The 106,206-nt window shown below is 63.3% G+C and overlaps 5 protein-coding genes across 9 annotated transcripts; 2 read left to right on the top strand and 3 right to left on the bottom strand.

Annotated features, from left to right (window-relative positions):
• Positions 1-694: 694 nt before the first annotated feature.
• Positions 695-43,695, top strand: PKD1 (polycystin 1, transient receptor potential channel interacting). The gene is given in 47 exon segments (XM_026485069.4): positions 695-1,133; positions 15,328-15,399; positions 15,520-15,591; positions 15,880-16,049; positions 16,319-16,990; positions 17,116-17,299; positions 18,465-18,685; positions 19,035-19,150; positions 19,577-19,703; positions 20,016-20,263; positions 20,677-21,432; positions 22,386-22,517; positions 22,704-22,879; positions 23,076-23,209; positions 23,772-27,388; positions 27,555-27,704; positions 28,747-28,890; positions 28,985-29,264; positions 29,352-29,565; positions 29,652-29,835; positions 30,155-30,307; positions 30,986-31,130; positions 31,224-31,844; positions 32,182-32,338; positions 32,607-32,859; positions 32,940-33,135; positions 34,021-34,139; positions 34,141-34,192; positions 34,272-34,415; positions 34,505-34,715; positions 34,820-34,946; positions 35,754-35,870; positions 35,971-36,020; positions 36,270-36,454; positions 36,565-36,661; positions 38,412-38,530; positions 38,610-38,812; positions 38,906-39,100; positions 39,521-39,660; positions 40,006-40,118; positions 40,303-40,450; positions 40,523-40,648; positions 40,882-41,056; positions 41,171-41,461; positions 41,539-41,673; positions 41,751-42,056; positions 42,152-43,695. Coding segments are annotated over 47 exon segments (12,939 nt in total). The 5' UTR covers positions 695-909; the 3' UTR covers positions 42,620-43,695.
• Positions 43,696-43,701: 6 nt separating this feature from the next.
• TSC2 (TSC complex subunit 2) lies at positions 43,702-76,357 on the bottom strand. Its single transcript, XM_044379111.3, is given in 43 exon segments — positions 43,702-43,943; positions 44,042-44,140; positions 44,229-44,320; positions 44,396-44,474; positions 45,477-45,616; positions 45,941-46,127; positions 46,968-47,054; positions 47,299-47,374; positions 47,587-48,083; positions 48,550-48,680; positions 49,918-49,986; positions 50,647-50,850; positions 51,972-52,184; positions 52,680-52,792; positions 52,892-53,044; positions 53,306-53,467; positions 54,836-54,964; positions 56,114-56,169; positions 56,171-56,209; positions 56,456-56,558; positions 56,744-56,837; positions 57,582-57,771; positions 58,919-59,053; positions 59,474-59,596; positions 60,768-60,918; positions 61,092-61,198; positions 61,953-62,075; positions 64,444-64,560; positions 65,005-65,160; positions 66,143-66,224; positions 66,531-66,634; positions 67,201-67,338; positions 68,181-68,324; positions 69,087-69,213; positions 69,423-69,496; positions 69,807-69,932; positions 70,332-70,380; positions 70,829-70,946; positions 71,941-72,085; positions 72,930-73,040; positions 74,471-74,557; positions 75,571-75,737; positions 76,256-76,357. Coding segments are annotated over 42 exon segments (5,439 nt in total). The 5' UTR covers positions 75,709-75,737; positions 76,256-76,357; the 3' UTR covers positions 43,702-43,772.
• A 111-nt stretch (positions 76,358-76,468) lies between these two features.
• Positions 76,469-82,176, top strand: NTHL1 (nth like DNA glycosylase 1). 4 transcript variants are annotated; one of them, XM_044379144.3, is made up of 6 exons: positions 76,469-76,598; positions 77,593-77,831; positions 78,534-78,704; positions 79,527-79,686; positions 81,652-81,757; positions 81,827-82,046. In XM_044379144.3, exons 1-6 carry the CDS (start codon positions 76,490-76,492, stop codon positions 81,957-81,959), a joined length of 918 nt encoding a protein of 305 aa, XP_044235079.2. In that variant the 5' UTR covers positions 76,469-76,489; the 3' UTR covers positions 81,960-82,046. The 4 variants fall into 4 exon arrangements, with proteins under 4 accessions (XP_044235079.2, XP_057171738.1, XP_057171740.1 ...); XM_057315755.1 differs by lacking the exon at positions 81,652-81,757 and having other exon boundaries at positions 81,827-82,176; XM_057315757.1 differs by having other exon boundaries at positions 81,655-82,046.
• Positions 82,177-82,820: 644 nt separating this feature from the next.
• NHERF2 (NHERF family PDZ scaffold protein 2) lies at positions 82,821-93,582 on the bottom strand. Of its 2 annotated transcripts, XM_026484988.4 has the most exons (7): positions 93,348-93,582; positions 90,824-91,024; positions 85,394-85,573; positions 84,912-85,065; positions 84,791-84,834; positions 84,181-84,243; positions 82,821-83,926 (listed from the first exon to the last, which is right to left on the bottom strand). In XM_026484988.4, the coding sequence occupies exons 1-7, from the start codon at positions 93,558-93,560 to the stop codon at positions 83,771-83,773; spliced, it is 1,011 nt and encodes a 336-aa protein (XP_026340773.1). In that variant the 5' UTR covers positions 93,561-93,582; the 3' UTR covers positions 82,821-83,770. The 2 variants fall into 2 exon arrangements, with proteins under 2 accessions (XP_026340773.1, XP_026340774.1); XM_026484989.4 differs by lacking the exons at positions 90,824-91,024; positions 93,348-93,582 and adding an exon at positions 88,026-88,692.
• Positions 93,583-98,713: 5,131 nt separating this feature from the next.
• NPW (neuropeptide W) lies at positions 98,714-100,818 on the bottom strand. The gene is made up of 2 exons (XM_026485031.4): positions 99,292-100,818; positions 98,714-99,076 (listed from the first exon to the last, which is right to left on the bottom strand). The coding sequence occupies exons 1-2, from the start codon at positions 99,714-99,716 to the stop codon at positions 98,992-98,994; spliced, it is 510 nt and encodes a 169-aa protein (XP_026340816.3). The 5' UTR covers positions 99,717-100,818; the 3' UTR covers positions 98,714-98,991.
• Between the last annotated feature and the right edge of the window lie 5,388 nt (positions 100,819-106,206).

Genomic DNA, 106,206 nt, shown 5'->3' with positions numbered 1-106,206 from the left:
AGTATATTTACGAAGCTGTGCACCCACCGCCACTACCAATTTCAGGACGTCCTCACCATTCTGGAAGGAAACCGCATATCCACTAGCAGTTACTCCCCATCCCCCGCCCCCCAGCCCCAAGAGCCACTGGAGTGCTTCGGTTTTAGATTTGGTGGGTCGCAGGTGCCCTCGGCCGGCGGGTGGGCGGCTGCGGGGATGCTGAGCTGGCCCCGCCCGGCTGAGGCCAGCCTCGGGCGTCGCCTCTGGGACAGCAGGCACTGGCCCGAACACCTCGCTGGCGCTCCGGAGGAACGCCAAGACAGGACGCCTACCACGTGCCAGGCGCTGGGAAAACGGCGGAGACGCCAGGGGACAGAAGCGCTCCAAGATTGCCGGCACAGCCGTGACGCTCGCGAGTGCGGAGGGCTGAGGGGCGCGGACGCGGCGGGGACCTGAGGCCGCAGGGCGCGGGAGGGCAGCTGCGCAGAGAACCAGCCACCGCCGCCGCTCCCGAGGGAAGACAGCCGGGGACAGCCCGACGCCCCTCCAGTCCCGTGAGATGAGGGGGCGGGGCCCGACGATGCCCCGCCCCCGTACGCGGCCGCCCTGCAGAGCGAGGGGCGGGGCCTACGAACGCCCCACCCCGCCCGCCCCGCGCCGCACGGGGAGGAGGAGGAGCGGCGGCGGCGGGCCCGCACTGCAGCGGGAGCGCGCGACCGGCCGGCAGCGGACGCAGAGCGCGGTCGGGCCCGAGCGCCGAGCCGGCGTCGCGCAGGCAGACAGGCCGCGGCCGCCGCCGTATCCCGCCTCGCGCCCCGCCATGCCGTCCGCGGGCCCCGCCTGAGCCGCGGCCGCCGGCGCCGGGCGGGCTCGGGGGTTGGGGGTGGGGGCTCGGAGCCCGGCCGGGGCCATGCGCGCGCTGCCCTGACGATGCCGCCCGCCGCGCCCGCCGCGCCCGCCCGCCTGGCGCTCGCTCTGGGCCTGGGCCTGTGGCTCGGGGCGCTGGCGGGGGGCCCCGGGCGCGGCTGCGGGCCGTGCGCGCCCCCCTGCCTCTGCGGCCCGACGCACAGCTCCGCCTGCCGCGTCAACTGCTCCGGCCGCGGACTGCGGACGCTCGGACCCGCGCTGCGCATCCCCGCCGACGCCACCGCGCTGTGAGTACCCCGCCACTCTGCGCCGCGGGCCGGGCGGTTGCCATGGCGCCGGAAGGGCGCCGGGACTCGGGGGGCGCCCGGGGCGTGAGGCGGTCTCGGCGCGCCTGCACCCTCGGCTCCGGGGAGAGGCCCGGCCGGGCAGGCCGCCGGCCTGGCGGGCCTCGCAGGGCGTGGGCGCGTCCCCGGCCTCTGAAGGGGAAACGGAGTGCGGGCCAGGCCTCTCCCAGGGCAAGGCTCCAGCGCAGTGAGGTCGGCCCGACTAAATAAGGAAAACCGGGAGCGCGGGCGGCCCTCAGCCCCCCTGGCCTGGGCCAGGGCGAAGCAGAAGAATCCCGGTTTCTCTGGACACAGAAACGTCCCACCTGGTGGGGTTCCGAGTTGATGGGGGACCTGAGACAGCGCGCGGGGGCGGGGTGGAAGGGGTCTGGAGGGAACCGGTCAACACTTAGACGCTAATTAGGGACTAATAGAACGCAGACTGGCCTGGGGGATAAAATCCGCTCTGCACCTGGGAGCCCTGCAGCAGGAAGCCGCGAGGAGGAGGGCTTTGGGAAGGCGGGAAAGGCTTCCCGAAAGAGGTGTCTGGACAGGGATTTGAAGGATGTGTAACACTTGGCCTGATACTTAAGGAGTGGGAAGGTGGCCAGAGGACGGGAGGGGGGAACCGTGTGTGCAAGGCCCAGAGGCTGCATTTGGTCATGTGTGGGTGTAGGGTGCTCCCCACTGTGGCTACTGCAAGGGAGTCGTGCGGGAGTGGGGCAGGGTGGGAGGTATGGGGGGCTCATAAAGGGCTCTGATGTGGTCCTGGGGACAGTGGTCATGTGGGGTTGCCAGGAGTGGTTTAAAATGCTGAAGAGCTGTTGTCAGGTTTGGAAGTGATAGCGTAGCCTCTATGGAGAACTTGTCTTTTGTGAGCCCTGTGCCAGGCTCTGGCTGTGACGGACACACTTAAGCCTCCCCCTAACCCTCTGAGGCAGAGGTACAGCGAAGGTTCCTCTTTCACACGTGAGAAAACAGACTCAGGTGGTGTCGCTTGTCCAGGAAACAAGCAGTGGCCAGCACATGGCAGGGCTGGCTTTGACTGAGGTGCGCAGCACCTGGAGTTGGAATGGACAGGGTGCAGGGGACCAAGGTTTGCAGACAGTTGTCCCCGGGCTAGGGGCAGGCTCAGGGCCTGCTCATCTGCACTCCTATGGCCCTGTTTGGATTTCTTGGGCACTTTCAGGCACCGAAGCCAGGATGCCCATCTGTCCTTGGCCACATGCTAGAATCCACTGGGGAGCATTTAACATCCTCAGGCTTGTGAAATCTGGGGATGGGTCCTGAAGTTTTGTTCTGTAATATTCCCTGGGTGTTTCCAGTGTATGGCCACCTTTAATTAGAGGACCCCATGGTCAGTGTTCAGTTGAGTTTGGATGTTGGGGAGTAGGTGGTGAAGCAGGGGCGGGTATTTCTCCTGAGTGGTCTGGATGTCCTTGGGGCTTTGGTGGGTGGTATGGGGGTGGGGAAAGAGCAGGTTCTCCAGGGTCAGCTGGGAGCCATGGGGGGGTGGGGGGACGTCACACTGGGCCTGTCGCTTTGCTAACTGATCCCTTGAGCATTTGCCATCCTGGCTGTCTCTGTGGAGATGGGCCTCTTGCCTGCACCAGCATGACTGGATTGGATCCACCCCACTCCTTGTTTCTGGATACTGTGGGTGAAGATACCTGCATCCTTGGTGGGCTGGGAGCTGCTGAGGTCAGGCCTTGGTCCTCCTGGTTATTCTCTGCTTCCCCAGCGCCTGGTGCTGAGCTGGCCTCTAGGACCTTTGTAGGAAGTGAACAATACAGGTGGCTCGGTCAGGGGCGTGCAGCAGGGTGCGGGCTCTGGAGCCTCTTGGACACAGTGATGGAGCCCAAGACTGTGGCCTTACATGTGTCACTGTAGGATCTGCTCCTGGGTTTTGGAGGTCCTGGGAGCTGGTGGCCTGGCCCGGCCTGAGCTGGCAGGATTCCCAGAGCTGCTGGCCCCTCTGAGCTTGCGATGGAACCCTGAGACACAGGTGGACGGCAAACAGAGGAGACCCCATGCTGCCCTTTACACCCCGAAGCTGCCTCTGGGAGAATTCTGGAGGCTGGGGACCAGGAACCCAAGGGAAAGTGGGCTCTCTCCTGATGCCCCAGACCACTGTCTGGGCCCTTTGGGCTGCCCCAGCCATTCTGCCTGTCAACCCAGCAAGACCCATCCTCAGGTAGCAGGAGATAGGGGAGTCTTCTCTAAAGCAGAGGGGCCAAGTACAGAGAGGGCTGGGAGCCTCCTGGGTGAGGTGTGCCCCAGCAGCCCTGCCTTCTGGGTGGCACCAGCGGCCGCCTGTGCTGGGTTCAGGCCTGGTATGTCTGTCATGGGCCAGACCTGGGTGTAAGGCCCACGGCTGGTCCACAGGGGCCTGCAGGCCTCAGCGGGCAAGGTGGCCTGGGCTTCTGACACCCAGCGTCACCTGGGTTAACAGTGGCCTGAGAGAGATGACATTACTCAGCAGAGTGTTGCTTTTGTCCCATTTTTTAAAGCTTTATTGTGGAGAATTTGAATAGACCCAGAAGTAGACAGAATTGTGTGCCGAAGTTCACGGACCTGTCGCCCTCTGTCCTGCCCCCCTCTACACCTCCACCCGTCTTTGAACCAGACGCCAGCTGTCCTGCTCTGTGACACACACATTTTGGAGAGTCTGGCCGCACCGCGGTCACACCTAAGACGATGAATGATCCCCTGACCCCGTCTGTGCCGGCGTGTTTGGATTTTTGGTCGTCTCTGGTTTTTTAGTAGTTTGAATTAGGATCCAAGTAAGGTCCACATGGTGGGATTTGTCAGCGTCTTCTGTCTTCTGACGAGGTACCCACTCTGCCTCATCTCCCCTTCCTCGTGCAACTCGTTGGAACTGGCTCCGACAGCGTCTGGGTTTGGACTGCGCCTCTGTCACCTCCGTGGTGTCATCTGATGTGTCCCTCTGCCCTCCGTTTCCTGTAGTTGGGCGGTTGCTCCGGGGCTGTGCTGTGGCAAGCCACATTTCAAGTCCTCTGGAGGCGCTCGGGGCCGGTGGCTACGGTGTTGAACAGGACCCCAGAGACCTAGGGTGTTCGTCACCAGAGGGAGTTCAGACGGGACAGTGCTACTCCAGATGCGGTCGGCTCCAAGGTGTGGTTGCTTTTGGCCAACCACTGCCCAGGGGGCTGTGCGCTGCTAACTTCAGCCACCGGTCTAGGGCTCGCTTCAGGGCAGGACCTCTGTAGGGACTTGGTTTGTTGATGGAAATATCAGGGTAGGCACGCCTGGGTGGCTCAGCTGATTAAGCGTCTGCCTTCAGCTCAGGTCATGATCCTGGGGTCCTGGGATCGAGTGCCGCTTTGGGCTCCCTGCTCAGTGGGGAGTCTGCTTCTCCCTCTCCTGCTCCCTTTGCTTGTGTGTGTGTGTGCCCTCTCTGTCAAATAAATAAATAGAATCTTAAAAAAAAAAAAAGGAACTATCAGGGCCTTAGGGTCTTTTGTCACCTGGGGGGTACTTTGGGCCTTGCCCTTTCCCGCCTGTGTCCCTGAATGGCAGGAGAGTCAGGGAGACCAGAGGAGGCAGGCCTCCAGTGTCTGCATAGCACATGGGTGCAAGGGGAGGTGGGCATGGGGAGCAGACCATGGGCCTGGTGTGCGTGACGTGTTAGGCTGCACGTGCCGCATGTGTTGCTGCCTTGAGGACTGCCCAGACCCCAGAGGGTCTCCTCCCCAAGCCCTCGCCAGGCAGAGACTCTCACTGCTATTTGCTGGGCCCTGTCTCTGGAGTCTCTGAGGCTCGGTTATCACCATGAAGCTGATGTTAAGCTAAAGACACAGATGATGGGGAAGGGGCTGCTTTGGAGGGGCTACCTGGAAGGACCCCCCAGTGTAGGTGACATCGAAAGGTCTGAGAGAGAGCATCCCAGACAAGAGACAGCTTCGAGGAGTCTCTCAGGCTCCAGCTGATGGAGGCGTGGGGGTAAGACCTTTATCCAGACAACAGCTGGGGACAGCATTGAAGGGTCCCAGATGGAAGAGGCACAGAACACTGGCTGCTGGGTGGAGATGGGTGTCGGGAGGATCTGGGCGTCCTGCATGCCCAGCTGCTTTCACTCTCATGTCCCCTGAGGTGCACAGCATAACCGGCCAGTGCTTGGAATTCAGAATATAAATGCGTGTGTAGTGGTGGGTCCCAAAGGGACACGGAACACAGATATACCAGACTGTCGATAGGAGGACACAGTGTAGGAGGGCCCCTGCCTGGGAGGGGAGGTGAATGGGGAGGCTTGGGCTGCACCTTGAACAGCTGGGACTGGAAGGGACCAACACCGGAGCTCCCACAGTACCAGCAGCCCTCAGGAGCTGGGCGGTGCCTGGGAGCAGGGAGGACTGCCACCTCTAGGAGAGCGAGCCGGGCCGCCAGACCGCTGTAGGTGCAGGGCATCTGCGAGTCTTTGACGTGGTGAGGGACTCCTAGCCAGAACGCTTATTAAAAACAGGAACAACAGCAAGGGTTTTGATGTATTCTCAACGCTAATGAGATAAAGGGTCTGATTAAGAAATGGGTGAAGGATCTGAACAGACACACCTCCAGAAAAGAGACAGGCAGCCAGTAAGCACGTGAAGAGGTGCTCAACTCAACATGTGGCTTTCAGGGAAACGCAGATCCCACCGCAGTGAGAGGCCCCTCACGCCCACGTGGACGGCTCTCTCCCAAGACAGATGGTAGCACGTGTCTCGATGTGGAGGCTCAGACCAGCCACCCAGCGCTGGCAGGACGCCGTCTGCCGGCCCCTCAGAAGATGAAATGTGGAGTCACGGTAGGACCCAGCAGCTCTGCTCCTAGGTGTCTATGCAGGAGAAGTGGGACCTCTGTCCACACAGAGGTTTGTACACAGATGTTCACAGCAGCAGGACTCCTAGTAGCTGAGACACGGCACAGCGCAGGTGTCCAGCTGCAGGAGGACCGAGGAACAGGACGTGGTCTGCCCACACGGTGGAGCATTACTCAGCCGTTAATAGGAATGGAGCCTCGACTGTGGCCCAACCCGTACGAGCCTTGAAAACATGTTAAGTGAAAGAAGTCAGACACAAGAGGCCACGTGTCAAATGCTTTCATTGTTAGGAAATGGAGCCAGAAAGCAGACTAGCGTGTCCAGCGGGCGTGGGGCAGGGGTTTCTGTTGGCGGTGGGAGTGTTGGGGGATCAGACAGTGGTGATGGTCGCACAACCTTGGGAACACACGAGAAACGACCGAGTTATAAGCTTCACGAGGGTGACCTTTATGGTATGTGAGGTCCATCGGAACTGAAAACCAAATCTCTGAAAACAGCTGGAGGGTGTGCACCCCCCTCCCCACCTCGGGGTCGTCTTCTCCCTCTGTGGTTGCCTCTGAGCTCTTTGCTAAGCCCTTTCTGTCCTTGATGTCACAATCCCTCGCCACGGTGCTTTGGGGTTGGAAGCACTCTTGGTACCATTTTATAGACCAGGAAACTGAGGTTCCCCGAGGTTAAGTCCCTCCTACGGTCACACAGCTGGTGAGCTCTGACAGCGAGATGAATGCATCAGTGTGCTCTGGGGCATACCCCAGGTGCTGCACACGGGCCTGGCTCAGAAGTGCCGGTGGGGGGCACCCCCAGGTGGGATTGAGCGGAGCTGGGTGGGCGGTGGGCTCTGGCCTCAGCTGCCTGCTCGGCCCCTCCCTGCAGCTCCAGCCTCGGGTGTCCCCCTGCTCTCTGTGCTGTGTTTCTTCCCACAGACTTTCTGCTTGGTTCTGGGAGGGAGCCGTGGGGACCTAGGAGTCGGACTCTGGCCCTGAATCAGACCTGGTTCACATCCCAGCTCCTCCATTTCCTGTGTGACCTTGGCCGAGTCACTCAGCCTTCCCGAGCTTTAGTCTCCTCACTCACAAGGTGGGCACCGTGAATGGCTGTCCCTTCCGGGGTTGTGAGCTTGTCCACAGGGCTCAGTGCTGGGGCCACAGTAACTGTCACCATTGCCAGAGCGGCCCCTCAGCTCCATTCTGCCCACGTCCTCAGAGCCCATTACCTTGTCCCCAAGCACTGGCCACTGGGAGATGGGTCCTTGGGACCTGCCCTGCTGACAGAGCAGAAGCACGGAGAGCACGCGCTGAACAATGTGCCAGTCACTGTGTCGTGCAGACCAAATGCCAGGTGGGGGGACTCCTGCACACCCCTCAGCTCCTGCCGCGGCGGGGCCCGAGGTCCAGAAGCCTTGCCCCCGCCTCTGCTCTGACCTCAGAGGTGTCTTTAGCGTAGGGCCATGCAGCTGTTGGGAGTGTGACCCCTGGCACGCTCCTCAGGTGTTTGGGTCTCAGTTTTATGCGGTTGTGTTTTTGATGTGTTCAGGTACCGATGTATGACACAGTGAAGCTTTGAGGTGTGGATAGAATGTGTCACTTCGCGTGTTCACCTTGTTCTGTGACCTGGGGTGATGGGGTGCCCCTGAAATCCATGGCCATGAGAGCTGCTTGGCAGCCCCCCCCACATCGGCCCTGCTGCTGGCCTCCGCTGTCACATGCATGGCACACCCTGGTGATCTCACTTGAGCTCGCAGCGTAGGCGCGTGGTGTCGGTGAGACTTGGTTTCCCTCTCCCACTTCTCTGCGGGCTCATCCTGTGGCTTTCTCCCGGAGCCTGAGACCAGGGCGTCTCCTGTAGGGCCTCCTCCTCCTCTCTCTGTTGCTCTGCCTTGACCCTGGGCGACTTGTCGCCGGCCACCGTCTTCTAACAGCTGGCTGGGCGGCCCTGGAGGACGTGGCTCCCGCCCCCACACGCTGCCCGCAGGATGGGGTTTGCTTCTGCCGCCACCTGTGCTCCCCCACAGCTCTTGAGACCCTGGCTCTGGAGGGAGACCTTGGCTGAGGCTTGGTTTCAAGTGAGGAAGCCATTTTGGATGGAGATGCACATTTTCCTTCCCGGAACATTGTGCAGTGGCCAGCGCCAGCGGCGGGAACCCAGACGGGCCCAGCCCGCGGAGCACTCTGGAATGAAAACATCCCGTTTGTCCTGCCGCTGTCTGGGGTGGCGGCGGCCGTCTGGCCCTCTGAGCTGGGTGCTTGTGTGTCTCCAGCCGGCCGAGGCGGGGCCGTGTCCACGGGGTGGGCCGCGTGCAGCGGGGGCGCCGACCGAGCGTGCCTGCAGTCTTGCTGCCGAACAGAACGCAGCTGGAAAATGCAGCTCACGTCCTTTTTTCCCGGAACACCTCGTTCTTTGTGGCTTGGCAGCCGTCTCAGCCAAGGGGCCCAGTGGTGCCCAGCCGCCCGTGCCAGGGAAGGGGCTGCGTTTGCGGCCAAGGTGGGCAGGGCTCACTCTCTCCCTGAGGTGCCTATGGGCCCAGGCCTGGCCAAGTGTGGTGTCCCTGATTTTAGCAGCCCCCGTGCCCTGGAGGCATGGAGCTCACCCCAGGATGCTGTGGGGCCACCCTGGAAAGGGCTTTGTCCTGATGCAGAGCCAGAAGCCAGCTTTTCCTGCTGGCGGAAGTAGGGAATGAGGGCCAGTGCTCGGGGCAAGGCTAACAGTGCTCTTGGCCTCCAGGGTCCGGTGCCTGCAAACTGCTCTTTAGCCCTGGGGTCATGCCATTGGCCATGCCCAGCAGCTGAGGGGTGATGGGATGGCTAACCACGCTGGACTGATGTCTCTGCCCCTGGAAAGCCAGAGGCCACGTGCCAGCTCCCTGGCCAGCATGGGGAAGAGCCTAGCCTTTCTCCACCAGCCTATAGACTCTGGGGCAGCCTCCCCGAGCCTCAGCATTCCCAGCTATAGAATGGGATGGTGCGCTCCTTGCCTGGCTGGCCGTGACAGGTCAGAGTGCAGCTCCTGCTCGCAGATGCCAGATCAGGAGGGAGGCTGGGCACCCTCGGGCGCTGGTCCTCCTCCTCCCCTGGCCCTGAAGGGGCCCCAAATCCCTAGCCACAGGCGGAGGAGCACGCTGGACCCTCTCCTGGTGGGCCCCCACCCTGGTCTTGTTAATGCTCTGAAGGCGGCTGCCTCTGGGCGGGTTGATCTCTGTCCCAGTGTGGAGGACTCCCCACCCCTCATCTCCTTCTGCAGGTCCCGGGCTCCCCTCCCTGCCCCGGCCTGCAGGCCCAGGGGGTTCCTAGGCCAGCAGCGTCACCACACCAGATATCTATGCCCCATCCTGGTGAGACTTCAGGAGTGGGAGGGCAGAACTCTGGTGACGGGGGCCCCCATCAAACACTGTGAAACGTGGGCCTCCTCCTGGATCTGGGAGGTTCCCATGCAAGCCTCTCCTCCTCACTTTGGAGGCTGAGACAGCCCCTCGCTTTTGCCCTGGGGCCGGGGGGGCCCCTCCCCGGAGAGCCTGCCTCTGCCCCCTCCCCAGCTGGCCCTCTCCGCATGTTTGTCTTCAAATCCGCTCCTTCCTAAACTTGGATTCATTAATTTACACATCATCATTTCCGGCTCTGGAAGCCAGCCTTGCTCACCATAAATAGACGGAATGAAAACAGAACGAGGTTATTACGCTCAAACTGGCTCTGTGCTCCCGGCGGCCTGCCCCTGGTGCTGGGGGAGCTGCGGCGTCGCCAGCCCCGGGGCCCGGGGGTGGGGGAGGCAGGTCCAGCACTGTAGCCACTCCCCTTTTGCTGGGGGTCGTCCTTGCTTGGCTGAGGAGAACCTCTTTCTCCCCAGAGCTGGCGGTGCCTCCAGGGAGAGGACAGGCCAGCCAAGGCTGTGTTTCCAGGAGACCGGTGATGGAGGGAGGAGCATGGAGCCCTGGGCCTTGGATGGGGAGTGGGGTACCTTCTCTCCCGCCAGCACGGCCGTCCTGTCCTGCCAGAGGGAGGAGGCAGCTGCTGGCTCGGGAGGAGCGGGTTACATAACCTCTGTGCGGCCCCTCCGGAGCCCGTTCCCCCCAAGCCCTGTTTCCAGTGCGGCGGCCAGCGCAGGGGTGGGGGTGACGGGCTGGGGCCTGGCACTCGCCCCCGCCGCTGACCACATGTGTCTGGAATGTGCAGATGTTTCCTTGGGGGCTCCGGCTGGCCCCCGGGCCCCGCCCAGCATCTGGACTGGGGAATGGGCACACGGGCCACTCCTCTCCTTGGCAGAGGAGGAAACTGAGACCGCTCAGGGCTGCAGAGCAGGGTCCCAGCTTCTCCTCAGCTCTAGAAGGGTAGGCTGCTCTTGGAGCCACCCCAGGCTCAGGAACACTCCAGACCTGCTTGTGACCACCTTCTCCTTGTCTTCTACCTTCCTGCACCCTGACCCATGCCCCTCTCCTGGGTGCAGCCCCTTCTCACCTCTCCCCGCTGGGGCCCTGATGTGAGCAGGGGTGGGACACGGGTGCTAAGCCTCGTGTGGAGAGGGCGGGGGGAGCTGCCATTGCTCATCAGATGGGGGTCCTTCAGCACCTTCTGCTGGGCACCTCCGGCTGGGTGGGAAAGCAAGAACCCCTCCACGGGGTTCTGCTTGGAGCAGGAAAGAGCAGACCCAGACATCCAGTGACATGCTCTTGGGTGTCTGCACCCCAAGGATGCACACCCAGGGAGCTGGTGTCCCCCTCATGAGGATGTCTGGTCTGGAGGGCAGAAGGAGCACGGGAGACCACCTGGGCTCCCCCGTGGACATGCATGGGAGGAGAAGGAAGGCCAGCCTCTCAGCTTGATCCCTGGTGCCTGGGGTGGTGACGTGTGTTTTGTGCTGTTGTGGGTATGTGCCTGTCCCCTGGTGGTGTGTGGGTCCCCAGGTCACCCACCTCCTCCCTAAGCTGGCCTGACCCCTCCAGCCTTGGCCTTGGCATCTGTGGTTGCTTGTATGGACCTTAGAGAGGCTGGGGAGAGTCTAGCTGGCCCAGAGGGTGGGCCCTGGTCGGCCTGGGACCTCTTAGGGGTGCTGTCCAGCCAGGCTGCTGGCCCTCCTCCCAGTAGGGGCCGGCCGCTGCTTGGCCATCCCCTGCTGCTTTGGCTTTGCTGGGTTCCTTCGGCAGTTCCCTGGGCCTGCTGTGTCTCTCCCCTGCGGTTGTAGGACTTGGGGAACCCCCGTGTGGGGCAGGGTGTCAGACTGTGATGATGTCACCTGGGGGGCAGGGCTGGCTGAGGCCTCCTTGGCACTTCCCCAGAGCGTTGATGGCAAGAACAAATGTGGGCAAGTGGCTGTTCAGGACCTTGGGGGTGTGGGACTGGCTGAGGATACCACCAATTGTCCCCTTTCGGTGACCCCCAGAGCTCCCCCTCAGTGTCCCCTCTGCCCTTCTTGTCTCTCCCGCTGTACACCGTTGCCCACAGCCTGCCCCACACAGGCGCGTCCACACCCTGGGGCAGGCCCGGGGGCTGGGGCTCAGGCTTAATTCTGCCCTTGGGCCACGGGACCTGGGCTGGGCAGGATCCTGGGGAGCTTGTTGCTGTTTTCTGTGCACTCTGGGCCAGGTTAGGCCCAGGGGAATGCTTGAGGGGCCGTGCTCAGCTGGGACCTGGAGCACAGGGAGCACGTGGCCAGTGCCCGTGACTGATGGTGGGGCCTTCTGCATGCAGGGGAGGGGAGCCTCAACGGGGCTGCTGGGCCAAGCAGAGCTGGATGGAGGACTTAACTGGGCTGAGGATGGCCTGGAGGCACAGGCCAGTGAGGCCAGAGAGAGCGATGTCCTGATGGGCTAGGATGGGTGCTGGCTGAGTGGCCTGGACGCCGAGCTTGACCTGCCCCTCCCACCCACTGCCCTGGTTTCTCAGGCACCACTCATGATGGATTTTCCAGAATATGGGATGTGGAAAACATTTAAGGGATTTTCCTTCTTTCTTTCCTTTTCTGCTTGAGGCCCAAGCTGGGAAGCTCTCCCGGGAACCCCTGGTGGGTCTCATGCCTGTGCTCACCGTCAAGTCCTGCCGCCCCCAGGGCCCGTCTCTCTGGACCATCACTCTGTTGCTTCTCGTGCCCCTGCAGCCTGATTCTTCCTCAGAGGCACAGACCTCGGGAGGTTCCTCCATAGGTCTAGCTGAAGCTTCTCCTGCCACAGCCACTGCCACTCCAGAGCATTGTAGTTGCCCAGTTGGGTGGGAGTCTGGCCGCTTCTCCCTGCTCTCCCGGCCTGGCCTGCCCCCCCCCCCCACCCTGGGAGCAGGAGCGGGCCGGCCGGGGTGAGCCTGTGGGGCACAGGATGGGCAGTGCACCCTAGAGGAAAGCCCAGCCCGGTCTGGCAGACAGAAAGCACCCCCTCCACCACATGTGAGAAGGGACAGGGGAATCTAGACTCCATTGTGGGGGGCAAGGTGACCTTGCCAGAAGGTCCTATCCCCATGTCTCCGGTCCCCGAAGGCCTCTCCAGCCCTGGAGTTCCTGGAACCTAAGTTCTGGGTGGAGACGGACCTGTGCATATAGCCACACACGCGCACTGTCTCTCCCCATGTCTCTCCCCCCCCCCCCCCCGCCTGCCCCCAGATGGGAAGCCAGGAGGCTCGCTGAGACCAGTGCCTTGTCCGGAGCACCTAGCTGGGTGCTAGGTCAGTGACAGTGCCACTTCTTGAGTGGAGGCCTCACTGCCCCAACCTCCTCTTCCGATGGGGCTCCTGGCCCCCTGGCCAGCCCTCTTGCCACCCATTCCCCTCTGAAGCCCCCACTCCAGGCCCCCTAGGGCAGCCTGTCCATCCACTCCTGCACCCCCATTTCTCCTACTTCAAGGGCAGAATGCGTGTGGAAGACTCTGGGGACTCGCCTGCCCCCAAGAGCTGTTACGATGCGCCCCTTTCTGGCAGTTTCTTTAGATCTTAGTTTGGACAGTTGCAGGGGGAGGAGCTGTGTTTTGCTCCTGGATTTCTCTTGCGTCTGTGTGCTGAGGGGGCTGCACCCCCCGATGGGTGGATGGGCTCTGGGCGCTGCCACTGTAAATCCTGTCTCACCCCCTAGGTGAGGGGAGGAGCGTCTGTGGCGATACTGGTCCTCCGGGCTGGGGGCCACCCTGCCGTGTGAGAGGCTCCGGCTTGTGCCATTCCTTTGAACCTCTTGCCTGGAAGTTGAACTTTGCCACGTTAGGCGCCCTGGCTCCTGTCTGGTTGGGCGTCCTGGTGCTGGCAGTGGGGGCTGCTCCAGGTGGAAACGCCCAGCCCCCAGCCCCACCTGGTCCCAACAGGTGCTCCGGCCCCCCTGCCCCACCCATCCGGGGGGGTGGGAGCCCCTCTGGGCCTGGCTCCCCACTTAGGTCACAGTATGCTCTCGGTGCCCCTCCAGGCAGCCCCCTGGCTGTGTTGGGAGCCAGGATGGAAGAGTTGCCTGGTGGTCTGGTGGAGGCCCAGCTAGCAGCCCCCAGCTCTTGTTGGTCGCCATGAGACCCTGTGTGGCCCGCAAGCCTCCCGGGTGAAGCAGTGGTCAGGGGCTGTGGTGCAGGTCGTTTCCTGACCCTGGTTCTAGACGTGGTCCGCGGCATCATGAGCCAGGCCGGGGTGCTGCTCCTGGCATCCCCCCCCCATGTCCTCAGGGCCCGTGTGTATGCCTCAGCTCTTCCAGGAGGCCCTTGTTTTCTCACAGCCCGTTCTAAGGTCCTTCTGTATTTGGAGCAGGCTCCATTTCAGAGGGTGACTGTTGGGAGCTGGACACCCCCAGGTGCCTCAGGAGCTTAGATAGGAAGGGCCGCAGCAGCCAGGCAGGTGCCCCGGGATGGGGGGTCTGGACCAGGCTGTGCTCGGGGTAGGGTGGGAGTCTGAATGTTGGAAGAGCTGGGTTGGCAGGACCTGGAAATGGTTGGGCCAGGAGGAGGCATCAGCGGACCCCCGGCCTCTGCACGACTGGGTGGTCACTGGGGGCTGGGGTAGGGCCCGTGAGAGGCATTCTGGGGCCATCCGAGGGCGAGCGGTGACACCTGCAAGGGCAGAGGCTCTGCAGGTGGGAGGCCCAGGCCTCATCACTTTGGAGGCCACGGCAGGGGGGCTGCTCTGACGTGGGTGCCTGGGGCGGGAATGAGGAGGCCACAGTAAAGCAGGTGACTGGAAGCACCCGCCGGGTCAGGGCAGCGGAAGGGTGGGGGGCGACCGAGGCCTCCAGCTCCAGGCTGGGAGGGAGAGTGGAGTCGTTGGCCGCACAGCGTGTTGTGTGAAGGGCTTCAATCATCCTGGGGGGAGGGGGGCTGTCGCCAGCACCAAGGGTCGTGGTCCTGAAACGTTCACACCTCGGGGAATGAACGTGCTTTCGTGCCACTGCCTCACGGTGCGTCTCCTCACGTCTGTGAGCTCTGCTCCTGTTAACCACGCCACCCACGCCGTTTCTCCCGGGGCAGCTGTCTTCCTTGCCGTCTGGTAGCGGCGCGTGTGGCCAGGGCGCTGGGGCCTGTGACCCGCGTGGAAATCGCTGTGGGATCCCGGCCTGTCGTCTGGTTTTATTCATGATGCTCCACGCGGAGGTTGCGCGTTCTCTGCAGTTGGATCGTCTGACTTGGCGGTTTCATTTCTGGTGATGCGTGACGCTCTGAGCAGCATGTGATGCTGTCCTGTGTTTTCTCAGTCATTTTGGTTCCGGAATGCTGTCACCTCTGGCTTTGGGCTGTGGGACACTGCCCTCTCCTGGGGTTTACGGAGAGCCGGCTCTCGCTGCTGGTCGGTTGTGTCCTTGCGTGGACTCTCGCAGGGTCAGTCTGTGTCTGGACGACCGCTCCGACGCGGGAGCGCGGCGTCACACAGCGCTCGTCTCCCCTTTCAGCCGGTCTCGTGACTCCTGCCTGGTTACGCTTCCTGTTGAACCTGCGTGCTACCTTGTGGACCACGCCGGTGTTTGTCCTGGGGTCCCGCTAACCTCGGTGTTTACTACGGCCTGTCACCGTAGCTATGAGCTGAGGTGGTCCCCTAGGGTCCCCTCCCTGCTTCTCTGGTCTTTGTGCCCCACTGTGTTTTGGGGGCATTCTGAGACAACACCTCCCCTAGGCTAGCAACAGCGAGGCTCCTGGAGACCCTTGGGCTGCCTGGTGTGTTTCAGACCCCATGTGGGTCGGCACTGCTGGGCCAGGGGTGGGGGGCTGGGACTCCTGGGGCCCAGCTCTGGGCAGAGGGGGATGGGGCAGGGCTGCCAGCCGTTTCCTGCTCCGTTCATTTGGACGCTCTATCCTGGCCTCAAGAGTAGGGACTTGGGGGGTGCGGGGGAGCCTCTGGGGTGGGGCTGGGTCTGCTTTGTGCCCTGTCCGGGGCTCTGGCACTGACCAGGGACCACTTTGCTCCCCAGAGATGTCTCCCACAACCTGCTGCAGGCACTGGACGTCGGGCTCCTGGCAAACCTCTCCGCACTGACAGAGCTGTGCGTGTCCCCTCCAGGCGACTGTGCGGTTCCCTGGGGCGGGCGGGTGGCGGCTGCCTGTCACTGTTCCGGTTATGGTGGCTTCCCTCACACCTTGCTGAATCCCCCTCTTTCTTCCAGGGACATAAGTAACAACAGGATTTCTACTTTAGAAGAAGGAATATTTGCTAATTTATTTAATTTAAGTGAAATGTAAGTTGTTTCTGGTGGCTGTTGGTAGCCAAGCCCCAGCCCCCTAGTGACCCTCGCTGCCCTCCTGACCTGGCCCGTTCCCATTTGAGACCAGGTGCTGGGAGCTGTGTGCTTGCCTACTGGAGCTCATTCAGGGCCCGGCGGGCTGCCATGGGGATGGTGGGGTGCCGTACTTGTGAAGGTACCCCGGGCCCCCGCTCCCTGGGTTGAGGCCCGCAGAGACCCCTCCTCGGAGCCCCCTCATCTGCCCTGCCATCTGCCGAGTGCCCAGCCTTATGCCTCCCACAGAAACCTGAGTGGAAACCCGTGGGCCTGTGACTGTGCTCTGGCGTGGCTGCCGCGTTGGGCGGAGGAGCGGCAGGTTCTCGCGGTTCGGCCCGAGGCGGCCACGTGTGCTGGGCCCGGCCCCCTAGCTGGTCAGCCCCTCCTTGGTGTCCCCTTGCTGGATGGCAGTTGTGGTGAGTGTGGCCGGAGTGGGGCCGGCAGGGGCCTTCCCTGCTGGGTAGGTCCCCGTAGGTGCTCTGGGGTCACCAGCCTAGGTGGGGGCAGGCAGGACACGGAGGCATGTGGGCAGTAACCATGGTGGTTGAGACAGCCCAGGCTGGGGGGCAGGAGGGCCCTGGGGAGCAAGGGGACAGTGCAGGCGGGAGGTGGGGAGAGCAGCGAGGTGGTGTGCACGGGATCCAGATTGGGGCAAGCCAGCGACCGGCCTGTCTGTTTGGCCCAGGTGAGGAGTACATCGCCTGCCTCCCTGACAACAGCTCGGGTGCCGCGGCGCTGGCAGCCTTCTCAGCTGCGCACGCGGGCCCGCTGACGCCCGAGACCTGCAGTGCCTTCTGTTTCGCAGCTGGCCAGGGCCTCGGGGCCCTCTCAGACCAGGGCTGGTGCCTGTGCGGGACGGCCTGGCCCCCCAACGCCTCGTCGGCCTGCCTGCCCTTCTGCTCCAGCACCCCGTTGCCCCTCACCCCTGCCTGCAGGGGTCCCACCCTCCTCCAGAACATCTTCCCTGCCTCCCCAGGGGCTGCCCTGGTGGGGCCTCAGGGATCCCTGGCCTCTGGCCAGCCAGCTGCCTTCCATGTCACCGCCTCACTGCCTGTCAGCTCCACACACTGGGACTTCGGCGACGGTTCCCCCAAGGTGGACGTTGCCGGTCCCGGCACCACTCACCGCTACGTGTTGCCCGGACGCTATCACGTGACAGCTGTGTTGGCCCTGGGGGCCGGTTCAGCCCGGCTAGGGGCCGAGGTGCACGTGGAGGCGGCTCCCGCGGCCCTGGAGCTCACATGTCTCGTCTCGGTGCGCAGTGACGAGACTCTCAAGCTTGGTGTCCGAAATCGTGGTGGCTCGGACCTCGAAGCCACCTACAGCATTGTGGCCGTGGGCGAGGCGCCAGCCAAAGGTGGGTGCCTTCCTGCCCCTGGGCCTGGCTCATCCCCCTCTTCCTCACCCCGGGAGCTGGAGCGGGTGGGGCAGGGCTGGTTGGGCACACACTGATGCCCCCTTCTCCGCCTGCTGACCCCGCAGTGGTGCACCCGCTCTGTCCCCCGGACGCCGTGATCTTCCCTGGCAACGGGCACTGCTACCGCCTGGTGGCCGAGAAGGCCGCCTGGCTTCAGGCGCAGGAGCAGTGCCGGGCCTGGGCCGGGGCCGCCCTGGCCATGGTGGGCAGTCCTGCCGTCCAGCGCTTCCTGGTCTCCCAGGTCACCAGGTACCTGCCCCCCACCCCCAGAGAGGCCGGGAGGTGGGGTCCCCAGAACGCCGGGGTGGGGACAGAGCCTAAGGCCGAGGGGATCAGGAGGAGAGGTGGGGGTGGCTGAAGGAGCCACATCCAGCTGGCTGGCCTGACCGCAGCCAAGGAGCCACGTCTTACTCAGCTCTTCGGACGTAGATGTGGGCGCGGGGCTGCGTCCCGGGTCCTACAGGCTGCCCACCGCCTGCTGTCCCTGCTGAGCCCCACCTGGCAGACGTAGAGCCGGCTCTGGTGTGACCACGGAGGCCCCCCTTGGCCCCCCAGGCCTGTGAGGAAATGCGCTTCCCTGTAGCTGGCACCAGCCCTCCCCCGCAGCTGTCGGTGCCTGCCGAGGCCCGAGGCCACGTGCCCATTTCTCCGCGAGTCCCTCTGTGGGAAGGGGCCGACCAGACTGTGGATCACACCCTGGACATGCTCGGTGTCCAGGAGGGGAGATCGAGGCCCGGAACAGTCAAAGTCGCCTGGTTAACTGGCAGTAGCCGGGCCCCTGGCTCTGACCTGGCGACTCGGTCCTCTCCCTGGGCCGTCCATGTGTCTATAAGCTCTCCCTCCAGAAGGGTCTTCCTTCCTCGGCAGAGCTGTGGGGAGTAGCCTGTTTGGGGGACTGAGATGCAGGTGTTTTGTTTCCCAAACGCTACGCCCAAAGCCGCCTTTTTTTTTTTCTTTTTACAGATTTTTTTTTTTTTAATCTGTTTGAAAGAAAGAGGGAGAGAGAGAAGGGGCAGGGGTCAGGGGGAGAGGGAGAATCTCAACCAGACTCCTCACTGAGCACAGAGCCCGACGTGGGGCTTGATCTCACCACTCTGAGATCATGACCTGAGCTGAAACCAAGAGTCAGCCACTCAACTGACTGCGCCCCCCTGGGGCCCCATACCCAGAGACTTCTCACAGAATACACAGCCCTCGGCCACCCTGAAGCCTCCCCCTGCAAGGAGCCCTCCACTGGGCCCCTGGCCCCACAGGCATGGGTGATGTGTGGACACTGCCGTGGCCTTGCTTGCCAGGTCATCTCTCTGACCCTCAGTTTCCCCATCTTCCCCAGGGGAGAGGGCAGGGTCAGACGGAGGAGTGCTTGTCTTCAGGGAGCCCCTGAGCGCCCACTCTCCCCTCCGCCTGCCTGCAGGAGCCTGGATGTGTGGATCGGCTTCTCCGCCGTGGAGGGGTCGGAGGCCGGCCCTGCCGTGCGGGCTGAGGCCTTCAGCCTGGAGAGCTGCCAGAACTGGCTGCCCGGGGAGCCGCACCCTGCCACGGCGGAGCGCTGCGTGCGGCTCGGGCCTGCGGGACAGTGCAACACGGACCTGTGCTCGGTGCCCCACAGCTATGTCTGTGAGCTGCGGCCTGGAGGTGCGCCGGGGCCCCTGGAGGGCTGGGGCTCACCTTGTGTGCTGGAGCTGGACCAGCTCCCCTGGCCATCCGGGGGAGCTCCTCTACATGCGCCCCGGGGGCTCCTCCTGTCCTGGCCGGGACAGTCACATCCCTCATCCCAGGCTCACTCCTTAGCTGTTCAGTGTCCATTAGGTGTCACTGAGCACCTGTGGTCCCAAGCAGAGCCTGCACCCAATGGGACAGACAAAGCTGGGGTGGGGAGCTGGGAGGCTACTGCCAGGGGGCTCAGTCCTAGGTCTGGCCCTGCCTCAGGCCCCTGACACTCTCTGCCTTGGCCTGGGACGTCATTGCACACTTGCCATCCCAGGTCCCCTGTGGGACGCGGAGACCTTCCTCGTGGGAGCACCCAGTGGGGACCTGCAGGGACTCTTGAGGCCCTTGGCCGAGCAGGAAGCCCTCTCGGCCCCCCAGGAGCTTGTCGAGGTAGGCCGACCCCAGAGCCCTCCAGGACACAGTCTGGAGACTGAGCCTTCACCTGGCTGCTGTGTCTAAAACTAAGCTCTTTCTTCTGGGCCTTACTAATGTCCTGTGTGCCCAGTAGAGACGCTGTAGGAAACCCACCACTGCAGAGAGAAGCAGCGGCCCCTCTCCGGCATCTGAGCGAGCCCTGAGTGCCCCTGAGCCTTCTCTCTGGGTGTGTGTGGGTGTTTTCACAAAACAAGGTGGCGGTCCTGTGCTCAGGTGGTTTTGACCTGATTTTTCATCCTGAGTGACTGTCTTCCTCGGTGTGAAGCCCCATCTGGTGGCTCCTTCCCCTCTGAGCTGGCAGGGGTTGGGGTCATGGGGTGGGCCGGGGTGGGGCTGGCTGGGGGTCGGGGTCTGTGGAGCTGAGCAGCCCCCCGCCCGCAGGTGATGGCGTTCCCCAGCCTGCACCTGAGCAGGGAGGCCTTCCTCACTGCAGCCGAGTTTGGCACCCAGGAGCTCCCCCGGCCCGCCCAGCTGCGGCTGCAGGTGCTCCGGCCCACAGGACAAGCAGGTGGGACTCTGTCCTGGGGGGTGGGGGGCTGTCTGCGCGGTCACATGCACTGGTCCCTTGGCTCCTGGATGGGTCTCCAGCCTTGAGGTGGACACAGTGGTGTCCATGAGAAACCGACCCAGGCTCGGGATGCACAGGACTGCCTGTGTGTGGGGCTCGCCTGGGTCAGTCAGCTGGCCCAGTGTCAGGAGGGGTAGCGGAGTGATGCTGGGGGCCGGGGTGCTGCCTGGCAAGACCTCGTGTCATCGTGGGGGTGTCCCAACTGTGGCTTAATAGCCAGCCAGGACCCCGACACCCCTCTTCTCCTTGCAGGGGTCCCAGGAAGCAGCAGGGAGCCTGAGAGCAGGTCTCCAGAGAGCCAGACTGAGTCAGTCCCTGCATGTGCCCCAGAGGGACGCTGGTGCCCCCGAGCTAGTCTCCCCCTGCCACTGGACGACCCCTGCCACCCCCGGGCCTGTGCCAATGGGTCCACATCAGGGCCGGAACTCCCTGGGGCCTCCTGTGTGCTGTGGAAGGAGTTCCTCTTCTCTGTGCCAGCGGGTCCTCCTGCCCAGTACGCGGTACGTGCCATCTGCCTCCCCCCTGCTGCCCACCCAGACAGACACCACACTCTTCACTTGCCCTGCCCCACTCTGGCTCTGTCCGTGTCCTTGCTCAGCTCCCCCAGCAGGAGAAACTGCCAGCCCAGGCCTTTCCACTTGTTTTGGCCACAGTGTCCCTCAGAGGTCCCGCCCCGTCCAGGAAAGGCCCTGCTCCTGCATGCGTCCTTGCCCTCTGCTCTGCGCACATCCTTGTCCCGGAGCCTGTCCCGTCTGTCCCTGCCATGAGTGCCTGGGGGGCTCCTGTGAGTCCCGGTTACCCCAGGTGGATCCTGTCCACCTGCCGGAGCCCCTAGTTTGGAGCTCCCTTGCAGCCCCCCGACCAGCAGTGGTCCACTGTGAGGACCTGACACAGCCTGCCTCCCTTCCTGTAGATTACCTTCCGTGGCCAGGACAGCCCCCTGCTCCCCGGTGACCTCATCGTCTTGCAGCACGATGCTGGACCGGGTGCCCTTCTGCACTGCTCCCCAGCCCTGGGCGCCCCTGGCGCTGAGGCCCCGTACTTCTCCGCCACTGCCGCGGCCTGGTTGGCCCACCTGCCCGCTCAGCTGGAGGCAGCCCCAGCCGGTCCTGCCTGTGCCTTGCGGCTGCTCGCTGCCACAGAGCGCCTCACCCCCCTGCTGGGCCTGCGGCCCAACCCAGGGCTGCGGCGGCCCGGGCGCTATGAGGTGCGGGCCACGGTGGGCAACAGCGTGTCCACGCACAACCTGTCCTGCAGCTTCGAAGTGCTCTCCCCAGTGGCGGGGCTGCGGGTGGCCCATCCCATCCCCCACGACGGCCGCCTCTACGTGCCCACCAATAGCTCAGCCTTGGTGCTCCGAGTGGACTCGGGCACCAACACCACGGCCACAGCCCGCTGGCCCGGGGGCAATGTCAGCGCACCCTTCGAAGCCGCCTGCCCTGCGGCGGTGGCCGCCCTGGTGCCCGGCTGTGCCCTCGAGGCCAACACCACCCTGTTCTCGGTGCTGGTGCTGCCTGGGCTCAGTGAGGGCGAGCATGCGGTCGAGGTCGTGGTGGAGAACAGCGCCGGCCAGGCCAACCTCAGCCTGCGGGTGAAGGCCGAGGAGCCCATCTGTGGCCTTCGCGCCACTCCCAGCCCCGAAGCCCGCGTGCTGCAGGGCGTCCTGGTGGTAAGTGAGGCCCCCGCAGATGAGGGGCCGTGCGGAGAGCCGTCCCTCCCCTGTGAGGAGGGAGCGCGGCCTCTGGGGACGGCGGGCTCCGTGGCTGGTCTGGGGCAGGCTCTGTTAGGTGGCTCCTCCGTAAAGAGCCCTCACTAGAGTGGCCGCTCTGAGGGCGCTGCGTTCCGCTCCCGCGGTTCTCGGGGAGCCCGCCCCCACCCCCGCCAGCCTGCGTGACTCTCCAGGCCCCTGTGGTGTTCCCACCGGGCTGAAGGGAGTACTTTCTGAGGGGGAGGGTGTCGTGCCACCATGCTGCTGTCCCTGTCGCGGCCTGTCCCCCACAGCAGGCGGCCGTCAGCTCTGTGGCCTTCACACGGGTCGTCAGAGGGGCCGTTTCTTTTTTTTTTTTCTTTTTTTTAAAGATTTTATTTATTTGAGAGCGCAGAGGGGACACTAGCAGGGGCAGAGGGAGAGGGGGAAGCAGGCTCCCCACTGAGCAGGGAGCCCGATGCGGGGCTCGATCCCAGGACCCCGGGATCATGACCTGAGCCGAAGGCAGACGCTTAACGGCTGAGCCACCCAGGCACCCCTGAAGGGCCATTTCTGACCGGCCTACTGCTCATGCAGTCCTGCGCCTCAGCTTCCCCCGGTCACGCCCGTTCTGTCGGCTGACGGGTGAACCTGCAAAACCACACGGCCCTCTGAGACTCAGGTGCCTTCGCCCGTGTCCTGCGCAGGAGCCCAGGGGTGGGGCGTGCAGAGATGATGGGCTGAGAGGTCGAAGCCCGAGTCAGCCCAAGCTCAGCCCCCCACCGTGCGGCCCCTCCAGCCTCCCCCTCCCCTGTGGTGTCTTGAAGTTCAGGAAGGCCCGCCGGCAGGCGTGTCTGGGGGGGGGGGGGCGTGGGCTTAGGGTAGAGTTGGCCACCAAAGCCTCGGGGCCGGCCGACGCTGTGCCCCTCCCGCAGAGGTACAGCCCCGTGGTGGACGCCGGCTCGGACGTGGTCTTCCGCTGGACCATTGACGACAAGCAGTCCCTAACCTTCCACAACGTGGTCTTCAATGTCATCTACCAGAGCGCCGCGGTCTTCAAGCTCTCGGTGGGTGGGCTCACCGGTGGGGGCGGGGGTGGGCCGGGACGAGCGGCGCTCACCTTTGCCTTCTCTTCTGCTTTGCTCCCGAGGACCCCTCGGCTGGCTGCGGGTGAGTGCGGGGGGGTTCTGCCTGCTGCCTCGCGTCCTGTGCCCCACCCGCGGCAGCCCACGCACTGCTCCCTGTCTCTGCAGCTGACGGCCTCCAACCACGTGAGCAACGTCACCGTGAACTACAACGTCACCGTGGAGCGGATGCACAGGATGAGGGGCCTTTGGGTGTCTGCGGTGCCGCCCGTGCTGCCCCCCAACGCGACACTGACCTTGGCCGCCCATGTGCTGGTGGACTCGGCTGTGGAGGTGGCCTTTCTGTGAGTGCGCCTGGCCCGGTAGGCAGTGGGGTGGGCTGTGCCCGGCGGGGCTGCTGCCCAGCTCCCCCCCCAGCCTGCTGCTCCTCACCTGCCCGGAGGCGCCGGGTGCGTGGGATCCCGGGAGGGGCGAGGCGGTGCGGCCAGCCAGTGGGTCCCCACCCCCAGCCTGCTCATGGCCTGCCCACTGCCCTGGCAGGTGGACCTTTGGGGACGGGAACCAGGTGGTCGGCCAGTTCAAGCCTCCGTACAATGAGTCCTTCCAGGTTCCGGACCCCACGGTGGCCCAGGTGTTGGTGGGGCACAACGCCACACATACCTATACCATCCCAGGTGAGGGCTGGCCCACCGACCTGCTGTGGGGACAGTCCCCCTCCGTCTGGTGTGGGTTGATGGCCTGGGGTCCTGAACAGGGTGAAGGAGGGGTGTCTGGGGTGAGGGGTGGACTGGGCCGCTGAGTCCCGTGATTCAAGTCTTCTGGCCAGAACCTAGATCCTGCTCGGCCCCTAGTCAGACTGTTTTGGGGGAGACGAAGAGGCTTGCTTTTCATTTTTTAAGTCTTCGAAGCCTCACACGCAGAATAGAGAGTAAACTTGGGTGCCCCCAGCGGCTCTGCCTCACACTGGCGCTCGCTGTTACCCGGAGATGGTCTGCTCCTCTCGTTCCTGCCTCCACCCCGTGTCTCGCCCCGTGTCTGATGGCACCCCGCCCACGCCTCATTGCCAGAACCCCCAGGGCAGGGTCCAAGGACATTCTCCCTTCACGTTTTGCCCAGGGCCCTGTTCTGCCATCCCGAGGGGCCCCAGTGTGCTGCCACGTGGGGTTAGGTAGTGACTTTGCCAAGCAGGTGGTGGTGGTGGCCCCGGCCTTGTCCTTACTCGGGCCTGTCCCCCAGGTGAGTACAACCTGACCCTGCTGGTGTCCAACGCCTTCGAGAACCTGACGCAGCAAGTGCCTGTGAGTGTGCGCGCCACCTTACCAGCTGTGGCCGTGGCCGTGGGAAGCCGCGTCCTGGTGGCTGGCCAGTCTGTCACCTTCTCCCCACACCCGCTGCCCTCGCCTGGGGGCATCCTGTATACATGGGACTTTGGGGATGGCTCCCCGGCTGTGATGCAGCCCCAGCCAGAGGTCAACCACACGTATGCTTCAAGGGGTGTGTACCGTGTCCATCTGGAGGTCAACAACACGGTGAGCAGTGTGGCAGCGTGCACCAGCATCCGCATCTTCGAGGCACTTCGGGGCCTGAGCGTGAGCCTGAGCCCGGCGGTGGAGCAGGGCGCGCCCGTGACGGTCAGTGCCTTGCTGGAGTCCGGAGACAACGTCACGTGGACTTTTGACATGGGGGATGGCACGGTGCTTACAGGCCCCGAGGCCACGGTGGAGCACGTGTACCTGCGGGCCCAGAACTGCACGGTGACTGTGGGAGTGTCCAGCCCCGCAGGCCACCTGGCCCTGAGCCGGCCCGTGCACGTCTTCGTCCTGGAGGTGCTCCGGATCGAGCCTGCGGCCTGCATCCCGGCGCAGCCCCACGCCCGGTTCACGGCCCATGTCACCGGGGACCCTGCCCACTACATCTTCGACTGGACATTTGGTGATGGCTCCTCCAACACGACCATCTCGGGGGACCCAACGGTGATACACAATTTCACACGGAGCGGTACGTTCCCCTTGGCTCTGGTCCTGTCGAGCCGCGTGAACAAGGCCCATTACTTCACCAGCGTCTGCGTGGAGCCCGAGGTGGGCAATGTTACCCTGTGGCCCGAGAGGCAGTATGTGCGGCTTGGGGAGGAGGCCCGTTTGGTGGCTCGTGCCTGGCCTCCATTCATCTACCGGTATACCTGGGACTTTGGCACTGAGGACGCTGCCCATGTCGGGGGCCCCGAGGCCACGTTCACCTACGCGGACTCAGGTTCCTACCTAGTGACAGTTGCCGTATCCAACAACATCTCGGCTGCCAACGACTCTGCCTTCGTGGAGGTCCGGGAGCCCGTGCAGCTCGCGGGCGTCCGGGTCAACGGCTCCGGCGTGCTGGAGCTGCAGCGGCCCTACCTGTTCTCAGCCATGGGCCATGGGCGCCCCGCCACCTACCTGTGGGAACTGGGGGACGGCGGGTGCCTCGAGGGCCCCACGGTCACCCATGCTTACAACAGCACGGGCCACTTTGCCATCAGGGTGAGCGCGTGGAACGAGGTGAGCCGTGATGAGGCGCGGCTGAACGTTACGGTGCAGCAGCGCGTGCAGGGCCTCGGCGTCAATGCCAGCCGCACGGTGGTGCCCCTGAATAGCAGCGTGAGCTTCACCACGTCCCTGGAGGCTGGCAGCGACGTGCGCTACTCGTGGGTGCTCTGTGACCGCTGCACGCCCATCCCCGGGGGCCCCACCATCTCCTACACCTTCCGCTCGGTGGGTACCTTCAACATCATCGTCACTGCCGAGAATGAGGTGGGCGCCGCCCAGGACAGCATCTTCGTCTACGTCCTGCAGCACATCGACGGGCTGCAGGTGGCAGGGGGCGGAGGCGGCTGCTGCTTTCCCACCAACCACACCCTGCAGCTGCAGGCCGTGGTCAGGGATGGCACCAACATCTCCTACAGCTGGACTGCCCAGAGGGACGGCGGCCCGGCCCTGGCTGGCAGCGGCAAGACCTTCTCTCTCACTGTGCTTGAGGCCGGCGCCTACCACATCCAGCTGCGGGCTGCCAACATGCTGGGCACTGCCTCGGCCAACCGCACCGTGGACTTTGTGGAGCCTGTGGGCTGGCTGGCTGCAGCCGCCTCCCCAAACCCGGCCACGGTCAATGCCAGCGTCGGCCTCTGTGCTGAGCTGGCTGGTGGCAGTGGTGTCATTTATACTTGGTCCCTGGAGGGAGGACAGAGCTGGGAGACCCTAGAGCCATCCACCACCCACGCCTTCCTCAGCCCCGGCCTGTACCTGGTCACGGTCACGGCTAAGAACCAGCTGGGCTCAGCCAATGCCACCCTCGAGGTGGCCGTGCAGGTGCCTGTCAGCGGCCTCAGCATCAGGGCCGGCGACCCGGACCGCAGGTTTGTGGCAGCCGGCTCCTCTGTGCCCTTCTGGGGACAGCTGGACTCGGGCACCAACGTGAGCTGGTGCTGGACGGTGCCGGGTGGCAGCAGGCACGGCCAGCACGTTGCCGTGGTCTTCCGTGATGCTGGCACCTTCTCCGTTCAGCTTAACGCCTCCAACGCAGTCAGCTGGGTCATAGCCACCCACGAGCTCACAGTGGAGGAGCCCATCGTGGGCCTGGTGCTGTGGGCCAACAGCAAGGTGGCAGAGCCCGGGCAGCTCGTCCACTTTCAGATCGTGCTGGCTGCCGGCTCCGCCGTGCATTTCCATCTGCAGGTCGGCGGGGCCGTGGCGGAACCGCTGCCCGGGCCTCACTTCTACCGCAGCTTCCCCCGGGTCGGGGACCACGTGGTGAGCGTTCAGGCTGAGAACCACGTGAGCCGGGCCCAGGCCCAGGTGCGCATCTTGGTGCTGGAGGCCGTGGGTGGGCTCCAGGTGCCCAATTGCTGTGAGCTGGGCATCCCCACGGGCACAGAGAGGAACTTCACAGCCCGGGTGCAGCGGGGGTCCCGCGTGGCCTACGCGTGGTACTTCTCCTTGCAAAAGGTCCAGGGAGACTCGCTGGTCATCCTGTCGGGCCGTGATGTCACCTACACCCCTGTGGCCGCAGGGCTGCTGGAAATTCACGTGCGTGCCTTCAACGAGCTGGGTGGGGAGAACCTCACGCTTGTGACAGAGGTCCAGGATGCCATCCAGCACGTGGTGCTGCGCAGTGGCCGCTGCTTCACCAACCGCTCCGCCCGGTTTGAGGCCGCCACGAGCCCTAGCCCCCGGCGTGTGGCCTATCGCTGGGACTTCGGGGATGGGGCCCCAGTGGAGGACACGGAGGAGCCCTGGGCTGAACACGCCTATCTGCGGCCTGGGGACTACCGCATGGAGGTGAATGCCTCCAACCTGGTGAGCTTCTTCGTGGCACAGGCCACGGTCACCGTCCACGTGCTGGCCTGCCGGGAGCCCGAGGTGGATGTGGCTCTGCCCCCACAGGTGCTGATGCGGCGTTCCCAACGCAACTACCTGGAGGCCCACGTCAACCTGCGCGACTGTGTCACCTACCAGACCGAGTACCGCTGGCAGGTGTACCGGGCCCCCAGCTGCCAGCGGCCTGGGCGCATGGCCCCCGTGGCCCTGCCCAGTGTGGACGTGAGCCGGCCCCAGCTGGTGGTGCCACGGCTGGCACTGCCTGTTGGCCACTACTGCTTTGTGTTCATGGTGTCATTTGGGGACACACCGCTGGCACAGAGTATCCAAGCCAACGTGACAGTGGTGCCCGAGCGCCTGGTGCCCATCGTCGAGGGCGGCTCGTACCGCGTGTGGTCAGACACTCAGGATCTGGTGCTGGACGGCAGCAAATCCTACGACCCCAACCTGGAGGATGGCGACCAGACGCCACTCAGCTTCCACTGGGCCTGTGTGGCCTCGACACAGGTCAGGTGCACTGAGGGGCGCAGATGGCCCCCGTCCCCCTCCCCCAACCCTTCAGTAGTTCGTGCTGCCGAGCCCAGCATAGGGAGGGGGTGTCCCAGCTGTGTCCTGGGCCATGCTCTGCTTTGAAGCCATCCAGGGTCTCACGCCCCCTCCCCTGTGGCTACAGAGTGAGACTGGTGGGTGTACCCTGACCTTCGGGCCCCGGGGGAGCAGCGTGGTCACTGTCCCTCGAGAGCGTCTGCAAGCTGGCGTGGAATACACCTTCAACCTGACCGTGTGGAAGGCAGGCCGGAAGGAGGAGGTCACCAATCAGACGGTGGGTGCTGCGGGCCTAGTCCTTAGCCCAGCAAGGCAGAGCCCGGGGCCCCAGGGTGGACACAGCTGCCAGGGAGGGCTGAGCATACAGGGCCGTCTGCCCCCAGGTAGCACCGAACGTTCTCTGAGGGTTTCCTGTGTTGTGGTGCTTTTGGAAACTGTTGGTTTTCTTTAGGGGTTAGTACTTTGGATACAGTTTCTCTTTAACAAAACATCCGGCTTCGGCACTCCAGATGGTAGAGGGGCCCCAGGCGCCCTTCCCAGAGCATGGGTGTCCTCATTTCTGAACGGGAGGGGCCTGCTCTCACTCCTGTGCCTGCGTGTGCTCAACACTCCCGTGGACCCTCCAGGCAGGCCAGGACCACAGAGTGGGTGACCCCAGGGCAGCCGCTCCTGCTGCCTTTGGGTGAGGTGTGCCTATGGGAGCAGGTATGCTAGGCTCTGCTGGTGCCCTTCACGGGCTTGTCTCTCCCCAGCATCAGGCCTCTTCCGGCCGGCCTGCCCAGAGGGGATGTCTGGCGAGGTGGGAGCTTAGAGCAGGACTTAGCCTGGATTGGCTGAGGTGGGCCCTGCCCCAGGGCGGCAGAGACCTCAGGGCCTGCAGTGCACAGCTGCTGTCTCCCTACGCAGGCATTCATCTGTCTGTTCTCCTGTTCGTGGGTGAGCACCTGAGGGCCTCGTGTGTGCCAGGCCCATGCTGGGCCTTGGAGGCTACAGAAAATAAACCCAGTGTGGACTCTGTCTTTCTGGGTGTCCACCACGGTCCCCCAGCCTGGGAGATGCAAAACCAGGGAACGGACTGGGTGAGGGCTGAGTCCACAGTGCCGTGGGAGGCTGGACCTGAGGCTAACGAGCCGTTGGCCGGGCCCAGAGGAGCTTTCTCAACTAGGAGAACAGCACCAAGGCAGAGGCCAGAGGCCCGGCTCCCCCATGAGCCCCACCCCGCGACCCCACTGCGCTGTGCAGACTCCGGGGTCTGGGCCCCAGGAGCAGAGGCCCCCGGCTCAGGTCATGGCTTCACTGGGATCCTGCCCTGTCCTCAGGTGTTGATTCGCAGGGGCCGGGTGCCCATCGTGTCCTTGGAGTGCGTGTCGTGCAAGGCGCAGGCGGTGTACGCCGTGAGCCGCAGCTCCTACGTATACCTGGAGGGCCACTGTGTCAACTGCAGCGGGGGCTCCAAGCGAGGGGTGAGCGGCCGGGGGCGGGGCCGTGGGAGGGCGGGGCCGCGGGAGGGCGGGGTCGCTCCGCCCCTCAGCGCCCGGTCTGTGTGTCGACCCGCAGCGCTGGGCGGCCCGCACCTTCAGCAACCAGACGCTGGTGCTGGACGAGACGACCACCTCGACAGGCAGCTCGGACATGCGGCTGGTGGTGCGGCGCGGCGTGCTGCAGGATGGCGAGGGCTACACGTTCACCCTCACGGTGCTGGGCCGCTCAGGTGAGGAGGAAGGCTGCGCCTCCATCCGCCTCTCCGCCAACCGGCCCCCGCGCGGGGGTTCCTGCCGCCTCTTCCCGTTGGATGCCGTGCGCGCCCTCACCACCAAGGTGCATTTCGAGTGCACAGGTGAGCTCAGCGGCGGATGGTGGGGAGGCGCGGCACCTGGGCAGCAGGGACTCTGGGGCTCCCGCTGATGCTGTGAGGGCTCCGCAGGCTGGCAGGACGCCGAGGACCCAAGCGCCCCCCTGGTATACGCCCTGCTACTGCGGCGCTGTCGCCAGGGCCACTGCGAGGAGTTCTGCGTCTACAGGGGCAGCCTCTCCACCTATGGCGCTGTGCTCCCACCTGGGTTCGCACCCCACTTCCAGGTGGGCCTGGCCGTGGTGGTGCAGGACCAGCTGGGCGCAGCGGTGGTCACCCTCAACAGGTGAGCCTGGGTGGGGGGGGGGGTCGGGGCAGGTGGCCGGTGGGAGCGAGGACTGCCACTCATTCACTGGGGGCCTCTGCACACAGGTCTGTGGTCATCACCCTGCCAGAGCCTCCCGGTGACCCCCCAGGAGGCCCCGCAGACCTCATGACCTGGCTGCACAGCCTGACGGAGAGCATGCTGCCCAGGCTACTGAGACAGGCTGACCCCCAGCACGTCATCGAGTACTCACTGGCCCTCATCACCGTGCTCAATGAGGCCAGCGCGGGGGTGAGGACTCCCCTTCTTTTGTCTGTCCTTTGCGGGAGGGTGGGGCCAGGCCAGTCCCCGCAGCTTTGCGAATGATTAATCCCCTGGCACATCTCCTTAAAACAACCTCTGTTCTCCACCGTCCCCACCTGTGGGCTCTCCCACCCCAATGCACACCCTGTGTGAGGAGTCCTGGGAAAGCCCCTTCTGCTCCCGAAGAAACAGGGCTTGAGCCACTGCCCGTTTCGTGATGGCTGAGACGGCCTGTGTGGCACCTGCCCTCACTGCTGGTGGGGCCGCCCGTTGCCCACTCAGGGCCTCCTGTGCTTGCTGCCCGCAGTCCGAGCAGGCCCCGGCCGTGGCAGCAGAGCCGGACGCCAGGCGGCAGCTGCAAGCCCAGATACGCAAGAACGTCACAGAGACCTTGGTGTCCCTGCGGGTCAACACCGTGGATGACATCCAGCAGATTGCGGCTGCGCTGGCCCAGTGCACGGTAGGGGGGGCTCAGACCCCTTGGCCGCACCTGTCCTGGCCAGTCTCCCTGGTCACGTGCCGGTCCTTGGCTCTTCGAGTGTGTGAGCCACGGAGGCCTCCATCCCTCCGGGGACCGTGCAGGGTGGCCCGGCACATAAGGAGCAGGCTAGCTGTAGGGAGGGCAGACGGAAGAGGCCATTCCTGTGTTGTCCCGCTCTAGCCCACGGTCACACCTGACCTAGCTTCTGCAGCTCTGAGGGACCTGCTGCCGTCATCCCGGGTTCGGGGACTGGACTGCACAGGGCTGAGCCCGGTCTTGATAGGGATGGGAAGTTGCTGTAGAGTCCTCAGCAGAGAAGGAAGCGGAGTACCTTCCCCAGGGAGTTGGGGAGCCCTGGGACACGTGGCTCCTGTGGCCATGCATGTGGCTTGGGGTGGGACGCAGGGCAGCATTCCACTGGACCTCGTCTGTGGGTGGGGAGAAGCCACAGAAGAGCTTTCAGAAGGGAGGCATGTGGGTGGAACCCACGTTTGGGGTGGCTTTTTCAGCTGTGGCACGAAGGGGCTTGGGTCATGGCCACAGTGGGCGTCCAGCAGCACGGCCAGCGTGTTGGAGCTGAGCTGGGCTGAGGGGCCCGGTGGTGGCCCCAGCCAGCCGGGCTGGATAGGGCAGAACGCGGTGCCGGCCTCGCTGCAGGTGGCCAGCAGGGAGCTGGTGTGCCGCTCCTGCCTGAAGAAGACACTGCACAAGCTGGAGGGCATGATGCGCGTCCTGCAGGCCGAGACTGCCACGGGCACCGGCACGCCCACAGGCATAGCCGACAGCATCCTCAACATCACAGGTGCGGGCGGGGGCCCGGCGGGTGTGCGCGAACCCCAGCCGCCTCCCGTCCCTCCCCCACGAGCACCGTCCATACCCTCTCCCGCTCCCGCAGGCGACCTCATCCACTTGGCCAGCGTGGACGTGCAGGGCCCGCAGCCCTCTGAGCTGGGCGCAGAGCCGTCCTCGCTCATGGTGGCGTCCAGGGCTTATCACCTTTCATCGGCTCTCATGTGCATTCTCATGCGTTCCCGCGTCCTCAACGAGGAGCCCCTGACGCTGGCTGGCGAGGAGATCGTGGCCCAGGGCAAGCGCTCGGACCCCCTGAGCCTACTGTGCCAGGGCAACAGCTCGGTCCCCGGCTGCCACTTCTCCATCCCCACGGCCTTCAGCGGGGCCCTGTCCAACCTCAGTGACGTGGTGCAGCTCATGTTCCTGGTGGACTCGAACCCCTTCCCCTTCGGCTACATCAGCAACTACACCGTGTCCACCAAGGTGGCCTCCATGGCCTTCCAGACGCAGGCTGGAGCCCAGATCCCCATCGGGCAGCTGGCCTCGGAGCGCGCCATCACCGTGAAAGTGCCCAACAGCTCAGACCCGGCTGCCCGGGGCCGCCGCGCCCCTGCCAGCTCCGCCGTCGTCCAGCCGCAGGCCTCAGTCAGCGTCGTGGTCACTCCCGAGAACAGCAACCCGGCCGCCGGCCTGCACCTGCAGCTGACCTACGCGCTGCTCGGCGGTAGGTGCCGGGGCTGCGGCGCTGGTGGCTGCTGCCTCCCACCTGGGCCCGGGCTCTCTGGGGGCAGGGGTGGTGCCCCGGGTGAGCAGGAGTTTCCTCATGCACCCCCCAGCTCTGTGGACTTTAGTAAAGTCTGTGCCTCCTGCTTCGCAAGCTGCTGGGGGCCTGGCCTGGGGGCAGTGGGGGATGAGGGCAGGGCAGGTGCCGCCCCTAGCACGGGGTTCTCCAGGCCTCTAGTCCCCGGGAGCGGGGAGGGCTCCACAGGGCTCCTGCATGTGTCACCCAGGGTGCGTGAACGGCCCGGGGCATCCGTCCGACCCTGTCCTCGTGCCACTAGAGCGCTACTTGCCCGTGGAGCCCGAGCCCTACCTGGCCGTGTACTTGCACTCGGCACCCCAGCCCAATGAGCACAACTGCTCGGCCAGCAGGAGGATCAGCCTGGAGGAGCTGGCGGGTGACGACCACAGGCCCTATACCTTCTTCATCGCCCCGGGGTGAGCACGTGCCCTGCCACAGAGGACCCGTTGCGGGGGTGGGGCTGGTGTCCGAGGGCAGGGTGAACGTGATCTGATCCGTGCATGCCAAGGTCACATGTGCTCCCGGTGGGAACAGGCACGGCGGAGGAGGACCGGGATGTGGGCCCGTCCTGGCGACACGTGGTGGAGGTGGCTTGGCCGAGAGGCCTTGCGGCATAACATCGCTGTAACTCGGAGCCTGGGGTTGGGCAGGGTCTGGCCGTGACGCTCCCCCAACTTCTCCCAGGACTGGAGACCCAGGCGGGACTTACTACCTGAACCTGACCAGCCATTTCCACTGGTCAGCGCTGGAAGTGACCGTGGGCCTCTACACGTCCCTGTGCCAGTACTTCAGCGAGAAGGAGATGATGTGGAGGACGGAGGGGCTCATGCCTCTGGAGGAGACCTCGCCCAGCCAGGCTGTCTGTCTTACCCACCACCTCACTGCCTTTGGGGCCAGCCTCCTCGTGCCCCCCAGCCACATCCGCTTTGTCTTCCCAGTGAGTGGCACCGAGCGTCTGCGTCCTGCGAAGGTGAGGCGTGGGTCATGCCTTCGGACCTGACGGCCGTGTCTTCCCAGGAGCCGGCCTCGGGCACAAACTACATCGTTGTGCTGACCTGCTCCGTGTGCCTGGTGACCTATGCGGTCATGGCCGTGATCCTGCGTAAGCTCGACCAGCTGGACGTCAGCCGGGTGCGCACCATCCCCTTCTGTGGGAAGGGTGGCCGCTTCAAGTACGAGATCCTGGTCAAGACTGGCTGGGGCCGAGGCTCAGGTGAGGGAAGGGGGTGCCTCATCTGGGCCCCCGGGCCACCCTTGCTTGCTCTCTGGCCCTGTCCGTCCTAGTGACCGTCCCTAGACAACAGAATGAGGGCTCGGTTTACCCACTGCTGGGCGCCCTCGGTGTGTGGGGCCTGCCCACGTGTGAGCTGACGGTCGGGGGGGTGGCAGAAGCTGTTGCTGGGGGGGCGGTACCGGTAGCGAGGAGAGCGTGACTTGGACATTAGATGTGCTGGGAACCAGAGCGTTTGGTTTCTTGGTGAGAAACTTGCCGTGGTCCGGACTGTGCTCCCCACGCGGCTGTAGGCCTTCCCGCGCGGTGAGCCGGTGTCCCGCGTCTTGCTGCACTGCTCCCGCGCGTCCTCGTTTGCCCTCCTGCCTCCGAGCTTCTCGCCTGGGCGTCCTTGTTTGCGCCAGCACGTTTGCGGTTGTGAATCTCCAGCGGTGTCAACGAGCCCGGGTGACTTGATCTGAATTCCTCTCCTTGTGCGACCGACCACCATTCACTTCATTTCTGTGCTTTCACCCTTTCAAGGGCCCGGTTTGGTAAAATATTGCGCGCGTCTGTGCCTGGGAGACGAGCCGGCAGCGCCGCCACGGGCCAGGTGGTCTTTGGGAGCCGGCGGGCGTGCGGGGACGGCCACTGTCGTTCCCAGGGCGGAAGAGAGCTCCCAGCCACGTTTCGGCCTCATGTAGTCGCTCGGTTAAGCCGTGTGGGCGCTGAGCATGCGCGCCGCACCGTCAGGGGCCGCGTCCCTAGACGCTGAGGTGGCTGAGGTGGCGTCCTCAGCCACGTGGAGCCGGGACTGCCCGCAGCTGCTGAGCGAAGGAAGGCGTGCCGGGCTCACATGTCTGGTGTGCGTGTCCGCCCGCCCTCCAGGTACCACGGCGCATGTGGGCATCATGCTGTACGGGGCGGAGGGCCGCAGCGGCCACCGGCACCTGGACGGGGACAGAGCCTTCCGCCGCAACAGCCTGGACGTGTTCCAGATCGCCACCCCCGCACAGCCTGGGCAGCGTGCGCAAGATCCGCGTGTGGCACGACAACAAAGGTCTGTGGGGGCGCCTGCGGCCACCCCGCCGGCACCCCGCCAGCGCCCTTCCGCCTGACTCCACGCCCCCTCCCCTCAGGGCTCAGCCCCGCCTGGTTCCTGCAGCACGTCATCGTCCGGGACCTGCAGAGCGCCCGCAGCACCTTCTTCCTAGTCAACGACTGGTTGTCGGTGGACACGGAGGCCAACGGCGGCCTCGTGGAGAAGGAGGTGCTGGCGGCAAGTAAGGGCCCGGGCCGTCCCCGCCCCAGCGGCCTGCAGGGTGGCCCTGTGCCTGGGGCCTCCTGAAGCCCTCCCGTGTCCTCTCCCCAGGTGCGGCGGCCCTGCGGCGCTTCCGGCGCCTCCTCGTGGCCGAGCTGCAGTGCGGCTTCTTTGACAAGCACATCTGGCTGTCCATATGGGACCGGCCACCCCGGAGCCGCTTCACTCGTGTCCAGCGGGCCACCTGCTGTGTCCTCCTCGTCTGCCTCTTCCTGGGCGCCAACGCTGTGTGGTATGGGGTCGTGGGAGACGCTGCCTACAGGTGGGTGTCACGCTGTGGGGGTCCGGGCGACCGCCTTCTGCCCGCCGCCGCCCGCCCCTTCCCGCCTGTCCCAGCCCGCGTCTCTCTTCTCTCCTGCCGCACAGCGCGGGGCCCGTGTCCGCTCTGGTCCCGCTGAGTGTGGACACAATCGCCGTCGGCCTGGTGTCCAGCGTGGTGGTCTATCCCGTCTACTTGGTCATCCTGTTTCTCTTCCGGATGTCCCGGAGCAAGGTGGGCTGGGGGCCGCGGAGCTCCTGGAGGGTGAGTGTGGGCTGCTTCTGCCGAGGGCTGTCCGGTGTGGCCGCCAGACAGGGAGAGCCAGTGAGGTCAGCAACGCCGACGAGTCTAGCTAGACTGACCCGAGGAAAAAGGGACTACAGATGGTCACATGTAGGAGCGAACCAAGGGGACCTCACTGCCGAGGCCCCAGAAACAGGACGGATGGGGGTCCCGTGAACTGTTGTCGACCAGCCTGTCACGTGACTGAGGCAAAACCGACAAGTGCCTGGAAGGACAACTCCCAGACCGACTTGGGCGGGAATCGCAAACCAGAGCAGGCCTCCCGCGAGAGACCGGAGCCGCGCTGCAAGACCTCCCGCGCGCAAGTCCAGACGGCCTCCCCGACGGCTCCCCGCGGCTGCCAGGACTCCGCACCAGCCTTCGTGAGCTGACCCGTCCCGTCCGTGCGGCCAGAGCCACGGGGGGCCTCACAAGACGAGGAATCACCGGCCGACCAGCCGCAGCCCCTCAGAAAGGGCCGTCTGCCACCACCGGGCCCTCGGCCAGGAGTCCAGTGTGGCGCCGGCTGCCGCCCGTGGCTGGTTATGCTCCGTTAGCGATGATGAGCTCTTGATTTCCTCAGGGCACCAGCCCCATCTCAGGTGCTCTGTAGCGGCATGGGGCTCGCGGCTATTGTGGTGGACGCTGCGGATGCAGAATGTGCATCGCTCTAGAACCTTCTCTAGCACAGCCCCCGTCTAGGCTCTGCTGCTCAGGAGGCAGAGCTGTCTCCCGCTGACCACCTGCCTCTTCCTGTAGGTGGCCGGGGGCCCGAGCCCCACCCCCGCAGGGCCCCAGGTCCTGGACATCGACAGCTACCTGGACTCGTCCGTGCTGGACAGCTCCTTCCTCACCTTCCCGGGGCTGCGCGCGGAGGCGAGTGTGCCCCCAGGACCCTGGCCGGGCTTGGGGAGGGGGTGGTCCTGCCACCTCTGGGTGACCCAGAGTCTGAGGTCTTCTCTGCACTTCTCAATAGGCCCTTGCCGGACAGATGAAAAGTGACTTATTTTCGGATGATTCTAAAAGGTAGGGGTCCATAAAGAAGATGTGAGCCTTGGCGTACGTCCACCACGCCTCATGCGTGCCGTGTTACGGGGGTGTGGGCTGCGTGGGCGGTGTCGCGTGTCCTCGGCAGGTGTTTGCGGGCCCTGGGTGTTGCCACACGTCTCAGCGCCGTGTTTGCTCAGAAGCCTCTTGTGTCGTGTGTGGTGGGACTCGGGAGTATGTGCACGCGTGTTCCTGTGGGCTCCCTTGTTTGACCTGTGTCACCTGCAGCCTGGTGTGCTGGCCATCCAGCGAGGCCACGCTTCATTGGCCAGACTTGCTGAGTGACCCCTCCATCGTGGGCAGCACCCTGCAGCAGCTGGCCCGGGGTGGCACTGGCCGCACACTGGGCCCAGAGGAAGATGGGCTCTCGCTGGTCAGCCCCTCTTCACCTGCCAAATACTTCTCAGCTTCAGGTGAACGGGGGCGGGGAGGGGGGTATCCCCATGCTCTCTGCAGCGAGGCTCCGAGGTTGGGGGTCGGAGGGGCCTCTGCCCTCCCTGACGTGTTCTGTTTCTCCTTCTAGATGAGGACCTGATTCGGCAGATCCTGGCCGAAGGGGCCAGCAGTCTGGCCCCCACCACCCAGGACACTCAAGGAGAAACAGATCTGCTCACCAGCCTGTGAGTGCCTGACTCCTGGGGGTTGGGAGGCAGTGGGGAGCCCAGCCGAGAAGCCCTGTTCCCCTCCCAGGACCAGCCTTGTACTACTGTGCTGGCTCCTTCACTGCGGGGTCGGGTGATGAGTGATCTCGGGGCCCCTTCCCTGCGGGAAGGACCCCACGGGGTGACCCAGGGCCAGTAACCGTTCCCCGCAGGCTACAGAAGCGAGTGGTGAGAGGAGGGGCAGAGGCAGCCAGCATGAGGCAGGGTCTGGCTGCAGGGAGGGGTCCCCTCGGGCAGATTTTCTAAATATCCCTTGGGGTTTTTTGGGGTTTTTTTTGACACTGTTTGGATTTTATAATTTTATAACCTTTTCAATTTCTGGGTTGGATGATTCATATGAAATTATATATATTTTTTCCTCTAATACTCTATTTTCCTGTTCTTTTTAACACTTCTCATTTTCAAGGAACTAAAAATTACTGAAATGTAAACTGTCCCAGAACACAGGGAAAAGGGGAAAACGTCTCCAATCCTTTTACAAAAACAGATAACTGTGGCATGATTGCATTTTTTATGAAGAAGTTGCCCATCTATTCAAAAGGTCTCTAATATGGGGAAATTCTGGGATAGTAGTTCTCAGCGGAGCAGACCCAGTACCTCCAGCCCAAAGCCCTGCCTGCCTGATAGAAATGCAGGAAGGTGTCCCTGCCCCCTGTCGCCGCGTGCTCGCCCCCTGCCCCTGCGCAGCGGGAGTGCGGCCGTGCACGCATCAGCGGTGCCGTCCCGGGGCAGGTGGTCTTCGCTCTCCTGCAGCGTAGACTCTCGGCGAGCCCGTGTGTCGTGGGCGCCACATCCGCGTGTCCGACGTGCGCGGGCACGTCCAGAACTAGGAGTGGAGGGAGCGCGAGCTGTGCGGGTCCCCGCTGACGGGAGCGCGGACTCCTGCTCGCGAGTACTACCTGCGTGCTGCAAATAGCTCACGCTGCTTCTGTCGTCAGCAAAGCCCCTTTCAAGGAAGAATTGTGTCACTGGCATTGGCTTGCTGTCCTGGCAGTGACTTCCCTGCCACGTGAACAGTAGCGCCTTTCGTGCTGTAGAAGACTCGCGATGCCGTGCGCACTGAGCGCAGCTCGGGGGCGTGCGGTCCTGTTGCGCGTACGGTCAGGGTCCAGCGGTGCGGAACCCACAGCGGGTGTGCACGCTGCCCTCGGGAATTGCCTGTCGCACTCCTGCCTCACATCCCCGTCCTCCGGTGGAGCAGCTGTGAAGCTGGCAAGAGGGTGGGCGCCCTGGGTTCTGCCGAGCGCTGTGTGAATGTGAGCGACAGATGGCTTTCCGAGCCAATGCGTCTTAGGTCACAAAGCTGCCTCAGGGCTCGGAGGCCGGGGGCGAAGGTGGGAGGTGCCGGGAGCGCTCCTTGGAAGGTTGCAGGCCGAGTCGCTGTGCTGGTGGGAGGCACTGGCCCCGGCCCCCGCCGGTGAGGGGCACAGCGGGTCACGGGGGTGGGTGGGGGCTAGGGCTCCATCTGCTGGTGGTGGAAGCAGGAGGTGAGGGGCGCTGGGAAGAGGCTCACGGGGGTTTGCAGCCCCAGGAGCAGGGTGGGTGTTAGGGCTCCTCCTCAGAGTCCCTGGCGGGGTTCTGAGCCCCAGCACATGTCTACCCTGGTTGGGGGCAGTGTCTTCCATCTCTTCACTGACTGTGGGGCGGGGGCGGCAGGGTGTGCAGGCCGGCCGCTGAGTGCTGGTACTCCCCTCTTCCTGTGCCTCAGGTCCAGCGCCCCCAGGGAGAGGACAGAGACGCTGATGCTGCAGAGGCTGGGGGAGAGGGGGCTGCCCCGTCCGGGACTGACCTGGGAGCAGCCCCAGTCGGCTAAGCTCTCCAGGACAGGTGTGTTCCCGGGTCCCTGCGATACCCCTCTGTGACCCTCCCTGTGGGCTGCCAGTCACAGGTCCGTCTCCCTCCCCAGGGCTGGTGGACGGTCTGCGGAGGCGGCTGCTGCCAGCCTGGTGTGCGCCCCTGGCCCATGGGCTCAGCCTGCTCTTGGTGGCTGTGGCCGTGGGGGTCTCAGGCTGGGTGGGCGCCAGCTTCCCCCCTGGCGTGAGTGTCCTGTGGCTCCTGTCCAGTAGCTCCAGCTTCCTGGCCTCCTTTCTTGGCTGGGAGCCTCTCAAGGTAAGTGGGATGTGGAGATCCAGGCTGTCAGCCTCTGGCACCTGCAGGCCCTCCTGATGCCCTCCCCACCCTTCCCCTCCCCCTGCAACGCAGGTCCTGCTGGAAGCCCTGTATTTCTCACTGGTGGCCAAGCGGCTCCATCCCGATGAGGACGACACCCTGGTGGAGAGCCCAGCTGTGACGCCCGTGAGCGAGCGCGTGCCCCGCGTGAGGCCCCCCCATGGCTTTGCGCTCTTCCTGGCAAAGGAGGAAGCCCGAAAGGTCAAGAAGCTGCACGGGATGCTGAGGGTGAGCTCAGGCCCAGGTGGGCAGTGCCTCCTCTCTCCTCTCCAACATCCGGGCCAGCACGGTGTCTGCCTAGAGGTTCTCCCTTCGTCGAAAACCTCACACCTGCCCTTGGCTTCCCACAGAAGGCCCTTTGGCCCCGCCCTGCCTTCCGTCACCCCCAGCTCCTCCTGTCTCAGTCCTTGCTGTGCCTCTTCTCATGTCCAGCTCAGATGCCTCCTTCTGCCTATCCTCAAGGGGCCCTGGGAGAGGTCTCGGCCTTGGGCAAGGCCGTGTCTGCCTCCCACCCCTGGTGGGGCATTGGCAGGTGTCTGTGCTGCCTTCTTGGCACCGGGCACCTTAGCCACGGGCAGTCGGCTGGCCAGCTCTGTTTGGGTGGGTCCGAGTGGGGCTGGCTGACCCCAGGGCCATCCTTGTCCGCAGAGCTTCCTGGTGTATATGCTCTTCCTGCTGGTGACGCTGCTGGCCAACCACGGGGATGCCTCATGCCACAGCCATGCCTACCATTTGCAGAGTGCAATCAGACAGGAGCTGGGCAGCCAGGCCTTCCTGGCCATCACCCGGTACGGACACCCCCACGTGCACACACCCCTCAGCCCAGCCGGGGAGCCACTGATGCCAACCAGGTCCCATCTTTCCTGGCCTTGGTCCAACCCAGTCCCCAGGGAACAGGGGCAGGTGTCTTGGTACAGTTTTGGTTGTCAGGACTGGATACGGTGCCCAGGATGGCCCCGTGGCACTTAAACTGCCCCAAATACCAGTAGGCTAAGATGAAGGAATCCCTGTCTTCCGCTTGTCCCCTCGGGTGGCTCCTGCAGCCTGCTGTTGGCTGGGCTGGGGCCTCTGACCCGCCCACCCCGTGGGTGCAAGGGAGCCGCAGGGTAGAGCGTGTGACTCTGTGTGGGCAGGTCTGAGGAGTTTTGGCCGTGGATGTCCCACGTGCTGCTCCCCTCCATCCACGGAAACCAGTCCAGCCCAGAGTTGGGCCCGCCACGTCTGCGTCAGGTGCGGCTGCAAGAAGGTGAGTGGCTTCCGGCTGCCTCGGTGAGTGCCCCTCACCTTCTCCCTGCTCTGTGTCTTTAGCTGTGAGACCGTGACCTTGACCTTCTGGGTGCAGGGACGGTTTGGGCAGGGCATGTCGGGCCCAGCCCAGGGGGCTGGTCCATGGTAAGCGCCCCTGGTTCAGTCATGCTCGTTCCCTGCAGCTCTCTGCCCAGACCCTCCCGGCTCGGGGGTGCCCGGGTGCTCCACAGCCTCGGGCACCTTCAGCACCGGCGACTACGGCATTGGCTGGGGGAGTGCTGCCCACAACGGCTCAGAGACATGGGCCTACTCCGCGCCAGACCTGCTGGGGTGAGCACAGAGGGCGCGCCCGGGGTTCCTGCGGGCTGGGGCCTGGCTCTCACACCGCCCCCTTGCCCGCAGTGTCTGGTCCTGGGGCTACTGCGCCGTGTACGACAGCGGGGGCTACGTGCAGGAGCTGGGGCTGAGCCTGGAAGAGAGCCGCGCGCAGCTGGGCTTCCTGCAGCTGCACAACTGGATCGACAACAGGTGAGGCTCCTCTGAGCCCCCCCCCACCCGCCCTGCAGCACCTCAGGCAGGCACACCGCAGCCACCGGCCCTGCTCCCACCGCCAGCTTTGCAGCTCCCTATTCCTCCTCACGGACCGCTCGGCCTCCCCCTCCTCCCCCCCTTCCCACCCCCGCCGCGCATCACCCACCACACGAGCCCCTTCCTCCGGGAAGGCCCCCCGGGTCTTCTCACCCCCCCTTCTGACCACACAGGAGCCGAGCCGTGTTCGTGGAGCTCACACGCTACAGCCCGGCCGTGGGGCTGCACGCCGCCGTGACGCTGCGCCTCGAGTTCCCCGCGGCCGGGCACGCCGTGACGGCACTCAGTGTGCGCCCTTTTCCGCTGCAGCGCCTGAGCGCCGGCCTGTCGCTGCCGCTGCTCACCTCGGTGAGTGCCGGCCCCGCCCCCGTCGTCCTCCCAGCGCCGGCCCCGCCCCCCCGCTCCTCGCCCCGCCCACGCGCCCCTCGCCCCGCCCCAGCCAGTCTCGGCCCGTCCCCGCAGGTGAGCCTGCTGCTCTTCGCGCTGTACTTCTCGGTGGCCGAGGCGCGTGTGTGGCACAGGGAAGGGCGTACACGCGCGGCGCAGCCCGGGGCCTGGGCGCGGTGGCTGCTGGTGGCACTGACCGCGGCCGCGGCGCTCGTGCGCCTGACCCAGCTGGGTGCAGCCGACCGTCAGTGGACCCGCTTCGTGCGCCGCCGCCCGCGCCGCTTTACTAGCTTCGAGCAGGTGGCGCAGCTGAGCGCGGCGGCTCGCGGTCTGGCCGCCTCCCTGCTCTTCCTACTCCTGGTCAAGGTGAGAGCTGGGCCGGTGGGGGCTGGGCTGAGGGCTGGGCTGCGGGGCTTTGGTCAGCTGACTCCGCTTGCCCGCAGGCCGCACAGCAGCTGCGTTTCGTGCGCCAGTGGTCGGTTTTCAGCAAGACGCTGTGCCGGGCCCTGCCGGAGCTCGTGGGGGCAGCCTTAGGGCTGGTGGCGCTGGCCGTGGCCTACACCCAGCTGGCCGTACTGGTAGGTGACGGGGAGGCCGGCAGGGAGGGCGGTGTAGCCCGGGACCCGCCCCTCACTCGTGCCCTCTTCTCGTGCAGCTGGTCTCCTCCTGCATGGATTCGCTTGGGAGTGCCGCACAGGCCCTGCTGGTGCTGTGCCCCGGGTCTGGGGCTCCTGCCCTGTGCCCTGCTGAGTCCTGGCGCCTGTCCCCACTGCTGTGCACGGGGCTCTGGGCCCTGCGGCTGTGGGGGGCCCTGAGGCTGGGGGCAGTCCTCCTGAGGTGGCGCTACCATGCGCTGCGTGGGGAGCTCTACCGCCCGGCCTGGGAGCCGCAGGACTACGAGATGGTCGAGCTCTTGCTGCGCAGGCTGCGCCTCTGGATGGGCTTCAGCAAGGTTAAGGAGGTGGGTACGGCCCAGTGGGGGGGAGAGGGACGCACCCTGGGCCCAGGTGAGCCCAGGGTGCAGCCGGACTGACCGAGCCCCTGTGCCGCCCCCAGTTCCGCCACAAAGTCCGCTTCGAGGGGATGGAGCCGCTGCCCTCCCGCTCCTCCAGGGGCTCCAAGTCTTCCCCGGATGCACCCCCACCCAGCGGGGGCTCTGACACCTCACGGCCCTCCACCTCCTCCAGCCAGCTGGACACGCTGAGTGGGGGCCTGGGCCGGCTGGGGCCACGGGGGGAGCCCGAGCCCTCTCGCCTCCAAGCCGTGTTCGAGGCCCTGCTTACCCAGTTCGACCGACTCAACCAGGCCACAGAGGAGGTCTACCGGCTGGAGCAGAGGCTGCAGAGCCTGCAAGGCCGCAGGAGCACTGGGGCCCCAGGCTCCTCTCCCCACAGCCCCTCCTCAGACCTGCGGCCAGCCCTGCCCAGCCGTCTTGCCCGGGCCAGTCGAGGCGTGGGCCTGGCTAGCGGCCCCAGCAGGGCTTCCCTGCGGGCCAAGAACAAGGTCCACCCCAGCAGCACTTAAGCCCCGGGGGACCTGGGCCATACCCCTTCCCTGGGGTGGGCCTGTGGTTTCACTCCGGCTTCTCGAAGGGAGCCGGAGCAGACACCGCTCAGTGTTAACTTCTGCCGCCCTCCGGGTCTCGGACCAGGCAGAACAGCTGCACGAAGGGCCCCCAGGGAAGAGGCAGCCGGTGTCTCTCTCTGGGGGTCTCAGCACTTTAAAGAGGCCGTGCGGGCAGCCAGGACCCAGGGTCCCCTCCCCAGCTCCCCGTGGGAGGACACAGCAGTATTGGGCCCAGAGCCCAGCCTCTGAGATGCTAATTTATTACCGGAGTCCTCAGGTACAGCGGGCTGTGCCCGGCCCCACCTCCTGGGCAGACATCTCCCCTCTGCTAAGGATCCAGGCTTCGGGGAGGGAGCCTGTACCTCCCGTGGTCTTCCCCACTAAGTTATTACCTCTCCTGTGCCCCTGCTGCGTGCACTCCCCTTCCGCTGCCATCTGTGTGTCTATCGTCAGTAATTTATATGGGGTTAAAATGTATATATTTTTGTACGTCGCTCTATTTTTCACTAGGGCCAAGGGACCCGGTGGCTGAAGCAGCCCTGTGCCCACTGTCGCCCACACTGAGGGGCAGCAGGGACAGCAGAGCTGGCCTCCCTTCCCAGACGGCTGACCGGAGGGCCACGGCAGCAGTGGCTGCTGCTGGGCTGCGGGTCTGGCCTGGGGCAGGTGTGGGAGGGGAGGCTTGTGAGAAGGGCACGGCCCCCCCTCCGAGGCAGTTCTCTCACCCCGAGGGCCTTGTTCTGTGCCCAAGGCCGGGCAGCAAGAAGGCAGAGCCCAGACCTGCTGGTACCAGGTGTGGGGGAGAAGCAGGCCGAGCGCAGGGCAAGAACAGGGTGGCAGAGGAACAGAGCCCGCCCCGGGGGCTGGCTCCCGGGGCTGGGGAGGGTGAGCACACCACCGTGTGCGCAGGAGCATGTGTGTGGTGGCGTGGGCAGCCCCAACCGGCCCGTACCCTGCTGTGGGCATGGCCAAAGCTACAGCCTTGATACACCCCCGCCCCCGACAAAGTCAAATAAACAAGCTGGCTGACCGCATCCGTGTCCGTGAGTGACGCCGGTGGATGAGCAGGCCCGGGTTTTATTTCACATGCACACGCACACACGGGGCGGCCTCACACGAACTCTGTGAAGTCGTCCACTGAGGAGATGAGGCGCTTCCGCTGGCCCGTCTCGTACGTGGGCACGGGCTCTGCCGGCACCTGAGCAGGGCCTTTGGCGTGGCCCAGGGGGTGCATCTGCAGCAGGGGCAGGCTGGGGTTGGAGTAGTGGGCTTCCTCACGGATCTGAAGGAGAGGGGGGCTTCAGCAGGCTGGCAGCGTGGCGGGAGACTGGCGGGCAACCCCCACCCGCCACGGGGGGGGCCTGGGCCCGTCTTCCCTACCCGGTGGCGGAGCCGCTTGATGTGGCGGAGCCTGGCGATCCATTTGGAAGGGTAGATGTCGGTGGGGTTGGAGCGGCTATGATGCACCTGGGAGGCCATCTAGAGGGGGCAGGGAAGGGGTGAGCCCTCTGGGGGTGGCACCTGCGGCCCTGTCCCACCTGCCCCTCGGGCCATCCCCTTGACTCACATTGGCGTGCAGAGCCATCTGACGGGCCACAAAAGGCAGGTTGCGGTCAGACACAATCTTGGCCACGCTGGTGTCCACGAGACCCTCCATGTCTGGGGAGAAACAGCGCTCACACCAGGGCTCAGGGCCCCGAGTGCCTCCCACCACACCCCTGCCCCGGGGCTCACCTTTCCTGCACTGCAGGGACACCAGGTTGCACTCGTAGTCCAGGGGGCTGATAATCACGTGAACGAAGTTGAACTGGCCCTGCCGGGCGGGACGACAGCACAGTTCACCCGGCCCCACCCACTTCCTCCCTCTGCTGGGGCGGGGGGGGGGCTTGCTACCTGAACAAGCCTGTGCTCTGCTCACCACCGGCCGCTGCACACACCCTTCCTGCCCACTGACCTAGAGGCCCAGCTGCCTTCCCTCTCCAAACCCCACCTCCTCCACATCTGGCTCCCGCCACCGAATCCACCCAAGTTCAGGTTCTCAGGCATGACCCCAACAGGTGCACGGCCCCCGCCCTCGCCGCCCTGTGTCACCTGTGGCTCCGGCTGCCACCCAGGGACACCCCCCCCCCCACTGCTCTGCACCGCGGGCACCCCTGCCTGCTACTGGCCTGTGTCCAGGAGCCTGGGGCTCTCTGTTCAGTGACCTCCCCTGAGGCTTCCCGCTGTGTTCAGAACACACCCACACACTTTTGCGTGTGGCACCCCCGCCGCTGGGGCTGCCCCGGGCTCCCCACTCCCTGGCCTCACAATGTCTGGCACATCCCCCATGCCCGTGACCAGTCTCCCGGACTCAGCCCGCCTCCTGCCGTGGGGCCTCAAGCCCTAGGGGAGTCCTCTCAGAAAGGTGGGGACCCGGAGGCCGACCCCAACTGCTGTGGGTACACAAGGGAGGTGCGGGGGAGAGGGACTCGGAGCCCTCGAGGAGCCACACGGAGTACCTCCCAGGTAGCCCGCAGCCCACCAAGTATGCGTGCACAGCAACTCCATGACTCCTCACAAAGCCACCGCCACAGGTGCCCTGGCTTCCATGGGAAACCGACGGGGCTACGGTCACCGTCCCTGTCATAACAGAGGACGCTGGCTCCTAAGAGGATCTGCCTACCCCAGCTGGCAGCGGGGGACACGGGAGGCCGGTGCCCCTGCTGTTAGCACACTGACCCTGCCCGTGCCCACACTCAACAGGAGCCCGCCGGGATCTCTCCCAGAGGCGCGTCCGCCTGGGCCCGCCCTGCCCACCCCCAGCACCCCTACTCACTCTGATGGTGCCCAGCTTGAAGTCCTCGCCGGAGTCGTTGTAGACGATGGACACGAAGTCGTTGCCTAAGTGACGCTTCTTGTCACAGCGGTGCTTGTCCACGTCCTTGGTGGGCATCAGGGTGGCAATGTGGAAGACGGCTGCAAGGCAGATGTGGGGTTGCGGGGTGGCCCGCACGGCCCCAGGCGGAGCGCTGGCGAGGGCTGCTCAGGGCTGGTGTCGCCGGGGCAGGGGCCCCCTGTGCCTCTCCCCAGGGGCACCTCTTGACTTCCCAGAGACTCTTGGAGCCTGCCCGGTCAGCAGCACTGCACTCCTCTCCCTGAGGCCAGAGCTTCTAGAAGCAGAGCTGACAGCCCACACGCTGCCTCCATGCTCAGAAGACAAAAGTCAGGCCCTCGGCCACCCCCGTGGCCCCTGACGGCCGACAACACAAACGGGGGGCTGGCGGGGAGGGAGGCGCATACCTTGCATGATGTCGTCATGCCAGCAGTAGGTGAACTGGCCATCCTCCCCACATACATCCAGGCCACCCAGATACACCTTGTCCGGCTGGCAGTCCTTGAGCTCGATGAGCTTGCCCAGGCCGGTCAGGAACTCTGTGTACCTGTACGAGCCGTGCTCGTTGGACAGGATGGCGAGCTCGCTGTCGCTCTGCGGGCAGAGATGAGCACGGTGGCACCTGCCCCTCCCCCACCACGGCTCCTGGGGCCCCAAGTCTGTGCAAGGCCGTCCTGCCCCAGCACATGCCTGGGACCGGGGTGTGGGGGAGGTAATCCTGGACTCCCTCTCCTGCATATCTAATTGGCCAGCCAGCAAATCTGCTCCACTGGACCTTCCGAACACATCCAGAACCCTGGCATTCCTGGGAATCCTGGCTCCAGTACGCAGAGCTACCCACTCACAGGGACGATGACCACCCACCTTCCACCGGTTCTCATACACGGCAGTCAGAGGGATGCTTGGGACACTTGGGCTGAGTCACCTCGAACCCTTTGCTCAGAACCATTCACGGCCCACCCACCTCCCTGGGAAGGAAAGTACAGCTTCCCAGCGGCCCATGAGGCTGTCCACGTCAGCTGTCCACGTCAGCCCTCCCCTTTACTTCCCTGCCCCACCTCCCATCCCCTGCGCCAGACGCTGCACCAGCCGCCCACACCTGCCGTTCCTGCGCAAGACGCTCCCCGCCCTCCCTCTCCCCAAGCCTGGATCGCCGATGGGAGCAGTGCCCTGCTCACACTTGTGGTATCCATGCACCTGCCACCTTCTCCACAGTGCGTGGCATTCCCTTGGGCACCACGAACTCACGCGCTCACCTGGCACTCCTGCCGTATTCCTGGCACCTGAACGGTACCTGGCATAGGGCTCCACGAGCACCAGCCACGTGGCAGCTCACGTGGTGACTGAGCTCTGGGGCACACAAGGGTGCAGCTCCCAACCCCTACCGCAGGCAGGAAGGCCACACAGCTCCACCCTGGCACCCAGGAGCCTCACCTGGCCTTCTCCCACGTACAGGACGGCAATCTTGTGTGTGTCGTAGGATGGAATCTGGTCGAGAAGCTGCACTGACCGCTCGAAGGACTGTAGCCACAGAGCCCTGACTGAGCCTTGGGCGGAGGCCGTCCCCTGCCACCAGCCCCAGCCAGATGCCCATCCAGGGAGGGCTCTCCTCACCCAGGCAGATCGCTGCAGGCTGCCCCAGGGAGCTGAGGCTGTACCCTCTGCAAGCCTGCACTACGGCCACCACCGCCGAGAGCTAGGGCATTGCACGGCGCCCCCCGCCCCCAGGGAGACCCTGGAGGATAGAGAAGGCACACCCACCCACCTCATTGGGTAGAAGGATGGGCTTGTTGGACTCGTCACCAAAGAAGGGTGAATGGTACAGCTGCAGGAACACAAAGCTGCGGGGGGAGAGACGGGAGGGCTGGGTCGGGGTCACGGCCAGTACCGTCCACCCGCGCACAAAGAAGCAGGCCTGAGCCTCTCTCGTGGCTCCAACCAGCCACGGGGCAGAGGCCACGTGGACCTGCAGCCCAGCCTTCGGCGGGCCACTCAGGCGCCATGTCCCCACGGGGACTGTTCAGCAGCTCCAGCCCCGGAGGGCAAGGCTCACCTGGGATTGATACCTGGCACCTTCTCAGTATTGGAGGCCCCAGCTCTGCTCTTGAAGGCGTCCCTCTCTACCCTCTTGCCTCTGCGTGACGGGGCCGAATCAGAGATGGTGTACCCTCTGGGCCGCAGGCCACTGGGGGAGCGGGGGCAGCCGGAAGGCAAGGGACCCTCGGGCTGCGCAGGGCCCCGGCCCTGGCTCTCTTCACCTGAGGCTGACCAGGAGGCACCTGCCCCGTCCAGGATCCCGGACTGTGACCGTGCCTTGGCCTCAGGGCTCAGCCGGCCAACATCCGTCTTGTCCCCAGGGTCCCCAAGTATGTCCTGCAGGGTCTGCAGCTCAGGCGAGGAGCTGGACTTGCTCAGGGGCTGGGAGGGCTGGAAGGAGAGCTCCACAGAAGGCCGGGCACCCTCGGAAGAGACGGCCCGCTCAATGGGGATCCCTCCGGTAGCCAGCTCCTCCGCAGGGTACTTCTCCTCTTGGCTGGAGCTTGAAGATGACTGCCAAGAAGGAGGCCACAGGACCTCCGTCAGAAGGGACCAGCGAGCCCACCCAGGGGTTCACTTGGAAGCGATGAAGCCCCCCCATCCCCCAGTCAGGGCCACAGAGTCCCTCAGCAGCAAGCACACAGTTCCACCCTCTCCCCCCAGACGGCATCTGCCAGTGCCCCACGCTAAGCAGCGGAGCCCAGCACCCGCCAAACCAAAGAACACCAACAACGAACAGCTATCATCCCGCAGGGCCCACTGGGAAACCCCAGACCGTCCACGCAGGACAACCTGGAAGGACAGTCATTTTTTAGATGACAAAAGAGACAAAAGACTTAACAAAGTTCTGAGCTAGTCCGTGGGCGCCATGGAGCCTGGAGCCAGGCCCCGCCCCTCCTCCCACAGTGCCCTCCTCCCCTGCAGGAGCGAGCACCCCCAGGGCACCTCGGGCCAGCTCCGGCGACCCCGAGGCCCTCACCCTGCTGTATGCCTCCGCGCGGCCGCCGCGCCTGTCTGTGCCTAGCGTTGCCTCAAAGTCCTCCAACTCCGTGGGCTCCGCGGACAAATGACTCTCGCTCGGACTTCCCTCCTCTAGGACCACCGCCGAGTCTGGGACGACACAGATGGGGCTACTAGGTGCTGGCCCGGCCCTGGGAGCTCACATGGCCTCAGAGGTACCAGCCTCTCCCCAACGAGAGAGCACAGTGGCCCCTCGCCAGAGCCTCGCCCAAGGCCTTCCTCGCCTGTGGCTCTAAGCTGCCCACATCCCGTCAAGGCAGCTGCGAGAGAGCGCTCTGAGGGGCACGCGTGTGGCCCGACACAGGGTGTTGCCAACACAGGCCCCCAGGGCTGGGGACGAGGGTCCACAGAACCCGCCCCCGCTACTCCAGCGAGGTAGACGGGCAAGGGCAGCACAGACGCCCACCAGGATGAGCCCCCACCTAGGACGGGGCCTCAGCTCAGGGGGAGTGGCACCCCGGGACCAACTCCTGGGAATAGGAGGCCAGCGTTCCTCGTCTGGACCCGAGGAAAAGCCCGACGCAGGAGGAGCCCCTGTGCGCGCACACAGACGGGGAGCCCGTTCCGGAAAGCAGAGACACGCCATCGGAGCCCAAGCCAAACCCGGAGCCGGGAGAGCCAAGGAGAGGCCACGACGCCCCAAAGCAGCATTTCCTGTGGCAGTGTCAGGGCAGGGGTGGGGGTGAGAAGCCACCGAGGGTTAGCATAGCCCGCGGCCGCCCTGCACACAGCCCCGGCACACGCGCAGTCTGTTATCCGCCTGCCAGGGCCCGTCTGCACACTGCCCTTTCCCAACTGGCTCCTGCTCACACGTGGGGGCCCAGGTAGGCCAGAGGGCCGTGCGGGTCAAGCCCCTGCCCCCGCCAGGGCCCGGAGGCGACAGGCCAGCCCATGACAAAAGGCAGACACAGCCCAATTTGTGTGCTCACCAAGCCAATCAGACCACCAGAGGCCAGGGCAGGTCAGCCCGGCTGAGCCCCAGGGCCAGGCTCGCCCCAAAGAGCTGTCCCCCACCAGTATCTGCGGCTCGGCTGCCCAACGTCACCTCCCGAGGCCTGAAGAAGAGGCTGCGGGGGCCTGCGCGGCAGGGCACACACCTCAGCCACGAAGGGCACAGGGCAGAGGGGCCCCCGGCCAAGCGCAGGCATTCTGCACAGATGTCCTCATGCGAGTCGGGGCCCCGCTCCCGGGGGGTGGGGGGGGGCAAGGAGCGGCGCTGGCAGAGTCGCGGAGGCATGACCGCGTGAGGGACGATGGGAACAGCAAGTATGAGGCAGAGCGTTGCTCTGCAGCCGACGGCGCCCTCCTTAGAGAGACGTGTGAGTACCTGCCCAGGAAATGGTCCTGTGCAGCTTTGCCTGGCAGCTGGACTGGCACAGGGAGGAGAAAGAGGCCACTGCAAGGAAAACCGCGAGCGGCCAGTCAGCAGAAGGACAGACTACGCACAGTCGAGCAGAGAGGAAAGGCAGCGCTAGTCCCGCACAGAGCCCGAGCCTGGAGGGAGAGAGCGGAGGGCCAGCGGCGTCCGGCCGGCAGTGGGCAGCTCCCAGCCCACACGGGCTGCCGGCTCTCTACGCTGCTGCAGGGGGCGTCCAGGGCGGGGAGCGTCCCTCCTCCTCACCAACAGAGGTCCTGGCCTCGAAGCGCCATCTGTGGCCACAGGGAAGGCCCGCGGGTGGCCCGGAAGGAGCGCACCAGCCCTGCCAGGCAAGCGCACGAGCGCGCGCAGGCAGGCTCAGGTTGTGCTCGGCGCATCCAAACCCAGAGCCAAGCGCAAGTGCGGCTGCCCTCCTGGGGCCCAGGGCATGCCGAAGACAGTGCAGGGCACAGGGCGTGCAAGGCTCTGCCGCGTCCACCCTGGGAGCACCTGCCTGCCCCTCCACGAGCACCACGTCTCTCAAGAAGAGGGCCGTTCCGTGGGAGCGGCCCCGCGGCCAAACGCCAGGCTGTGGCGGCGGCAAGGAGAGCTCAGGGACCCTGCTCGGGCGCATCCGCAAGGGCGGGGGCGCCATGCTGCCTTCACACGGTACGCGCTGGGTGGGGGGCCAGCACTCACCCGTGTTAGAGCGGGGCGGCGGAGGGGGCTTGGCCGAGCCAGCCGCGGGCACCGACAGCGACTTGTACAGGGCTGTGTCACGACGCTCCTTAAAGCGCTCGGCGGCCATGAGTGCGTTGGACAGCTCCTGCAGAGGCATGTTGTTGATGTCCGAGGAGAAGGGGCTGAGTGGGTTCTCCAGGCTCATCAGCCAGCTGGTGTTCCCTGGGGAGGGGCAGGCAGCACCCCTTAGGCCACAGGCCCAGTGCATCTAACCGGTCATCCCCTGCTGGCGCTCCCAGGGCAGCATCCCCCCACCCCCTGCACTGTCCTCAAGGGCACACGCCAGGGCTTGGCAGGGCTCCTATGCTCAACCAGGGAGTGGCGCGGAGGGGCCCCAGGCAAGGCATGCCCCCGGCTTGCCCCAGACCCCCAGGTCCAGGCAGCACCCATGCAGCAGTCACCTGCCTCACGCATAAGGAGGGGCCTCAACGTACTCCCCCCCCCCACCCAGGGCGGCTCCAGTGCCCAGGCCAGGCTTGGCAGAGGCATCCCAAAGCCCCAGACCTCGTCGCAGAGAAGCCTGGGTGGGGGCCTTCTGGGCTCTGTCCCTTTTCCCATGAGGCCCAGAGGCCCACACTTCGAGTCAACCTTCCACACAGAGCTTCCTACAACCCTGAGCATCTCACCCAACCCTGACACCACCTCTTCTTGCCCGGCCTGGGCTTCCTCCTCCAGTCTCCCGCCTGCCCCCTGCCTGCTCCCTGCTAGGAACCAGGACCCGTGGCCCTTCTGCCTGCACTCAAGGCTCCTCAGGGCCTGCTATCCAGCCCTCCCATCACCTCTCACCACGCTGTGCCCAAAGCAGGTCTGAGGCCCTGGGCCTCGGCTTAAATTCTTGAAATACCCATTATGGGCTGAATCGTGTCACACAAAATTCATGTGTTGAACTCTTGACCTCCAGCAGCTCAGAGAGCAGCTTGTTAAGGTAGAACAGAGACACACGGGTGGCCCCTAATCCCCTGGGCCCTTCCAAAAAGAGGAGACAGGACACAGACCCACAAGAGCGATCAGCCCGCCATCACCATGACCTGGGACTGCCAGGCTGCGGGCATACGAGGAGACACGTGTCTGTGGCCGAAGCACCCCCAGGCCACAGCGTTGAGGCCGGCGCTCCCACTTAGGCTCCCGCATCTCCCCCTCGCCACTGCCCCCTGGGTACTCAGCTCAGAGGGCAGAGCAGACGCTCACTCGGCCCCGTGTGCCCGCCACTCACTGCCGGGTACCTCGAGCCCTGGGGGGAATGGTCCCGTGCTCACCGCGTGCTGGCACAGGCCCCTCTGTACCTGTAGGCCTCCGGACCAGGATCTCTGCCCAGCCCTGGGTCAGCAGGGGGACGTAGGCCGCCAGGCTCGTCTTCTCCTGCGCCGGGAACTGGGTGCCAGCTGGCGCCCTCTCAGACTTGCTGGCTAGGGCCGTCTGTGCGCCCGCGGCAGTGGGGCCACTTGGGAAGTGGGAGGCTGGAGTGTCCAGGGCACCAACACGAAGGCCGTGGCCCCCTGAGGAAGAGGAGGGCAGGAGCACCGGTGACCACCACCTGCCCAAAGCAGAGCCACTAGCTCCGAATCAGCTGTTCCACCCAGGGCCCAGCAACCAGAGGCAGCTCAGCCCTCCCTGGGTACGCCCTCATACGGGGTCAGCCTCAGTGGACCCAAAGCAGTAGGAAAGGGCCCAGGGCCCCAGAGTCGGACCACAGCTCATTCCAGCTGCACCAAAGAGAAGCTCCAGGGGTGAGCTGAGCCTAGGACCAGCACAGCTGAGGGTTTGCAGGCAACACTGGCCATGAGAAACAGACCCGCGGCCACAAGGGGGCCTCATGCCAGCCATCTGGAAGGCAGGCCCCCTGCCACATAGCCCTGTGGCGTGGGCTCACGGAGACAACACTGGGACAGGCCTGAGGTCAAGCACCTCGTCCCCAGGCTCCGAGGAGTCCTTGCGAGCACGCGGACCCACAGAGGCACCTGTGAAGGAGGCAAGGTGGGGCACAGGCTCACCAGACATGGAGCGGACCCGGTCCCGGGCCCCGCGGCACACCTGCTGCCCCGCCTGGGACTCCAGCTTGGCGGGCGCCTCCTTGGTCTGTCTCACGTGCACGCCAGGGTCAGAGCTGAGGACAGAAGGGTCCACGCAGAGCATGACGGAGGTGCCTGGGCCCAGGATAGCCACTGTCAAGGCCTGCTGGGCAGGGGGAGGAAGGCACAGTCACCTCAACTCTGGGCTACCCTGCAGCTCTCCGGAGTCTAAGCCCAGCAGCGACCGGGTCCCGGTCCCCACGCTCGTTGTCACGGTGACAAGCTTGTTCCCAACCAGCCAGGTTTTGGTCCTGCCACCAGCCAGGAGGAACTCTCCCACAGGAGACCTGTGAGGACAAGAGCATCAGCCGACACCTCACCCACTGGGGGCTCTCTGAACAGGCATCTTGGTCTCAAAGGTGCACGACCGCGGCGCGGCACGCCCTCGTCCCCAGAGGAGCAGGGCCCTACGACGCACAGAGTGGTCTGGCTAGGGCCCACCTGCACGAAGGAGCCCCGCACGCCTCGCCTGCTGCAGCGCTGCCGAGGATGGTCACAGAAGCCCAGTGGGGCTCCTGCCCGGCCTGCCCCCAGGGCCCGGCCCGCACCTCTTGGGGACCGCTGTGAAGTTGGAGAACACGTATCTGGCCATCATGTCCAGACACGTTTCCGTGAGCTCCAGGTGGAGATTTTTCAAGTTGTCATCAGCCTGGGCCATCGAATTCTCGTCTGCAGACCCCAAGCTGGCACTTGTGAGAGACGTCTGGATCCTGCTGGAGGGAGGGGCCCTGGTGAGGTCAGGGACTGGCCGGGGCGACTCATCTCCCACCGGGGGCCAAAGCTCAAGGCATGCAAGTGCTGGGAGGGCCGTGCCCACAAACCCCCCACCAGGGCGCATGGCCAGTCAAGCCACTGCATGGCAAACCATGTGGACACATCGTCCCAGAGAGAGGAGTGGCAAGGCCTCACAGAAGAGACCCAAGCCCACTCGTCGGAGCAGAGGCTCAGGAGACAAGGTAGAGACCGACGTCCCCTCACCGAAGCACAAGAGAGTTAGGGGACGGCTTGGTGGCAGAACCGTTTAGTCATGCAGACACACAAAGACCACAGACACACAGACCAAGATTGCATTCTGCCCACAGGGCCACCTCCCGATGACACGGAGGATCTGGGCTTTGTGAACAGCTCTCCCCCTCGACTCAGGCCCCCCGGGACTCCACACGCACCCAGTGACCAGGAGAAGAGGCTCATACAGGTTTAATTCTGATACAAAACTTCACAGCCCCTTTGCCGTGTCTGGCTTGTGTTAAAGAATTTGCTAGAAAAGAACTGAGAGCCTCGCTGCCCCTGTCCCCCCAGTCAAACCCCACTCGGCAGAGGCCAGCCTGTGGCTGGAGCCTAAGCCAGGCACCGGAGAGGAGGTAGGTCTCCGAGCTTCGGACTCCAAGGCCTGAAGGGGCTTCCTGGGGAGGAGACAGCCCCCCACCCAACTCAGAGCAGCCTAGCCTGGTCGGCGCAAAGCAGTGACCCCAAGAGCCCCCACCTGCACTCAGACACAGCAGGGACAAGTGACTGAGGCCACACCCCTCGACAGTTCAGGCCTCCCCAGCCCCCGACCCTCCCAGGCTGCCCCCCACCCCGTTCCCTTTCAGCTACAACAGAAAGCAGCCCTCTACTAAAAAAAGCTCAAGACTAAAGTCCACTTGAGAGCGTATGAAAGCCAAACCTTAGAGTGCCTTTCCCCCGAACCTGCCCTGCGTGGCCGCTGCTTTAATATGCAAAGCCCCTTACCTCCGGGGACAGGCCTGCGGGGCGGCTGCCACCAGACACCTGGCTTTCTCAGAGCTACCGCCCTGCTTCGGGCTACCAGGCCAGCCTCTGGGGAGGCCGTGCAGCCAGCCCATGCTCGAACGAGGCTTGGGGACAGAATGCAACCCTTCTACCCCTCACCTCCAGGCTCCCCTGGACCGAGGGCTGCCCCTCGGGCTCTCCTCCAGCTCCGGCCAGGGAGGGCGTGGGCAGGCAACGAGGTCATGCAAGCAGCCCCATGCACCGCCACCCGGCGCCCCTGCCTGGCAGGGTCACCTCGCGGGCCCAGCTCCCGGGCCTGAGCCCCCCACCCCGACAGAACCCACTACCTGCGGACCGCATGTTCAGACACACTGATGCTGCGGCACCGGAAGGCCTCGGCTGCAGAGCTCTCCTTGAATTCTTTCACGGGTGGAGAGTTATTCAAGCCTTGTTTGGGGGGTCTGGCTATCCTCAAACTACCAGGTCAGGAAGGAAGGCCCAAGCCCCAGAGAGCCCAGCTCCCGGGAGGGGAGAACAAGCCATTGGAGGGATGAGGAGGAAAGGTCACAGGCCACAGGGTCAGGATGGAGAGCCCACGGGTGAGATGAACAAAAAACCATGCCAAAGGCCAGTTAGCGGGGGGAAGAAACAGAAAACAAAAATGCATGAAAATACATCTCATAAACGTGACTGAGAAAAGTCAGGTTTCACGCAACCAAAACAAAAAACGTGAGTGCAAATCAAACATGTACGGAGCGCTATGCACGGCAGATTCCAGGCTGTGCGGACCGGGCGCCCCCCCACCCCGCTCAGGGGCCAGGACGCCCCAAGGCCCTGAAGGCCACCGCTCAAAGGGCCGGTTCTTAGCTTGAGGCCCCTGGCGCCCAGCCACCAGGAGCTTGAGAAGCCAGCTTTTGACTTTAGGTCACACTGACCTGGTCATTCTGGAAAATGCCGTATCCCCACCAAGGGAGAACTGAAAAGCTTGGGTGGGAAGGCGGGGACAGAGAGAGGAGTCGCCGTTCATATGAGACGCCAACAAGCACAGGCCTAGCACAGCTCTGTCAGATCTGGCGGAAGCGGCTTGATGGTCCAGAGGAGCGTGGCCCCTGGTCCAATGAGGGCTGCAGAGCAAGCTCGGGAGGACGGGGAGCCCTGGCCCGAGGCTGGGCTGACCACAGGGCCCTGGAGCTCCTCCCCAGCCAGGCCAGGCATTCGGCTCCTCCAGAGCCACCGTTGCCCTGACGCAAGCCTCGGCCCATCCAGTGAGTCAGACCCAGGCCCAGGCCCCCTACAGCTAGCACCCGAACTGCCACCGCCGCGAGTCTGCACTCGGGGCTCAGGCAGGTCGGGCCCGGCCACAGCCCAGCACAGAAGGCTTGGCGACGCCGCATGCCACGGGGGCCGGCTGGGTGGGGAACAGCTGGCTCTCCAGCTACAGGTGGGCGTTAAGGGCCTGCCTCTACGCCAGGACCCCCTGGTGCCCAGCACGGTCTGCACAAGGACATCCCCCAGCCACGTCCCAGTGCCGCTGGCTGGCCTCAGACCCTACGCACACCAGGCCGGTCACAGGTCACGCTCGCAGACCCACCCCACCATGCCCCATTCCCACCGTAGGCCCGCACCTCTTGGGCCTCTCGTTGAGACTGGTGCTTCGTGCTCTGAAGCTGTCCTTCTCGGGGGGTGTCATCGAAGGACAGGAGGACGTTGGAGCGCAGGCCCTGGCAGAGTGGAGCAGACCTGAGCCATCGGCCGGGGAGTACTGACCCCTGTGTTTCTTCCCTCCACGAGCCTAGGCCACAGTGGCAGCTCTTGCCCGCATGCCGGCAGCACGCTGTGTCCCAGCAGGCTGCGCGCGACACCGACACCCACCTCTCGCTCCCTGACCGTCTCCCCGCTCCGGCCATGGACAGCCAACAGCAAAGCGGGTCCCACCCTCACAATGGGTTTGGCCTCCGCTGGCCTACCTTAGTGATGTAAGGGACAAAATCCTTCCGGAAGGGCAGGCGGCACCTAATGAACCACATGGCTATGACGTGATGGGCCAGACACACGATGTACTGATTAAACCTGTAAGAAGGAAGGGAAGTGACGCAGCCCCGATGGAGCCCTGAGGCTGACAAGCCGGGAGCCGAACATAGAAGGGAAGCCCTAAGGCCAAAGGCCCATCCGAGGTCAAGGGTCAGCACGGCTCTCGGCTCCAAGAGGCCTCAGGCGGGCCCAGGCCGGGGCAGGAGGGACGGGCCGGCACTCACTTGGAGGGGTTGGTGTAAGGCAGGGAGATGGCGAACACGCTCGCATACTGCTCTGCCGCGAAGTTCCTGTAGAGGTGGGGCAGCCTGGCCAGAGCTGCAACGGACATGCGGGTGAGGGGCGCAGGCGCGCCGGGCAGACACAGGCCCACGCCCGCCGTCGCCAGGGCCTGCACTACCTCTGAAAGCCAGGGCGGCCCCCCTGACCCGAGAAGGCTGTGAAGAACTGATGGTCACAGCCCCCTTGAACGTGACCTTCCCTTGACCCTTGGCTCTCTATGCCAAGGGCTAGGAAATTATGGTCCCCAATGCCAAATCCAGCCGGCAGCCTGCACCTGTAGGGCCCATGAGCTAAAGACGCTTTTATGTCTTTAAAAGGCTGTAAACAGAAAGAATATGCAGCAGAGGCCCAGACACGCGTTGGGTGCCGGGAACAAAGGGGTGAGTGGGGCACCCTGAGCTCCTGGAAGCCCCTCCAAGCTGTGATGTGTGCCCCGAAGGGAAGCAAGAGGAGGCTGTGAGAGCCAGGCCAAGTGCAGCGACCCGTGTCAGGCAACAGAGAGGCTTCTATGCCCTTTAAACTGACACTGAAGGTAAGAACGGAGCTGCCCACTCGAAGGCCAGAAAGGAAGCATTCAAGGCTCGAGACAGTTAGTGCAAAGGCCCTGAGACAACGGAGGATGGCACAGCCTGGGTGCCCCGTGGAGGCAGCGTGCCAAAATGTATCCCAAGAGAGGTCGCAGGAGGAGGTCAGCGAAGTCGGCACAAGTGACAGCCCCAAGCCCGAGGTCCGCCCCACACTCCCACGTGCCCACAGACACGCGTGGAGCCAGACGCTTACTTGACAGGAATTCAAGGAGTGGAATGGCCATGCTGGCCGTGGCCGAGATGTGCGTGAGCTTCACGACCAGCACGGGAAGCGCCTTGATGATGATGTCCGGCATCTCCACGCTGCAGACGGCCAGCGCCACCACGCACTGGCTGGCGCAGCGGTAGATCAGGCCCTGCTCCAGGCAGTACACCATCTCCCGCTGCAGGGCAGCGTGCGTGCCTCAGGCCCGGCCCACCGCACCCCCGCCCCTGCCTGCACACGGGTCTCCCCTCACCCACTCTACAGTGTTCTAGAGAGAACAAGACCAAGGCTAAGGAAGGTTGACTGCCTTGTCCCCAGTCCCGGAGCCCCTAACCAGCACAGCACCAGGAGCGGGGCAGCTCTGGTCAGGCGCTTCCTGACACTTCCCATCTGCCAACACTGGCTGGGTCCCCTGGCGCCTCAGCGTCCCCTGGAGCCAGGACATCCTGGGCGCATTTCCCCTGTGGTTATGGAACCCCCCCCCAAAAAAAAGTGGCTAGCGTTATGACAGGGGAGGCTCTGCCCGACGCAGTAAGGCCACCAGGCCCATACAACTCCGGGCAAACCACCTGTAGCTCAGGGCCCCACGGAAGATCTCAGTTTCCCGTAGCCAGCCCCATCCCTCAGACACACTCTGGGCCTCAAGGGTTCTCAGGAACACCTCAGCCCAGCGTGGCCAGCTCCCCGGCAGGGGCATAACCAGGAAGAACCAGGCCAAGCGGCCCCGGAGCAACAGCTGGAGTCAGGAAGGGAGGCGATGGGACGCGAGTGTGCGCTCCCGACCCTCTGCCGTCGGGAGCGTGGGCTCGGGCTCCGAGCGGCCCAAGTCTGGCACAGGCCCCTTTCCTTGCTGGCTGGGACCGTGAGTGGACTAGCCGACCTCTCTCAGCCTATGATGCCCGACTGACCGAGAAGCATGGGGACTTTAACTGACACAGACATGCCCAGCCGTGGGGAAGAGGGGAGCTGCTGTGTGCCCGTGGGTGGTAGAGGCGCAGGCAGAGGGAAGCCAGGCACCCTGGGCCCTGCTGCCAGCCTTTCAAAACAGGCCCAGCTCCGCCAAGAGGCTTAGTGCTCGTCCTCAAGCCAGCAATGCTCCATAGACAGAAAAGACGCCACTGCATGTGGGAGGGCAGCAGGGGGCCCACAGCCCCCGAAAGAGAAGTCAGGAGTGCCAGCAGATGCAAAGGCCTGCAGTTCTGGGCTGGCCCAGGCCCTCGGTCCTGACCCGGCAGCCCCCGGGGTTATGCGGAGAACGTATGGCCCGTCTGCATGACGCAAACATTCTGCGGAGCAGGTCTGCCTATCCCTCTCCCACCTGGTACCTGTCTGGTCTTGTCCAAATAGTTGTGGTAAGAGATTAGCGCCGTCAACACGGGAACCACAGCCAGATGGAGGTCAGTTCTAGAGAACCCTTCCGGGGTGCCTCGAAGCCGCTCCACAGTTCTGGGACCTGAAAGCTGAAGACCAAGGCTCAGGCGGCAGCACACCGGGCAGGGAGGTGAGCGCAACCACTAGGTGGCCGAGAGCCCGGGGGCCCTTTATACTTTCTTCTCTAGCCAAGGGTCTGCCTTCTCAGACATGTGGGAGGATGCCACACCACAGGCCAAGGACAGAGAGGAGATGGCATGTGCGTGTCCCAGGAACCGCAGCGAGGAAGAGAGGGGAAAGGAGTCGAGACGGCACACTCGGAGGGCGAGTTCCAGCCCTTCGTGGAGGCCTCCAATTTCCTGGCCCTGAGCAGGGAAGGGACGACGGGGGCCCGGAGGCACGACCTGCAGACAGGGGTCTGCCTCTCAACGGGACTGCCCCCTTGTGCGTCCCACATCACCTCCCGGGGCCTCGAGGCCAGGGCAGGGAGGCGCGCGGGGCAGCATTACCATGGAGCAGAGGGCGGACGACAGCTGGTCGACGCTGCAGGGAGACGTGAAGATGAGCACCTTGTAGCGCAGGGACTCGGGCAGCTTGCTGAGCACGAGCTTCAGCACTTTCCAGTCGGCCTCCTGCGGGGAGGGCAGCCGGTCAGGGGAAGACGTGCTCGCAGAGCCCGAAGCTCCGTCTGCAGGGAGGCAGCCGCGTGGCCTCTGGACCCCCGTCCCTGCGGGAGCGCGCGCTCCCCAGAGGGAAGTTCCCTGCCACACGACGGCTGCGCCCTCCAGACACCAGGCTGAGCAGGAGGCCCAGGCACGGCCAGCACCGCTGTCTCCCCTGAGCCGGCCCTCAACTCCCCACACCGGCCCCACCCTTCCCAAGCGCCCGACGGTGACCCACAGGCCTCCCGCCCAGGACGCTGCGCCCAAGGAGCCTTGACGGATGCCCATCCGGGGCACCAGGAACGCGGAGCGAGAGAAAAGCCCGCATCCCAGCTCAAAGAGAAAAGCAGCAAGTATTCCTGAATAACCCACAAGCCCAGGTACCCAGTCTAGGACCAAAATCCACGGAGAGCCACAGCAATGAGGACGACGTGGCTGTGGCCCACACCGGAACGTCCCTGGCGAGTCCTCCCCACCTCATCAGGGGAGACCACGCCCGTAAGCGTCACCAAAGGCCCTGACTCCTGAAAGCCTTTCCCCAGATCCCACCGGTGACTCAGAGGCCTTGAAACTCACAGGAAGCACCCGATGGGTCCCTTCAGTGCTAATGCCTGGCACCCAGGGGAGGGGAAGCTGCTTCCTGGCCTGTGGCCCCCGAGGACAGACCCTGGCCACGGCAGGCCGCCCAGCCCCGCGGCAGCACACCACCAACCGTGTCGCCTCTCTCGCGGCCCGTGCGGGAACAGACCTCTAAGGCGCGGCCCCAGCTATGCCTTCACTCGCAGGTCTGCACCGACCCTACCTCCAGGCTCTGCTTCTCCCTGCCCCTGGAACCTCTCCTGCCTTTCAGGGCCTCAGCCGGCCCTCCAGGTGCCACCATCCAGAGATGACGACACCCCCTGGTCACACACGGCCCACCTCTGCCTCCGCCTGACGCACGTCATCCGGCAACTGCAGTTATCTGTCCACACATCGTCTTACACCAAAGCCACCTCCCAGAGGCAGGAACGTCTCCTCAGCTCCAAGCCCAGCACCACACGACGGGCCGGTTACAGAACCGCGGTAACCTTGGGCGGACAGCGTGCGCACCGCAGCGGGCCCCGAGGGGGCCGACACAGGGACAGGAGCTGTGCTGGCTCACCTGCTTCAAGCACTGCAGCAGGACGCGGAAGAGCAGGGAGTAGGGCAGAGAGCCAAGCCGCACCGCGGGGCCCGCGGGCGCAGGGCCGGGCGGCCCGGTGGGAGGCGACAGGGGGCCGCTGGCCTTCTTCTCTGGGCCTCTCTCTGGCTCCCTGTGGAAGCAGGTAGAAGCAGCACTCAGGCCGCAGGGCAGGGTGCAGGCGCCCCGCCTGCCCCACGCTGCCATCGGACAGCTGCGCGACGTCCCTCAGACCCACGAGCACCCCCGGGGCAGAGAAGGGCTGACTCCCCGGACCGGAGCTGGGGGGGCACGGCTGACACGCACATGGCGTCGCAGACACAGTAGGGGCTGAACCTCACGGCCCCGTCCTTGCTGGGCAGGCCGAGGCGGTGCAGCGAGTCGGCCCTCAGCAGCAGCAGGAAGTCAAAGGCCTGCGGGGAGAAAGTGAGGTTGAGCAAAGCTGGGATGATGCCGGGCCCATCCACTCACGCACTGGCCTCCCTGGGAAAGGCCGTTCCCGCTAACAGCACACATATCCCAACCCCACCGCGTCCGCAGCAGCGAGGGGAAGCCACACGGGCATGCACGGCCTTCTCCCTCAGCGCCCAGTTCCCACAGCTGTCGGGTGGCGCCCCATGGCCCTGAGGGCTAGGAAACACAAGTGCGCTCAGGCTACCGGCACCTCCCCCGATGAACAACAGGTCACTTAACTAGGCTGCCCAAATGACGGAGGGCTGCCCCACCGCGCAGAGGCTCTGGAAGGTTCCCAGGACCTCCACTCAGCCTGGTGCCAACATCTATGATGGCAGCCCTGAGCCACGTTCTCTGCCCCGCGCAGCCTCGCCCCTGCCACCAACAGACTGTAGCCCCAGAGGTGACAGGGCCGCGCCACCTGAAAGCCAATGGAATCCCACCTCTGCCCACACCCCGGCCACCACCTGGCTCAGACGGGCGTGGGGAGATATGCGGATGCAGACAAAGGGAAGGGCACCAGGCCCTGGGGAGGTTGTAGCCTCAGCTGGTGCTGAGGACGGAATGGTCTGCGGGAGAACCCTCCGGGGCCACCTGCCACCTCCCCAGCCTGAGGTCCCCGCAGGCACTCCCAGGCCCCAGGAAGCTGGCCGTGGCCAGCCAAGGTGCAGCTGGTACCACCACAGCCATGGACAACCACCGGCCCCGTCGTACCTGCAGCCGGATGCTGCTGGCGATGGGCAGGGTATAGTTGTGTTTGTAGTGGAGCCGGATATGGCTGACGAGCATCTCGTACACACGCATCGCGTGGCTGGCAGGCAAGGCGTACAGCTTGGTCTGCAAAGAGAGTGCGCTGGTCACTTCGAGGGCAGGAGGCTGAAAGGCGGACAGAGCCAGCGCCCCGGTGCCCAGGAGGAGAGGAACAGGACGAGCTCTCTGGAGCAAGCAGGCAACGCACAAAGCCTTCACGCCACTCACTCCGCTCCCAGGACCTCACCCCATAGACGCACCCACACGCGCACACTCTCGGTTATGGCAAAAAATCAAAAACAACATGTTCGTGTCAGTAGCAGACAATCTGCTAATAAATCAGAAAATGTGTCTAATGGGGCACCCTTTGGCAACAGGCACAACGTGACCCATGAGCCGAAAGCACACCCTCCTGCCCAGCAGAGCAGGACAGACCAGGGGCGAGCAAGGCCCTGCGGGCTCCAGAGGGGTCCGCGGGGGGCCATTCACCCAGCCGCTGGACTGTCATCCACATGGCGAGCCCCCTCCCTGCCCCACCTCCCCAACAGGTGAGCCTGGGAGAGGCCAGGTGAGACCCTGGTGTGGGGGGTGCTGTGGGGTGGCAGGGGCCAGCCAGCCGCAGCTAGAGGGACCCCTCCCTGTTCGTGGTACTCTCGAGGAGAGCAGCGGGGCCTTAAAATATAGCTCACTGCTATTCCTGTTCGAGAAAAATTTTTAAAAAAGTAGGGAGAAGGAAAGGAGTTGGACTCAACACGCAAGACAATTCAGAAGGACTGCAGGGCACAAGGACAGTGATGGCGAGGCCTGCCTCTTCCAGCAGGAAGGACGGACACCATCTAACTCTTTGCTGTTTATGCTGCTGCGTGTTTCACGCAGACGCACACGTTTTCAATCACGTAGAAAGAAATGAGAACCGCCTGGCCCAGGACTTGGGCTCAGCTAGCCAACAGCTTGGTTCTGTGGCCCGAGCCCCGGGTCTGTGGGGTTGGAGTTCCAAGTGAGGGCGACGGACCACCTTCCCAGCTTCTCTGTGGCAGGCTTCTGGGCTCGCCCAGGCCAGCGCACCCCCTCACCCACCAGAGGACGAAAGGGGGCCGAGCTCCTGTGATGGGAGCCACAGACGTGCTGGCCAGCTTTCTACAGACACTTCGAGCTTCCATGCCAGGAAATAATCATCCCATACAAGCATTTCGGGACATTTTGTGAACGAGAAGTGTTTGAGGCCAGGGATGCAAATACTACATTTTACGTGACACTGATTCTGCCGAGTGAGCGTGACTGACGCTGGGACGCGGAGAGATCAGGGACAGGCACGCCGGCCACAGCATAGGACAGTGAGCACGGCGCAGAGAACGCCTGCCACCCCGACAACAAACTCACCCACAACACACGAAGTCCTCTCACAACTCGGTAAAAAGACAAATGATCCCATTACTAAATGAGCAGGGGGTCTGAAGAGACATTTCCCCAAAAAAAATACGCACACAGTCACCCAAGCACCGCTTTACGCACACTGGCCCGGCTACACTCCAGATGAGCAGAACGCCAGGCGTGCTGGGGATGCGGAGGATGTGGGGAAACGGCAGCCCCACACGCTGCCCCGGGCAATGGAGCGGCCCCGGGGGAAGATGGTCTGGCCCTCCTCAAATGATTACACACAGGGTCGCCATCTGAGCCAGCAAGTCCACTCGAAGGCGTGCACCCAAGAGAAGTGAAAACCCACGTCCACACACACACACACTGGCACACGGACGTTCACCACGGCAGGATTCACAGCGGCCCAAAGGTGGAGACACCCAGCGTCCGTCGGCACAGGAACCGATAAGCAAATCCACACGAGGGACGACGAGCCATCTGAGCAAAGCAATGACCCCTGCTACCAGCCAGGCGAGCCTCGACACGCTCAGCGCGCTCTGCACGAGTCCACCGTTACAAAACGTCCACAACAGGCAGATCCACGAGACACACACGGCACCGGTGGCTGCCCGGGGCCGGGGTGCCGAGGGGGACGGGGAGGGACTGCTAATAGGTGTGGAGTTCCTTCTGGGGAATGAAGACATTCTAAAGTTGCAGCGATGGCCACACAAGTCTGCGAAGATACTGGAAAATCCACTGAATTACACACTCGAAATGCATAAATTCTACGGTACGTGAACTACATCTCTCAACAAAGCTGCTAAAAGCACCCCACAACCACGGGGCCGTAACGGACGCAGCCCTCCCTGCCTCCGCAGCGGTGAGGGCTGGGGGCGGGGGTCCTGGCTTGGGGGATCTCTGCCCAGACTGGCCCTGTGGCCCTCACGAGCTCCCCACACTGTGACGAGGAGTCCAGGTCACACCAGGCTGCCCTGTGACTCCCAGGGAGTGCCCAGGTCTCCCTGGAGACATGTCCCTGCAGAGTGGCATCCGAAGAGGCGGCTGGCTGACGCGCCCTCCCACAAGGGCAGAGGCCCACCTGAAGGATGACGAGGAGCCCCAAGACGGCAGTCTTCACATCCTCTAGGGAGGCCGAGTACGCCGCCATGTCTCTCTCCTCCAGCTCCGGGGGTGGAGAAAGGGGGCGGGCAATCACCTTTAGAGAGAAAATACGTATTCAGCTCCCTGGCTCGGGGCTCCCCCCAGCAGCTACGGTCAGCCCCAAGTCTTTCTCCTTTTTTTCTCAAAAGCTCCATTTTACACACCCGAGGAGCTGTTCAGAAACCACAACATATTTCACCGTTCAGAGGAAAACACGCTGGCTGTGCAGGACAATGCATCAAGCCTCCCGGCCCGGCCCAGCTCCCGTGGAGCAACGCCACAGCTGTCTCCTAGGACCCCACGCAGCCCCGGCCCGGCTACCTCCCCAGCACCGCACATCCCCGCTGGGAGGGGAGCCCTGTCTGAGACGCAGCCCATCGCTCTGTGGAGAATGCGGACAGAGACTCCAGAGACCAGTACTGCCTGCGGGGCTTGGCCACAAATGGGGGTCCCTCTGGCAGCCCAGGTACCCGGAGCCCCAGGCTCGAGTGGCCCTCACCTTTTCCACAATGTCCAGCAGGCTGTTGAAGTGGTGGGTATGACAGCCCTCGGCCAGGTCCACCAGCAACTGGGTGGCCAGTTTCCGGACTTGGGGGTCTTTGTCCTCCGGGATGTGGGAGAGCTGTGAGATGACCACTGAGCTGATCAGCTCCTCCTGTGGTGGCACAAGTGGGGGGGGGGTGAGCCACGTGGAGCAGAGATGTGGCAGCACCTGACGGGTGCTCTGCACAGCCCCTCGGGGGCCCAGCCCAGGCCCACAGGCCCAGGCCCACAGGCCCAGGTGTGATGCAGCAGCGAGCATCCTGGCGAGCTCTTGCCCGTTCACCGTCAGTGGCGGGCCCGTGTACATGCACTGCAGCAGGAAGACCTTGTCCCCAACATCACAGAGCCCACTGTGATGGGCAGTGTGACAAGAGCTTTCACAGAGCCAGGTACAAAGCACCACAGCAGCAGAGAGCAGGACGAGACCAACCCTGACATGAGGAAGCTGAGAACCCAGAGGGCCTTCCTGGAACAGGCAGCACTGAACTAGATTCCAAGGGACAGAGATGTAGGAAGAAGGATGGCTAAGAGGGAAGGAGTGGGCAGACTGGTACTGGGAACACCAGAAATGCCGGTGAGGCTGCCCGGAAGAAACCACCCAGAGCCCGAAGTACAGCGCCTGCAGGGAAGGGCACGCAAGCGGCAGAATGCCGATGTGTCTCGAGGACAGACCCTGGCCACAGACCAAGTAAGAGAGAGCGAAGGGAAAGAACCAGCAGTAGAGAGGCAGGCAGGGCCCGGCACCACTGTGGTCCGGCCAGGACTGCAGAGTGTGAGTACAAGAGCAAAAAGAAAATGCCCCCCCCCGCAAGACTCTGCTCAGAGCTTCAGTTCTAGGTGCCAAACAGGCCTGCGACTGCGATCCCTGAGGGCGGCCCAGCGACTCTAGGCCCAGCACAGGCCTGGCGGGAGGCAACAAAGAACACCCGAGCGCATGAACAGGGGGTGAGCCAAGCCTGTTGAGAAAGCCTGCCACAGAGGGGCGCCTGTTGACCCCAAGTACAGGGCAGACCCACGAGGCATGCAGAGCCCCGCCACCTCGAGCCCGCTGACCCAGGGCACTCCCCCCACCGCATCCCCAGCAGGACTCGCACCTCATAGAACTGCCTGTTGATGAGAAGCACGAAGGACAGGACGTCCAGCACCTTGATGCGCACGGCACTGCGAGATTCATTCCTGCGGGCGGGGCACACCTGCTGGGGCCAGGGGTGGGGGGCACAGTGCCACCCTCGCCCTCCACCAGGCCCCACCTCACCCCACAGCCTGAGCCCAGGCCCACGCACCTCTGCAGCAGGGGAGACCCACCCTGGACTCTCCCCGCACGGGGCCCAGCTTGTCCAGACCAAATAGCACAACGGGGCAGGGAGCTCAGCCCTCAGACACAGCGTCTCTCTAGACGACCACTGGTCCTTCCAAGAGTGAGAAAGGAAAACCCCGACTAGACCGGGCCTGGGCTCCCAGCAGGCCTCCAGAGGCTCCTACCTGAAGAATCTCTCCATCAGCAGCTGCAGGTTGTGAATCCAGCCGTCCTTCGCCGGATGGATTGACTGAGCCCGGTAGGTTATTAAATTCAGGAGGGAGGACTCCTGCAGAAAGAAGGACCCTGGTGTTAATGAGCTGCTCTGCCCCGAGGAGGTTTTTCTACACTCTCGGGCCGTGCTGTTGGCCCTGGCGGAGCGAGTCCGCTCACCGATGCCAGCCGCGTCCCCAGGTGGGCAGTCCACACAACAAAGGCGCTAATGGCAGCAAAGAGAGTTCATTTAAAAACCCACACAAAAGCCTTGGCATCAGGCTGTGGGTTTCTGGCACACGCGCTTCCTGATGCCCGGTGAGCAGATACACCAAGCAACAAGTCTCCACGGAGCTGGCCAGCACCTTCCTCCGCACAGGGGGAAGGAAACCAACGGTTAGGCTAGCGCCGTCTCTAACCGTCCCACACGCAGTCAGCTTGCTGACGCCCCAGCAGACTTCCCAGAGAAGCAGAAGCCTGCCTGCCAGCCCTTGAGTTCAAAATCAAGGACAGCCGTTTCAGACCTGCACCACCAGGGCCCCCAGAGCCGGAGGGTCCCACCTCTCCCCCAGCAGCCTGACCTCAAGAACCCTTTACCCTGAGCACCAAAGGCCCCGCCAACTGGGGGAGAAGAGGTCTTACAGGCCTCTGGTCTGCACATCGCTCAACCAGCTCAAAGTATCTCTCCTGAGAGCCATGGAATTCATTCTGATCACACAGCTCTTCCACCGTGGTCAGCAGGTCGTGGACGATGGCTCTGAGCTCCGGGCTGTCCAGGCTCTGCAACACATAGGGGCCATCACCGAGGAGACTTCGGCTTCCCTCAAGGACCCGGCCTCAGAGTCCTGAGCCCAAGCTGCATTCAGACACCCCCTCAGGCCTTCCCGCTGGGACACGGGGAGCAACTGGGCCCTTCTCGCTCATTTGGGGAGTGAGGGCCCCAGGCAGTCCTACTCTGCCCACCCAGCAGGCCTCAAAAGGATCGACTCCGAGCACGTTCACAGCTCCCCACAGGTCTAGCATCTAGAGGCCCCGGGCCGTGGCCTCCCAGCCTGCCACTTGAGGGTGAAGCAGGCGCTAGCTACCTGGTCGGTGACGGCGGTCTGGCCCAGCAGCCAGGCCCTGAGGGATGGCAGTCCAGTCCTCCCACTGACCTGGCCATGTACAAGGCTGACCCCAGTGCCCTGGGAGGCCCCGCTCCAAACCCGGGCTAGACACAGCCTCCTTTCTCCTGCAGCCCCTGAGCTGCCACCATGTCCCCCCCCCCCCTTCCCACTGTGGTCAGTACTCCGCCAAAGTTACGGCAAAGCCGTGGGCGACATCGCAGATGCTCTGGGAACTGTCTTCAGGGCGCGCCACAGGCCACGAAGGGGACTTGAGTGCACCAGCCCCACCCCCTCGCCCACCTGCTACTCCTGCTCCTAGACGTGGAGCAGCTCCTTTGAAGCCCATCACCTTCAGCAGGGAGAGGACACAGCCGTGCGAGTGCGCAGCCCCGGCAGGCGGGCCCTCCTCACGGGGACGGGGCCTGCCACCCCCGTAGGTCCACAGCCGCCAGAGGAAGGGCCCCGTGGCCTGCCAGCCCGCAGTCCCGGGCCTCCCGGTGCCCACGGACACGTCACCTGGAGCTGCTGAAGCAGGCGCTCCACGATGTTGAGCAGGAGGTCCCACGTCACCGCCTGGAGCTCCCGCCGGTACTTCTTGATAAGTCTGGTTATGGAGAGCACAATTTCGTAGGACACCACCTCGTTTGGACAGGTCATGGCCTGGAACAAGAGACCCAGGGAACCCAGCGGTCAGCCGCTTCCCGCTCCTGCCCGGCACGCCCCCATCCCACAGCCCTCAGAACCCAGCACAAGATGCCTTTGAGGGACTTGCTCCCCACGCGTCTCTCCCGGGCCACAGACGAAGTATGTCAAGAGCCCGGGAACATTCTTTCTACCCTGGCTGCAGAGGGCTGGACTCAGCAGACCACTCTCCACCGATTCTGCGACGCTGGCTCACCAGCCTCGCAGAAGCTGGACGCTACCCGCAGAAGCCGAGCTCGAACACCACCCTGTCCACAACCCGGGAAGCGGGGCGCGGCGGGAGGAACCAGCGGCTCAGGAGACTGCGGCCCCTGGACCCCGGGCACGGCGCAGCTCGTCAGGAGGAGGGCCCGGCTCACAGGGCGCCATGCCCACGGCGTGAGAACACGCATAGCCAGGGTCCTGAACGCTGCGCTCCATAGACACGGAAGCTCCGTCTTGGGCCTTGCTCTAGAGCAAGGGTAAGACGAGCGCTTGACAAGACGAAACCATCACCTGCGGAAACCTGGTGCACTCCTGATGCTAATTTATAGGAGATGAAATTTATAAGACAGAAAATTTTCTTAAAAATCAAACCTTCCAAGGGTCCTCAATCTCACGGTCCCCAAGTTGCAAAGCAAGTGACAAAGCTGCAGGCTCGCCGCCCGCGGACCTGCACTCAACCCGAGGGCCGCCCCCCCCCTCCCCCGCCCGAGAGCTACTGTGCACAAACCAAGTCACCTCATAAAACGAGGGCAGCACGGACGTCGGAGAGTTCTTGAGGGAATAGAGCCGGTGCGCTCCCCAGAGAGCCATGCCCACGAAGAACACGGCCCCTCTCAGCAGCGGGGCGTCTTCCCTGTAGGCTCTGGAACAATCCACAGGAAGACCATGTGTCAGCGGGGCCCGTGTGGCCCTCCATGCTCCCTGCTCTCACGGGGCAGGCACGTGGGGCATAAGCTCTAGCTGTAGAGCACGTTTCCGGAGCAGCCGCCCCAAAAGGACAAGAAAGCACTCAGCCCCCTCGAGAAGGCTACGCCACACGGCCCACACCGGCCCGGCCCGGCGCGCACTCGCCTGTCCTCCATGATACGACACATGTTGTAGATGGCGCTGTGGCCCAGGTGGGTGCCCAGCAGGTTACGCATCAGCTGGGAAACACAACGCACCGCCGTCAGACATGGGCAGAAGCAAGCCGCACACCCCAGGGGCCAGCCTCGCAGCCACTGCTCAGAAGCCAGCCGCCTCCCGCCACCTCCTCCCACACACACGGGCAGCCGTTCTCAACATGCTACTCAAATCCTGGCCTTGGCTCAGCCCCCTGGGAAAATGCTGCTGGACTCCCCTCAACAGGGCAGGTGGCCATTCCCTGAACACGGCATGGCCCTTGTCCTATCCACGTGCCTGGCTTTTAACTTCATCCAGGGCAGAGCTCTCCAGAACAACAGTTCAGACCCCCACCTTCCAGCAAGGCTCACAGAGCTCCTTGACGTTGATGGTACGGCAGAGGGTGACGATGAACAGGGGGAGGCTCTCAGCCGGCAAGCAGTTGTAGCAGACCACGGCGTCCAGCACCTGCAGCGAGACCTTGGCGGGGGGGGGGACAGGGGTCACGCCGGCCCTGCCCTGCCTCCTGCCCACAGGGAGTGACCCCCCAGCCTCCTTCCCTCCCTCCTTTGGTCAGTGACGGTCGCCCCTCCCCACTGCCAAAGCAGCCTTCCTTAGAACAGCAAGAGCGAGTGAGCATCACGGTCACCGTGGGGCACCCCATCCTGAACTACGACCCCACGACGGACATCATCCAACCAACCACCCTTACTTACTGCAGAGTCCTGAGCACCAGAGAAGCCGACAGCAGGCCCAGGGCCACACGACCAGTGAGAGGCAGTGCAGGGCTTGACCCCAGAGCTGGGGTCTCGAGCGCTCCACCACCCGGCCTGCCCAGGAGGGTGAGAGGACCATCCCTGGGGAGGACCAGCTACTGACCTCTATGTCCACGGATGACACGGTCTGGACACACAGCAGGCAGATCATGCTGTTGGAGGAAGCGCGAAGTCAGTGGAAGGATGTTTCCCGGAGGCTGCATGGATCCGCCTCACTTTCTGGTGACTCTACAAGGTAGTTAAACCAAGAACTCGACCCCCCGAGGGCTCCACTCACACACAAACAGGGAGGTGCCTGCCCTGTACCAACCACTGCTCAGCGGCAGCTGGACAGCACCAGCAAGACCCAGCCCCTGCCCTCACGGCTCCCAGAGTATATGAAAAACGACAGCAAAAGCGATTACAAAGAAAACCAACTGATGTGGTTCATCTGTTAAAGAGAAAGCGCTATCATTCTATCAACCCGAGTAGAAGGGGCCACGCTGCTCCCAGCATCTCCATTTGTGCTCATTTCCACAGCTTTATTCACGCGCCGAGCTACACACATCACCCAAGGCAGCGGGGCTACGATCAGAGGGACGTCATCGGAACTCTTCTTACTGGACCATTGATGCAATGTATTCATCCAGGTAACAGCTGTTGAACTTGACCAAGTTCACAAGCACCAGGAGGAATTCTGAGGACAGGCCGACGTCCATCCACTGCAGGACAAAGCCAGCTGAGGGAAGAAGAAGACGGCAATGTAATGCCTACTCACCTCCTCCCCAGGAACGCACCCTGGTCCCTTCCACTGCTGTCGGCCACGCCACCGGCCCCCATGCAACACCAGGCCACACACAGGCCAACACAGGCTCAGCTGGGGTCCCAGCAGGTCAGACACACGGACTCTGAAATCTACCAGCCCCCAGGATGCACTGAGGGGCAGGAGCAAGTCTGTGCGTTTGATGCTCCGAGCCCGGGCCCCCGAGGCTGGGCGGTGCGAGCATCACTAGGTGTATGTCTAGGAGGCAGACCCCTCGTCCCCCATCCCTCCGAGACTCTCTCAACAGGGACAAAAGCCACGTGCGACTGCTGGCCAAATCACCTTAGCAAACCTGAGCAAGGCCGCCAGTCAGCACCTGTCCTGGAGACGGAGAGCTGCCTGAGGCCCCTCTCTGGGCCCCAGTCAGACTGACTTCTCCCTCCTCCTTTCTCTTCTCCCCACGGCAGTGATATGAAACCTCAAGATCCACGGAAACGTCACCCCATCAGGACAACAGAGAGGAAGCCCAGCCAAGGGGACAGCTGGGAGGTCAGGCCCAGGGCACAGAGAGGCCCAGGAAGAAGACACGACAAGGCAGGCCCAGCCCCAGAAACCTTAGGGTACCCTGAATAAACCACAGGCTGACACCTGGGTCAGCAGCACACTCTCCCTACAAAAGAACTTGGACCACCTCCTGCCCACCTAGCAGGCCTCACTCCCCAGGGACTCTGAGCCAGCCCAACCGGAGTGAAGCCCAGGGCTGCCCATCTCTAACAAGCTCCCCAGGAGACAGGAGACGCGGTGGCTGCTCCAGGAGGCACGCAGGCAAGCAGAACCTCGTAGTGCTGCGCCCTCTGCAGGCCATCCCTGTAAACTGCAGCAGCCCCTCTGCGCCTCAGCGGCCTTCTCGCATCCCGGTTCAACGGGACCCCCCACGTCAGAGAAACTGCACACCCGCTGTGGCACCCACCCAGTTCTTCTTCCAAGTAGGTGATGTGTCTCCCATTGTCCGTGAGAGCCTTGAACACTTCCAGTCTCTCGTGTAGGTCTTCATTAGAGGGGTAATCCTTGATGACCTTAAAGAAGAGGGCCCTGAGAACGCCCAAGCGGTCCCCCTGAGGATAAAAGCACAAGGTCAGCAGTCCTGCCAGGATCCCCGCCGGCTGCGTTTCCCACACAGCCATACGCAGTCCAAGGACAGAGGACTCGAGGACTCCTGACCCTGGGACCCATTCTCCTTCCCACAGGCACTGGCTGTAAGCAACAAACAGCACATTGGAGCAGCTCCAGACCGGGGGGGGGGGGGGGGATCGCGTGCACGTACAGCACCTACTGTGTGTGAACCCAGCACGGCACTGGGCACAAAGCAGGGGACAGTGCAGTTCCGGCCCTCCTGGGGCTCATGGCCAAGAAGAGACACACGTATGTCTGCACGTGACAAAAACAATCTGACCACTGAGAGGGCACAGGCCGCTCCATGCAGCAGGGGTGTGGAGGGCTGGAGGAAATGGGCAAGAGGAAAGGGAGCCTTCCAGGCAGGAATGTTCTAGGAGAGGCTCAAAGCAGCGTGGCTGCAGCCCAGAGCACAGTGAGCCACGAGCAGAGGCCCAAGGTGGGGGCATGAGGACAGCAGGAGGCTACCCGTCTCTCCCGGCGGGCACACCCCCATCATTTCGCATGAACAGCCTCATCAGCACCCTAAAACATCTCAGAGGAAGGAACAGCACCATCCCCATCCTGCGGGAGAGGAGGTGGAGGCCCAGTGACTCACCCGGGGTCCCCCGGGTTCAAGAGGCTAGGGTGCCCACTTAGGTGGTCAGGCGGCAGAGACCTGGTGCCAGGTGCCCTCACCAAAGACCAGCGTGCACACGTGGCACAGTGGGAGCAGTCCGTGGCCGCCCAACGTCACCTCCCACACCCAGCCCAGCTCCACCTGCGCCCAGACCTGCCGCCTGTTACCTGCCCCTGCACGATGGCCTTCAGCAGAGCCAGCACCGCGTGCCGGGCCTCCGGGGGCCGCTCTGGCTGCAACAGGTCCGCCACGGCCTTCCACAGCGCCTCCACCGCATGCTGCCACCAGCACAGAGGGACAGCGGTTAGGGGTGCTGGCCCCCTCAACTCAAGGCTCGGTACCATGAACACAGGATGGAGCAGAACAGTTCTTCTGACTTAGAACTCCTCTAAAGCCCACACGTCGTGCACCCGTCACAGCGCACGAGACCAGAGTGTGCCGAGCGGAACGGCTGCAAGCTACTTCAAGCCCACGCAAGTCCTGACAACAGCCTGCGGGGAGGGAGGAGAGCAGCAGGCCAGGGGAGCTGTCCCGGGTGCCCCATGGGATCGGCCAGGAGTCCCCTTTTAGAGCGTGCTCAGACCCAAGGGAAGAAAGCCACTGGAAGAGTCTCAGAACCGGGCCTACCTGGGTCTGCAGCCTGACCCAGAAATCCCATTCCCCTGGCCTCTCTGTACCAGCTGAGGGCCACTCTGTACCACACGCCTGTCCTGCCTATGCTGCCGAGAATGCTGCGGGCTCCTGGAATCTGCCTCCTGGGGTAGCTGGGTCCTGTTCCCCGAAGCTACTCAGAATCAGCCTCTCGTCACCTTCTCTGCTCCACCTTAACCATCCTGTGCTCCCTTCAGCCAGAGTTTTCAGACCACTCAACCTTTCCCGGGCTCACTTCTCCTAGGAGGGAACTAAAATGTCCTTTAGATGTTGTCTGACCCACATCCTTTTTCAGGATACCCTGGAACTTTCACCTTCTTTGTCCTATGCACAACATTCCCGGTGACACAATCTAAGCCACAACAAGACGCAGATACCGAGCCAATGGGCTCTGCCAGCCTATCAGGCTTATATGTCTAGTCAGCCACAGCCCCCTCTTTCATACCAATGCAGACAACTTTAGGGACCCAAAAGCCTATTTTCATGTTTATTCTTGGTAAAATATAGCCTCCATGTTTTGGATAACCGGCAGATGCCGTGGTTGCTCTACCCTCCCCCTGAGCAAATCCCAATCTACTTGGTCCACGTCTCCTCCCAAGTTGCCCATACAATCTCTGGGCCAGGCTAGAGCACAGCCCTTGAGGTGCTCTCATGACAACCTCCCACTCTGTCCCCGGGATGCCCAGAGAGAACCTGCAAACATCTGCCCAAAATAAATAGACTGTCTGTGAGGCTGCTCAATGCCACCAAGAAGACACCAGAAATGGCATGCCTTGAGTCACACGGTTTCCTGATGTCCCCTTACCTTTCCTGTGATACGAAAAGACAAGTAAGCATGTGTTTCTGCAAATCACTGTTAACCCTTCCTCGGAACTGCCAGAAAAGCCTTAATGCCTTTGCTCCCCACCTCCATGTGTGAGTGACCCGTAAGGCTTATGCTCAGAGCATTTCCAGAAGTTCCCCTAAAAAGGTGCATTAGTTAGCATGAGCACTCGACTCTGCTCCTGAAAGAGCCAAATCGGACTTCTCAAACAGCAGCCAACTGAGGCAGACCTACCTCTTCAAACTTCTTCGTTTTTGCAACCTCGCAGATTTGCCCTATCACCCGGATGCGATTGTTGATACCACATTCAACACTCAGTTCCTGGTGAGAGATGAAAAGCAAAGGGGCCAGGGCTCAGGCAACAGATCTCCTGAACCGCCAGCCACAGACACCCCAAGAATTCCGATGCTGGAGGCTTGTCGCGGCTCCTTCTGAAATCAGGGACCACCAGAGTTTACGACTCCATCTCAGCGGGGTGAGAACAGACTACTTCTCTTTTTCAGGACATTTAGTTTTATTGAGATAAAATTCATGTAACAAAATTAGCTATTTGAACAATTTGAAACTGTACAACTCATCTTTTAGTACATTCACAATGCTTATAACCACCTCCATTAACTCCCAAATATTTTCATCACCTAAAAGGAAAACTTCAGACCCATTAGCAGTCACCCCCCACCCCCTTTGGCCCCAACAAATGCGGATCGACTTTCCGTCTCTATTCAACTATTCTGAACATTTCATAGAAATGGAATCACATGTTATATGGGGCCTTTGTGTCTGGCTTTTTCCACTTAGCGTGTTTTCAGTCTTCATCCACATTACGGCCTGTGTCAACGCTTCATTCCTTTTTCTGCCAAATAATACTCCATTGTAGGGATGTTATCACATTTTATCCGTTCACCAGCTGATGGACATTTTGGTGGTTTCTGAATGGGAACCTCACGAGTGCAGAAATTGAGCATTTCTAAAATACCGTGCCGGGATGTGGTAGAGAGATTCAAATACACACCAGAAAACAAAGACCCACTCGTCCCAGGAGCTCACAAATTACTGGTTAACACCTGGCCATAACCCTAATCACCTGTGGAAAACAAGCAGGGCGTTTCAGCCTGGGCTAGTAAAGTAGCTTCTCCTGCGTGGACATGCGAGCACTACCTCAAGTGTGCTAGACCCTGTCCCCTGACTTCCTGGACCTCGGAAGGAAAGACGTACAGGCTTCCACAGCACTGGGGACAGCAGTCCCACCTCCCACAGAACTTGGTGACAGACGCAGCCCGACCTGCCCTGCACCTCCCAAAAGGCTAGCAGGAAAGACAGGGCAGCTCACTCACTCTCAGAATGTCCGCGGTGATGATAAACTCCGTCTGTTTGCCCTCTGCAGACCTGGGGTTTGGCCTCGGGGTTCCCAGTCCCAACAGAATCCTGAACTTCTCCTTCAAGCCTGAATCTTTGCTTGTAGGCTTGGCCATGGTGGGCAGGGACGCAACAGAGGCCGCCTCTGCGCCAAGAACACAGGCGGAGAGCTCAGGGGCAGCTCCCCGCACCTGCCCCACTGCCGACCTCCGGCCGCACGCCCGGGAAGCCTAGGTCTTGGGTGGGCACGACCCTCCCACAGCTCCCGGGAGGAACTCAAGCACAGCCTGACGGCCCGGTCCAGCAGCGGGCACCCGGTGAGGGCGGGGAACCGCGGTCTGGAGCCCCGACGCTCGCCCTCCCTCTCCTCCCCGACGTGCGGGAGGCCTGTCCCGGACGCCGAAAGCTGGGGGCCCTCGCACCCGCTCCGTCTTAAAACCCAGGACTGCTCGAGGCTCTAGGCTCCAGGCTCAGGCTGAGGCGGGCGAGCCGAAGGCCGGGGCCGCGACACTGCGGGGTCCGCCCCCGCCGCCTCTGCGCCCAGCAGCACCCCCCTCTCCCCCGCGCGACAGCTTCCCCCTGCCCCATCGCGACCGAGCCACACGGTGAGCCGGGCCGGCGTCAGCGGCCGGGGGGGGGGGGGGCGGTTCGCTAGTCACTCACCCCACGGAGCGCCCGCCGCGCGCCGGGCCGTCGGGCGCCGCCACCCCCCGGCCTCCGCCGGAAGCTCGACCCGCACTTCCGGCAGTGAACAGGGGCTGAGCGCCGCCGCCGAGCTTGCTGGGAGTCGTAGTTCCCGGCCCTCTCGGGAGGAAAGGCGGGGCGAGAGTCGAGTCACGTGACGGACCGCGGGGGCCGCCGGGATGCGTAGTGTGCAGGACTCTGGCACTACCGAGCATGGCTGGCGTGAGGATGGTGACACGGAGCCGGAGCCGGGGCCCGAGGGCCGGGCCGCGGGGGGGTGGGGAGGAGGCCGCGCAGCTCCGGAGGGGACAGGCGGCTGCAGGTAGCCCCGAGCCTGGACCGGGGCATGGGGAGAGAGACGAGGGAAGGAACCTGCAAGGGGCTGGGAGCTGGGATTCCAAGTCGCCCCCACGTGCGGCTCTGGCTCCCACCCTGCTCCCTGTTCCCGGGACGCAGGGGCGGGGGTCCACGGGGACTGAGTTCCGGGCGCTCGCACCTCCCCCAATCTCGTCCTGAAGAAGAAAGATCTCGGCGTCCCGGTAGCCTGTCGGGATACTCCACTTGGCGCTAGGCCCTCTGTGGGCACGCCAGCCTTGTCCTTGTAGCTGCTTCTCGCTCAGAGAGACCAGGTGCCGAGAACACGCCAGCCAGGAGTCCTCTTCCCCTGCTAGAGGGTGCCTCTGGAGAGGAAACGGGAAAGGGCGTGGTCTTCCCTCTGTATACTCTGCAGGCATTAAGGTCCTAGTGTGTACAGGGCTTCAGGGTGAGCCAGACCCACAGGGCCCCTGCAACTTGTCCTGCAGGACAGCCAGAGGGGGATTCTCCTAGGCACCCAGTGAACTTAGGGGTAGTTCAGACAAGGAGATCCACTCATACAAATGCATAGCAGGAGGAACTGGGGCAAGGGGAGTAAGTAGGTCACAAGGGTAGGCAGGACCCTTGATGCTCCGATGGAGTTTGTAGTTCGCCATGAGGACAAGGAAGAATCAATGAGGAGTTTTAAACCGAAATGACACAATCTGATTTGGGCCTTAGGAAGGTCTCTTTGGGCCAGTGTGGAAACGAGATTGGGGGGGGGGGCACCACGGTGGAGGCTGTGGGTAGAGTCGTCCTGTGCTAAGGCAGACTTGGTCAGGAGGGCAGTGGCGTGGGGAAAGCTGACCTGCCCCTAGAGCACGTGCTGCAGAGGCCAGAGCAGCCCGAGCTGCGGTAGATGAGGGATGGCTGTTGAATGAATCATGACGGGTGATAGCAGGCAGGGCAGCACCCACGCCCGCCCTCACCTGTGGCCCCTGCTCAATGGCACTTTTTTCCAGAAGGAAAGAAAAGCCACAGCCCTGCAAAGCGTCAGCGGAAGACACAGAAACTGAGTGTCGCCTACGAAGTCTCAGATCATGAGAAAGGAGAAGGCGCCAAACCCCCAGGGACACCAGGCTGGGAGCCCCTGGCCTGGCGGCAGCAGCTCCTAAACATCCGCACCATGAGGAGTGAGAAGGACGCGCCTGTGGACCAGCTGGGGGCTGAGCACTGCTATGACCCCAGTGCACCCCCAAAGGTAGGCAGGCACCCTGTCTGCCTGGTGACTGCCTTCTGGACAGGACACTTGCTTCTTCTCAGGCCTCGGGCAGGGCACAGCCTGACCCCTGGCAGCTCTGGGCTGGCACCCTCACCAGCAGGCGGCACCTCGATGGGTCAGCACCTGAGGCCCAGAGCGCGGGCAGCATCACCTGCTTCATGGTGGCCCCTCGGTGGGTCAGGACTGCCTGTGGCTTGGGGCTTCGTGCTGTTTTCTGCCAGCAGAGGCCTGAACTACCAGGGGTGTTAGTAATGTTTGCTGAGAGAGAGAGAGTTCCTTACACCTCAGTGGTTTGGAGCCTGGTCCTTAGACCAACTAGATTCTAATCCCAGCCCCGCTACCAGTGACTTGGGTGCACGAACTCTGGGCTTCTGTTCGCTGGTGAGATGGGTAGGATTATCCACGAGGCAACAGCAATCGGAGTAGCAGGCACTGGCTGTCGATCAGCAGGTCTGATTCTAAGCATCTTGATGATTCAGTGAAGCAGCCCAGTGATCTTTGTGAGGCAGGCACTGTTACGGTCCCCACATTGTACAGGAGAAAACAAAACAGGCCCAGGCCAATCCCTCATACAGTCCGTTGGCCAGTAACAGGTGGAGGTGGTGATGGGTTGGCGGGGGCCCGCCCACAGTGCGCGCCCAGGACCTGCCACTACACTGGTCCCCGTCACTGTGCCCACAGGTGCGGAGGTACCAGGTGCTGCTGTCGCTGATGCTCTCCAGCCAAACCAAAGACCAGGTGACTGCAGGCGCCATGCAGCGGCTGCGCGCTCGGGGCCTCACGGTGGACAGCATCCTGCAGACAGATGACAGCACGCTGGGCACGCTCATCTACCCAGTAGGCTTCTGGAGGGTGAGCCCACGGACCTGGGAAAGACGTCAGGAGGCCGAGGGGAGGCTGTGGGGGTAAAGGAGGCCAGGTGGGGCATCTGAGGCTATAGGGACCTGGATGTGAGTTCCCAGTGGAGCCCCCTGCCCATCTGACCGGCAAACAGGGCCAGGGCTCTGGGGCCCCCTCCTTGGTCTTTCCTGTTTGCAGCCCACCCCTTCCTTCCTCCACCTCCCCACCCAGCTGACTGGCGCTTCCCTTCCTCCCTGAGGCTGCCCACCCGCCTTTCCCTTTGTTTACTCCAAGCCTCCCTGGAGTGCGTCACCCCCTCCGTCTGGAGCCCCAACAGGCCATAGAGCACTGGGTGGCGAGTGGGCGGATCTGCTGAGGCAGCTGGGCGGGTGGAGTGCTTTCCCTTGGCATTGGCGTGGGCTGCAGCTTGTCAGATGGGTTTTAAATAGCCCTCTCAGGCACAGAATGGGAACCACCCAGCTGGCCTGGCGGCTGGCGGGGGAGCCCCAGGCTCCAGCCTTCCTTCCTGAAGGTCCAGGTGCTGCTGAGCCCAGCTCCTGGCATAGCTGGCCCTGCTTAGCCTACCTGGCCTCTGGAGGAATGATGGGACAGGGGGCCTGAGCTAGACCCCACGTGCATGTTGTGGGTCCAGGCCTACATTGGGCCTTGGCTCATTCCTACCTCTTGGGGGGACAGGGCAAACAGGTGCTTCTGAGCGTGTCTTGGGCAGGTGACAGGCAGCTCTGAACACCCGTGGGTCTTCCTCGGGACTCACCCTCCCAAGTGGGGCTGCACCCTCCACCTCCAGAGCTGAGCGCCCCCTCTGTTTTGCAGAGCAAGGTAAAGTACATCAAGCAGACCAGCGCCATCCTGCAGCAGCGCTATGGCGGGGACATCCCAGCTACTGTGGCAGAGCTGGTGGCACTGCCCGGCGTTGGGCCCAAGATGGCACACTTGGCCATGGCGGTGGCCTGGGGCGCCGTGTCCGGCATCGGTGAGTGGCATCCACTGTCAGGGAGGGCAGGGCTGGCCACATCCTGTGGTCTGTAACCCCAGCTCAAGTCCCCTCACCCACAATTTAGCCCAAAGGGTCAGAAAGATGTTTCCAGCTTTGAGCTAGGCCTGCCCCGCCTAATGGTAGGACTTCCTGTTTGCTGAGCACCTGCTGTGCGCTGGACTGTGTGAGAGGCCCTGGGGAGGGATTCGGGGTCCATGGTGTGCACGAAGAAGAATGTGGAACACACAACTCCCTACCTGAGGTGGAAGCGCTGCCAGGGGGCGTGTGTGGCGCTGTCAGAGCTGGCCCGGTCTGGGGCATCTGGGGAGACTTCCTAGGAGGTGATAAGTCAGCCAAGAGCTGATGAGTCGGGGGCTGGCCAGGCTGGGAGGAGGAAGTGCCATCCAGGCAGAGGAAACAGCATCCACGTCAGGTGGGACGGGGGCCGGTGGAGGAAGGCTCAGGAGCGGGCAGAGGGGGGAGGCATGGGAAAGGCAGGGGGACCCCAGGGGTGGAGGAGCTGGGGGGAGCCCCTTCTGGAATCCATTTCCTGACATTTGTGGTGTCCGTGAAGACAGACCCTGGGTCAGGCTGCGGCTGCTTCTTCAAATCTTTGCCCAGACAGCTGGGGCTTCAGCGGCCACGCAGCAGCAGGTCCAGCCAGCCCAGAACCCGGGGCCCGACCCACGGCCTCTCTGTGTGCCCCCACTCTGGTGCTCCTCTGGAGGAACTTCTGCAGGGGGTGGGGAGACAGGGCAGAGATCTCCCCAGCCCTTCCCCAGCTCCTAGATCCTGCTCCCTGGAGCGGGGACCTTTCTCAGCACTGAGCTTGGGTCGGCGCACAGCTAGGGGCTGAGGGCCCTGACCATGGAGGCTGGAGCCCAGCAGCCCCAGAGCCTGGCGATGGGACGGCAGGGGCTAGGGCAGAGCCTTCCTCCACCCCCGTCTGCACCGCCCCTGATCCTGTGGCTGCCAGCCTCTCAACAGATACCTGAGCTTATCTGGGCGGCTGTCCTTGGCTGCCCGAGTCCCGAGTCCCAGGAGGGGTCTGGCAGGTCTGCGGGGGAAGGGCCCACTGCCCAGGGAACAGGACTTTGGGAGCGCAGACACACTAGGAGGGAGAGTCAGAACGTCACCCCTCCTGGATGTCTGTGGGCCCTGCCTCTCAGGGGCTGCACCGGACTGCAGCCGCTCAATTAGCCAGAGCTGTGGGGTACAGCAGCCAGTCCCTGCTCTGCCATCCCAGCTGGGTGACCAAGAGGCAAGATGCTTAGCCTCTCTGAGCTTTGGCCACCAAGCTGGGAAAGTATGCAGAGGACCTGCCCACAGGAGGCTCACGTGGTGTGGCGTGGCCCTGGGCTGGGCCTCTGGGTGACAGGAGAAAGCTGAGGCTGGGTGACTCACTAGCAGGACCCCCGCACCTGTGTGCTCTCCCTGTGCCCACAGGGTGCCCTCCATCTGCATCTGGGGAGGGCCTGAGCCTTTTTCCAGGCCACTAGTAACAGGAAGGGAGCAGGTGTAGGGCTCACTTTCTCTTTTGCCAAGTCGAGAGGAGGGAGAGACTACAGCTGGCAGGGAGAGAGGCCCCGGCGAGCAGGTGCCCAGGCCGAGCCCTGGGGTGGCCGGCCAAGGGGAGCCGGGACTGCGGCCCCAGGAGAGGACAGCTGCGGCTGGCCTGGCCATACTCCCTGCTGTGTCCCTGGCCATGCCGTTGTAGGTGCGGGCTCTGTGGGCAGTGCCCTCCAGCTGGCCCTCTGGGCCCAGCCATGAGCGCCTGGCACTCAGAGCCAGTGCCCGGGCCAGGAGGCACTGCTGCCTGCACCCCAGCTGGAGGGCCCGAGCCCTCTGGCTCAGGCCGCTGACCTGCCCTCCGTGGAAGCCCGAGGGTGGGAGGCTTGGGGCTGTGGCAGGGCCTGGGTCCAGCCACTGTGCCCTGTGATGCACCGGCCCCGTGTCCCACAGCAGTGGACACGCACGTCCACAGAATCGCCAACAGACTCGGGTGGACCAAGACAGCGACCAAGTCCCCGGAGAAGACTCGTGCGGCGCTGGAAGCCTGGCTGCCTCGGTGCGGCAGGGTGGGGGCTGGTGGGGCGTCCCTCAGTCTCCCTCCCCCGCTGACCTCTCACCTTCACAGGGAGCTGTGGAGCGAGATCAACGGACTGTTGGTGGGCTTTGGCCAGCAGACGTGTCTGCCCGTCCACCCGCGCTGCCAGGATTGCCTCAACCGAGGCCTGTGCCCAGCCGCACGGAGCCTCTGTGGGCCGTGAGGCCTTGGCCCGGCCACCACGCGCTCTCCTACTGCGTGCCTTTGCTGGGGAGCCCCTATTTACAATAAAGCTCAGGAGTTGTTTGCAGTTGGGGTCTGGCGGAGTCTCCCCCAGGGCGTGGGGGCAGGCCGGGAAGCGTGAGCTGCGTGTGTACCGTGCTCTTGTGTGTCTGAACTGCCTGGAGGCTGAGATGGGGACGTGAAGGTCTGGGCCGTGGACTGGGCGGTGGGGGGGTGGTGGTGCCTGGGACAGGAGAGATGGCTCATGGGAGCCAGCTGCAGCCAGCTGCTGGGAAGCCCGCTGGAGACCCGGGCCTCCTCCCTCCCAGGCAGCCGGCTGGGGATCCAGATCCTCGTCCCTCCTCCCGCTGAACTCCTGTACCCTGAGAGCTCTCTGCCAGGAGGCCCCACCCCATGTTTACAGAGGCACCTGGCCTCTGGAGTAACACCAGTAGGTCCAGGGCAGATGCCCCAGGGCATGAGACCTGACCTGTGTGTGGCTGCTGGCATGACGGGGGCTCTGCGAGGGCAGAGGTATCAAGGATCAGGAAGGCACTGAGGGGGAGGTGCCGGGGGTGGGGGGAGGGAGAACCTAGTGAGGGCCCCAGAGTGTGCCAGTGAAGGAGGGGGCATGGCTCCAAGTTCTGGGGGTTCTCAGGGGGCCGAGGAGGAAAGGGGAGGGGGGAGAGCAGAAGCTGAGGGGTCAGGCTTGGCTGCCTGGTGGACGGAGGTGGGAGGGGCTTAGGAATGGGACTCTGCTTCCAGCCGCTGAGAGTGGGGCTCCCAGGCTGCTGCCTTCCTGCCCAGACCACAGCCCCCCACCCACAAGTGAGGGCTCAGGAAGGACGGAGGCGGCCACGGGTCTGAGGAAGGCCTGTTTATTAGGACGGCGCGCATGCGCTATGGCTTACAGGGCAGACAGCAATGTCAGTGGGGTTCAGGGCCAGGAGGAAAGGGAGAGCAGGTGGGGTCTCCTGGGGGCAGGCTCTCCCACAGCCAGACTCCCCCTGCCTCATGGCTGTGGCGCAGGGACAAGAGGCCTGTCCAGAGGCCACCCTCCTCGGGGACACAGGGCCTCCATCCTCGGGCCCCTGGAGACCAGGCCCTGTGCCCCAGACCACCATTCAGCAGGGACATGGGGGCCTGGCTTGGTGACCCCCCCCCAAGCAGGGAGGGGCAGAGGGGCAGCTCCTACGGCCACATCTGGCCTCCCCAGCATCACCTGAAGCCCCCACAACCATAGCCCGGCCCCCTACGTTTTTCTCTGTCCCTGAAAGTGCCCAGCGCTCCCACTTGGGATGGCTACCGCTGAGGGGTGGGGAGGAAATGGTTTGCAGAGAAAGGTTTGTTTTATTGCAATTACTTTGAGAGGCGTCCTGCAGGGGCAGGGGCGGGGGCGGGGGCGGGGGCGGGACTCTGGTATTAAGTGGAAACATGTGTGGAGCTGCAGCCCTTTTTTTTTTTTTTTTTTCTTTCTTTCTTTTTTTTTTTTTGGAAGAAAAGCAAAAACACAAATTCCTTTAAGTCAGCAGGCCCTGGCAGAGCAGCAAGGGCCGGGCCGCGGTCAGCACTGCCTCTCCCTGTCCCTCTCTTCTATCTCGGGGGGGGGCCCCCTCTCCCCTATCCAGCACCCAGCAGGTAGGGGGGCAGGACGGGGCTCACTGGGGCGCACATTGGTTCCTGGGTGATGGTGGGACCAGCACGGCTTCTGGGGGTGAGAAGGCACCCCCTCCAGTCCACCAAGGCTTGGGGAACTCTGGGCGGGGCCCGCGGGGCAGGGCCTGAGGGCCGTGCAGACAGGCAGGGAGGGGCTCAGAAGTTGCTGAAGATCTCACGTTTCCGGTTCCAGTCCATCTGTGGGGCCCGCTTGTTGACCCGTGTGGCTCTCGCCTTCTCCTTGGCTTCGGCCGCCGTGGGGCTCAGGTGGAGCCCGCTCTCCTGAAAGGGGTCCCGCTTCCAGGTGCTGTCCTGGTGGGGGGGGGGGGCAGGCAAAGGGGGCAGGGGGCCAGAGTGAGCCCCCAACCCAAGCCCTCCATCAGGTAGCCCCTCCCAGGGAGTTCACACCACAGGCCATCTGCTGGGGCTGGGGCAGCAGGCCCAAGAGGGCTTCCTAGAGGTGGTGGCCACTGCTCAGGCTGCCCCTCTGCAAACGCCCACCCCCAAGACCTCTGACACCCACCCGTGTATAAGCACAGCAGTGGAGGTGGGTGGGCACTTCCTACCTCGGTGTCCTTGTCTAAGCCAGGCAGATCACTTCGGGATGAGCACGCTGAGCCACCATTGAGCTGGGAAACCAAGGGCAAGATGTGGCTTCAGGGGCCTGCCCAGGAGCCGCAGGTGCGCACAGACGTGCACAACCCCCACACGCGCATCAGGACCGCATCTACTCTTCCATTTGGCAGTAGGCACCGAGCCTCTACTGTGCTCCAGGCCCAGACTGGGCAGGACACTGGACACCCAGCAGCCAGTGGGCAAGTGCTGCGGAGGGGTGGGGAGCCAGCCCTGGCCGGCTCATGACAGGAATCACCCACATGAGCATCCCCTGGGGTGAAGCCAGGGCCAGCTTCCCAAGGAGTGACGGAATGGGACTCCGGGTCGCCAACCAGCGCTGGGCAGAGGGAATGGCAAGGCTAACAGCCCCGTGGGGCTGGAGTGTGGCTGACCCAGGACAGGACCCACAGGGAGCATTAGGGCTAGAAGTGGCTGGGCAAGATTGGGTCTCACTGTCACGCCAACACAAGATCTTGAGGTGGGGGGCTCAGCCAGGCTGGGGATCCCTAGAGGTGCCCCTATGGTCTCCTGGGCCCACCCGGTCCATTCCCACCCTCTCACCTGGGCAGGGCTGGTCCCATTGGTGACTGGTGATGGCAGTGGACCTGTGGGGACAGGGTGTCAGTGGCTGCCCAGCCCTCTGTGCTCCACCCCATCCCCAGGCCCCCAGGCAGCAGCCCACCTTCCACATGCTCCTCAGTGGGCGTGACCCGTAGCCGCTTGAAGTACTCGTCCGTCTCAGGGTCCACCACCAGCAGCCGGGCCTCGTCCTCCCTCGCCTTGATGCTGGCCACCACCTCCGCATGGCGCAGCCCCTCGACGTTCTGCCCGTTCACCTGCCACCAGCAGCAAGAGATCAGCACTGCCTGAGGTCAGGCCCCCGCAGGCCCCCAAGCCACCCGGCCAGGTGTGGCATCAAATATTCATCAATGTTATCACCAGCCGTGGTGGCAAAAGGAATGCCAGCTCAAGTTCCCAGCATCTCTCCTCTTCCTAGGAGGACCTCTCTGCCCAGACACACACCCGGGGGGGGGGGGGGGACACGGGCCCAGGCACACACCCGGTGAGGGGGGCACAGGCCCAGGCACACACCCGGGGGGGGGGACACAGGCTCAGGCACACACCCTGGGGCATGCAGCACCCCAGAGCCTCCATGACAGATACCTCGATGAGTCTGTCCTGGGCGCGGAGGCCAGAGTGAGCAGCAGGCGAGCCTGGGTCCACGGAGCGGATATACTGTCCGGGCCGGGACTTGTCACTGTGCAGGTTGAACCCATAGCCTTGGGGGCCCTTTCGTAGGTGGCAGAGCCGAGGGCGTAGCTCCCTCGGGGCCCCACCGACATCCTGCAGGCACATGAGACCAGGCTCAGTGCTGATCTTCCAACCCCCTGAGGCCACTGAGCCAGCCCGCCAGGCCTCGGGCCCGCAGAGTGCAGCGGGAGCGGAGGTGGGCCAGAGGAACGCCAACGCCACGCTAAACATCGTGCCCCGCCCGGCAGCCCCAGGTCTCAGGGACAAACCCTCTGTACCCTGCCTGGGGGCCCTGGTAGGCTGCCCGTGACCGTGACTGAGCTCCAGCCCCAGGATCTTGAGCAAAGCCTCCGTTTCCAAACCCAAAAACAACTTCAAATGGGACCAGGGGCTTTACAGGATCTGCTCCAGGGCAGCGCTGAGCCCAGGCCAGGGAGCTAGGGGCAGCCAGGTGAGGTAAGCTGCCACTCAGCACCCTGTCCTGGGACTGCTGTGGCGGGACGGGGGGGGGGGGGGGGGGGGGGGCGGTGCTGCCGGGGCACCCCTCCCCACTGCCCTCCCTGGGCGAGAGGCTGACGTTTGTTTTTTCCCCCCGTGGCCTCCATAGGGCTGGTGGCTGAGCGATGTGTTTGCTTTCACATTCCAGAGCAAGCTGGAGCCACCACCACCCCCATAGGGCCCAGAGACAGCGCAGCGGCCCAGCCGAAGGCCAGTGAGAAGGCCAAGGGTGGGAGCTGCCCTCCCAACCACCCTGCCAGGACACGGAAGGCCCACGATGCCCGAGCGACCCCCCGTCGACACCCCAGGGCCTCGCCTCGCTTTACCTCTGGCATCCTGCAGTAGGGCTGTGGGTCAGGGGGCCGTGCGGGCTGGGGCCAGGCCCCAGGACCCCCCCCCCCAGCCACAGCCTGGGGCAGTGACCACAGTGCTGAGGGGCCAGCGGCTGCGGGTGCTCAATTAAACATGGCATGTGGCCAGAGCGCGCGGGCGGGAGCAGCTCCGGTTTCCGGGGCCGCTCAGGACTCGAGTGCGCGTGCAGGTGAGCATGTGCAGGGTGGGGGTGCTCCCTGGGGCCCCTCCCTGGCCCTCCAGCTACCCTTAACCTCAGGGAAGCTCTCCCGGCTGAGGCACCTGCCCCCTGCAGCTCCAGCAACCCCCCCCCCCACCACCACTCCCAGCCTCCAGGCCTCTGAGCTATTCCGAACCTCCAACCTGACCCCGAGTACTCCGGCCTGCTAGCCGGCCCGGCTGTGGACCCAGGCGCGTCTATTCCCACAGGGCAGACGCCTTACCCTGGCTCCGGGCCTCCTGCTTGTGCAGAACACCCTCTTCTTGCCCAGCCTGCCCCCCTCCTCTGGGACACCTTCCCAGACCCCCAAGGCCTGACCGGACATGCCCTTGGGATCCCCACTGCAGGTCACCACCTGGCCCCACAGCCCTCAGAACTCAAGGGGCAGGGCAGCCACTCCTCAGTTCCCCAGGGGTTCGGTGGGGCAACATCGCTGAACTGAGAGGTGTGAGACCCCCAGGGCCCCCGTACAGACTCATCCCCTCTCCCAGACACACCTGGAAGCGCAGGCTTTGAGTCCCCCGCCCCCCAGAGGTGCCTCTCAGATCCAGGCTGCAGGCTTTGAGTCCCCCGCCCCCCAGAGGTGCCTCTCAGATCCAGGCTGCCGGAGCCCAGATCCTGAAGCTGACCGGTCAGGAGCAGAGCCAGAGCCAGGACCAAGCACACCTGGCAGGTGGATGTGGGCCCAGATGTGAGGCACGTGGCCACAGAGACCAGACACGCAAACATACGCTCACAACACACTTCATGGCGACACATGTGTTCGAGAGGACAGCCCCCTGGCACTGAGCCCTATGGCCTCTTCTCACGCCCTCCAGGGTGACCTCCCTGGCAGGTCTCTCAAGGCCCCCAAACAGGAAGCAGGACTGGGGGAGCATCCGGGGCCACGAGGCCAGGCTGAAGTCACATCCGGGTTCAGGACCATCCTGGCCATCCCCCTGCCTCAACCCAGCACAGCCACCGCTCGCCACACCAGCCAAGTGGCTTCTCTGGAGGTCTTGCCTAAATCGCTCTCCTGCCGATCAGCACCAGACCCTCAAGTTGAAAGGCTGCGTGGAGAGGCCCCTGAGAAGCAGTGGGTCAGGAGGGGGCGCAGGCAGCCCCAGCGCATAGCTCACATTCCTTGCTCCCTGCCCTGGCTCTGAGCACTTCCTGCCGCCTCCCAGCCAGGCCCTCAGGCTCCCACGGGCTCCCAGCTGGGCAGCCCGGAGCTGGACAAGCCCTGGTCTCGCTGCTGAGGCAGTGACCAGACAAAGAAGCTGGCATGGGGGTACCCCGGCAGCCGGGCTGTGCCCCCCCAGATGGTGACTCACCAGCCCTGACAAAAAGGCCCCCATTGTTGTTCAGGGTCCAGCCTGTGCCCGCTTGCACCAGGGTCACCAGCGGGTCCCAAATCCCCTCTCCTGACCCTGGGGGACATGGGTTAAGCCGGCTGCTGGGGTCCTCGTTGCCCACCGTGCCCCCATCCAGCCTGACCTGCACGAGTCCCCAGGATGGTCTCTGCGGAGGGGCTCTGGGGGCCGGGGCCAGTGCTGTGGCACCCCCAGAACGGGCCATGGGAGGCAGGAAAGAAGTGGCAGGCACCGAGCGTCCAGCTGGAGTGGCCTGAAGTCTCCGGCCAGCCCAGGCCACCACTCCATTTATCCGCCTCCCACAGCGGCCCCAGCTCCCCAGGGATGGGTGGGGACAGGGGGGCTGAGTCACTTTGGGGACCAGGGTGGTGGCTGGGTCCCCCTCCCCTGCTCAGGCCCCAGCTAGGCACCCCGTACTGGCTAGGTTTCAGTCCTAAGAAAGGAAGGAAGGAAGCTGCTGGGAGGCCCTGCCCTGCTCCCAGGACCCAGGGCTGGGGAGACAGGGAGACGAGGGAGGGGTCCCCGGCGCCGAAGCAGAAGCCAGTCCTGCTGAGGCTCCCAGAGCCCTCCCGTAGGTACGAGGCCCCCATACCAGGCGGTCACCCCCTGCAGGACTCTCACTCACGCTCGGGCCCCAAGGGCCTCCAGAACGGGGGTGGGGGCCCTGGCACCGCAGGCTGCCCTGTCTGGGGGCTGTCCCCTACCGTCACTGTCAGGACCAGCTGTGCCACAGCTGCAGTCTCCCCAGCCTGGTCTGGCCTGGGCTGAGTCACCGCTGACTAGGACCCCACAGCACCCCACTGGGAGGGGCAGCCCTGATCCCCATCCTCCCCAGCCCCACCTCCCACAGCCCAGCCCAAAGAGGCTGCGTGGAGAGGGATTCTCAGGAGGAGGAAAAGGAGCTGAGAAGAAAGGAGGGATTCTCGGGGCCCTGACTCCCAGCTTGGCCCTTATTTTCCACGGGGCCCCGGCAGTGGGGGGGGAACTTCATCCTGACCGAAGCAAACCACATCCATCCCAGCCCCTCGTCCTGCCCGCTGCCCACTGCAGGCTAGCACCACACTCCCAGGCACCCTCACGGCCCAGTCAGTTCTGGGGAGGTCAGCCAAGGCCTGGCTCTCCCGTCAGACCCTCTGAGCTCAGCCAGGTAGACGTGGGGTCTCTGGAGGGGAGGGAGGGGGTTGACCGTGTCCCCTGGGCCTCCCCTGACCTCCTGGAGTCCCCATCCCCAGGCTGGCCCCTACCACAGAGTCCCTGCCAGTCGGTCCCCACTTTGTTCCTCTAAAAATACGCCCAGAGGAAGCCCCCTCCTAAGGCTTCCTGCGGCTCCCAGAGCCTGAAATAGCAGAGGGGGAAGGTCCCACCCAAGGGCAAGGTGCCTTGGCACCCCACCCTCCAGATAAGCCCGAGGGCGGATTTTTCCACAGGAAGGTGAACTCAGCGTTTGTGTCTAAATCAATGGACAAACGCCTGGGGGGGAGGGGCGCTTCCTTTGGGAGGTAAGACGCCCGTGAAGGAGCAGGGTTGTGCGGGCCGGCCGGCAGGCCAGGGTACCAGACCAGCCCGCACATCATCCCAGGACCTCCCTGAAACCCCACAGCTGACCCGGATGCCCCCTACTCGGGCCCTGACCACAGCCGCGGGGCTCTCAAACCCAGAGAACAAAATGCATCCAGAAACTTCAGGTCTCACACCTCCACTGGCATTAGGCCAGTGGTTCTCAAAGCGGGATCTGGGGAAACCCCTGGTATTGAATCTTAAAGAGATTAAACAACAACAAAAAAAGGGCGCCTGGGTGGCTCAGTCCCTTGAGCGTCGGCCTTCAGCTCAGGTCATGATCCTGGGGTCCCGGAATCAGGCCTGACATGGGGATCCCTGCTCAGCGGGAGTCTGCTTCTCCCTGTCCCTCTGCCCCTGCTTGCGCATGCTGTCAAACAAATAAATAGAATCTTAAAAAAAAAAAAAAAAAAAAAAAAGGCAAAACGGGCATGAGAAACAGTACCATGGGGCTTCAAGAGGGTAGAACCACTGGGGCACCTGGGTGGCTTCAGCTCAGGGTCATGATCTCATGGGTCGTGAGAGTCGTGAGAGCGAGCCCCACGTCAAGGCCAGAATCAGGCTCCACACTCCGCGGAGAGGCTGCTTGGGGACCCTCTCCCTCCGCCCCTCCTGCTGCCCTCTCTCTCTCCCCCCGCCAAAAAATAAAGAAAAAATAAATAAATAAAATCTTTAAAAAGAGAAAGAGAGCAAAACAAGTAAGGTGAGTTTCTTCCTCTTGGCCTCCCCCAAGTAGGACCCCCCCAAGCCCTGCCACCCAGAAGTCGGTAGAATAGCACTCCACACACGTACACATTTATTCCAGCCCTTCTGGCCCCGGAGAGGACGCAGGAAGAGAAAAGTACCCCAACTGCTGTAGACCCCAAGCTGAGGACCCAGCTTAGAGAGTGTCCCCAGCTGTCCCCAACCATGCACTGCCCACAGAAAATGACCAGCCCCGAGCTCCCAAGGCCTTCCCAGCACAAGTAGGCTCTTTAGACAGACAGACACCTGATGTGAACACAGAGCTAGGCACCATCCGTCCCAGGACATCCCAGCAGACCCTTCCCAGTTCCCTCAGCCCCTAGGCCGGGTTTGTCAGAGAGACTTTCCCTAGGCCAGGGAGCTCTGATGGGCATCCTGGGGAAGAGGGCTGGTGATGGAGGGCCAGGGACCAGGGCCATGCTCCCGAGTCCACGTGCCTTAGAACACAGGCTGACGGCAGAAAGAGTGGCCCCAATTAGCCAAGAGGGTAGTCACCAGGGGCCCCAAGAGGCAGAAGGGATAGAGACGGAGACTTCTGGAGGTGAGCAGAGGGGGAGACGGCCCACCATCAAGAGTCAGACACTATGCTCCTGGGAGAAGTCAGAGTGGAGCCTGCCGTACCTTCTGGCCAGCCTCGGAGCCCAGGCTGCTTGCACGTGCCCAGTCCAGCTTTGGCTCCCAGGGGTCGTGGGTGGGCGGAAGCCCTCGATGGGCCATCTCTTCAGTGCAGGTCAGCTGCCGCCGGCGGAGCTCCTCGTCCGTCTCTTTGTCCACCACCAGCAGCCGAGTCTGCCCTTCCACAGCCTTGATCCTCTGCACCACCTGGGGAGGCGGGTTGGGGGGAGCAAGTCAGCAGTTGGCACTCCGGGCAGCACATGGACAGTGGCACCACCCAGGGCTGGCCCAGGATCACGGGCAGGCAGCTGGCCTACCGGGGGTGGGCGGCTGGACCGAGAGGCCCGCCGGCTCCACCCCCCACCCCCAGGGCTCCGGCAGCTCCCTCCCTCTTTACCCAGGACTCCTGACACAGGGCTGCGAGGGCTACAGGGTCGCTGCAGGGACTTGCCTCGGCCCGGGAGTGGCTGGGAAGCTGGGTGAGACAGTTGGTCTGGAAGGTGGTGCATGGCCGAGCTTGGGGTTTTCAGGGTGTGTGTGTGTGTGTGTGCACGGACATGTGTGCACAGACATGTGTGCATCCAGCTGTTTCAGGGTCTGTCTCTCAGGCTGGGGCCGAGGGAGCAAGGGGTCTCCCTAGGTCCCTGTCTGGGGGTCTGCGGTCATTGCTGTCCTCAATAGTGGAGCCTGGATGAGTAAACCCGCCACCTCTGAGCCTTCCATCTGCCTTCAGACCATGACCACCTGCCCCTGCTGGACCTGCAGAGACGGGAAGGCCTGGTTCCTGTGGCGAGACACCTGCTTGGGCCCCCACACACAACCGGGGAAGCAGGGCTCAGACCCGGCAGGCAGAGGCCACCTGTGGGACAAGTGTGACGTCAGGGCACGTGTGTGTCTCTGCAGGTGTCCGTGAAGTGTCTAGAGCACATGGGGGACCATGGAGTGTGCATATCAGGGTGCGTCCTGCAGGGAGAAGGAGCAGTCGGTGCCCCCTGGGTGTTGGGGAAGGATGGACAAGACCCCCACCCCAAGTCTTGGGGGAGGGAGGGCAGAGAGGGCCCCCATCAGCTGCTCGGCAGAAGCTGTCAACAGATAGGAGGGTGTGAAGCAGGCCCATCCTCCCCCTGGCCCTCCTCCACCCCTCCTCTCTCTTGGTGAGAGCCATAGGGGGACCCCAGCACCTTCCTGCTTCCTGACTGTGGGACCCAGAGTAGACACCCAGTATCCTCAAGCATCAGTCTCCTCATCTGTAAAACGGGATCTGTAACTACACATCCTCCCCACCGGGCCAGCGTGGTCCTGTGTGTAAACTTCTTAGAGACCAGCACCCGGGGGCCCAGGTGGAGCAGGTGCTGTTGGGGGAAGGCTGGCAGGGACAGTTAAACCAAAGCCAGGTGCCACTCCAGCAGCCCCTCCCTGTGGTCTGCCAAGCCCAGACCTCTGGCCCACATTCCACCCGCCTTCAGCAAATAGCTTTAGCCAGCAGATACTCTGGGTGGAAGACAGAAGGTAGGCAGACAGACGAACAGACAGGAGCCTCGCGTAGAAGCGGAGTTCAGCAGTTGGTCCAGCCAAGAACCAATTCACTAATCTCTAGGCCCCAGGGCTGGCCACACAGACAGGTCACAGACTCATGCGTGCCGGGGAGGACACAGAGAACCCTGAGCAGAAGGGTGGAGGGAGGCTGGACTCCTGCCAGCTGAGTCCCTGGCCAGTGGGAGATAGATAGTCCCCAGGGAGCAGAACCTGCTGGGAACAGGCCCTGCCCTCCTTCTGGCCCTCATCTCCAGCGGCAGGAGGCAGGGGCTGTGGCAGCGGCCCCAACGAGAGGCACCTGCGGCCACCAGCAGCGACTCAGGGACCCAGACACCATCACCCTAGACACACATTAGTACACTGACCTGCCAACACACACTGATGACTACGTGTAGCCAGGCAGGCCGACCACAGGCCCAGACACACACACGCACATTCGCGGACACAAGCACATACAGGTGTGTCCCCACTGCGACACCCCTCAGGTATCCCCAGGCAGTTGTGGGCACACGTGTGTGACCCCCAGAGGGACGGATACACACACACACACCCGGCTGTGTACACAGGCACGTGTTTACGCTCATAGACAAGCACTCAGGGCCCCCAAAGCATGGAGACCCCCCAAGGTGACTGACGCTGGCACTCCTGGCACACCGAGGCCCAAACAAGACCGAAGTGCTGGGGCCGAGCGCGAGGAGCCGCAGTGCGGGCCCTCCCTGCCAGGATGCCCCCTCCGCGGTGCAGGAGCCAGCTTCCCGACGCGGAGAGGCGAGAAGGAGGCCGGCGGCCACCGCCTCCGTGGCCACGTCCGCCGTCTCGTAGCGGGAGTCCACGCAGGCCCTCGTGCGACCCGCTCCGGCCCCGGGCAGGGCGCCGAGGCCTGGGCGCACGCAGCGCAGCGCCGGGAGCGGCGGTCTCGGGACCCCCCGCGAGCGCAGGGCGGTGAGGGGGGCCCAGGGGGACCGCGGGCCGGGGACGGGGCGCGGGCACCCACCTGGTGGTGCGTCTCGCCCTCCACGTTGACGCCGTTGACCTCGACCAGTCGGTCCCCGGCGCGCAGCGCGGCCGCCTCTGCCGGGGAGCCGGGTTCCACGCGCCGGATGAACTGCCCGCGGCGGCCCTTCTCGCCGTGCAGGTGGAAGCCGTAGCCCTGCTCGCCGCGCACCAGGCGGCACAGGCGCGGCCGCAGCGGCTCCGGGGCGGCCATGGCGGCGGCTGCCCACCCGCCGGCCACCGGCCGGCCACGGCGCTGACGCCTGCCGCGGGCAGGCAGGGGCGCGGGGGGCGGCGCGGAGGCGGCAGCGGCGGCGCTGGGGACCCGGCGGCGCCCTCGGCTGCTCCCGCTCGGCTCCAGTCGCCTCGGGCTCGGGCTCGGGCTCGGGCTGCGGCACCGCCCCCGCGCCCGCCCCTTCCCCGCCTCCTGCGTGAGGCCGCCCCCGCCCCGAGTCCCGGCCGGTCCTGGCGGTGGCCTGGCCTGGGCACTCTGCCAATCCCGGGGGGAGGCCGCAGGGCCTAGGACCCCCCTCTGTCTCGACCCGACTCTGGGCAGCCTCCCTGGCGCCAGCGCCTGTGCCAACTAGGCCAGGAACATTTATTGAGCACCTACGGTATGCATGACACAGAGGCGGGCTCTTGAGGTAGGAGCGGAGTGGAGAAAGGATCCTCAGGCCGAGGACCACACAAAGGTGGAGAGTAAAAACAAGGGCCACAGCTCTGTCCACCATCTAGGGGAACACACACACTCTTTCCCCCCCAACCCCCGCTGTTCCTGTATCTGGATCCCTCCTGCACCCGGAGCTGCCCTAGCCCAGCAGAGTCCCAGGATGGTCCAGGAGGCAAAAATAGGAGTTCGGAACTAACAAGGCAGCAGCTCTCTCCTATATTCTGGAGGCCAGTGACTGGGTGGCTCCCTGGCCCTCCCCAGGAGATCGTTTGTGCTTATCTGTGATGGGGACATCTATTAAACATTACCCCCCCCCACACACACACACAAACACACCTCTCTTTGCCAGAGCCCCTCACTTGTGCCCCTGTTCAACCCAGGCAGAGATGAAATGTACCCAGGACTTTGGCCTCTGACCTCTTGGCTTGTGATCAGGGCTCACAGAAGCTGTTCCCATGAGCTGGCCCTGTGATCCCCCTCTGCCCCAGACCACCCTTCCCTCCATCCTTCTCCCCTAGCATCTAGCCATCCCCAGCATGAGTGCCCCTTCCCCCAACCAGAAAATGACAACAGAAAATCGGTTACGCTTTGCTGCGTCTCTGAGTGCACTTTATCTGGAAAAACCCAAGAGTGCTCAGGCCATTTTGCAGATCAAGAAACTGAGTTCTAGAGAGGAACAAGACCCAGGCAAGTTTCCCTAGCTCCTCTTAGGCACTGCTGTGAGATTCCAAGTCCACACTTTATCATGGAGCTCTTTCTCAGCCTCCGATACAGGAAGATAGCTGAACTCCCCCTCAGTCTGGCCCTCCCCAGCCTGCCCAGCCCCCTGCACATACCTGGTCCCTGGGGGTCAGGCACAGCCAGCCCAGACAGTTCCCCATGGGGGCAGAAGCTGGCTCGGCTCAGGCCCTGTCCTTACTGCTCCTTCTCCCCTCTCCAGTGCCTTCAGCCTGGACGCCCAGTCCCCGCCGAAGCACAGGGCTCTCCTCTGGGCAGCCTCCTGGGCTGCGGCCCCTTGAGTGTCCACACCCGGCTGCTGCCCCTAAAAGCCACTTAGGCCAAGATTGCACGGCTGCGTCCCCACCCCCACCTCTAAGTTCCTGGCTGCTGCTGCCATAGGCTCCTGCCTAGCTGGCCACCTCTATCTGTCTGCCTGTCCAGAGGCTGCCTGTCTGGCCTGCGATGGCGTCTCTCGACCCAGCCTGGTGCTGCTGCTCCTGGAGGCTGTGAGGATGGGTGTGGTCTGCCATATACCACCCCAGGTGGGGCTTAGGGGTCACCGCATGGCAACCAGGACCAGCCAGGACCTGCCAGGCTGTGCCTTGGGGCCACACCAGAGTCTAGGGAGGTAGCTGGATGGGAGACCCCCAGGCTGGGGGTAGAGAAGGTAGGAGTCCCTGGTCCTCTGGGTCTGGAGGCTTGGAGATCTCCTCCCGCCTCCATGGGACAGACACTCCCAGGATCAGCCTCAACCAGTCAGTGAAGATGGAAGGGAACAGAACACCACTGGAGGGAGGCGTAGCCAGGGGCTTGTGGTCGCAGCCAGGGGCTAGAACACTGCCTCACAGCATCACAGCATCGCAAAGGAGGCTCCAAAGCAAAAAAGGAGTTGAAGAAGTACCGGGAAGGTAACAAAGAAACAAAGGCCACCTCAGAGAGTAACCAAGGGGCTGGTTAACAGCCACAGAATAAAGGCAGCAGGGAAGAGGGGCAGGTAAATTCCGAAGGGGGAGCAGGAATGGGTGAGAGGGAACGGGGTTAAGTACGGGCCCCATGAACAGAGGCAGGGAAAGCTAACCGAGCTACTCTCCTGGGCAAACTCTCCCGCGCCCCTTCCTCCAGCCTCGGGCCTCTGGCTGAGACCCAAGTGGGAGTCAGAGGAACAGGCCAAGAGAAAGGCATGGACAAAGACCCAGAAGAGCGGACCGGAAGGTGCTCAGGGGCTGTAAGCTGTTTGGGGTCACCGGGGGATGGGCCAGAGGAGGTGATCAGCGAGGCCAGGGGCAGTCGGGGAGGCCAGGTGGGAGGTGATCCCCACCCCCACCCCCGACGCCCTCGCTGCCACCTTGCTACACAGGCCTTGTGACAGACAGGAAGTAGACCTTTCGGGGCTTCCCTCTCCTGGGCTGTCAGAGGGTCTACCTGGGATGGGGGCTGGCCCGGTTGTCCAGTGGCGGGGAGGGGGCTTTCTTCTCAGCTTTGAACCTACCTCCCAGCTGCAACGCCCCCAGCGATGGGCGGAGCCTGGGCCTGGGCGGGGACTCTGGGGCGTGGCAGTGGGTAGAGGCCTGGTCACAGGCCCCGGGAAGGCCTGGGGGCCCCTCTGTGGGGTGGAGCCATTAGTCTGACGCCCCGGTAATGGCCCAGAGCTTCCCGGCCGGCGCCGCCTCCCTAATGGGCATTAATTGCCCCACGGGATGATCGGGCCTCGTTTACGACCCTCAGACTACGCCAGGCTTCTCTTCAGAGCCCGAAACTGGCGCAGGCGGGACCAGCGCGACGGAAAGAGACGTGAGAGCAGGACACCCGGAGCCGAGAGCGAGCAAGAAGGGGAGAACGGCGCGGGCCGCCAAGGGAGGAGGCGCAGGAACCCGCCCACCCGCTCCGGGCCCGCCCACGCCCCGCTCCTGGCCCCTCCCACCGCCGCAGGAGCCGACTGGGGCCGCAGCCCGGAAGAGCTGCCGCGCAGCGCCGCCTGCCGGTTCTCGGTGGGATTGCGTCGTCCGAGGGGTTGGCCCGGGACCCGCCCCTCTGGCTTCGGTTTGGTCCAGCCTTGCTCTGCTGGCTGAGGATTGGGGTGAGGCCGGTGCCTTGGGGCTGCTTGCACTGCGGGACCACAGGGGTGCGTGCCATGAAGGTGGTAGGCAGAGAAGCCGGGCCTCTGCCAAGTCTCTAGTCAGCACTGCTCTTTCGCCCTGGACCTTACTGGACTACGGTGCCTCCAGGCAGTGTGAAGTCTAGCGTCTGAGTGTCCAGCACTTGTGACCAAACACATGCAGACCACTTGGCACCCAGCGCTGATGAGCGCTGGGGAACATCGCTTAGAGCCCTGGAAACAGACATTTATATGCCTTGGTAAGGGCAGGTCTGGGGCTGGCGCAGCCCTGAGGAGGGCATTTAACATGGTCTGAGGCCCTGCAGCCCTTCTTCTGGGTGGACCGTGGGGTCGTTCTGGAATCTGCCCAGAGGTCCTGCAGTCCGTGTGGGGCAGGGGGAGGAGCAATGAGACCAGGGGACAGGGCAGCCGTGTGGCCCCAGACCCTGGTGCCCTTGGTAGTGGGGAGTCTTTGAGTGTTGTGCCCTGAAGTGAGAAAGGTCAGGATGCCCACACTTTCTTTGAAAGGCCGAGTTTGGTGAGAAGCAGGAGCAGGAACGAACTTGGAGTGCAGAGAATGGGTTGACCTGGGGAGTCTGTGGCCACCCCTTCCCTCAGTGCAGATCCTGGAATCAGAGTCAATATGTCTAGTGCACCTGAGTGGCTCAGTTGGTGAAGCATCTGCTTTCGGCTCAGGTCATGACCTCAGGGCCCTGGGACAGAGCCCTGCATTGGGCTCTCTGTTCAGCAGGGAGCCTGCTTCTCCCTCTGCCTGCTGCTCCCCCTGCTTGTGCTCTCTGTCAAATAAACAAATAAAATCTTTAAATATATATATATGTGTGTGTATATATGTGTGTGTGTGTGTATATATATATTTCCCCCCCCCAGGGGTCAGTTGGTAAGAATTGGGGGGGTGGGGTAAAAAAGAGCACCCACATTAGGGAATGGCATGGGGAGAAGGATACACCCAGGAGATGAGCAGGAATTGCCAGTAAGGAGAGATGGGGGCTTCGAGGCCAAGGAGAAGGTAGGGGCTGGTGAGTGAGTATCTCCAAGCTAGCCAGCTGGGCGTGCATGGGACCACCCCTCCTCTGGTCCTAGCTTTGTGCCCTCGTGGAAGGCCTTGCCACATGGCCAAGGGAAGACTCCAAGGGCAGACAGCATCAGGGCACAGTGATGGGGCGCTTCGAGGCCCGGGACCGTTGGGGAGTCAGAGCCCACACCGACAAGGGCTGACGAGAAAGCAAAGGGTGGAGGGGCCCAGGCACTTGTGAGCAGGCGCTGTAGGGGGCCCAGGTGGAGGGAGGTCCTTATTCACGACGGCGGAGCATATATACACAGGGGCTGGAGCCAATAACTGAAAATGCAGAGGGGATAAGAGGTGGAAGGGTCTCTGAGGAGGCAAGGGGCCCTTCCTCCCTAGAAGGAGAGCAGGACCTTGAAGAAGGGGGCCAGGGGTCCTCACTTCCTCTCCAGAAGGCATTGGCAGAGGGGAAGGAGGGTTGCAAAGATCAGGTTTGAAATGAATCTGGGGAGATGGGAGAAAGGCTGGGTGGGTTGCTAGGTCTTAAGGTCCCTTAAGGAAGACACTTGCCCCAGCCTGGTCAGGGGGCATAGTGAGGAGGCACTCTGGGGCTCCCGGAGGCTGGGTGGGGGCTCTGGCTCAGCTGGTAGGGTATGAGTCCTGTTTTCCTCTTTCTGGTAGATGGCTGTGGGACCCAAGGTCTGACTTGCACCTACCTCCCATGAGACCTCTCCTCTTCTGTGGGACCCTGGGACCTGATCTGATGACCCACCCCGGAACAGGAGGGGCAGTACTGGCAGAGAAGGAAGGGGACCTAGGCCCCAGCAGTGTCTCTGCTTCTGTCCCCACTTTGCCCCCACCCCCCAAGCACTTACAGGTCCAGCTGGTTAGGAGGGGGCATCCCCTGGCCAGGGAGAGGGTTTCTGGTATCTGCCAGGGTGTGAACCCAGCCGAGCGCCCTGAAGCTAGATGCCAAGTAGATATCGCAGAGGAAAGGGGTCATACGTGGGAACTCATGAACTAGGCAGCTTTTATTGACCAGATCGCCTGGCTTGGCCTGAGCTGTGCGCCCAGGAGGATAAGTAGACTCAGCTAGCCAGCGTCAGACAACGGGGCGTCGCCAGCAAGGGCTGCACTCAGGATGGCCCTGGGGAGAGGTGAGGGCCGGCGAAGGTGGTTCGCTGCGCAGACCCTGGCTGAACAGGAGACACTCTGAAGGCTCTAGAGAGAACAGAGCAGGACCTTGGGAAGAAGGCTGTGCGCCCACCACTAACCCCCGCCCCTCCCCAAGGCTGGAAGGGTAGAAAGCCTTTCTGGGCAAGAAGTGGGAGGTAGGAAGGTTGTAGGGTGTCTCGTGGGCACGCGGCTCCGGGCCCAGATCTCTCCCGACATCCTCCACCCACTGCCGTCCCGGTCCCCTTTCTCCCCCCACGTACCTGGCCTGCTTCACGGAGGTCCAGGAAGGGGTGCCCAGCTGCGGCTCCAGTTCGGGCTCGGGCTCAGCGGCGCGCTGGCTCCGAGGAGCACTGACCCGGGGCCCTGCGCGGGAGTACCTGCGTCCCATCTCCAACAGTTCCCGAACCCCAGAGGAAAGCAGGAGAGCACCGCGGAGGACTGGCGCCGGAGAGAGGGTGTCTTTGGCAGAGAGCCCCTGGGGGAACTCGCCCAGGCCTTGGGTATCCCAGGCAAGGGATCCGGCAGCGGGGCGCAGCGCTCGGCGCCACATATAGGGCGAGCGGCGCAGCCCCATAAGCAAGCCCGCGGCGCGGCCCACTGTGTGGTAGCGGGGACTTGCCACGTGCTTGTACCAGGCGCCGGCGGGCGGTGAGGACAGCAGCAGCAGCAGCAACAATGCGAGCATCGGCCGGCCCGCAGGGCCCCGCAGCCCCGCGCCCCGCGCCAGGGTGCTCAAGGTGACGGCCGCCCGGCGGGGCAGGCCAGGAGCTCACTCAGCTGGGTCTGTGCGCACTGCCTGCGGCGTCGGGGAGCCAGAGCGTCGAGGGGCCGCCGCGCAGCGGATCCAGCTAGAACTGCTCGCTGGCCCCGCCCCGCTCGCCCCCGCGGAACTTGCTGGGCTCCCAAAGGCAGGGGAAGGGATGGAGAGGGGAGAGGGGAGAGGGGCCCCGGCTCCTGGGGCGGGGGCGGAGGTGATCCTAGTATCTTCTCTGAGTGGGTGGGCCTTCAGCTAGAGCTCATCCCGACGCTCCGCTCGGGGCGCCCCTGCCCCCGCTCAAGAAGAACTGTCAGGAAACCAGGATGGGGAGACGTGGGCAAAGGGATGCCTCCCTAGCCAGAGCTCTTGCAGGCTGGGCACCAGCAGAGGAAAGACTGGGAGGCACCAGCAGAGGAAAGTGGGGTCCTCTGCATCCTTCAAGAGCCCTCTGTGTATCTCCTGTCCTGAGGGCTATCTCCGGTCCCACCTACAGAGCTCTTAAATGTCGCCTCACCCCTCCCCATCCTCTCCCACCCTAGCCGGTGGGAGCCCTCCAACCTACTTCACAGCTGCCGCCACAAGGAGCCCTTCCTGAGATGGGTTAGTGGTTCCCCATGGCTTCCAGAATAGTAAGCAAGCCCCTCCTCTTACCCCAGCCCTGGGCTGGGCAGGACAAGGTCCTGTGGACCTCCAGCCCGGTCTCTGGTGTGGTCCCCTCAAGACCACTGTCTCCGGCCAGTTTCCATCTTTCTGCATTACAACCTGCAATTCTGCCCGCCTCTGTTTCCGTGCCCAGAACGTCCTTCCCTTCCCAACCCAGCACGCTTGCACTCATCATTTGGATCCTGCCTACATGGCTCTCATCTGAATAGTCCCCCTGGAGTATTCCTCCGTGGCCGTACACGTTTAACAACCCCTTCCAGACGGCAGAGCATGACCCATTCTTGCCTGAGCCCCAGCCCAGGAAGGATGCAGACTCGAAATAACCAGACCTCACCCCACCCCCAGCGACCACACCAGTCATGGAACACTTTCTAGATCCTACACGCCAGGGATCCTGAAATGTCTTTTTTTTTTTTTTTTTTAAGATTTTATTTGTCAGAGAGAGGGAGAGAGAAAGCACACAAGCAGGGGGAGGGGCAGGCAGAGCAGCAGAGAGAGAAGCAGGCTTCCCACAGAGCTGATGGGACTCGACCCCAGGACTCTGGGATCATGACCTGAGCCAAAGGCAGACACTTAACAACTGAGCCACCCAGGCGCCCCCAAAAATAAAATCTTGGGGAAAAAAATCATCCTGCCTTGGGCTCCCTGCTCGGTGGGGAGTCTGCTTCTCCCTCCCTCTGCCTCTTTCTGGGCTTGTGTGCGCTCTGTCTTGCTCACTCCCGCTCAAATAAATAAATAAATAAATAACATCTTTAAAGATATTTTAAAAAAGATTTTATTTTTTCAAGTAATCTCTATACCCAGCGTGGGGCTCGAACTCAGAACTCCCAGATCAAGAGTCGATGGAGCCAGCCATTGACCTCCTTTACCACTGAAGAAAGTAAGGCACAAGGAAAATGGACTTGTTCAGATCACCTGTTGGGTAAGCAGTGGGGCGAGTGGATCCGACCTAGGCCCCCCAGCCTGACAGCAACAGTTTGGGGACCTGAACTGTAGTTCTCCATGAAACTGCCCCTCGCCCTCTGCCTGTCTCTTCAGCAAGAGGCATGATTCTGGGAGTGAAGGGAACAAAGTCCTTCCTCCCAAATCTCCATGTCAAGGGGCCACAGAGGGGCTGGGGGTACAGAGGATGCACCTCGAAGGCAGGAGGGGCCCAACTTGGTTGTGGGGAGCCCTGGGGGGGCAGTTAGAAGCAACAGCAGCCCTCCCTACAAAGACCCTGTGGAACAGGGGAGAAGCAAGCCCTGAGCCCAGCATCCTGTACCTCAACCTCTCCTGTCTCAGTTTCTTCACCTGCAAACCGGGATGGTAAGAGCCCCTTCTCAGCTTACTGTGAGCATTAAACCAGGCCTGGCACACGGGGTAGCTGCTCAAATAATGGTCGGGCTACCATCTCCCGCTGTTACTGTTCCAGAGGCTGACCAGCTTCTAAGCTGTCAGTAAAAACGCTTTGATGGAGGGGTGACTGGCGCAGGGACTGTGGGGTAGGGGGCGGAGAGGGAGCTGCGGGCGCACTGGAGGGGCCTGGAGGACCACAGGGACCAGAGAGCCGTGTGGAAAGCAGCCTCCCCGGGGGGCCCTTGGCCTGGAGAGCCGCCTGGAGTGTGCAGTGCGTGGGCAGCGCGGCACGACACGGTCCGCCAGGGTCCCCTGACGCTGCACAACCTCCGAGCTAGAGTACTTGGTGGGGGTGGGGGGTGGGAGCTGCCTGAAGCCCCCCACACCCCCAGCTCCGGGGTGGGTGGGGGGGAGAGTCCGGGCGCCCCCTGGAGGTGGCCCAGTAGGATCACATGCGGCTAGGCGGTAATGGGTCTGGAGCCATTAGAACCCAGAGTAGAGCTACGGGTGCCCGGATAAATCTCCAAAACACAGTGTTCGAGAAAGAGGAAAGTACCCTGCACGATGCTACATTCCACATCCGTTTAAATACCCGTCCTGCTTGTTTATGGCTGTGAAGCCCACGACATGATGAAGGCCCCCAGTGAGTCGGAGCGGGGCTCCTGCCGGGTGACAGTGTGCAGAAGGCATGTGTGGAGGGAGCCTAGGGCCGGGGTGGGGAAGCAAAGCACACCATAGTCCTAGGGACTCCCAACTTGGGGTACAGGGGAGGAGAGGCTCTGCCCAGCCCTGAGCCCAGGGGCTCAGTGACAAAGGCCTCCCCCCTTCCCCCACAGCAGGGGTCTGGAGCCACTGTGGGAGGAGAGGAGGTGGGGAGGAGGTGATGGGCCCATGAGAGCTGACTCTCCTTTCTGGGACTCACCTCTCCCTTCACCCCTCTTAGAAACCAGGGGAACGTGGCTTTGGACTGTCTGCACGCCACCCTTCCCCAAGGGCACCAAGCTGCCCGTGCTCCAGAACCACTCAGCCTCAACACCAGGCACGGAGCCCAGTCCCAACAAGGACTCCATCCTAAGGACGCAGTGCTTGAGCAAATCTGTTTTGTCTTCTTTTTATTTATCTATTTCTATCAAGCTAATTTACATTATAAATATGCCAGTATAAGGAAGAAATTAAAACTGTCCCTGACCCACCCTTTTACTTCCCAGTCCTGCTCTCCAGAGGCAACAGCTTCCAACTCCTTCAGGTCTTTCTTCTAGTACTGACCTCCTATTAAAAAATCATAATCTTAACTGCTATTCTAAAAGTCAGTGGTGTTTTTAAGACCCTATACCGTACTTTGAGTAAAGCGTGTACATCTAGTCTTCACAAGTGCGTTTGTTACGTATGCATACACCTGCGTGCCCACAGCCCGGAACAAGACAGCAAAGATTTCAGCTCCCGGGGACCTCCCTTTGCCCCCCGCCGCAGCCAGAAGCCCCCAGCATAACTGATCACCTCATCGGGAGTCCTACCCTCAGCGCCACCAATATATGGGGGCTGTCCCGTGTAGTGGGGAACGTTCAGCAGCATCCCTAGCCATCACTCACTTGTATGGGCAGAATTACAGCCCCTCCCCCAGATGTATGTACCCGATATCCTGGTACCTGTGCACACCCACCTGACGCGGTAAGGGGGGGCACTGAAGTTGCAGAGGAAATTAGGGATGCTCAACAGCAGACTTTAGTAGAAGCAGACGGTCCTGGATTATGCAGGTAGGCCCAGCGCCATCACGTGGGGGTAAGTGTGGAGGTAGGCGGTGTCGGAAAAGGGGGGGCGACGAGGGGGAGGCTGGCAGGATGCACCCTGCAGATAGAGGACGGGGCCTCGGATGTTGGAGACGATGACATGGATTCCCACCGGAAGGCATGCACCCCACCTGCACCTTGATTTTATCCGTGAGACCTGTTTCCAACTTCTGAATTCCCTAACTATAAGATAATAAATTTGTGTTGTTAAGCCGCTAAGTTTGTGGTAATTTTTTAACACTGGCCATGGAAAGCTAATGACCCTGTAGATGCCAGAAATGCTCCCATTCGGAGACCACCACAAATGTCTATTTGGGGGTAAAACTGCCCCCGACTGAGGACCACAGACCTTTAGATTATAAACTGCCACTTTCTGATTTATCTGTTTTAGGCAGCACCAGAAGGCTTCCTACAAACTTAGATGAGGCTTGGGCCCTCTCACGCTCTCTTCATCCTTCTGCTGGGATTTTGTCACAACTTTCGGCTAACTCACTGGCCAGTTTATGTTGTTGTGGCTGTGTATTAAGTGTCATACGATTCCATTTCCTTTCTCACGGATTGCTTTTTCTCCCCCATTGCTTGTTTTTTTATATACTTATTGTGCTATTTTCCCCCAAAAGCTCTGAGAGAGAGGGCGAGCTCCTCGCAACAACTGTTCCCGATTCTCAAGCACGTGAGGGCACCCCGATCAGGTCCATATTTGCTCTGGAGGCTGTGGGAGACGCCGGGCTCCTGCTCCAGGCTGCTCACCCCCTTCCCACACATCCACGTTGGCGCCTCCACATGGGCTCACCCTGCGCTCTGCTCTGGCTCTCATCTGGGTTGGAAAGCGTTTTCTGGATGCCAGGCCATCTTCCAACTGGTACTCCCTAACATTTGGAGACACAAACCCTCTGGTAGTTTCATGTGAAAGGGGACATGGGAACTAAGTAATTTGTCCCTTTTATGTCAGTGTCTTGATGCCTAATGGAAAGATTTTCTGGGCGTAGAATTTGTGGGTGAATATCCTACTCCCTCAGAAATTTGAGGGAATCTCTGGCTTCCAGTGTTCTGGGAGTAAAGTCCTACTCTGAATCCCTCTTCTAGGATCTTCTCCTGCCTTACGCCCTCTTCCCTAAAGCTATCAGGGTCTTTGCTTTGTCTGCAGTCCTCCAGTATGTGGGGACGAGGTCACGTGCTGACGGCCTTCCTTCCTTGGCTGGGCCCTCTCAGTGTGAAGACTCATGTCCTTCAGTGACAGCCCGCACTGCCTTACTAGTTTCTGGATAATTTGCGCCTCTCCACCTTCTCTGTTCCCTCTGACATTCCTCTTAATTAGTATTGCACCTTCTAGATTCAGAGTTCCAGCTTCTTTTCTCTCTTTGCGTTCTGCTTGCTGGGAGATTTCTTCAATTGTATCTTCCCAATTTGCTCTTGAATTTTTACTTATGACTCTAATTTCTAAGAGCCCTTTCTTGTTCTGGTTGTTTCAAGCTTGTTATTGTTCAAGACATCCTAACCTCATTTCACAGAAGCAGCATCTTTTCTGGAAATATCAAATACAGCTCTTTCCTTCCTTCCTTCCTTCCTTCCTCTCTTTTTAAAGTAGGCTCCCCACACAACATGGAGCTGGAACTTACGACCCCAAGATCAAGAGTCATGTGCTTCACGGAATGAGCCAGCCAGGCACCCCAAATTCTGTTCCTTCTAAAGCCTCCTTTTGCTCCCTGGGTCTGCTTAGTTTGGTCCATCTTTCACACTGCAGGCTTTCCTCATGAGTCTGGAGATCCTTGGCTGTCCCCATGTATGAGTGAGACCTGGATGCTATTTCTTTGCCAAGCGGTGGGCTTCACTGCCAGAATGGCTTTTCATTCTGTAATGGGGCGGGCAGTGAAGCTGTTCTCTGGAGCTGGTCAGTTTCTGAGCGTTAAGTGTGGGGGCATGGATCAGATACAGAAGTCAGGCCAGGGAAGGAGGGCCCAGGTCCCCGGGTTTCATGCACTAACTTGCAGGGACTCCTGTTTTCAGTCCCTTGCCTCAGCTCACCCTCAGTGAAACTTACCAGGGTTCTCCCCAAAGGTCTTAAGTATGCTTTGTAAAGTGAGTCACTCGTCTTCCTGTCATTTCAAGATTTGTTTACATCCTTCACTAGCTGCTCCTTCTTCCTGTTCTCTTGGCGCTTGTGGGCTGGCAGCCTTCTATTCCCTCCCTGTCGTTTAGTGGGTTTGTGTGACAGTGAGAGGGCGTCTGCATGTGGCCTGTCCACCTGTTTTACTTGGTGTGATGATGCCTGTTTTGCAAGTGAGGAAGCCAAGGGCTCAGTGAGCTAACCAAGTTCACCAGCAAATAAGTGGCTGAACTGGGGGTTCAAGCCCATTTCTGTCTCATCTTAAAGTCCAGGCTCACTCCCCAACAACACACAGCCTTTTTCTAGAAGGCTTCAGATTTGACTTGCTCCTTTGATGGCAGAAGGGGGGGTTGGAGTGTGCCTGTTCCCCAAGGGTAGGGAGGAAGCCCTCCAACACCTGCGGGGGCCTGAAGCCCAGTATTCAGCAGGGAGCACTCAGCAAACCCGCCCTGATGCTTCCCTGCGCCAGGCCTCCGACCTCGGCTGGGTGTGCCCTGCGAAGAGCGCCAAGTTCCCTGCCTGA

Source organism: Ursus arctos, unplaced genomic scaffold (assembly GCF_023065955.2).
Source record: "Ursus arctos isolate Adak ecotype North America unplaced genomic scaffold, UrsArc2.0 scaffold_2, whole genome shotgun sequence".
In the NCBI taxonomy this organism is placed as follows: Eukaryota; Metazoa; Chordata; class Mammalia; order Carnivora; family Ursidae; genus Ursus; species Ursus arctos.
The sequence above is the reverse complement of the archived record's forward strand: the minus strand, read 5'-3'. Positions and strand labels throughout refer to the sequence as shown.

Bases quoted from the DNA above. Each gene is read 5' to 3' on its own strand.
- NTHL1 (XM_057315755.1), top strand. From the start codon at position 76,490: ATGGCTGGCGTGAGGATGGTGACACGGAGCCGGAGCCGGGGCCCGAGG. The intron at 77,832-78,533 runs GTAGGCAGGCAC...CTGTGCCCACAG, and splicing joins ACCCCAGTGCACCCCCAAAG to GTGCGGAGGTACCAGGTGCT. The intron at 79,687-81,826 runs GTGAGTGGCATC...TCACCTTCACAG, and splicing joins GGGCGCCGTGTCCGGCATCG to GGAGCTGTGGAGCGAGATCA.
- NPW (XM_026485031.4), bottom strand. From the start codon at position 99,716: ATGCTCGCATTGTTGCTGCTGCTGCTGCTGTCCTCACCGCCCGCCGGC. The intron at 99,077-99,291 runs GTACGTGGGGGG...TGTTCTCTCTAG, and splicing joins ACCTCCGTGAAGCAGGCCAG to AGCCTTCAGAGTGTCTCCTG.
- NHERF2 (XM_026484988.4), bottom strand. From the start codon at position 93,560: ATGGCCGCCCCGGAGCCGCTGCGGCCGCGCCTGTGCCGCCTGGTGCGC. The intron at 85,574-90,823 runs GTACGGCAGGCT...ATGTGCCTGCAG, and splicing joins GCTCCGAGGCTGGCCAGAAG to GATGTCGGTGGGGCCCCGAG. The intron at 85,066-85,393 runs GTATCTGTCATG...TGCTGGTGGCAG, and splicing joins CCCAGGACAGACTCATCGAG to GTGAACGGGCAGAACGTCGA.